This window comes from Brassica rapa, chromosome A10 (assembly GCF_000309985.2).
Source record: "Brassica rapa cultivar Chiifu-401-42 chromosome A10, CAAS_Brap_v3.01, whole genome shotgun sequence".
Taxonomy (NCBI): domain Eukaryota; kingdom Viridiplantae; phylum Streptophyta; class Magnoliopsida; order Brassicales; family Brassicaceae; genus Brassica; species Brassica rapa.
The window spans coordinates 9,593,041-9,734,873 of record NC_024804.2 but is presented as its reverse complement, the minus strand read 5'-3'; the positions used below and the strand labels follow the sequence as shown (position 1 = coordinate 9,734,873).

Genomic DNA, 141,833 nt, shown 5'->3' with positions numbered 1-141,833 from the left:
AAAGTACACATAACTTCAATGGTCGAGATTGTTTCAAACAGTAAGTCATGTATAGGTTCGGTATTATTTACAAAGATATGTAAATAACAGGTAACTTGAACGCTGGATATGAGTGAGGTGTGACGTTAGATTTAACTTGGCTCTTTAGAGAAAGAGTAAGGCAGGACGTTCCCTGTTAACATGCGACCTTTCCCTTACAGTTCGAGCCAACCAAGTAAATAAGGAACTTACATGAATAATAACAATTACTTTGTACACCTCTTGTCTAGAGACATGACAACATCTAATGTACCTGTAAACAGAAGCTTTAAGCTAAGAGCACTAACTGTGCTAATTGCAATCTCCTAAAACTGCATCAAAGAGGAAATAGACCTGACAACTTTTTTTATATAAAAATAAAAATGTGAACATGCTTTTATAACCAAACATACAAAACCCCAAAAGAAAGTGACAAAACGATGATGCAAAGAATGCAACTAAACAAGTAAAAAAAAAAATCCAAGGGATTGTGTCATCTGATAATGCCCCCTCACTTGATAAAAAACCAGAGACCTTCCCCTCAAGGGGTTGAAGAAAAAGAAACATATGACATGAAAACAAATGTAGTAGAGTATTATGATAGTTCGATGAACCTTTTGTCCCCAAAACCACCTGAAAACGACTCCTCCTACTCACCTCCGGCCAAAGTCTCACCGGCGTCTCTTTCCAGTTTCATTATCTACCCCCCAAAACTCATCATCCCCCCCCCCCCCATCCATGACTCAATGCTGACCCCAGTAATGCTGATGATGCAAATGAAACTGATGATGATGTGACTCTCGGCTGTTGCAGCTCTACCCTTTCCCAGACTCAAACCCACCCAGAGATGCATGCAGACTTTACTGTAAAAGAAAAACAAAACGAAAGGCACAGAGAAAAGAGCCCTTCAAACAGAAATGGCACGGGTGATGGCATGCTTTGCCCATTCAGCTGCTTCTTTGATTGTGTGATCATCAGATGACAAACACTCGTTTAAGAACTCTTTGCTCGACACTGACTGTTGTATCAAACCACCCACATGACTCCCTAGTGTATCCGCTAAATCCCCTAACACCCCAATCGCTGTCTTCATCACCACCTCGTCCCTGTCACACAAGCCATTTTATCCACAAAATTAAACAACTTTTTATATTTTCGCAAAACTAATCTATAATTCCGATTGGGTTTAAAAGAACAAAGAAAACTTACATGTCTTTCTCCATGTATATACTGTCCAGAAACTGGAGAATATGGGGTGCGTAAGGAATTAGGAGCTGTGTTTTCGGAGAGTTCTTGAACCCTTGGAATATGCCTGAATAAGCTTCGAGTATTCCATTTCTCAATGAGTTCGTGTACTCTGTCATTTCATCATCAGCTCCAGACGCGTGAGCTGATAGTTCTGCTGCGCTCTGAAGCATCGGCATTGAATAGTTGATGTACTTCTCGAAGTTTTCCCCAATAGCCAGTGCTATGTCACCAAAACAGGAGAAAATCGGCGGCTTTACTGATCGGTGCAACTGGTTGCTCGACAAATCCTTCAGAAGCTGCGTCATAATCCCATCGCAGTAAGGTAAAATCTTGTCCTCCAATGCCCTGCAGATGTCCCCAATAACGCCCACAGTAACAGCACACACTTGGTATTCTTCAAAGTTTTGAAGACCCATTTCCAAATACTTGTAAAACTCAGGCATGTACTTGGCGAAATCAGGACCTGCTGCATAAGCAAGAGCGCCAATGGCGAGCATGGCTTCTTCATGTGCAGTTGCACTTCTACAGCCAAAAACCCTCAGGAAAAGTCCCATCATTTGATCTGCATGCTGCATGAAAACATACTTGGTCGGTTCAGATCCTAATTTCTGTATGATGACCTGCAAGCATCCACATAACAGTCCCTGAAGCTCGTTTTGTTTCTCCCTCTCGTCTGAAGAAAGCTTCTCCCCTTCCAAAGTATTGTGGAGCTCGAGCATTATCACAGGTACTAATTGCAGAACCATGGTTGATGTTTCATCAGTCGAACACCTGACAACTTCGTTCAATGCCTCGTACGCTGCAGTTCGCAAGCGTGATTCAGTTGCATCCTCTCTGTGTGCAACAGCTAGAAGGGACTGAATAATTTCCTGGAAGAAGGGTGTTAATGGAGAGTTGGGACCAATATCCTCATAGCCTTGAGCCAGAAAATATAGAGCCCCACAAGCCTTTTCTGCAACATTAGGTGCATCTTTCATTGTCTGGATCAATACTGTGATAATTTGCTGACAGTTTGCCTGAGTAATTATGGGTGTCTCGATTGTTGAACCATGCAGGAACTCAAACATCCGACCAAGAGTCCATGCGGTTGTGTCTTTCACATGGTTGCTTGGGTCCTTTGTTAAAGCATTGAGCATAAATGTTAACGCCGCGTTAACAATTGTCATCAGCTTATCTGGTGAAGGGCCCTCCAAAATGGAACCAAAAGCATATGTTGCAGCTTCCCGCTCTCTCCAATCAGGCTTTGATATTTTCTCTTCGATGAACGGCATAACATGAGGTACAATGTCATCTCCAACTGCCCTAGCAACCAAACCGAGGCATGTCCCACCAGCCATTGCAATATTCCAAGCCCCTTCATCCAAATCCTGATCTTCTTCTTGCTTAAGCAGAGTTTCCAACAGTAGGGGCACAAGCGCAGGGAGGGCCTGCTTAGTGAAATAGAAACATGGAACATCGGAATCCCCAGTGAACTCACCACCATACTCTTCTAAGATGTCAATCTCCTCATCACATATAGAGCTCCAGAATTCAATCGCTTGTAGAGCGACAGACTCGTCATCTTCTCTAACAGCCTTAGCTGTGATGTTGAATATATCTTGCATATAATGCGCCAACTTCTCATAGTATGTGGAAGCGATGGATACCAAACACTCAAAAGCAGCCTGTCTAATTTTCACCTCAGGGGAAAGAGTTGCTTCACACACGACTCTCATGATATAATCACGCTCCATGTCGTTGTTGAAATTTGCTTGGGCGAAACCCAGAGCCATGTATAAAGCGCGGGTTGCTGCAAGTCTGACATCGTTATTTCCTTCAGCAGAATTCATACCCTGAACAACCGCTGTGAGAATCTTGTTTACATGCTCCTGTTCTACAACATCAGGAGACACTTCTTCACAGAGGTATCCAAGAGTCTCCAAAGTGGCTTGCTTGACATGAGCTGGTAACTGGTGAATGTTGGAGAGAAGAGATCCGACAAGCTCAGGCCACTGGTTCTGGGGCAACTCAATACCTGCAACCTTAGCAATGACCTGAGAGGCAGTTGAACGAACATCAGGAACAGGGGAGGAAAGTGTCTTCAACAAGAAGGCTCTGATCTGTGTCTTTGTTGCCATGTCAAGAGAGAGCCATCTCTGGACAAGCTCATACTTCCTGTGCTGTTCCTTAGCATCGAGAGCATTTTTAAGGACTAAACCGGCAAGTTTCCTGCTATCTACTGGCTTCTCATCATTGGCAAGCTCTCCAGCAAGTGAGAGCAAAAAACCAGCAAGGTTTTGACTCTGAAACAGTTTGAGATTTTCTTCAGCGTGCTTACGAACAGTTCCATCAATCGACTGAGCGTTTAAGAGCAACTGGGTGACCTCCATTGCCACAAGTTTGTCTGCAAAAGAAAAAACAAAAAAAAAGTCAGAAACCAAAGACTAAGACGCTAAAACACAAAACAAAAGAGAAAAGGTAGCAACTTTGATAAAAATCAGTAAAACTAAGACGCCAAAGAACAGATCAAGGTGAAAGCCAACAACAGTGACAGAAGTCATCCCTAGAAGTCAGCATACGATCTACAGCAAACTAGCCTAAAATTGCAAGGCATAACACCATGGATCATGAAAAGATGCGCAGTTAAAAGACTATACAAGTTGATTCAAAATAGTGAGACCCACAGATCCGAAGACGCAATCGAATTCAAAATTGAATATTCAGCAGACTAAGAAAGGAGAACGGCCAAATCAAACTAGTTTACTTGAATAGATATAAAATTGAAACGAGTTCAAATCCTAAAGATCTGGGTAAATCGAAACAGTGAGGTTGGGTGAATCATAGGGAATCGGAGGATGGATCTAACTGAAGCAGGTTCGATAGATGGAAGCGAAGAGGCTTTACCTAGAATCTCGACGGCGGCGGCGGCGATCGGAGACTGAAACCCTAGAAGAAAGGTATGGAGAGAGAGCGATAGAGAGAGAAAACAGTTTCCAGCGAAAAAGGGAAGAGAGAGAAAGAGAGGTCGTAAGCGAAGCAAGTTATCGGATAGCTTTCATATAGGGCGCTTATTCTGTACTTCGCGTGTTGCGTGGTCCTTATCTGACCCTCACATCAACGGTCCAGATTGTTTTAGATTTATCTTTCTTTTTTTTTCTCTTTGGAAGCTGGTGAACCAAAAAAAAAATACATTATAAGGACATTTATATTAATTTAATAAGTGGTAATTATTTTACAGTATGATTACAAGAGCTGAAAAACATGAAGGGGGCCACAAGCCAGATAGATAATTATATTAAACTTTTTCAAGTTTGCTGTCATACTAGAAAAAAACTTTATTGGGCTTATTTATATTTGATCTCTACTTGGTTAAGTATATTATTAACCAATCAAACCACTCACCGCTTACTGTTTGCAATGCATATAGCGCGTGAAGAAGCCAAAGACTCTTGCTCAAACAGAAGCATCGCAAGACTTTAGTTTCTGAGTTTCAGCACTTGATTCATATATAGAATGCTCAGTCTTACGAATTTATAATGCCAAGACTCATCATGTACAACATACACAGAGATTAAAAAGGTTTTTATCCCAAAAAGAATGCTCAGTGTTTATATACACACATAAGAACCGAGACAAGTGGGCTACATAGACTTATGGTCCAAAGCTAGACCTTGTAAACAACAATGCCGAACCATTCACACACCTAAGTACAAGCAACCTACTGTCTATATACGTACCACACACAAGCTTAGACAAATCAAACATCTCCTGCGGAATCTGCTTTCTAACTTCCCCAATCACGTTCCCAGGCGACTCTATACGATCAGCCATGTTCATCGTCACTTCGATCTCTCCAGAGACGAGTTTCACTACAGGAAGACTCGACGGAAACTCCTTGAAGGGCACCACCTTTTTCCATTTCTTGGTTCCTAGCTTCTCTACTAGGCCTTCTTCAGCGTTTGGTTCTCCCATCGAGAACTTACTGATGTTCTTTTTCTCTTCTTTGAGGTAAAGTCTTTTTCCGGCTACTAGTCTGAACTGAGAGAGCGTTTGTAATTTGCCTCTGGCTCCGGTTTTGTCGTGTGGCCAGTCTTTGCTGGTTATGGCCGTGAAGCCTATGTCAGAGGTGAATGATAGCAAAGTGTTGTTGGAATCTTCTGAAGCTCGGTTTATTGTTAAATAAACATTGCCTATTAGAGCACGTGTAGAAGGCTGACGCAGAGTTAGACCAATGTGCTTTCCGGTTGAGTACAACAGACGCCATCTTCCCGGTAACAGCTCCAACCAACACTGTGTTTAACCAAGAGATCCAAAACCAAAGTTCACAAATTAAAGTACTATAAATAGAAAAAGTTAAGGAAGCATGAGATTTTTTTTTTAAACTCGTACATTTGGTTTTGGACATGGGTTTAGCATCTCCATTAGTTCAATGAAGCGGGCAAGTCTTTGGCGCTGCATAAGATTTGTATTATTCCAATTTGGCCTTTAAGAGTGAGTAAAGGTTCAAACTTCTTAGAACTTGTAGAAAAACCATCTCATATACATTACCTGAGGCATGCGGTAAATGTATTCTTCTGATATCCTTACAGCGGTTGATCCAAGACCCCATCTGATGATATCCATTGATGGGGCAACACGCCATCTTGGTCCACATAGAAAGGGATGCTTAAGAGCATCCAAGCAACTGCACCAAACCCCCCAACAGATTTTACTTTTTACCCCAGCTAAGACCTCCACAAATTGGTAACAGTAATGTTAGAATGTTACCTTATCCTTTTAGAAGGTCTGGTAGCAATCAATGAAGATAGAAGGTGCCAACCTGCTCCCCAGTTTCTATCAAGTATCTGAGAACAAACAAGAGGTGTGATGATAAACAACTCATTAAACTCACAGCAGATGAGAGGTACAAAATAAAACTTGGTTGAGGACTTACTTGAACTCCAGTATTTCCAGATTCTGAGTTTGTATTGAGCGTCGTCACAAAGAACTCCCGTAGAGAAGAAGGATCATTCCTCTAGATATTACATTTACAAGAATGTTTAAACATTTTTTTATAAACATTAAACTCATCTATGGATTATTCAAATGATTACCTTTGCCAGGAAAGACTTTAGTTTGGAAAAGATTAATGGATCCATCAGTTCTTGGAGTACCATTTTAGCCATCATGAATCCAACACATCTTTGACCGTGAAAATTAAATATCAAAATTAATCTGAGTAATGTAAACAAAAACAGAAATGATGATTAGATCTCAAAATATTACCTCATGTCAAATGCTATCATCATCTGTCTTCTGTCCATGGTACTGTAAGCGTTGCTACTGCTTGGACCATCCCCATAAAAGTCGGCAGCATTTCCCAGAATCCCTACCTACACTTGCGAAATATTAATTGACTTATCTTCATCATAATCGAAATTGATTGAAAGCATAATAATACTAACTTTGATATGTCTATCCACAGGGCTAATGTGCACATTCTCCAATCTCAGTTCTGTGTGAGCAAGACCATGGCTGTGCAAGTAATTGACCTTTCAAGACCAAAAACACACATGTTAACCAAATCAATGACATGATGACCAAAAGAAAGAACTATTCTGCTTGTTATGAAGGGGACACAATAATACATACTCCGATTAAAAGATCTCTCATTAATATACGGATGAGTCTTAGCTGCCTTGAAACTGCAGGTCCTCCAGTTGTATCATCCCCTACTCTTCTAAAGGATTCTTCATCTAGCGCAAGTGTAGCTTCTAACGTTGGAAGCCAATCAGATTGCTGAAGCCAGTGCCTAATCGAGAAACTCCCATGGCACTGCAAGAAGAGAGAGAGAGAGAGAGATACATATTAATTATATGGTGGAAACCTATGAAGTATATAATATACAGAAGAACATACCCCGTGTACGAGGGTAAATGAGTAGGGATCATCGCTCCTCAAGCTATTAGAGATATAACCGTGAACTTGCATTGAGTAAGAATGGTACAGAAGCCTACGACGAACTAGCTTCTTCAATACCTGCAAAGTAGTAAGAGTGAGCAGAGATACAAGAAGCTAGTAAGTGATTTTGATTTAAAAGGAAACAACGAACTTCAATGGCTCTTCTTCCCCTTCTTTGAGCATGAGTTGTATTCAGTTTCCGAAGAACAACTCCTTGGTTAAACAAAGGGCTGTGGAATATAAAGCACCACACACAGATGAAGCCCCTGAAATTTTGTTTATCTTGCAACCTTGTAATACAATGAAGTAAGAAACTGACCTATCTGGAACCTGAACTACAGCTTCAAACACAAGCTCATCCGCCTGTAAGAAAGTAAACTCAATTAGCAACATAAGTAAAATATAATAAAGAAACACGACCAATCAAATTGGTTAAATGTGTATTTACCCGACCGCCATGACCGATGCTAACACGATCAAGAATCTTGAAATCATTCCACTTGAACTGCATCACATGTGCTGATTCATCCTCCACAGAGACAGAGGAGCTACCATTCCCAACATCCTCCTCCATCTCCACATTAGAAGATGAACAACGGAGTCTCACAGGTTTAGCACGATACGAAGAGTTTGTGGGATGACATAAACTACGGTTACGTTTCAGACCAATGCTTGAGTTTCTAGCAGATTGCAAAATTTCCAAACTTCGAAGGCTTGGAGTCGATGAAACACCACAAAGAGCCATCCGACACTAACCCGCTACATAAAATCAATGCAATGTTCAGAAAGTTTCCAAATTTAGCAAGTAATTTCCAATCATTACACAATTAATCGTATTGCAAAATCTTACCGGTAAGAGGAACCGACCAAACACAGAGAAAAAACAGAGAGAGGGAGAGATCGGTCTGAAGATGGACGACACGCAACTTCTTCACCTTCGAGAAAAGGATTAAATTTCACAAATTTAAAGAAATGAAGAAAAAAACGAAAGTGGTATAAAAGGACAGAGAAGCTCGTGAGAGTTGCGTGATGAAGTACGCCTGAGGCATCGCGCCTCGAGGTCGACTCGCGTCTACGTCTGCCCCCGTTTGATTTTCTCTACAAAAATATCTCTCACATTGGGCCTGAATCAGCGTAATGGGGCTTTAGAGGACAACCTTTACTGGGTCTCATTTGGGTTTCATAATGACGTGGCGATCGCTGATTGGATGGATGACGGAGTATGAAAATAACCCACCCAACTAATGCTGGGAATATGAATCATTATCCGCGGGCCATCCGCAGGCCCCGTCCGTTTGATCCGCGGCAGGACGAATGCGGATCGAGTAATTTGAAAATTTTGGTTTGCGGATGCAGGTGCGGATTGAGTGATTTTTATGCGGAGCGAGTGCGGGTCAGCTAAAATTCGACTGCGGGTATCCGTCAACCCGTAAAAATAAAAAAAAAGGATTTTTTTGAAAAAATATTAATTTTAAACAAAAAATTTAAAAATTATTTAATTTTAATTATAAATAGAAAATTATTATTATTTTTAATAAAAAAATATTTTAAATATTAAATTTTATTATTATTTTTAATAAAACATATTTAAAATATTAAATATTATTATTATTTTTATAAAAATATTTAAATTTACTATTATTATTATCCGCGGTTCTAGCAGATCACCTGTAGGTTTAAAGCAGAGCGAGTACGGGTTTCATATTTTCTTCTCACGGGTCAAGCGAATCAAATTTTTTGAGTAAAAAAATCAGCCAATCCGCGGATTTGCGGGTAGAGCAGGTTTGACCCGCAATTCAGCTCTACATCCAACCACTAAAACTTTACCGAACCGGCTTCCGATCTCAAGTACACATTAAGACATAATTACATCTTCTCAAAAATCCATTTGCTTTCTTCTGTTCCTTTTTTTGTGCCCTCTTTCTTTTATCATTTCGTAAATTAAGAAAATAATAAAACATTAGATAAAAAAAAAAGGTTCTTTCAAAGTCTATTTTTTGTTGCTTTTTGATATTTGAGTCACTGAAAAAGAAAAAAAAAAGAACCTAAAAAAGGAAAAGGTCTTGCAGAGTTAGCTATACAGAAATGGGATATAAGAAATGACTAAGCTACAAACCTCTCTAGTCTTTCTTTCTACCTACAAAAACAAAAAAACTTGGAGCTTCTATAGATAACTGAAGAAGTGCCTTATTAGAGTATCGGAAAAAAAGCGGTGTCGCTGTAAAGGTTCTATTTCATCAGCTTTTTAAGCTCCCTGAGTTTGTCCTATTCAAGCGTGGAGTGCAGCATGTTCTTGTGTCAGTAGTAGTCAGCTTCTTGGCTTCTTCTTCTTCTCAAGTGTAAAAGAGCAGCTCCAACAAAGTTTTCTCTAATTCATGAATTTCCTGCAGTTGGCAGATTTGCATAGGCATGGCACTTTGAATTCATCCGGCTCATCTGGATCAAACAAATAATCATATCTGCCAAACACATACACACCAACCAACCATGTCAGTCATATTTAGTAAATGAATCAAAATGCGTTTAACTGTGTAAAGAGAGTAGTGATGTGTATATTATACGTTAACTCCTCCCCAGTAGGTACGGTGGCCTTGGCAATCAGTACAATCCGACTTTCATCATCTCCTACGCTCATTATCCTTGCATAGCAATTTGGCATACACTGTGGTGCATCACACCAAAACACAACACACCAATTAGTGTTTTTAGACTCTAAGACTCTCTGTTCATTGAATGTACTTGATTGATTTGCTTACCGAATGATTTATTAGTCTAGCGATATTCCCTTTTTCTGTAGCATCCACCACTACTTCCTCACTTATCTTAAACAGCTGCAACATATTCAAAACAAACATAAAGGTTTCAGAAATCTATACTCAAAAACTCATGTTAAGACTGTAGCAAGAGAATGCAACTTACATAGCAATCCTTCCCTTCCCTACGATATCTTGCTTCCCTTAAGTCTGCAATGATTCCTCTCACTTGCTCCCCGCGGTATTCGAGAACCTAAACAGAAAAATACATTTCAACACTTCACACAACAGATGCAAGGAAAGGAAGAGGTACTGTTATGTTCAGATGGCTCTCAGCCTACCATTTCTCCTTCTTGAATATTTCTTCTAGCGAAAAGACCCCATCCATGTATTCCCGATCGACCAAAGCACACCCGATCCATTTCAGTCCTCTGTCACAAGACATGAAACTCGTGACTCGATGCTAATACAACAAGATACATGTACATAATCTCTTTCAAACTTATGTTAAAGCTTTACCTGCAAGTGGTGAAGCCGTTCCCTGAACGAGGAAAATGATTTGGGTTCTTCTGCCACATGCTACACAAATTATATTTAACCAAAAAAAAGCTTCAGTCTCAAGGCATGCATTTTGCTTATTAGCAGCACTACAGAAAGCATAATTCTTACCCTGAATGCATTCAGAGTTTGGATGGCTGCTGAAGGATGATGACGTGGTCCTCCTGTATGGTGAGGAATACCTTCTTCTTCACTCCTCTGTACAATCACAATCACAAGCACGCACACACACATAATGGATCAGCTCACTGAACAAACCTATGCATAAAGAGTTTTCCAAAGATTTACCTTCTTGCTATTAACCTTTCTTTTAAAAACTCGACAACGAGCACAAGAAAATGGATCAACTGGTACAGCCTCCTCTGGAGGGGGCTCTTCAACTTCTTCTCTGTTTGCTAAAATAAGCCTCGAACCTGTACTCTTCTTGTTCTGAGCAAGATTTTTGGCAGAGAAGACCCCTGAAGGCGTTTGTATTATTAGCACAGTATCTGGATTCGGCTCCCTACAACCAAAAAAAAAAATTAAACAACACAGAAACACCAAACTTATAAATCCAAAATCAGATTGCAACGACATTGCAGCATAATATATATAAGACCATTTATTTACCTGTGAAAAGCACAGTACGACACCATCTTTGTGATCTGTCGACCATTTTTCACCAAGCAGTGCAACTACATTCAAAAATGTGCATATATTATTACCAAACAAACTTATAGTATCTTAGAGAATTAAACGCAGGAGTCAGATACAGTAAAGAAGTTGTTACCTCCATTCTATAGCCAGCTCGGGAAGCACACATGGCATGATAATAAGTAGAGCACTTGCAACATTGAGTGCATGACCCATGTATTTGCTTGCATATCACACAAATCTGGATTTCATTAAAAAAAAGGAGAATAGTTTCTTGCTTTTTAGTTTTGCACATAGGATAGGAACAAGTTACCATCAAATGATAGCAAAAAGGTATATAGTACCTTCACAAAATTACTTGATGGAATACTCAAAATCCCCAACGCTGGTTCCATTTTTTCATCACTCGCAAAACATACTTCAGGCTGAAACCAAGCACATGTCACGTGAACCCACAGTGTCTCCACATCAGTTGCCTTCAGTGCACCTCCTATTGATCAGCACACAAAAATTGGCGAAAAAGTTAGTTGACAGGCAACAATGCTACAAATTCTCTTTTTAAGTAATATGCATAGGTGCCACTAGTTGTAACAGTAAACTAAGAAGACCGTGTTAAGTATGCGTGAACAAATAAGAAACGACATGCCTTTTACAGGACAGAGGCAGCACTCTCGTTTGATCTCAGGTGTCTCGCAGGCTTTGCAGACCCATGATGTGAAGTCACGAACGTTCCTCGTTCCATAGCATTCCTGATGCACAGCAATCTGACATCTGAGAAAAGAGACAGAAGACATCATTTTCAATGGTATTAGATCATGTTTCACAATTCCTATAATTTCCATCTAATATAACAAGAAAACAACTATAATATATGATTTTAATGAAAAGCTTAGAGCAACTATGCATTTGCATTTTAGAACAGTACCTGTTGCAGATAATGATCTTGTTGTAATCCCAATCTTCAACCCATCTGCATACTGCACATCGCTCCGTTGTCCACTTCACGTTGACCGGCTCATACTTCTCTGCCAATGATGAAAGAACAAGCCAACATTAACAACGCATAACGAAAGCATAAACCTTTTGCTAAGTTCTGAGATCCGAATTGCTTAATACCTCTAAGAAAGGAAAGCAACCTCTGCTTTCTCTGCTTTATAGAAGGTCGTTTAGGAGGTTTTGCTGCAGTAGCATTTGCGTGGAACTCTGCTAATTTCATCATCTGCAGAGTGAAGGAATATATGGCAGTCAAACTTTTATGTAATTGAAAGGACAAGTGCAAAAGAAAAAGAGGAAAATTTGCACAAACCCATTCTTCTAGAGGCAGTTTGGAGCTTTTAACTTTAACACTAGTCTTCCAATTTTTTGCTTTTGAACCAGTATGCCTTTCCCATTCACTAAGTGCTTTCCTTTCAGGTCCACAAGACCCACACTTACATACCACTCTGTAAATATACCAAAAATGGAGTAAGAATACTCTCTCTAAATCATTCAACATAGATAGGCTAAAGTTCTGGAGAAATTAAGGTCAGACGGTGTAAACTTACAAATGAAGGCTTGGAAAATAAATGCCTTCAACTCCGGTGCATACAACAATAACCTTGTCAGGAAGCACCATGGGGGAAGAACTGTTTTTGCCAGTTCTACCACCAGAAAACTCTCAACTTTAGAATTTGGTAATTCAATTGTTGTAAGAATTTAAAAAGTTGCAAGTAAATAGACCTACTTGGATTTTGAGTCTTGTTTCTCTGAATCTGATAGATCAAAGTTAAATTTTGCTCTGCATGTTGGACAATAGTAATCTGTTTCCCCCAAGTCCTTCAGGTTATTCCAAATGAGATCTGATGTCAGCACAAGCAAGCAGCAGGGAACAAGATAACCTTGATAAAGAGCAACAACATGGACATGTACCTTAAAATGCTTATGTGATATCTGATCACACACTGCATGAATCCAGATTTTACAACCATCACAACGCACCTGATTCACCGTTATGTAATCAATCAGTAAGATTGCAAGAAGAAAACATTAGGTGATTCTTGACTACAATAGTATTAACATGATTTGTATTGTATTTTTACCCAGCGCTGACTATCAGAATGATTCCATGTCTTTGTGCATATACCACAAACCTGTTTTGGTTTTGTCAACTGCAACAATAATTAGTTTTGAGCTCACTGAACTGAAACTGAATCAAGAAGGAGAATATAAGAAACTTTACGTACCCTTGAACAAGGTTTACACAATAACTGATCTCCGGGAAGCAGAGCTTTCATTTTCTTTGCCATCTTAAAAGAGAGGACCATTCCGCATCCTACACATGCTCTTGGATTTCTATATTTCTTCAACATGTCCTGCAAACAAATAAAGGAATAAGCTATACATGCTCGAAAAGGGAACCCCAAGAAAAGAGAAACTTGCCTGGCTTGGAGCAACGTGATCAAGATATTGGCTCGAGCCTGCAGCTTCTTGAATCCATCCGTAGACAGAATCATCAAACGGCTGGTTACCAGCGGCCATGTGGATATCCTGCATCAACTTCTCTGTGAATCCTTGGTCTGCCAAAAGAGCTTCTTCAAGTGCCATCTGAAAATCACCAGGGTTGCATCCACGCAGCTCGGACTGTTCTTGAAACCTAAGTAAGAAAGTAACTATTAAGCAAAATATCCACATGCAAACAAACAACATCTTTTTTGTAAGATCATAAGCGACGACACACCTGTCTACATAATCCACAAATGGGAAGATCATGCCCCTTCTAACCCATGCATAGTCCTGTTACATAAACTCAAGTTAATAACAATCATAGAAGAAGAAGAAGAGAATATACACATTACCCTTTCATTCTCTGTCCCGGAGTGACCGAAGAACATGACACATGCAGCATCAGGTATACAAGACCGCAAAACAAGCTCCGGGGCTTGCGTCATTGGATCGATGATAATAGCTGGCCAAAAGGGTTCGTTCTTCCCAGATTTACCCCAAACCAAATCACCAGCGTAAAAATCCTCAGGCCCATAAACACCTTCTTTCTTAGGACGTGCCTCCTCAAGCGTACTAGTGCGAGAGCTGCTCATATGCTTCCTCATGTCATTACTATACCTCACCATCTCTCCATCCTCATCATCATCATCATGACAGGGTGCACTACTATTATACTTATGGTTCCTAGGAATGAACTTAGGTTTGACTCTCTCCTTCCTGCATTCTTCAACCTCTTCCTCTCGCTCTTCATCGCCACTATCTTTCCTCCAATTCTCGAGAACCGAGTCGTTAAACCGAGAAGGAAGCACCTGAACTCTCCCCCTCGACGTCCTCACAAGCGGTGGCCGAGAAACACCAGCCGTCCGATCCCTTCCACGGCCGGGATCAATAACTATCCTCTTAGACTTAGAGTCAGGCTCAACGGGAGAAGAGACTTCCTTGCACCACAAAGCAGAGAACCCATTATTCCCGTTGAGTTTCCCCGGAACTATCCCGGCGCCTATCTCTCCGAGAAGACTGAGAGGGTAATAGTTGTAACTCACCTTTCTCTTCTTCTTCCCACGAGGAGCCTCCTCCTCCTCATTACTACGTCGTTTCAAACTCGGCATTCGTTTCAGTTTCCGTTTGATAATCATTCTTCTTTGATTCCCCCTTTCACGAAACCCTAATCTCGCCTCCAAAGTTCGTTGATTGAACTAACACTTATCAAACAGAGATTCACCCACTGCCGCAGATCGCATTCAATTGCAGATGAATTGATTTTTCTTGGCTCAAGAGATCTGTTCTCGATTAAAAAAAAAATCCTAACTTTATCTTTCTCTCTCTAGAAACTATAAGGAACCCAGAAGAAAACAAGAATGCGTTGGTTCCTTTTTATTTGATTTGGATAAGGATATTAAACGGAATGCTGAATCGAAATACGAAAGATGAAAGACGAAAGCTTTTTCTTTTTTTTTTTTGGCTCGGTGAGGAACTTTTAGAGAGAGAGAGAGCGTGACAGAGTTGTTAAGAGAGAGAAGACGACGACGACGAAGGGCAGAGAAGAAAATACTAAAAGATAAAAAAAATATATATACTATAAGAGAGATTGGTTTCGGACTTGAGACGTGTGCACATTACCGGCGAATCATGTAATTAGGCTAACTTGCGCGATTATGCCTTCCTTCCCTTCCTTGGCTCGTTTTCTTGTCTTCTGGTTTATTAGAGTTTTTAGACCGATTCTCTCTTCGTGTTTTTCTTTTCTTTTTATGTTTGGTGTTTCATCCGTTTTCTTTCAACTAAAACCTGTGTGTTCTTTTTATTTGATGTTTTTTTATTAGAACCTGTAACAATCTCCAACAACTATGGAACTGGAACTGGAACTGAAACTGGAAGTTACATGGTACGGTATTTAACTATACTGTACTCGCGAGCTCTTGTTTTGTCATAAAACTCAGTAACCTTTTTTATTTCTTTTTAAGTAAACTCCTCGTTTTCTTTTACAAGATTTTTTTTATATATAAAAAGTCAAACTTTTTTTTTGCTGGTATGCTTTTCCTCGAACTCGTTACTCAACTTTGTTTTTTTAGTAGGTGTTTTTGTTGTTGTTTATTGGGTTTCAAACGAGTTGGTGGAGAGAATCCAAGTCTTTTGGATCCAATTCGATGGATGATCTAAATCGGCCGGATGTGTAATTGTTCCGTTGCCCGATTGTTCTGGGTATTTTAGTATTGTTGATTACTACTCCCTTTGTTCCTGAAAATATGATTTTTGCAGAATTTTGATGTTCCAATATATAAGATGTTTTCATTTTTCTAAGTAACTTTTACTTTATTAAAAACTGTGTATCCAATCATATTTTAATAGTATACTAGATTTTGACCCGCGCAACCGCGCAGGTGTTTGTTTTTACTTTTTTTATACATAAATTATTATTTTTAAACATTAGTGGTATATTTTTTTAACATTAATCATATACTTAAATGTTTATATAACTATTTTAAATATAATAATATTATATTTTACATGTTATAATAAATCATTTGATTAAAACCGTATGTATTTTTACTTCTTATTATATATTTATCTTATTGTATTTGCATTTAGTTATTAAACAAATTAATATATTCATGAAAAAACATATTTGAAAATATTTTGTATTTAATTTATGCTAAATTCTGACCCGTGTTTCAAAGCTGTATTTCTTTTTACTAATATTTTTTAAGTTTATTCAATTTAGATAATATATTATTGTATATACAAAAGTCTAAAATATCTTACTTTTTAGACATGTATTATAAGGTTTGTTAATTTTAAGCCGTTCTATCATCATATTATATTTTTAAAATAAATAATTTATATTTATGAAAATAAAATTTATAAATTTATCAATTGAATATACTTTTATCATATTTATTTAAGTATAATAATTGTATTTTAACATGATCATGACATAAAGTGGATAAAATAGGATATAATTTATTTATTTTTTATTTTATAAACGATAACTTAAAATACATTAAATTATTGTTAAAATACTTTTACACAGATTTATTAGAATTTAAAATGAAAATATATTATGATTAAAGTAGTTACAAAGATTTTATATTATAAAGAAATACATGTTAATTTTTATACATGTATTATATATTTTGCTTAATCCATCTTACCAACATATTAGATTTTATTTTTGAACATAATTTTTTTATACTTATGAAAATAAAATTTATAAATTTAATACAGTTTTATTATACTTAGCTCAATATAATAATTTTCTTTTAATATGATTGATTATTGTTATATAATATATAAAATATTACAGAATTTTTTATTTTTTATTTTATAAACGATTACTGAATTTATTAATGTATAATAATATTTCAAACTAATTTCGAAATTAGTGAAAAATATTTAAATATAATTTCGAAAATGAAGATCCTGTAAAGATCTTTTAAAACAGATTTGTTAGATTTTTAAAATAAATATATTTATATTTAAAATAAAAAGGATATCAAAAGATATTATGATAAAAGTATTTTAAAAATTCTATGTATTATTAGTCTTAATAAAATACATTTAATAAAATTTCTAAGTGATGGTCCAAATTAAAAAAAATCACACATGAAAAAAGTCATGACTTCTCTTTTAATATATAAGATTTTGTAATTGGTTGAATACCATTAATTTATAGTTTTAATGATATTTTTTAGACAAAAAGTAGTTTTCTTAATATATACTAGATTTTGACCCGTGCAACCGTACGGGTGTTTGTTTTCACTTTTCTATACATAAATTATTGTTTTAGAATATAAGTGGTATATATTTTTAATGTTAATCATATACTTAAATATTTATATAACTATTTCAGATAAAATAATGTTATAATTTACATGTTAAACTTTATGTATTTGCCACTTCTTATTATATATTTATCTTATTGTATTTGCATTTAGTTATTAAGCAAATTAATATATTCATGAGAAAATATATTTAAAAAATATTTTGTATTTAATTTATGCTAAATTCTGACTCGTATTTCAAAACTGGATTTCTTTTTACCAATATTTTTATGCTTATTCATTTTAGATAATTTATTATTGTATATATAAAAGTGTAAGATATGTTAATTTTTAGACATGTATTATATAATTTGTTAATTTTAAGTCGTTCTATCATCATATTATATTTTAAATAAATAGTTTATATTTATGAAAATAAAATTTATAAATTTATCAATTGAATATAATTTTATCGTATTTATTTTAGTATAATAATTATATTTAACATGATCATGAGTATAAAAGTAGATAAAATAGGATATAATTTATTTATTTTCATTTCTAAACGATAACTTAAAATACATTAAGTTATTGTTTAAATATTACACAGATTTATTAGAATTTTTAAAATATAAAATATAATATATAAATATATATTATATTTAAAATGAAAATATATTATGATTAAAGTAGTTACAAAGATTTTATATTATTAACTTTAAAGAAATACATGTTAATTTTTATACATGTATTATATAGTTTGATAATGTTAACCCATCTTACCAACATATTAGATTTTATTTTTGAACATAAAATATTTTATAATTGCGAAAATAAAATATATAAATTTATAAATTTAATACAATTTTATTATATTTAGATTAATATAATAATTTTAATTTAATATGATTGATTATGATTATATAATAACTAAAATATTATAGATTTTTTATTTTTCATTTTATATAACTGAATATATTAATGTATAATAATATTTTAAACTAATTTCGAAATTAGTGAAAATATTTAAATATAATTTCAAAAATGAAGATCTTGTAAAAATCTTTTTAAACAGATTTGTTAGAATTTTAAAATAAATATATTTATATTTAAAATGAAAAGATATCAAAAGATACTATGATTAAAATATTTTAAAAGTTATATTTATTATTAGTCTGAATTAAAATATAGTATGAATTTCTATGAATAGGTCCATTAGGTCCATTTTTTTAAAAATCACACATGAATCAAGGTTGTGACTTCTGTTTTAATATATAAGATGTTTGTACCTAAAAATCTTATATTTAGGAACAGAGGGAGTATATTTTAATTAAAAAAACATTCGTTGGATGATTTGTGTGAAAAAAAACACTGGGGTTATGAATCTAACTACAGAGTAAAAACTAGTATGAGTAGTTTGAAAACGCCAAAAGAATGTTTTATTTTTGATAGTGATCACATGTCATGTGTTCACAGCATTTGTTATCTACTGCATATTTAGTATAAGCTCCATCCAAAACGCAGTAACACCAAAGGGAGTTAGTTATTGAGCAAGAAACATGTGCCATTGGTAAAGAAAAGAAGAGACACCAGTAAATGAGTGGTTGAGAAAAAAAAACTATGAGTGGTTGAAATCACTTTGGGGATCCGTTCCAATTGTCTTGTTGATTTTTCTCTTATAAGAGCATCTCCAAAAGAAACTCTATAACTCTAAATATAGAGTTTTTTGCTCTCCAAAGAGAAACTTCAAAACTTCAAATTTGAAGTTTTGAAGAGTGAAACTCCAAATATAGAGTTTCATTTTTCAAAACTTCAAATTTGAAGTTTCATCTTTTTATTTGCATTTTGGTCCTTACAATTATACATAATATTTATAATTCTTAAATATATTTTTGTTTATTGTTTTAATCTTTAAAACTTTTATATCTCATATATATTTCAAATTTGGTTTATAAATTTAAGTTTTACACATGAAATTAAATAAAAATTTTAAAACAAGATTTATAATATTTTAAAACTAGGATTAAACAACAAAAATATTACAAAAAACCATAATAAAAACTTATTAAAAAGTTTATTAGTGTAAGATTTTTTAATTAATATTTCTGTAATATTTATATATATATATAAATATATATATATACTAGTTATTTATAGAAGTTTTAAGAATTTACATTAACTATGACAAATATAAGGACCATAGTGTAAAATATAAATAGTTTTGAAGTTAGGTTTAAAGTTTTACTTTTGAAGAAGAACACATTGAAACTTCAAATATAGAGTTTTGGAAACTTCAAAATAGAGTTCCTTTTTGGAGATGCTCTAAGTTCAAATCGAATTCTAATTTGCAAGAGGATTATTAAACGAACTAGAACAAAATTTCTCTAAAACTAAATTCAATAACTATCTGATTGGTGAGATGGCAAAAAAAAACTATATGATTGGTGTTCCTTTATGATAAAAACGAATAGAATGAAAATGCATATTCTCTGAAACCTGTAAATAAGAAAGGAGTTAAATCTAACTTGTTGCGGTGCTTACAAGCAAAGAAACATCAAATTACTTTTTACTTCACATTATCTAATAAATAATCCCTTATATATTAAAAGAGAAACATTGTAATAAATACATTCACACTATAACGGACACGTGTCAGATTCACAGTGATTTGATAATAAATATGCTAACGCGTTCACACTATATTCATAAATGTGTTCACACTATGTATTTTGCGTTTTTAAATATAAAACTCACATACATTGTTCCAATAAAACTCTGGATTTTTCGGTTCAAATAAAAATAGATAACGAATCAAAAGCCAAACTATATATATATATATATATATATATATATATATATATTACTTTTATTGTTTACAGATAAAGTTGAGCAAAATATTCATAAATTTTGATTCGAATCGTTATCCGTTTTGATTTGAACCAAATAATTTAGATATCTGTAACTCTACGAAACAAATCAAATACTAAAATTCAATGACCAAACAAAAAGCAAATCACAAATACCAATAATTTTAGGAACATATATCTAATTTGATCTGCTATATGAATATATATACACATATGTAAAGAATTATATATATATACATATATATATATATATATATATGTTATGAATTAAATTAAATATATTAGGTACTAAAATTTAAAAAGTTAAATAATGTTTTATTTTCGTAATAAAATGTTATTATTAAAATTTTCAATTATTTTAAAATTTTATTTTATTTACGGATCAAATCGATATTCTTTAAAATTCTAAAACATTTCAGATATCCGAATCACCGAATATCTAGGTGGCTAAAGATTGAATCGGCACGAATGCTTCCAAATACCTATATATTCGATTTGGCCTCACCCCTATTTACGGATACAATTTTATTTCTTTATATGAAAAATGACTAATGTCAAAGCCTTTTTTATTTTAATTTAAATTTAATTTTATTATTTTGAACAAAAATGTCATTTCATATTAATTAACAATATCTTTATATATTTGTCAACTATTTTTATATACTTTTTACATACACATACAACAACTGAAATATCTAATTCTTTTGAAAATTGATATATTTTTTCTTATTGCTTCTTTCACTACCGACAAATTGTAGTAAAATGATTTGTCTTAATAATTTTCTTTTCTTTTTCATTAAATATTATCTGTTTAGAAACTATAATATGAAACTATTGGTTCGACATGACAACTATCTAAAATGCATAACATGAAAATAAACAAATAATATTAATTTTTGGTTTTTACCGGAAAAAAACAAAAAAAAATCAAACATTTTAACCGAATAAACTAAAATGAATATTAATTTAAAATAATAGTTATATTTTAGAAGATTAAAAACCAAAAAAAAAAAACTTAAAACCGAACCAATATCCAGATTAAACAGATTTAATGTCTTTTTATTAAAAATATCGAAACTAATAATCACATCCCGCGCAAGGCGCGGGTTATTACCTAGTTATATAGAATTATAGATACATATATATCTACACATCTAACCACCATTACATGACTTATGTAGCTACAATTTTCTTTCCTTAAAAAACTTATTTAGAGAACTCCTTAAAAAAAAGAAACAAAAACTAATTTGAATGCTTATATAACATTTTATGATTATACATATATTTATATAACAAAACAAAACTAGTTTCTAAGGAGATGGATCTTGTCTCCTTATTCTTCCTTTTGCTCACTCCCATCACCATTTTATTTGAAACCATTCTACTTCCTCTCCTCTGTTTTCGCAAACCTTCCTCGGATCCTTGGTTGGCTATCCGCAAGAGCTTTCCTACAAGCATACTGACACCAAACAAAACAAGTTACTTTGAGTTAAAAAAAAAGATTAGTTCTCAATTAGTTAGAGGTCCTTACAACGTTTATTTTTTATAGGATGTTCAAGTGTTTTGTTTTGTATACCTTGATTTTGCGCCCGAAATTTCGCCTGCTCTTCTTGTTCCTGTATCGGGATAGCTTCTCACGTCGATCCTCCGAAGTACAACTCACAATAATCCTATCTAATGGAGATGGAACAAGACCAGTCCCGAGTTTCTGCTCATCAAGAAGATACACACAAATCAGACTATTCATATTCATCTAGACTCTAAAAAAGATTTAACAAAATAAAGGTTCACAAAATCGTTCGAACCTGTATGTCACCTTCACTAAAGGCTCTTCGCATCCCATAATCAGAACTAAAATCTAGCTGAGCAAAATCAGGAAAGTTCTGAATCACAACAGCCTCCTGCTGTGCCTGTGACCAATCCATAGAGCTCAAATTCCCCGAGCTTACGCTCTTCTGCATATCCTGCTTCTCATCTATGGCCGTCACCACAGAGACGTTCTTGATGTCTAACACATCAGAGACGTTCTTGACATCTAACACATCAGAGATGTTCTTGATGTCTAGCACATCAGAGAACGTAGACTCCATAGCTGACTTCATCATGAGATCTTGCTCACATTCATAGAAAGCTTTATCAAGAAGCTGCTGACCACTTTGTAACGACCCGAGATCGAGATCAGGAAGCTCACAAAGCCCTTGGGAAGAGTCTTCACCGCAAGAGATCATGGTTAAGGCAGCTGAGAGTGGATCAACGGCTAAGATTGGTTCTTCAAGAATTGGATCAGGAGCTTTGAACAGATCTCCTTCTTCTCCGATATCATACTCATGCATGTTTGATGACTCAGCAAAAGCGTTGTTCTGGAGAAAGTCACAATCACAAAGTAACATCAGAATCAAAGACCACAACACAAAACAGAACAGAACATAGTTCGAGACATTGAGACAGTAAAGTACGGATCTTTTTGTAAGTGGAAAGGGTATAGCGAATCTTTTAGTGGAGCCAATGAAACAAACCCATTTCTTTGTTAAGGGTTAAAGAACAAGTCTTGAGGAACACGGAATCTCTCATGTTCCAGATATTGTGGAATCTCATGTGAAAAAGAAACAACTCTCATAAAAAAAAGGTTTCTTTGGTTTTCCCGAGAAAACTACTCTTTTTTTTATCTCTCACGGGCAAAAGAAAGAACTGGCTTTTTGCTGCACAAGAAGATTCTGTTTTATCAAAAAGATTCTCTTTTTTCTTCTGTCCAAAGAACAAAAAAAAAGACCTAATTTTTTTCCTACTCAACTTTCTCAGCAGTAGCCAAAACACACTTGTGGTCAGGTCAGCAGAACAAAAATATCTCATCAAGTGGCCACACAGCCACTTAACAGTTCACACCACAAGTTTTTTTTCTTTTTTTTTTTGTCTCTGGAAAATTCAACTTCACTAGTAGACAAATTTGCTTTTCTCATCTTCTTAACACTTCAAAAGAGAGGAAGAAAGAAAGTTGATTACATCAGAAAGACCAACCCCTATCAGAATCTTCTGAGGAAAACACAAAATCTATAAATCAACTAAATAAAAAGAATAGTCATCACAAGTGAAAATGAAAATGAAAAATGGAGAATCAAAATTCTAACCATTTCAGCATCTGAGAGCTTGTATGGTTTGAAGAGGTCTTCAAATTGTTGAATATCTGGAGAACAGTTTTGCATGTAACGGAGCATTAACCCTGAATCTGCATACATTTTGTGTTCTTGCACTTTTGTTAGAGAAAGTTTTGGAAATAGGAAATGGGGATTTCAGAGAAGAGTAGGAAAAGGTGAACATAAGAAAGCAGAGCCCAAAGGTGAAATTATTGAGAGGAAACCCGGAGAGAAAAAGTTTGGTACTTTGCTCTCCTCTTGCCCTTTTATTGACAGAGAGAGGCTTATTGCATTTATATTTGTATATTGGTGGCATTGTGGATACACTAGAGTTAAAAAAAGCCCACTACAATTATTTTATTGAAAATAATTTTATTTTTATTTTTCAGCATAATACAAAACAAACAAAAATGTGTCCACAGAACATATAAATGTCTTTTGTTTAATGTTGTAATCTGCATTACTTTTAAGTTATAACTGTTAACCATAGAGAAAAAGTTCTGACTTGTTCAGCAATAAACAACTGTTTATGGAACGCTTTCATTGTTTTCATCAATACATTTTACATTGTCTCAGTTCATTTTTGTCTCGTGTCTAATGAGGAATGAAAATCCATTGGACTACCGCAAATATTTTTTTTTATATAAATTAAATATTAAATATTCAACCCAAATCAGGAATAGGTTCCAATTACAAACTGATTCGAATAAAACCGCAAGAAACTTAATTTTTCTAAACTAGTTTCATTCGACTCATCACTCTGACACGTTCCACTAGTCTGGATCCAAATCGAGCATCGGTTACCGTTCTCAGCAATTGAAAAAAGCCACGTGAACTGGAGATTCACCTCGTTGTCTTAAATTCTAGAAATTCCCATTTCCAGAGTACCGGATCCCGACGAATTTGTCAAACCTGTAATCTTCACCGACTCGTAAGAACAAGACGACAAAAGAGATATCAGTAGAGGACACTAACCATAAGTGGCCAGAAACCTGACGAAGCATACACCTTTGCTGCCGAAGCACGGGCTGACCTTATTGCCACACACTGACCGAAGACAACTCTACCAACCTGCACTTAAACATCAGCCAAACAACACTACCGATAGTAAGTCAAGTGACCCACCATCAACAGTAGGAAGTGAGAAAGGCCAAAATGTGACACCGCCATGACCATGACAAGAACCACGATGCCATTTGCCCATTCTGAGAATCAGAGAAAAAATAATTGTGACTTGTATAAGCTGGCTACAAATATTTGTTATTTATGTATAATGTCTACAATTTGGTACTCTTTTGACATAATGCATACAAATTTGAAAGTTGCACATTATTGATTATAATTATCAAAATTCACAAATTAATTATTTGTTATAAATTAATTAAGAAAATGTTTCATATTTCATATTTTTTCATTCAAAATGTAAAATTACTTTAAAACAAATCAGAAAATGAAAATCACTTAAAAACTGTTTCCAGCCTTTTTAAAATAAGTAAAAAATATTTTAGTATATGTTTCTAAATATAAATAAAAGAAATATTTAGTTTAGAATAAAAATAGAGGTGTTAGAATATAAATCTTTCTATAACATTGTAGCATTTAGAGTTAATAATAATAATAAATTGGAAATATTGGAAGAGAACCAATTAGATTAATTAAGAAATCTTCACAATAGTTTAAGAACCCAAAACGAATACTACTACAAATTAACCAAAGCTTTTGATATCTATATCTATATATATATACATATAAAAAGATGTTTTCTTCACTCACATGATGCCACATGGGATCTATGTCAGAAAGTCGATTATTGAGGAGTCGACACGTGCCAATCTGAGCCAAAACACATCGTATCATTTAACTACGCCGTCTTGGACTTCGATCGCGTTTTGTAGGATTGGGCTTTGAAACTGGAAGATTTATCCGGCCCGCTGAGATGAATGTCGCCTCTAACCCTAATACGGCTGAAGCGAAGAAAAGACGTTCGTCTCTCCTCTCCGTGCGGTGGCTAGGCGGTGACGTTTGCGCTTCATCTCACGACCTGTAATGGTCCGCGTCATGGCTTTGTCTTTAATCACATTGACTCACTCCCCCCCCCCCCCACGATGTCGTCTTCAATGCTTTGTTTCGATTTGAAAAGCTTCTTCTCGATCAGACCAAACGCTCTCTCTACTTTGCAGTTTTATGGAAGCGATCTCTCTCTCTCTATTCCCCATCTGTTGAGATTTCTCTGAAAATAGTATGTCAACACCCACTTCTGGTACTGTTTCTGCAACCACTGTGGAGATTCTGAAGCCTGCTTCTGATTATGTAAAGGAGGTGCCGACTAAATCTCCAACGAAATGCGCCTCCGTGTCTGATAAAGGTAGAGACGAGACTGATTTGCCAATCACCACGACGAAAATCATTGTTTCAAGATCTAAGTGAGTTAATTGAAATTGGGATCTGAAACAATTCAAAAAAAAAGGCAAAACCGAGTGGGATTCGGTAATAGTTGCTGGTTAGATCCTCTAAAGCTCGAATCTTTGTTTCAGTTATGCATTCATGTTATGTAAGCTTCTTGCTTTGGTTTTGTAATAAGTTATAAGGAGATGAGTGATTGATTGTTTAATGTTTGCTATATCTTTACTTATACAGGCAAAGAGGAGAAAATGGCTTGAAAGAAAGAGGAAACAAAGTACAGTTGGCTTCGTCACATGTATGGATGAAGAAACTTTTCCTCTCTCTTTTTCTAGGAAAATAATAGAATTGATGCATTTTTCATGTTGGGACAATGAAGAGAAAAAGAGTAGGTGGATGGAGCATGTGCTGGGATCGTTCGGCACCAGCACCAGTTTCACTCTTTGTTTCGGCCAAATCATATTCTCCTCCGCTTCTTGTGGGAACCGAAATTCGCACTGTCGATTTCCGTTTAAATAAGGAAACTAAGAAAACCCTAGTTTCCCAGAGGACCCAGATATCTGTTAATTACCACACGTCAAGCAATCAGAACACGAGAATAACAACGATAAGAATAAGAAATCGAAAAGAGAGCAAAATAGATCTTATTCCGAATCTGCGTATGAGCGTTACAACAAGGTATAAGCCTGGGCTCGAGAGCTGTCGGCGAGATTCCTAGTTCTAGCAACCCTAAGACGGCTAAACCTAATTGAGTCGCAGCTCGAAATAACAAAAACGGAAAGTTGCCTAAATCGCTCTAAGTGCTAAGTTTGCTCTGAAAAAAGTTCTCCTTCTGCTCCTCGCCTAGGACTCCTTATATACTAGCTCCAAGGTCGGTTTACGCTTTTACTCTTCTGCCCTTAAGCCGTCATAGCATAAAAATGGAAATATTCCATTTTTCCCGATCTTCACAATTATCTTCAAAACTTCCGTATTTATCCGCGGAAACTTGACATTTATCCTTCCTCGCGGGCCAAGCGCGAACCATGATGTGGTTCACGGGCTTTTGGTTAGGAAAAATCGTAGGATGGGCCTCGAGTCGTGTTTTAGGTCCCTTTGGGCCGTCTTCCGACTCGACACGTTTACTACGAGTTTTCCGCGGTTTCTAATCCGCGAAGTTTGATCGATGAATTAGAATAGCGGGAAACATAGACTGAGCTTGCTACGGTCTTCGGGAGATAGCATTCGAAGGTTTGACGAGAATGCAAAGACTGGTGTCGTATCGATGTTCGGAAAGATTCAATCGCTACACAGCGACCGAACTTTGGCTCGAGCCCGGTCGCTATGTAGCGACCGAGCGAAACGAGTGCTCGGTCGCTACGTAGCGACCGAGCTTCGGCTTGAGCTCGGTCGCTACGTAGCGACCGAGCGGGACGATCGCTCGGTCGCTACGTAGCGACCGAGCTTGGCTGAGCTCGGTCGCTACGTAGCGACCGAGCGGGACGATCGCTCGGTCGCTACGTAGCGACCGAGCTTTGGCTCGAGCTCGGTCGCTACGTAGCGACCGAGCGGGACTATCGCTCGGTCGCTACGTAGCGACCGAGCTTGGCTGAGCTCGGTCGCTACGTAGCGACCGAGCGGGACGATCGCTCGGTCGCTACGTAGCGACCGAGCTTTGGCTCGAGCTCGGTCGCTACGTAGCGACCGAGCGGGACGATCGCTCGGTCGCTACGTAGCGACCGAGCGGGACGATCGCTCGGTCGCTACGTAGCGACCAAGCTTTGGCTTGAGCTCGGTCGCTACGTAGCGACCGAGCGGGACGATCGCTCGGTCGCTACGTAGCGACCGAGCTTGGCTGAGCTCGGTCGCTACGTAGCGACCGAGCGGGACGATTGCTCGGTCGCTACGTAGCGACCGAGCTTTGGCCCGAGCTTGGTTGCTACGTAGTGACCGAGCGGGACGATCGTTTGGTTTGAATCCCAAAGAATACTTCTTCGTAGAAATAACCTCGCATAGTTTATTTTTACGAAAATTACATCCCTTCTTTAACTCTTTCGGAAATACGATCTCTGAGGATTTTCGGATGGTAATTCCGTCGTAACCGTTTTTGACCCCAACAGTTAGCCCCCCAGCCCGTTAGGATCATGCATGGGGGGATCCTAGCGTGCGGTTAGGCATGTTTGGCAAGTTAGGCGTGATGGATGGAATTAATATGCGAAAGTCCGAGCTTGAATAGTAAATCCTCATGTCTTATAAGAAGAGAGGTAACTTGTTCCATAATTTTTTCACTTTCTTGTTTTTCTCTAAGATCTTTCAAAAACTTTCTATCTTTCTCTCCACCCTTTTCCTCTATTCTCTTAAGAGAAGTGTAAAGATGTCGAGCAAGAAAAAGATTGCGAAAAAAGGGTCTTCGTCCGCGAGTCCTTACGAAGAGCTCGTCGTTCCGAAGACGGAGTTCGTGCCTCACTCGGTGCATCCTGCCGAGAACGAGGCATGGTGGGTTGCTCATTACGGCTCGTTGATCCCTCCCAAGGAGAAGCCATTCCCGGTCCTGGTCCATCGTGGAGTCGAGGGAAAGGACGCAAGTAGGACCACTGACGAGTTTCTCGCGACGATGCGGTCGTTCTACCGCATCCCGGATGTTGTGGAGTTCCGGGTTCCCTGCCGCGGGGAGTGTGCTAACAACCCCCCGGAGGGTTACTTTACTTGTTATGAGGTGTTCATAGTGCGTTGTCGCCTCTGGTTCCCCATACCCGAAATTCTCGTCCGAGTGTTGGACCGTTTTGAAGTCGCGATAAGTCAGTTGACACCCCTTGCCATTCAGCACCTTATTGGGATCTTGATCTTAAGCTATGAGCATGGCCTTTCCCTTTCCGTCGATCATTATGAAGCGCTTTTGAGGCTTCAACTTGTCAAGGATACGGATAAGCATAGGTTTGTCCCTCGGAAATTTATGTCGGTGGTTAAGAAGTTCATTTCGAACTTCAACTCGTGGAAGAAGTTCTTTTTCTTTGTTCGTTTGGACGCTGCGTCCGTCGAAGAGAGTTGCATTCCACTGTTCCGGAGGTTGCCGAACAATTGTCCCTTCATCAACCCTCTTGCTCCGTTCCCTGAGGATATTATCGCGGTGAGGGATCTTCTCAGGAATGGTCCCTTCTTCTGGACTTCTTTCACGCCGAGAAGGGTTCGGAAGGCGCTGAAATTTGTGCAACCTGGTCCAGCTTTGGACGCGGATACGGGAAGCGACTCCGAACCCGACGGCCAGAGTCCCGTTGAAGTTCCGACAGCCGCGCCGGAGTCGAGCTCTTGGAAGGGAAAAGACGTCGATCTCGGCGACATAGAGTTTTCGATGGATGACTCTATGCTTCCAGGATGGGATCCGAACCTTGCTTACGGCGACGGAAGCGGTTCGAGCGAAGCCCCCATTCTGGACTTCGATGATTTCTTTGCTGGGCTGCCATCGGGCTTCGATGCTCCTCCTCCTACGAAAGAATCGGCGAGGCCGAGAGTCGTTGCGGAAGGATCTCGCATCATCAATGGGGTTAGTTTTTTCTTGGGAATTTTTAAGTGATTGTCCTATGTATGGATTTGTAACACGCCTATTGATTTTGCAGGGCCTGAGCTTGCTGGGCTCGGCCATCGAGGCGGGTCATAGAGAAGCCATGGTCTACCGTTTCAAGGCGGAGAAAGCGGAGCGGGATCTCGCCCGTGTGCAAGGCGAGATGCTGGAGCGGGAGGCACAGCTTACTCGTGATCATGCGCGGGCTGTTCGCAGATCGGAGAGGAAAGGCAAAAGAGAGATCGTCGAGGTGATGAAGACTCGCGCATCTCAGTTCCAGGTTGAGTACGGGAATCTTAAGAATGCCTTTACCTCGGTGGGCGACTTTCGCGAGTGCCGTGGTTCGGTCGGAAGTCTTTGGAGGACGCAAGCCGACGACTATGTGTTTGAAGAAGAAATGAGCTTGATGAAGAGTGGGATGAGTGACCGTGCCCACGCTGAGGCGCTTATCCCTCCGATCGACGAGAGGATTCAAGGGTTCTGGGATTCCATCCCGGTTTCTCCTGATACCGAGGAGGTCCCGATCGATTTTCACGGCGGTGGCGAGGAAGTGGATCGTCCTGCGGATGCGTTTGGTGCTTCGTTGTCCGGGGACTTCGACTTTGGATTATGAGGGATGGATCAGTTATCCTTGTTTTCGTTCGAATGTGGCCCTTTGAATTTGGATTTCGTTTAGGCCACGATGGCCGTATTTGTATTTCCGGGACTGGCCGTTGGTGGCTTTGAATCCCTTGCCGCTTTACGCGGTTTATTTATATGATAAATGTTTCGTTTCGAGTTTTTCCTGAGTAGGGTTGAAGTAAATACGAGTTGTCGTCTCGTATGTAGTTCTAATTAGACGTTCGATCTGTTGGTTCGTTCGTGATTTTCGTAAAAATTTATCTGTCTTTACGATTTTCGAGAACATTGAGATACGAACGGAGAGGCATGGTTTATGATCTCGTATCTTTTAGATATCATGCCTTGAGATGTTTGAGACCAGAGCGTTGGGTTTAGGGCAAGACCTAGGTTTACTTTCGGTTAAGGTTTGTGCGGTGACTAGCCGGCTATCGTTTTTCCTGTTGCGATTTCTTCCTGACTCGCACCGGTTTAAAGTCCGCGATATGTTCTCGGCTTATATGACTTGTATGGTACGAATCGAGCATCTTCTCAGAATCTGGAAGTGCTAAACCAAAATTTCGGATTTTTGTTGTAGCGCGCTTTTGTCCTTGTGCTGGACGTTTTTAAAGATCAAAAGAGTGATCGGATTGCGTTTGTTTAAGACGGCTGGCGTGTTCGTCGGGGCCAATCGACGAACGGGGTGTAAGGTTTTTAGTGGTCGCGTTCGGACAATTTGTTTAGCATTGTCCTCGAATTTTAACTTTTTGCGACGTCTCGCAGTTATTTTCGAGGATTATGCGTGTTTGAAAGGTGATAATCTTTACGATTTTTGGGCCGGATGAGGCCGCAGACGAGCGTAAACTGAAGCGTAAGCGTTTTCGATAAAAAGACAGTGTATATTGTAAAAATTTTTATGTTTCTAAAAACTCGATTACAATAATGGCGATTGTGGGAGTATACGAGTATACGCACCCACTCCCCCCCCTTTTTAGAGAGGGGGATAGCTGAACTCGTCTTTTGACAAGCTGCCTACGTACCCCTTTCGAGGATCAAGCCATCTCGTAGTTCTGTTTCATGCCGCGAGTGTTCTTACTCGGCGGTTGGTGTCGCGATGTCCGCCTTGACCGTGTCGATCGTGGCTGGGTCGACGCTATTTTCCGGATGTTCCGGTTGAGTTGTCGCGTGGGCTTCGGATTTATGTCGAGCTTCGACGTCCGATGCGTTTGCGTTGACAGACGATTTTACTTCGTCCTTGTGCGGGGTGCTTTTGGCCGAAGATCGATCTATCTTCGCGCGTTTGCCGTTTGCAGAAGCCGTGATTTGCCTTAACTTATGCTCCGCGAGGAAGCATAGTCGCGACTGTTTTTGGCATCCCCAGATGGCCGCGACTCCGCTCGGCGTTGGGAACTTGAGACCCAGGTGGTAAGTTGACGGAACTGCCTGCATGGCGTTGAGCCATGGGGTTCCCATGATCACGTTGTAGATAGCGGGATGGTCGACTACCGCGAATTCGACGATTTTCGTGATCTCCTTGGCCATGACTGGCAATTGGATTGACCCGAGAGTCATCGACACTTCGCCTGAAAAACCCGTGAGTGGTTTTGGCGTCGGAATTACCTCTCCGAGTTCGATACTCATCCGATTGAGAGTGTCGCGGAAGATTACGTTGACCGTGCTTCCCGTATCGACGAGTACCCTTCCGACTTCTAAATCTCGTATGACGAGATCTATGACGAGAGGGTCGCAGTGAGGTTGGTCGATACCGCCGGCTTCTTCCTCGTGAAGGTGATCGAGCAATTTTGGCCGTCTCGAGGAGGAGACCATGTAGGCCATTTTGCGCTTGATTCTGCCTTCCGTTGGTAAGCCTTGATGGCTGACACGGTATCGCCGCAGTATTGAGATCCTCCGATGATCATATTGACTCTGCGACGATTGTTATCGTTCCCTTTGTCATCCGGCCTCCTACCGCGTTTATCCCCAGGTTGGTTTCGTTGAGGAGATTTTTCGGCGGGCGGATTTCTGTCCGTCTTTGGAGGCCGATCAGAATCGAGGATGAGATCCTTGACGCTAGTTACTTCCGAAAGCTCTCCAGCGAGCAGCTTCGCGGCCAGTCTTGCTCCTAAGACTTTGCAATTAGTCGTGGAGTGTCCTCGGGATTGGTGGAACTCGCAGAAGGTGTTCTCGTCATACCCTTGATTGCGAGTCCATGTGTTGCCCGTGGTCCGGCCTTGATCCGAACTGATCGCATAGTTATGCGCCCCTTGGAGATCTTCCCCCTCGTGATGGACGTACTTGTCGTTACGAGAGTTCTTCTTTTTCCCCTTCGGATCTGCGTCTTTCGAGGATGGTCTTGCCGGCTTATGTTTTTGCGATAAGACTTTAGTTTCTTCCTCCACTATGATATAGTCTGTTGCTTTGTGGAGGGCGTCCTGGATCGTTCGCGGTTTGTCGAGAGTTATCCATTTTCTGAATTTCGACTTGTACCAGAGCGTCTTTCTCAGCGCGTCGATGGCCACTTTGTCGCTTATCCCGCTGACCCTGGACATTATCAATTTGAATCGGCTGATAAACTCGCGGAGGGGTTCGTCTTCCCTCTGGGAGAGACTCCAGAGATCAACATCGGAGGTTTCCCTGTCTATGAATACAGAGTACTGTTTGAGGAATTCCGATGCGAGCTGTCGAAAACTCCCGATGGTGTTGCGACGAAGGCGTGCGAACCATTCGAGCGCTGCTCCTTCAAGATTTTCGACGAACAGGCGGCAATAGCCGGCATCCTTTTCGCCGTCCTTCAGTCTTGCTCTTCCCATCGCGATGTGGAAAGCCTGAAGGTGCGCTTTCGGATCGGCCGTACCATCGTACTTCGGTACTTTGATCTTTCCCGGATCGGACACCCTCATGTCCGAAATGCGATTGGTAAAGGGGGTCTTTCGAGCTCCTTCCAGCAGTCGATCGATCTCGGGGGCGGCACTAGTAGCATGATGGATTTGAGACTTTACGGCTCTCACTTCTGCCGCAGTCTTGGTGATGTAGTCGCGAAGATCGCGGATATCCGATGTCTCGTCAGAGGATTTCCGAGCCTGTCGGCGCTTACTGCGAGTGAGCTCGGTTTGCCTTTCGGCCAGCTCCTCTTGTTCGTTCCAATAGGCGACTTCTTCTTCTTCCGTCATTGGTTTTTCGAACGGGGAGCCTTCCCGAGCGGATCGGCTTCTGGTCCTTCTTGGATGTCTGTCGCCATCCTCGTCGCTGTCGTTGGAGACATCGCTAGGGTCCAGGTCAATGTGTTCGGCTTCGTTATCCTCCGAGTCCTTTGCAGGGAGCGGAAGACTTTCAGAGTTCCCCTTCTCGATGGGAGACTTCTCGCTGGGGTTTTGACCGGAAGGTCGTTCCCGCGCGACTCCTGCTCTATCGAGTGGGGTGGCGAAATCGAGCCTCTTCCCGCGGATTTTGGTGGTTCCGCGGGGACGGATAGCTTGGGTCCTTGCCGTTAAGGTTTCAACCTGTTTGGTCAAGGTATTCACGAGCTTATCCTGTTCTTCCGACCTTTTTTCATAGGTGGCGAACATCTTTTTAAACTCCTCGAGAGTCGCGGCGTTGGCTTGCGCGTTGGCCGCAGATACGTCCGCTACCGGAGTGTGGAGATCGGTGCCGCTGCCTCCGTTAAGGGGAGTTTGCACGTTATCCGCGTCGTTGGTTGACATGTCTGACTGTGTGTGGCTTTTGCGGGTTAGATTGATCCGTAAGTCCCCCTCCTTCTAGCGCCAAACTGTGGGAACCGAAATTCGCACTGTCGATTTCCGTTTAAATAAGGAAACTAAGAAACCCTAATTTCCCAGAGGACCTGGATATCTGTTAATTACCACACGTCAAGCAATCAGAACACGAGAATAACAACGATAAAAATAAGAAATCGAAAAGGGAGCAAAGTAGATCTTTATTCCGAATCTGCGTATGAGCGTTACAACAAGGTATAAGCCTGGGCTCGAGAGCTGTCGGCGAGATTCCTAGTTCTAGCAACCCTAAGACGGCTAAACCTAATTGAGTCGCAGCTCGAAATAACAAAAACAGAAAATTGCCTAAATTGCTCTAAGTTCTAAGTTTGCTCTGAAAAAAGTTCTCCTTCTGCTCCTCGCCTAGGACTCCTTATATACTAGCTCCAAGGTCGGTTTACGCTTTTACTGTTCTGCCCTTAAGCCGTCATAGCATAAAAATGGAGATATTCTATTTTTCCCGATCTTCACAATTATCTTTAAAACTTCCGTATTTATCCGCGGAAACTTGACATTTATCCTTCCTCGTGGGCCAAGCGTGAACCACAGCATGGTTCACGGGCTTTTGGTTAGGAAAAATCGTAGGATGGGCCTCGAGTCGTGTTTTAGGTCCCTTTGGGCCGTCTTCCGACTCGACACGTTTACTACGAGTTTTCCGCGGTTTCTAATCCGCGAAGTCTGATCGATGAATTAGAATAGCGGGAAACATGGACTGAGCTTGCTACGGTCTTCGGGAGATAGCATTCGAAGGTTTGACGAGAATGCAAGGACTGGTGTCGTATCGATGTTCGGAAAGGTTCAATCGCTACACAGCGACCGAACTTTGGCTCGAGCCCGGTCGCTATGTAGCGACCGAGCGAAACGAGTGCTCGGTCGCTACGTAGCGACCGAGCTTCGGCTTGAGCTCGGTCGCTACGTAGCGACCGAGCGGGACGATCGCTCGGTCGCTACGTAGCGACCGAGCTTGGTTGAGCTCGGTCGCTACGTAGCGACCGAGCGGGACGATCGCTCGGTCGCTACGTAGCGACCGAGCGGGACTATCGCTCGGTCGCTACGTAGCGACCGAGCTTGGCTGAGCTCGGTCGCTACGTAGCGACCGAGCGGGACGATCGCTCGGTCGCTACGTAGCGACCGAGCTTTGGCTCGAGCTCGGTCGCTACGTAGCGACCGAGCGGGACGATCGCTCGGTCGCTACGTAGCGACCGAGCTTTGGCTCGAGCTCGGTCGCTACGTAGCGACCGAGCGGGACGATCGCTCGGTCGCTACGTAGCGACCGAGCTTTGGCTCGAGCTCGGTCGCTACATAGCGACCGAGCGGGACGATCGCTCGGTCGCTACGTAGCGACCGAGCGGGACGATCGCTCGGTCGCTACGTAGCGACCGAGCTTTGGCTTGAGCTCGGTCGCTACGTAGCGACCGAGCGGGACGATCGCTCGGTCGCTACGTAGCGACCGAGCTTGGCTGAGCTCGGTCGCTACGTAGCGACCGAGCGGGACGATTGCTCGGTCGCTACGTAGCGACCGAGCTTTGGCCCGAGCTTGGTTGCTACGTAGTGACCGAGCGGGACGATCGTTTGGTTTGAATCCCAAAGAATACTTCTTCGTAGAAATAACCTCGCATAGTTTATTTTTACGAAAATTACATCCCTTCTTTAACTCTTTCGGAAATACGATCTCTGAGGATTTTCGGATGGTAATTCCGTCGTAACCGTTTTTGACCCCAACACTTCTCTCATCTTCATGTGCTTGGATTACAACTTCTATGACTTTACTACCTTCTGGTAATACCCCCTTTATGTGTTACCCTAATTTTTTTTTATTATTATAGTATATGATTAGCGACTTTCTGGGTTCTGTCTGAAAGTTTGAACCAATGGAAAAAGGATTATGATAAACCAAATATGTAAAACTTCGAATACTTTTTTTTCTTAAAGTTTCGAATAGGGTTCCTCTCTGTTTGTATAATTTACCCATAATTGTTGAGAATTCTGGCTTTTGATCAAACATTTGGTCCTGCTCGTGGTAGTTGGGGTCAAAAACGGTTATCTCGAAATATCGTCTAAAATCACCTTTCCTTACTGAGAATTTCTCGACATACTCTCAACAAAAGTTCTCGAGTGTAAGTTTCAAAGAGAGACGAACCCCGAAACTAAAAAAAACAGTCCAGCTCAACCGTTCAACGAACTGATCCCATCCGGCTCGACAGATGACCGATTTGGATCGAACACGCGACCAGCTCGACCATCCGCCGAGCTGAATCGAACGCCCGACCAGCTCGGCCATCCGCCGATCTGGAACAAACGTGCTGTTATCATCCCATCCGCAAAGCTCCTCTCCCAAGATTATATCAAACTCGCTCATGTTTCGTCTCGATCGGAGGAACCAATGGAACTTTACCACAAGAACTCATTTTCTCGGATAACATTCGGATTGATCGTATAAAATGGCAAAAGTTAGCTGAACACCTAGAATTGCCTAAGCTATACGAGGAATTTGAATGTTCTTGGGGAACGACCTCATTTCGAAAGCACTCTTTTTATAAAATCTTAAAAACGCCTAAGTCGGAAAATGGCCCGAAAGGGCCCATGACGCGGCAAAGAGCCTACTTACGATTTTATGCGGAATCAAGCCCAGTCGATACGACGGTTTATCATTTGTTACCCAGAAGAAGATAAATGGCAAGTTCGGAGGATAAATAAGAAGTTTCCGAAGATAAACACAGAGATAGAAGAAAAATGGAATGTTTCCACGAAGTGATAAACTAAACCAAAGACAAAACAAGGAAAGGGGAACCGACCTAGAGGGATATATATAAGGAGCCGAAGCCAGGGGCGAGGGGGAGAGATTTTTAGACCTAGAAAACTCTGCTAGCTTAGGAAAACTTAGAATTTAGGCGGCTCGATTTTACTTAAGACTCTTTTTGTTCTTGTTCTAAGATTAACATGGCTAGCGAAACTCTGTCCGTCTTGTCTCATGCAAATCATGTAATCTTTTTCTTTTATTAATCAATAATACGCCGCTGTGCAATTTACTTTCGATATTCTGTTATCTTTGTCTCTTTCGTTTTTCGTGGTTTATGCAGATAATCCGGGACCTCTGGGAAATTTAGGGTTTCTATCTTTCCTTATTTTACAGAAAATCGACAGTGCGTATTTCGGTTCCCACAGTAGTTTTGATCAAAACATTTGAGGATATGGTTTCGTCTCTGTTCGTGTTTTGTTCAGACAGTTGAAGACATGTTTTTGTCTCTGTTGTTTTCATGGAAAAATTGAGGATAGGGTTTGGTCTATGTTTGTGGTTTTGAGGATAGGGTTCGGTTCCATGATCTCTGATGTTTTGTTTATTGGTTGAACTTGCTTTAGTGAACGTTCTTAGGGAAAACTGAATCAAACAAACTATTGTTACCTACACCATTTTGATTCCAAGTTCTGTGCAGATCCAGTAAAGTCCACTACTATTTCTACTTTTTTTTCTTCATGTTTTGAACAAAACCAGTTAATAACGAGTTGCCGTTTTAAATTTTAAGAGTATCAGGGACATTGAAGTATGCTTTTCATTAGGAGAGAATTATCACATTTAATTAAAACATACACAAACCGAGCTACTCACACTAGTAAAACATTGTTTTGGCTTAGATAATATAAGCTTTTCCTTAATGTATTTCTCTGGCATGATCATTGCATAGTTATATGCACATGAAGGACATCATTAATCCTATTATATGAGATTGTTTTTTTAATAGAATAATGTAGGTTACTGTCATTTTAATTCAGTCCAAAAATATTTATTAAAAATAATAACATGATCTCTGAATTCTATTTATTTTTTTGTTTGTTTATAATATCATTTTCAATCTACAATTTTTTAAAAAAAATGCTTCATAAAATTAAGATAAATTCATATAAAATAGTTTTTTATAACTTCCCTTCAGTAGGGCGGGCCAATCCTAGTATATATATATATATATATCTAAAGGTTCTTCATATTAACACACTCTTAGTAAAACCACTGGACAAATGGAGCTTACACAATGATTTACAATCTCTTAGATGCATATCTATACTAGCTTCAAAATCCGATATTAATTTTCACTCTTCCTAATCCAAAAAATCATACCGTACTGCAGGGACATCGTCCTCGACACCCTCCAAATATCGACCTTGATTACGAGTCAATTCTTCTTCACGTCTACGCATGTAGCCTTTATTGGTGTACAAAGAGTTAAGCCACTTCCAAAATAAATAAACATCACATTGACAAAAAATATCTACAAGATTTTTTTATCCAATCTATCTTTTGGGGAAAACTTCTTATGCTTTTAGCATCGTCAAAATGGTGCAAATCCAAGTAATGCATGAACTTATCCGTTGTAACGGGATTGGTCAATATGTCAGCTGCATTTTCGACGTATGCACATTTCTAATAAGACTTCTCCAGAAGATACTACCTCCCTTACTTTGTGAATCCTTATAGCTATGTGATTTGTCCTTGCATCATAAACTTGATTCTTGCCCAAACAGACCACACTATTCTATCATAGTCTAACTGAACATTTCCTTAATCAACTATCAACTCTCAACTCAGATACAAGTCCTCGTACCCAAACTACTTCCTTAGCTGCTTCTTTAAGTGCCATATTCAGCTTCCTCAGTCAATATCACTACCATTGATTGTTGCCCCGATCTCTAACATATTGGTCATCCTGCAAGGGTAAAATGTATATTGTTGTTGACCGTTAATTGCCAAGACCTCCACCATAATATGAATCCACGAATCCACAAATAAACCACACTCTTAACCTCCGAACATAAGCCCATAGTCACTGTTCCTTATAAGCATCATAGAATCCACTCAATGATTTTTACTAGGATCTGACATATATTTACTAACTTGACTAGTTTGTGCTAGATCTGGTCTAGTACACTTTATTGCAAATATTAGGCATCCAACTGCGCAAGCATATGAACATGTACCATATCTTTGATCTCCGTAGCAGACTTAGTATACTAATTTGCTGAAAGTATGAAGTGTTTCGCAAATGTGTAGAAACCAATTTTGCCTTTAACTTGTCAAAATGTTTTAAGACCTTTTCAATGTAATTCTTTCAAAAAAACTATAATCTCTTAAATTTTCTTTTCATATGAATTTTTTTTTTATCACCAAGATCTTTCATCTCAAGTTCATCTCCAGCAACCCTTTGAAACGATCAATAGCTTTTAATGTTTCTCAGAAATAAGCATATTATCAAATATATAACAGTAGGAATATGAGAGAATGACTGTAAAAAAAAACTTAATGTAAAAGCAGCAATTATACTTGTAACTTTGATAACATATTTTTAACATATAGGAGTCAAAATGTTTGTACAACTCTTTAAGAACATGCTTCAGTCTGTAGAGAGATTTTTTCAATCTACACACAAGATGATCTTCTGCAAGTTTAACAAAACCTTCATATTGCTCTCTCTCTATATATCGCGTCCACCAAATCTTCACGAAGAAAGTTTGTTTTACATCCATTTGGTCCAGGTGTAAATCTCAGTTAGCCACCAAACCTTGGACAACTTGTATGGAAGTGTTCCTTACTACAATGAGAATATCTCATTGTATTCGATTATTATCCTTTGCAAGTACCCTTTTGATACCAATCTTGCCTTAAACGTTACTTCTTCTTTTTCAGACATCCTTGTTTTCTTCTTGAAAACCCACTTACAACTTATTTCCTTCTTCCCTTCCGTTAACTCCATAAGATCCCAAGTCCAATTCTTCTCTACACTTACTGACTCTTTCGTCACTGAATCAATCCCTTCCTACTTATTGTCTTAATAGCTTCCCGATAATCAGATGGATCACCGTTTTGGCCATAAAAGCATAATTTTTCATGTCTTCAAAATCGAAACTGGCAAAGGTAGTATTGCATGTTCTGGTATTTTAGCAGCCATACTCTCTTTCGTTTCATGTTGATCTTCTTTGTGCCATTTTCCGCAAACCACTCATCACTAACTGCTTTTGGTTTATCTCCACAGAATTCTGATGGGTTATTATAAAATATGTGTAAGTCTCAATGATCACATACAGTCTGTCTGATCTCGCATACACTATATATTGCTCATCAAAAACCATGAATCGAATAACATGCTCTTCTTGCCTCATGATCCCACAATTTAAAACCTTTTATACATTTTTCGAATCCTAGAAAGATGCACTTCTTGGATTTTGAATCCAAATATGACCTTTTCGTCACCCAAAACTAACATGCAAGATTGATACCAAATATCCACAAGTTTGATGGATCAAATATCTATTTCAGTCCATAATTATTTTGTGAATTTCTATTCTATGTAACTCCTTACACATCTATTGATAACGTAGACCATCATGTGTACTGCTTCTATCCAAAACTTCTTTGGTAATCAAATATACAACCTCAAACACATTAATGCTTTCTCTACTGTTCTGAGGTGTTTTACGCACTGTAAAATGCCTTTGAATATATTCTATTTACAAAACCTCTGGAACCCTCCATCAATATACTTTGTACCATTATCCAATCTCAAGTACTTCACTTTTCTCTTTGTTTAATTACCTACTTCAGCTTTTCAAATCTTGAAGTCCACAAATACTTCAAAGTTTTTCCTTATAACATATACTAGTCAAACCTTCCTTATTAGTCCCAATGATTGTTCTCGAGTTGGTCCCCACACATAAGAATGAACATAGTTTATGAGAAATTTTGTCGTGTGTTTCCCATATTGAAAGATACCTTGGATTGTTTTCCCATCACAAAATATATGTAAAACTCCATCTTGAAACTCTTCAAGCCGTTGAAAAGACCCTTTATCATGAGTTCTTTCAACCCATGCTCTCTGAATTGGCCCATACGATATGCCATATAGATGTGCCTCCGACTTAAAACTGCAGCTGTGAGTCTACGTACAGTCACTTTCCCTATCAACCGATACATGCTTTCGGATGTCATATGCCCTTTCATCACCAACATAGATCCATTGAATACCTTCCATATTTCTCCGTCATCAAATTTGAATTAGAAGCCATGTATGAAGCATTCTCCGAGGTATAAGATTTTTCATCATGACTGGAATATGTCTGACATCATTCGGAGTCTCGATCGTGCAATCATATATCTGAAACTTGACTTGTCCAATTCATATGACACTACAAAATTTGTCGTCCACTAATGAAACATAACACATGTGTCCAGCCGTATATGTCTAAGACCACTCTTTACTAGGATTCATGTGGAGTGAAGCACTCGTATCCATTATCCAAGAATCTGAGTGATCTCCTGATGTCGCAACAAGCATGCCAGAATCGGCTGATCCGTCTGAGTCGTCGTTCTTCTGAACCACGTTTGCAGAACCCAAACTTTCTTTCGAATTATGCTATTTTCAGGATAATGTCTTCTTTTATGACTAGCTTTACCACACTTATATCATACTAACACCTTCTTCTAGAAATTTTTCTTTTATATATTCTTACTAGAACTATCTGGATGCTTTTCCGGCTGCTTTCATTATTTATCATGATTGACCTATAATCAGTCACTTGAGAGTTGTCGTTCATCCCAGTATTTTGTTGTTTTTCATGATGCGAGAGCAACACTACAGTAACTGTCTCCAGCTTTTTAGTCATCTTGTTGACATTTAGAACTTTCAAAGCGTCTCATATTGAAAATGTACATAACACATCAAGATCATGGCTTGATCTTCGTCAGCAATATTCACATCCACACACATCATATCTGGTTTGATTTAAATTGTTGACATGCATTACAAAACCTCCTCTCTCAGACATCTTCAAAGCTAACAACCTCTATTTGAGGTATAGCTTGCTAAAGAAAGATTTTGACTTGTACATTTTCTCCAATTTATCCTACATCTGTTTTCAACTTGTGAAATCCATCACCTCAAGTTGTTATGTCGTCTGGCAACATAATCAAATAGCTGAGACATCATCTAGTCTTAATCATTTGTACGATGGGTTCCGGTTTTGAATCTAATATAGTCTTCTTCATCCCTTCATGTGTTAGAAAATCATTAATTGGTTGTTGCCAGATACCAAAGTTTCATTTTCCGTTGAACCGCGGAAAGTCAAACTTAAGAGAACTTTTTCTGGTCATTCTTTAAGGTTGTTACTACCTTGAATTGATACCATCTATTCCGAAGAAATGCGAATTAAGATCAAGAAAACAAAAAAAAGGAAGCACAAAACATAATTGAGGAAAATACCCATTTAAAGGTTTTATACTGATTTATGTGAATAATTATTTACAATCCAATTAAATCTGTATTTATATTGACCTCAAAACCCAACCTATTACTAAAGATAATTTTCCTAATCTTGAAAAGCATAATATACTGTGGAGGCCGAACACTCCTAGATGTCGACCTTATCACGAGTCAATTTTCTTATGCTTACAATGACTGAATTCTGCCGGACTTAATTAGTGTGGTGTTTACTGGTATAGAGAGATTCAATCATTTCTAGAATCAACATATCTTTTTTGCTTTGGTATTTGATTTATAATTTAAAACTATAAAACATAAAATTAATAACTTGTTGTGGATTAGTACAAAAAATGTATGGAAGGGTTGTAAATGAAAACGATACAAAAGACTATATTCTTTAATTTTCATTCAATTTGATATTTCATATATAACAACATAACTTTTTCTGTCAGTTTAATTGTTGTTGATAATAATAATCGTAAACTTTATATTCATAGTTATAATAAAGAACTAGATTTTGACCCGTGCTTTCGAAGCGCGGGTTATTTTGGATTATATTTTTTTGAAATAAAATAGTATATTCTAATTATTATATATTATTATGTTAAAAGTTGTATTATATTGAAGAATATTTTTTTAAATTATATAATTTATGAATTAGTTTATTTGAAATTTTGTATGTACACACTTTTATGTAATTCTCTCTTATGCTTGAGCATTTTACTCATACCCAAAAACTGAACCGAAACCAACTAAAAAAATACAGATTTGGATTTAGTCCGAGTCCAGAGCAAAGTAACTATTGGATATTTTTTGGACCCGCATGTGTTTGTCGAGTCCATGTCTTACCCAAGACCCGATCATGTATCCAAAAATACCCAAAATATTTTGTGTATATTAGTTATTTTTGAGAATTTCAATTGAATAATTTTAGTTATCAGGTTTGTGTTTTCGGTTATAGTTTCGGGTTTCAGGTACAATTTAAAATTTTAAAATATAATATTAGGTATTTTTTAGTTCCTTGGATCAGATTTCAGGTAAACTTTTGGATCTTTTTAGATATTTGAATATTTTGAGTATTTGTTTGAGTATTCGGGTATGTCTTTGTGTTGTGTGTTTTCCGGCTTTTCAAATATTTTTGGGATTTTGGGTATTTCAAGTCTTTTTCGGGTATTAGACATCCGAACCGATCTGGACCTGTTATGTATCCAAAACGTACATGTGTTTCGCGTATATTTGAGTTATGGATTTGTAGCGGAAAAGAACCAACCCAAACCTAAAATTTTTAAATTAGGTCTAAATACATAAATTATTATATGAATATGTCTGAATATAATTTTGGTTTTGGTTATGTATTGGCCATCGTTTAAGATTATAATAGAGACATTATGATTCACGTGAATTAATAGTGTATTATATGTTAACCATATGACTTAAGAAAATAAAGGTAATACTAAATAAGAATGATATTATAAGGATATAATCGTAGATTTTTATAGATAATATTCTAAGGATATTAATGATACTCTAGATCAGAATCTTATATATAGGAGCTAATACTTTTAGGAGATATTTAAAAAGATTATTTAGTTGGTCTAGGTAAATTAATGAAATGGTGCAACACTTTGTTTAAGTAGATTTTTAAAACTCATTCTCTTTTAATAGTATAGATAATAGGAGCCATTTGAAATATTCAAAATTTTGTATGGTTAGAATAATTAGTGGTAGGATAAAAATAATAGAATAGTTATACATTGGTTCAACAATCTTTTTATAGTAGATTTTAAGAATGATTCATTTTTATTAGAATAGATATATGTACATAAAATTTTATATGATTATGTCTCGATATAATTTTGGTTTTGGTGATGTATTTAGCTGTCGATTAAAATTAGAATGAAGACACTATAATTCACATGAAATACTAATGTATTATAGATGGTAACATCTTTTTGTTGACATATGTCAACTATTACGTAGAAAAATAAAAGTACTACTATCAATGAATATTTATGTAGCTGTCGTAGATGTATATTATGATATTCTAAGGATGTTTATGATGGTTGCATAAAAAAAGATAATAATGATATTCAAATTCAGAGTCGTACATATGATAATTATTAGGAGATATTTAGGGAGATTATTTAGTTGGTCTACAAAATACTAATGAAAGGGTTCAACAACCTTTCGTAGGTAATTTTTAAAAAATTCTTCCCTTTTAATAGTATAGATTATACGTAAATTAGATGTGTGCCTGTGTGTGTGCATCTGGAGGTATCCACGCGCATACACGCTTACCCAAGAGGCCAAAACCATAAGTGGTACCAATAGTGGAATCGGTCAAAACACTATTTACATCTACTTTACAAAGTATTATGGTTTATAATATTCAAAATCATGAGCAAATCAAGGAGTATAAAATTAGTTACAGAATTTCCAAAAAGCAACCTTCAAACAGAAACAAGAAAACTGACTTCGATCAGCTTGAACCTAACCATTGGGTATATATATAAACTAGAGCTTGATCCATGCGGATGTGTTGGTTTTTACGTTTTTTTTTTATAAATTGTTCAGTGATATTTCTAAACACATAGTTTTTTTGTTTACTTAAAATTTTTATACATCAGAATCGAACTCATCTAGACTCGGAAGGAACGGACTCAATCCCCACCCAAAATTTTATAATACTCGGGCAGAGCCATATTAAAAAAAAACTCAATAACAAAAAGAACATATTATTATCCGAATGGATACCTAAATACACATAGTTAACTGATTATGTAAACAAATAAAAAGTTCTTTGTTAACTGGTTTGAATTCTTGTTACGAATGAAAACAATCATTCAAATATTTAGAATATTATGGTTAACACGTAAAGTAAATGATATCAAATTACTATGGCGAATACAACTAATGAAGTATTTAAGAAGTGTGAAAAAGAATGTAAAAGATATACTAAAGCATTTAAAATAAGTTGTTTTATACTTTTATAATAAATGCTGTCAAATTATTTGAAAAATAGAAATTAATCTAAACTATTAAAACTTAAGTACATTTTGTACTTAACCCTGACGTATCCCTAATATTTAAAATTTTCTGCCATTGGCCTATTAAACTGTCGTTTTAATTATACCATTTTCTTAAACATATCTCTTATATCAGTTTTCTCCCGTCATTGTCTTCCGAATGTTAAACAAAAAAGTCATGAACAACAAAAAGATAACCAACCATATGGAGATCGATAATTCATGTAATTTTTTCGATCTCACTAGCTGCCAGCTCTAAAGTCTCGATGCATTCGGGTTGTCGCCGACGCTAATGGAGGTGGATCTATCGGAATCAGAATAGGCTCGACGTCAGAATCCTCTATTAGGTTCTAGGCTTCTAGCAAAGAGAAAGCTTCTTGAGTGTTGCGAGGCGTACATCGTCAATGCCTCTTTGGAGGTCTAAGGATCAGAATGTATGAGCCGATGGATTTCAAAACTACTTCTTTCTTGCTCTGGAAACGTGCTAATTCAGTTTTTTTTTTTGCTGTAGTTACTACTCAAAATCTTAACCAATATGTTTTCATCAGGTTACAAACTTGTATGTTGGGAAACACCATGTTAGTGAGTTCTGTTGAACACAAACCAAACTCATTTCGCATCTCTCCCTCGAGCTTTCTCTGTCGAGACTTCGCCTTCATCTCCAAAAATCCTTATGTTTATCTTTTGGTAACTTGCTTTAATTATTTATTTATGTTTCTGACTAAATAATTTATTTATTTTAAAAAAATTCAGTATCAAATTTGAACTTTTTATTCAGCTTTAAATCAAAATAGTTAAAACATAATTAAATAAAACCCACAACTATACTTACAACTCAAATATTTTATATTTTATATTTTAATATTTAATTTACCAAATAAAATGAATAAAACACAATAAAAAAAACACGATCTCATAATTTATAAATAGAAGCTAAACACATTGAACATGATATACTAATCTCTAAACTGAATAATACATGAATCTATAACAATAACATAAACAATTAAGTTTATGGCGTTGACAAAAGTTAAAAATATATAATTATGAAAAACAAAAACCCGTGCGGACGCGCAGATCAAAAGCTAGTAACGTAATTAAATTAAGTGAAAATAAAGAAAGAAAAAATGTAATAAATTATTGAAAATAATATTTGTTCTATTTTGTATTTCAGTTTTAATAAAATAGATTAGACATAAATGGCAAGTTGGAAATTTTCAATATGATTCTACAGTTAATCAGATATATTTGTTGGTGTGAGGTAAATATGCATGAATTTTCTTGTGGGAATCTAAAAGACTAGACAACAAATTTCACGAGCTTCTAAAAGATAGGAATCCATGAGAGGGGTTGTTACATTAGTTCAGAAAACTTTGTGGAAGCCTTTCTGTTTTGTATCTGTCTCTAACCAATGCATCTAGGAGGTAATGGACAAAAAGCCCAATAGCTTTCAATCAATTTATGGATAGGGGAATCTCAACGCTAAAGTTGATTGCTTAAACTATTTTAACATTAAAAATTTGCAGTTGTAAAGATAAAATTCTCAACCTCTCTTAAAAAAAAAAAAAAAATTCTCAACCTCTTTTCTATCAACATGTTTTTGCCAAACACAAGAATTGTTCTTAAAACCAAAACTATAAATATTCTTTAACTAGTTTTATTGTTTCCCGCGGAAGAGAAAAGAACAATCATAAGAAAGCTAGAAATTTGTCCCAAAAAAAAAACGCTGGAAAAAATCATACGAAAGCTGCTTTTTTTGGGTGAATAAAGGGAAAGTGCAACACTATAACCTTAACATTCCCGATTCTGGAAATAGAACTATAAAACAGAAAATAAAAAGGGAAAATTGCCAAAACAGAATAAAAAAATAGAATGGTTGTCCCTATGGTATAAATTCAAACTAAAATTGTTCCTATAGTATAATTTTCTTCATAATACCAAAATTAACCTTAAATTAATTCCATTATTAATGATTAATTGTATTTAAAAAAAATAGGGAAATCAGTTTGTTTAAATGGGGAAAGAGTTTAAAAAAAAATAAAACAAAACACGGTAGCCTCTAATTCCCCGTAACCCTAAAAAAAAAACAATCACGGTAGCCTCTCTCTTTCACGGCGACGAAGAAGGCGATTGCGTCTTCTCCGGTGAAATCAACGGCGAGTGCTTACGCCACCGGTGGAAGCCCTTTCTCTCTTCCTACCGGTGGAACCCCTTTGTCTGGATCTCTTTCTATCTCGACAAACAAAGGCGATTTATTAGGTTCTCTTGGTCGTTGGTGAAATCGAGTTTGTCTTCAACCTCCCCGCCTCTCTCTTTCTCCGACATTGCTAGCACATAAGGTATGTTCTTGATACTTCATTTGTTCCTTGGTCGTTGGTGAAATCTAGTTTTTCTTCATTTATTAGGTTTCAGTCTTAAAGTTTGTTCCTTTCTCCTTCTTGTTCTAATACTTTTCTCTGGATCTCTTTCTATCTCGACAAACAAAGGTGATTTATTAGGTTCTCTTGGTCGTTGGTGAAATCGAGTTTGTCTTCAACCTCCCCGCCTCTCTCTTGCTCCGACATTGCTAGCACATAAGGTATGTTCTTGATACTTCATTTGTCAAGCGGTTTGTTTTCTTCATTCGGGTTTGAAGTTAGCATTTCTCTCTTTCTTTATCCGGTTCTTTATTGCATTTCTCTGTGTTTGAGTTTTTCATTTGGGTTACTCTTTTTATGTTCGTTTCTTAGGATTATAAGTGTTGTTAACTGATTATATGAACAGATTTCGATTATGAATTGGCTTACTTTGATTAACTGCTTTATATTGTGAATTGATTTCGTTTATCATGGGCTGGTTTATTGATTTACTTTCTGTACAGAATGATAGTTTTTATCTTTCTGATTTTAGAATTTGTTTGACTTTTCTCTTGTGTTTATCTCTGCTTCACTGTAAAGTTAGAATCAATTTCAGTCTATAACTAGAATCAATTTTTTTGTCTTTTCTAGATATGGAGTTAGAGCTACCTAAGCGAGTGTATGCAGAGGGTTTAGAACCTCAGGTGAAGAAGATCAATAACTGCTGCCGCATGGAACTTATCAGAGATCTGAAGAAAGCTATGCCTGCGGAGTACGATGATGTCAAGATAGATCCTCTTTTCAAACATATCATGGCGATTGCGGAAAATAACCTCAAGTTTTCGGAGAAATTGGTGGATAGCTTCTTGTGTAAGCAGCTGATTACCTCGAAGATGCATGAGAAGTGGTTTGTATTTGCGAGGAAGCCTCTCCGATTTTCGCTTCAGGAGTACCACGCTGTGACAGGTCTCAAGATCTCGCGGGAAAGTAGCTGTGACGTAGTTAAATGGAAAAGTGATGGCGGATTTTGGAGTGAACTACTAAGGACAGGTGGTAAGATCACCTTGCAGTCGATCAAAAAGGTGCATCTACAAGAAGTTCACAGCTGGTCTCGGCGTGATAGGATGAGGTTGATCTACTTGTGTGTGATAATGGGTGTTGTGATGGGGAGAGATGAGAAGGTGAACATCCCTCATATGTACATCAAGCTGGTGATGGATCTTGAGAAGCTTCGGAACTTCCATTGGGGTCTTCACTCCTATGACTTCTTACTGAGTTCCATTGAGAAGGTTAGGAAGAAGTTGGGTAAGAAGAACAGCTACATTTTCGAGGGGTTCTCCTATGCGTTCCAGATTTGGATTATGGAAGCAATTCCGGATTTTGGAGAAATATGTGGCAGCAAAGTCTCGGACAGTTTCAGTGGTCCAAGGTGTGGAAATTGGAAAGGAGTTGCAAAAGTTTCTTATGAAGACATCATTCAACTTGAGGAATCGTTTACTGAGAAGGTATGCATATTTATTGTATTCTTTTATATGGCTGTTGCATATTTTTTAAAGCTTATAATGTTATAATTGTTTTGTAGGGAGACTTGTTCTCGGTAATTTCAGTGAGTGGCAATGGTGATGTGTTGAGGCATGCTGATTATACAAGGAAGGATGAGATGGAAGATGAACGTGTGGACCTTCTTCTCGATAGGATTAAAAAGAACTTTGATTGGAGCAACACAGAATGGCCAGTTATAGAGGCTGAAGAGACTGAGATGGAGAAAGCCGATACAGAGTCAGAAGCTGATAAGAGTGTGGATGCTACTGATATTGCAGCAGATGTGGAGACATCTTCGGTCCATGTTGCTGGAAGAGGCAAGAGAAAGATTTAGGATGAAGGAGCCGAGACAAGAAAGAAGAAGTTGCTGTGTAAGCGAACAGCAGAAAAAAAACAGAGTATTGATCAAGAAACTAAGAGTTTCATTGAGGGTTTGGTCCACTCATCTGTCAATTCCTTGGGAGAAATACTCAGAGAGCAGATGGCGAGTATGGAGAGCATGTTCAAAGAGAGGATCGGCAACATGGAGATCGAGGTTTCACAACTCAGGGAAGCAATCAGTTTGAGTGCCGAAGGAAGCGTTCCTAAGAGCAAAACCGATGAAGCTGCGCCTAAGACCAAAACCGTCCAAACTCCAGCAAAGAAAAGGTCAATCAAGCTCAAGTTCCAGCAAAGAAAAAGGTACTTCCGAAAAGAAAGTGTAGAAGTTGATGTACTTGTATCATTGTTTAGCTGTGTTAGGGTGCTGGAGCTAGTCTTTTGGAGTTAGGTTGTTCTTGGAACTTAACATTTTCATCACGGTGTAATATTATGTAAAACTTTCGGATATTGTAATAGGTTTATATTGTATAATATGCTAGAATGTTTGTGTAATGATAAAGACATGAATCTAATGCTTTGTTTGTGTTTTGATTGAAAGAGTTCTTAAATATTTATTTTTTTTAATGAATAGGATGGTTTAAAGAATGGTATAGAAACTAACGAGTTTGACTTTGGATTGAGCACACAAGAATTAAGGGAATTGTCCCAAGATACATTTGTTGATGGGTTTGATCTTTCTCAAGTGAAAGTCGAAAACTCTAGACCCTTCAACATGTCCCCACCAAAGCTACTTGATGAGGAAATAGATCATGTCCCAAGATACATTTCCGTCTAAAGCAGTTGCAACCAGTAAAACTCCTTTGTATTTATTCTTCAAAAAGGTCCCATCGATCACAATAACCCGTCTCATGACTCTGTTAAATCCTCTTATTGATTGCCCAAATGCAATAAATAGGTAACGAAAATTCTCATTTCCGTCAATCTCATAGGATGCGTGTGTACCTGGATTAGCCTCTCTCAGCATGTGCAAGTATTTTGGAATTTTCCCATAACTTCTCTCTGGAATACCTCTAACTGCACTGATCGCATATTCACGCGCATCCCATGCTAAAGATTTTGAGATCTCACATCCATGATCACTACGCATAATCTGTATGATATCATTACATTTCGGCCCTTCCTTGACGCCTACATACTTATGCATAATCAGACTGCCTATAGTTTTTGCTGAAGCAGTCTTACCCGCTTTGGTTTTGCTTGAAGGTGCGCATGTATGTTTACCGACATACTTCTTGATCATGAAATATGTAGAATCCTTCAGACACTCTGCTCGAACACCCCAATCGCATGCATTATCCGCACATCTAACATACCAAAGTTGTCTATCCGTTTTGATAATCTGGTAGTCAAAGTTATGCTTCATTGCACACATCTCGAAAGTCGCCTTCAACAAAGTTTTGTTCTCAAAAAATTGTCCGACCTTAACAACATGGAGCAGAGAAAACTTTGACATTTTATGTATGTTCTCTTTGTCAGAGATCATGGTATCAGCATCATAGTCCCCATCCTCGTCAACTGCGACTCCTTTCCGCTTTTCATTCTTCTTCTTCCCCTGCCTCTCAGCATACACAGGAGCTGGTTCGCCCCCACTGTCAAACAAGTTTTCTTTCTCTTCATGAGTACATGGATCAGCTGGCGGTTTGTTAAGATCAAAGGCTTCTTTATTCGGATTCTCAGCCTTGGCTTTACATGTGACACACAATCGAGTAGAAGCACTCTTTTGAACAAATCGAACAAAATTATGAAGCTGTCGATCGTTTGCAATGATCACAGGTGGACATCCTGAAGTATTGATCCACTCAGCAGGTAGATAACTTAACTTCAAATCGACTATGATTTCTTCTTCCATACCAAAATCCTCCAAAACCATCCTTTTTAATTCATCTAAAGTAGAATTTGATTCCACTAACAGTAGCCTATCCCCTTTGCCGTCAGCCGAAAAAAACCATCCCGTAGTTGCACCTAATTCCCAAAGACCACATATTGTATAGATATGCATCTAATCTAGAACAAAAGTTTCTGAAAATCAAGAGAGAAACTATGAAAAAATCACAGATTCATGAAGAAGAAAGGCAAAATCGTTTTTTTAAAAAAATTTGACAAAGAAAATCGATCAGAACCATTTTAGGAAGTTAGAATATTTTTAGAATATTTTGTTAACTGACTTTCCTTAATTTTCGCCAAAAACAGATCATTTTATCCGTAGAAGACACCTTCTACAATGCGTAGAACCATGAAAATAATATGGAATGTAATTTCTACCTTTTGTAGACGTTCGTGTAGTTTTCAGATTTTACGTTCGAGAAATGTTAGAATACTTGTTAAAAGTAGAAACTGCATTTTTCAGAAAAGTAGATATCTTTACAATTAGTAGAATTCGCATTCCCCATATTTAGATATTGAATCAAAAGTAGATTTTACGTTCCAAAACAAGTAGATGTACGTGTTTATTCTGGATTTTGCGTTCTACTAACCCAATTTCCGTAGAAGACGAATTCTACTTTTAGTAGAACGTAAATTGGAAATTCTATTTATTAAGTTTTTGAAAAAAATAAAAAAATGTGCTTGTGTATATTGGTGTTCTATTAATAGTTTATATTTTTAATAATTTTTTTGATTCATAAAACTATTTATTTTATTAAGTTTCAGAAATAAAAGGGTAAAAGGGAGATAAAATGGACAAAATTGAATTTATACCATAGGGACAACCATTCTGTTTTTTTATTCTGTTTTGGCAATTTTCCCAAATAAAAATGGTGCGGAGAAAGTTGAAAAGTTATGCCAGATTCGACTTCCATGTCTAGCCACTCACTTTTCCAGTTTCCAACCCATTTTGTGTTCATATTGTTAAGTATGGAACATATCATATATATATATATATACTAGTTTAAGAGCCGCACAAATACACGGAATGAATGTTATATATAAAATTATTTTTTTATCTATTATTCTCTCCGTTTCATTAAGTTAGAAGTTTCAGAAAAAAAAATTGTTTCACAAAGATAGACCTTTTGCATTTTCAATGAAAAAGTTGCAATCTTCAAGAAAATTAATTGATTTTATTGAATTACTATTGGTTAAAACTTATTAAAAATTGAAATTTACAGAAAATGATACATTTATTATAGTGATTTATTGTGTTTTCTTAATATGTGTGAAAATACTAAAAAATATATCTTTGTGAAACGGAGAGAGTATTATTTATTTGTATTTATTTACGTATTATGTGTATAATTAAATTCGAATAAATGCAAAAATCAAAACAATACATCTTGTTTATTTACGATATTTTTTTGGTAAATAAATTAAAACAATCATTTTATTTATTTTATATGATATATAACTAAATTAAAATTAAAATAAATATAGTTTAAAATTAAAACAATCATTTTATTTTATATGATATATAACTAAATTAATGTTACATATTCTAGATTTTTCACATATTTTAATAAAACACATTAAATTTGCATATTTGTTTGTGTTTATCTTTGTTTTATAATTTTAAGCCAATAACAATTCAGTAAGTGCAATTAATTTTTTTGAAATTTACAATTAGTTAATAAAACTTGTCTTAAAAATGTAAAAAATAGATTTTTTTAAAACAAATTTTTTCCTAGAATATGTAATATTAAGGAACAGAGGGAGTATATAATATATTTTAATATAAATATTTATTATTGAGAATTCATACTCATAAGATAAACTCAAAATTTCTAATGTGCGACTTTTTGAATGCAAATTTCAAAATTAAAATATTAAGGTTTAAATACTTTTTCAATAAAAATTTAGAAATTATCATATTTAAGTATTTTTATATGTTATATAGTTTGATTTTAAACTATATTAATATATAATATGAATGTTTAGTAAATAATACTTCATATTCATACGATTTATGATCATTTATATCTTGTTATTACCAAAAAAGTTAAATCATTGATCACAAAATCTTAATGTGAAACATTTAACATTTTTAGTAATTTATAGTCTTTTAAAAAAATTCAAAATATAATATATATAATAAAAAGAGCTAGACACAAAAAAATATTATCAAATATTTATTATTCATAATCATTAATTGTCATATATATGTTAATCATATTAAGTCATTCCGTAGTTTTTATTTAAGAAAAATGCGAAAATATTATTTTGTACACTATTTATCAATTTTAACAGTTAGTTTAATATAAAAAGATGGACCAACCTATTTCTCTAAAAATTCTGAATTTCATTTTCATGGTGACACGTGGCTACAAAACAATATTGTAATGTTTCTCAATTAATATGTAAGGGATATTTTTTGAATGAATGTTAGTTTTATTTAATCCAAAAAAACTTTTTTACAAATGATGCATCTTGTATCTTAATGTGGGGGAAAATATAAATTTATATGAAGATACTGCTTAGATCACGATGACGAAGAGACGACGTCGTACGTGTTTATAAGATGAAATGAATAGAGACCATTTTGTGGTATGGTACTCACTAACGACTATTATCGTTGTTATTTTATTTTCGAAACTATATACATTGGAATGATATAATTAGTTATTCTTTTTGAAGAAAAGAGAATATAATTAGTTATGATCCCTGGGGTTATGATACAATAACTCTCCACTAGTTCCAAAACGCACTCCAAGAGAAGAAGAGAAGAGACAAACACAAGACAAAACATCAATGGTGCTCCCCGATCACTAATCTTACCTCCATGTACGCACCTTTTGCAAAAAGAGGGGTTCAATGTACCTTCTTTTACAAATATATTTAGTAATATATACTCCTCCGTTCCACAAATATATGTTTTTTAGTATTTTCACACATATTAAGAAAACACATTAAACTATCATAATAAATGTATCGTTTTATGTAATTTTCAATTTTCAATAACTTCTAACCAATAGCAATTTAATAAAATCAATTAATTTTCTTGAAATTTACAAATTTTTCATAGAAACACACAAAATACATCTTTGTGAAATAAAATTTTTTTCTAAAAAGTCTATCATTAAAGAACGGAGGGGGTACTTTTTATTTTGACCAAAAAACATATTTATAATATATACTCATGAAAAACATCATTGATTTTTTAATTTATTAGGCTTCTATATGATATAAATAAAGTGTATATGAAAAAGAAAAAAAGTAGATTGAAATACTATGATTAAAATTGATAATGAGTACATAAATTTAAAGAACAAAGTTTTCAACAGATTATTTTTAATTAGTGAAGATAGTTTCCGAGCCAGAAAAATGGCATTCGTTGCAATATATCTGGAAACGATTCAACTATTTAAGGAATGTTTTTCCAAGGCTAAGATATATCATTCATATCCCGAAGATTCAAAATACAAGGGTATGCAATCTTGTACGCGGTGTTCGCAATCAATCCTGCTATTTCGTATTTATGAATGTAGAGTCCTATGTTTGGTTACCAGAGTCTTAATAGAGCATGTTTATGTTGATGACAAAAAAAGTTCTTTAAACATAATTTATTGTTAAAAAAAATTACCCTTTGCAAAAATGGAGTTTATTTATATAAGTATATATATTAGACCATCTCCATTTCTTTTTGATCATCTCCATTATTGTTTTTGACCATCAAAACCACAACAGGAATTGCAAATGAGGGAGGGATGGGGACATATCTTGGTATTTCTGAGGATATTAGTGGGTTGAAAAGAAAATTGTTTGCCTTCTTGAAGGAACGGTTGCAAAATCGCGTAAATGGGTGGACGTGACGTTGGCTAACAAAGGGAAGAAAGGAAGTACTCATAAAGTCTATCTTACTGGTCTTCCTACTTATGTGATGTCAACCCTGCTACTATCATTAGAGACCTGTGAAAACTTAGCTAGTGCCATTGCACAGTTCTGGTAGAGCTCGAACCTTCTTAAAAGGGGTATACATTGTGTAAAATGGGAAGATCTATGCAAACCAAGAGAGGAGGGAGGAATTGGATCCAGAATGATCCATGAATTCAACATAGCCCTACTAGTCAAACAATTATGGCGCTTGGTACAAAACCCAGATTCTTTGGTAGCTAGAGTTCTGAGAGAAAAATACTTCAGAAGTAGCACACCTTTGCGGCTTAACACATTAGATAGACCCTCATGTGGATGGACAAGTATAATGGCAGCAAAACCATTGATGATGTTGGGGATCAGACAGAAGGTTTACTCCGGAAATGAAATTAGAAATTGGGAAGACCATTGGATACCAACAATACCTGCAAAACCAGCTAGACCAATAGCACCGGTAGTACATCCAATGATGTCAGCTCACGAATTTATGATAGAGGAGCCAAAAACATGGAACTCGGAGATGCTTGAAAATTACGTACACCCGGACGACATCCTTCTTGTTCAATCTTTGGCCATAAGCCAATGACATCAGCGGGATAAATATTGATGGAGCTTTACTAAGAATGAGATGTACACTATTAAATTGGGATATTGGGTAGCCAGGAACATCCTCAACAGAGAGGCAGTGGAAACCCATGAAGAACCGAGCATCACAAAACTCCAAGCCTTTACTTGGAAGATACAAGCTCCACTAAAACCAAAACATTTCATCTGGCAAACGATCTCTGGATAATTAGCAATAAGAAAAAATCTAACACATCGTCACATGCGATGCGACAATCATTGTCCCAGATGTGGAGCAGATGATGAAACCATAAATCATGCCATCTTCGAGTGTCCCCCAGCATTACAAACATGGGCACATGCAGCAACCACAGCCCCACCACCAATGTTCCGTACCACGAGTCATTATGCGAACATTGACTATCTTTTTTGGAGGAAAAATGACATAGAAGACCCTGATTTGGATAAAGAACCATATCCCTGGATTATGTGGTATATTTGGAAAGCAAGGAATGATAAACTTTTCAGAGGAATAGACAAAGACCCCTTGGAAACTATCCGACATGCTGAATCAGAATGCCATGCTTGGTTTGAAGCAAACAACAAACAAGAGGAACAAACAATTAGAATAACCCCAGAGCAGATAACAAATTCAGAGAGAAGTCTAATAGATGGTTCATGGACACAATACACATTCTTTAGTGGTTATGGATGGACATGGAAAATCTCAGGAGGAACGACTCAGCTATTGGGAACAAGGAACCAACGCCGAAGAATCTCACCACTTCATTCGGAGCTTGAGGCCCTTTTATGGGCGATGGAGTGCATGCTTCAACTATCGACGTGTCAGGCTCTTGGCACCGATTGTAAGGATCTCATCTCAATGATTCAAGACCCAGGAGCATGACTCAACTTCTCCACTGAACTAGATGAGCTGCAGAAGCTGAAGAGAAAATTCTCAGAGTTCTCGATTGTTTTTATTCCTCTAACTGAAAATGTATCGTCTGATTTATTAGCTAAGATAACGAAATCCTTTCATATGAACCTGTATTATATTGGTTGTTCTTTTCCGGTCTGGTTCTCTAGACCACCTCAAGCTTGAGCTAAGATCAGCCGTTCGATGTCCAAAAAAAAAGAAAACCATCTCCATTATTGTTTCTGTTTTTAATTCTAAAAATAGAGTACTCTAAAATAGACAAGGGGGTTTGTTCCAATAATTCTCTTTATTTTTAATCCCAAAAAAATATTCTAAATATTTTCATTTTCTATTCGTTTATTAATTTATTGTATAATCCATAACTTTTAAAATGTTAAAATTTTATCTTTTTGTTTTATCTTGTTTAGCCCTTACTATCATTAATGTATCTCTCCACAGATGATCAATTAACGCATTTTAAAGTGAGCAATGAACTTCTTTGTCTTTGATTTTCTGTACAGAGTAAACAATTCTTGGAATACTTTTTTTATACAACCTCCGTTTCAAATTGTATACTGTTTTAAAAAGTTTATGATGTTTCAAAATATATGATGTTTTGAGATTTTAAGATTAACTTTAACTTTATTGGAAACTGTTCAACCAATAATATTTTGAGGTTTTTATTATAATTGGTTGAATGATTTTAAAATTATATCTTTAAAAGGTTTTTAGAAAAAATGTAATTTTCTTAATCTTTGTGGACTAAGCCAAAACATCATATATTATGAACGGATGGAGTATAATTTTATTAATTTAATAATATTTAAATGTACAAAGTTATATTAATATATAAATTTATTTAGATAAAATGAAATATATAAAAAGTGAAGGATCATTGAAAATTTAATTCTAAAATATAGTAAATGAATAATTTTACTCTATATTTGAAGTAATATTTTTATCCCTCTATATGTGTGGCGTACAATTGTAAATGATTTAATCTATAAAAAAACATTTAGTGAGAAAAATACATTATGCTTTTACGATGAATAAAATAACAAAATCAAAAATTTAAAATATTTCCTTACATGACATGTACTTGAAAAAATAAAAGACAACATCAAGTGTCATAAAAAGATTTCTAGCTAGTTGAAGATTTGTATCAACAATGATTGGCTAATTATCTAAGATAGGCTATTTTTTGTATATGTATTTTTTTCTAATAGGTTGATTCTTAGTTTTAATTAAAGTAAAAGTAAAAGCAATGAAAAGAGTATTCTTTTTTTTTTTGGTAAGCATGAAAAGAGTATTCTAAAACGATCAAAAAGAGAGGAATAAATTAGGAATATGAATACGAAAAAGATGGGTATCTATATATAAAAGAATACAGCTGGAGAGATGTTTGTGCTTTTACACATAAAGAAACTGCCTCGTAACTAGACAACATTTACTTTAATTTAGCACAACTTTATTTTTGCGTTTGGACATAGCTAAATTTGTTGATGACAGTTTACAAATTGGGAAATTAGGTCAAATAACCAAAAAAAAACCACACAATTTCACTAACTACCCAAAATCACTATCTCTTTCTTATTTTCTTTGCTTATCTCTTTTTACCTTCTTTCTACAAATTTAATTTCCCTGTTTCTTTTATTATTTGTCAAATAAATCCTAGAATATTTGTTTTATAAGAAACTCTATCAAAATAACATTTGAAATCTGATATTTATATAGTTCTTTTTGTCAAAAATTTGTATACCACATATATAAGTCATATGACGAGTACATTTGCTTGAAACTTTTTTTGTTGGCACATGTGAGAAACGTTTATGGAGAAACGAAAAAAAAATGTTTGAAACCCAAAATTATTATCATATATAATGTCTTTTATGCCACTGATTGGGTTTTTGATGGCGCACCATTAAGTAGTTCTTTATACATTTAATAGTTCTTTCTCTGCATGTGTATTACTATTTTAGAACTTTGTGATTTCTGCATTCACATAATAAATAGTGATTTCTAAGAGTGGGTATAATGTGGTAATCTTTTTCTGTTCAATGATTAGGTTTTCTCTATATTAACATTTTCTAATTTCGTATTCACTTCATAACTAATTTGAAATTTGGTGTTTTATTATTTGTTGAAACTCATATACTAAATACCGGAGATGCTTTAAAGTATCAATACTATTAAATCTAGATCATGCCCTGTTGATATTAGTTGTGTCCAACTAATTATTTACATGTTTTACTCTTCCAAAAAGGAAAAAAAAATAACTTCTTAATTTATGTAGCATCTAATATTATAGTTTTAAAAGTTAAAAACATAACTAATTATCTGATGTAAAAAAATCTATTTCTTTGGGTAGTGGGCTATTTGACAACCGCATATAACTTTTGAAATTAACATCAATACTATTAAATCTGGATCATGCCCTGTTGATATTAGTTGTGTCCAACTAATTATTTACATGTTTTACTCTTCCAAAAAGGAAAAAATAACTTCTTAATTTATGTAGCATCTAATATTATGGTTTTAAAAGTTTAAAACATAACTACTTATCTGATGTAAAAAAATGTAACTCCCTATTTCTTTGGGTAGTGGGCTATTTGACAACGGCATATAACTTTTGAAATTACCATCAATACTATTAAATCTGGATCATGCCCTGTTGATATTAGTCGTGTCCAACTATTTTAATACAATTACTAGATTTTGATCTGCCCTTTAAAAGGCAGGTATATTTTTGTTTTAATTTTTTTTTAAATTTAATTTTTATATTTGTATTTGTTTTTGTAATCATATTTGTGTTTTTCTTTCTAATCATATTTGTGTATAAATCGTAATCAAAACCTATTTTATAAAATAATAACAATTTAAAAGTTGATCCGGCGTTTGCTCGGTTCTTTATAATCATATGTCCGTATACCCGTTTCGTTGTAATCATATTTGTATGTTCTACATCTTGACCCGCGGGTATAATGTTGGTTTGTAATTTTTTGTTTTTTATGTTTTTGTAAATATGTAACATTTTTCTGTAATTTTTTTTTATATGTTAAAGAAATATAATTTATATACAGTTATATAACGTAGGGTTATCTTAACGTAGTGGTTAGATAACCATATTTCGAAATTGAGATGAAAATAATCTATTTGATTCCTGAAATGTTTTTTTTTGTTAAATAAATACTCCGAATTTAAATTAGATATGGTCATATATTTAGGTACAAATAGGAGTAAAGAAAAAATACAAAAATATAATTACCCTTTTGAATAAAGAAAAGCATATACGTGATATTATTTTTTGGGATAAATATTGAAGTTCCTACAATTATGGAGTAATATATATATCAAGTTTTATATTTAGAAGCAGTGTGACGATTCCATGTGGTATTTAGAAGGTGGTTATTATTATTATTATTATTATTATTTGACGTCGAATGGTGGTTATTATTAAAAGTGGGTTTGTATTTGGGTTGTATATGTATTTTTATTAATGATTGTATGTAGAATAGTTGATCATCATCAAAGGAATATTTCACGAAGGCTATATATCCACGTGAATAATATTATACCTCTCAATTTTTAATAGTATAAGTACATTACGGTTAGTTCTAATAAAAGGGAATATTACGGTTGCATTAAATTCGTTATTAGTGGAAGTGGTTAATTTAGATGCAGTTATAATATATACTAGGTTAAGATCCGCGTAAGACATTATATATATAAATAATTATATATATTATATATTTTTACATGAAATAATAAATATATATTTAATAATTAAAAGTCATTAACTATTACATATATAATTAAATTAGTGCGAAAATAAAATTAAATCAATTTTACTAATCCAAACAATTTTTTATTTGATATGATATATAATTAAATTTTAAATGATATTAACATATATATTAAATTTTTTATATTAATATCTATTAAATGATTCTTTCTGAACTTGGCGCACCCCCTCCATAAAAAAAACATTACACATCCTATTCAATTCCCAAATACAGTCATTAAGAATAATAAAGATTGAATAAGATATGGTAGAATATATAACTGCTTGTATTAACTGAAATCTTCCAACGAAAGACAAGTGCCTCACTTGTCCAGGAGTTAAACCTAGCTCCAATCTTGTCCAGTAGTGGCTGAAAGTCAGACTTCTTCGTCTTCTTGGAGGATATATAAACTCCAAGATATCTAATCGGGAGAGATCCCTGAGGTCTCTCCCTGAGAAATACCAATTGCCTCTGCCGAATCTCTACACCTCTCGTTACTGCCTCCGTCCAGCAAAAGCTCTGTTTTTCTTCTGTTAATACTCAGACCTGAAACTGATTTAAATTCCTCCAAAATTTGAAGTATTCCTCTAAAAAATTCTTCTTCGAAGAACATTAACACATCGTCAACAAATTTTGTGACTAAGGGAGCTCCACACTCAAGATGTAATCTGAAGACCCAATTCATTGCTCTTTTATCCAAAATCTTTGACAAAACATCCATTGCCATAACAAAAAGCAAAGACAAAATCGAATCATGTTGCATTAATCACGTACGGCCGTGTAAATAACCATTGAGTTCTCCATTAACCACAATGTTGTAGGATGTAGTCATGTAACACTCGCAGCTACTTAACAAACTTGGGCGGTAGATCAAGGGCAATAAGAGTATTAGTTACAAATTCCAGGCTCAGTTTGTCGTAAGCCTTAGAGAAATCGATCTTCAAGCAGCCTCTTCTAGTAGGGCTATGAGTATGAAAGTCATTCACTAGCTCTGATGACAAAATCACGTTTTCACATAGAAGTCTATCCTGTACAAAACCAACTTGGTCTCTCTGCATTACCTCTGCAATGAACAGCTTCATCTTCTTTTTCAAAATCCTTGCAATGACCTTGTATATCGTTGAGCATAATGAGATTAGCCTAAACAGAGTAAGCCTGTCAGCTCCTATAATCTTTGGGATTAGAAAATCGCATTAGCATTAAATTTTTTAACATTTTCCTGAAACAAAAAAAAACTCCCTTACTGCTGCAATTGTATCTACTCCTACAACTTCCAAAGCTTCCCAATAGAACTCTACTGCAAACCCATCTGGGCATGGAGCCTTGTTCTTTGGCATACCACGGAATACATCACTGATATCCTCCTATGATGAAATTTTAATAAGCTCCACATCCACCTCCGCCGTACATCTAAACCCATAGATCCTGAATTTCTTTAATTGTCATCGTATTCACCTGCTCATCCACAGTACCCAACGGATTCTGAAAGTACAATTTCTTTGATTTGTAGGGGATTGTTAACTCTCTGATTTGTAGCATCCATCAAGTAATTAATGGCATTTCTAATCTGATATGCTATCAGAGCTTTGTGAAAGAACCATGTGTTTGCATCTCCACACGTGAGCCATCTAATGCGAGCTTTCTTATTGAAGAATATAGCTTGTGCAGGCTCAAAGAAAAGCCATTTCTTACGAATACAAAATCCTCTAAGCAGAGACTCAGTCGATGTAGTAAGTATCTGCTCCTAAACATCCTTTAACGCATGCATAGCTTTACTTGCCTTCGGCTGGATATTCCCAAAACCTTCTTTATTCAATTTACGACAAAACTTTTTCACCTTTTTAAGACGCTAGCCTAGGGTAAATTATTTCGAGCCAACCTGCAGTTCCTCTTCCCAAGTTGATTTCATTTCTGACATGAAGTGAGGGTGTGTTTCTATAAAAGAAAAATATTTGAAGGTAGACTTCCTTCATACTTCTTCCGTGGAGAAATCTACAACACATGGAGAATGATCAGAGTCCCCCGGAGCTTCAAAAGAACCAACTGCTTCTCGATAAACCTCTCACCATATATCATCATTTGATAGCGTTCTGTCAAGCTTTCTAATAATCGGGACCTGGTCTTTTATTAGTCCACGAGTAAAAAACACCTCTAATTATTTTTGATAACTTAGGAGTAGATCACAGACACAAACAGACCCAGACTAATTTTTTGGCGGTGTGTGACCTCCGGGTAGACTCGCATATCGGATTTGTAAATAGGCCAAAGCAAGAATCCATATCTGTGTAAGGTGTCCAGAGACAACCGTGCAGTAGTTCTCTACGGCAGAGTTCCAACTCTCACCCTGCGTGTAGGAAGAAGTTCATTATTACCATTGGACGACAATGTTCTGGACCGGAATCCTATATTTTAATTTAAAATCTTTTATATAACCAGAAATCCTGAGCTACCGTATTATCATGGTCATATAAAATGTCACAGAGGCTAATTATAAGCTGAACTAATAAGGTTAAGCCAGCTAGTTAGATGAGTGGCTCACTTACGTCATATTCTGAGTCATATTTCAAATATATATGGTATTGTTAGGTGTTTCAAAAAAAAAAGTGTTTCAAAAACAAAATGGTCTTGTTTGGAAAAATAATTCAAGTGAAGTTTACGACGAGAAAAAATAGTTTACACACCCCGGTTACAGTTGCACTCAATTATTTGTGTTCAAACGGGGAACCTAACCACCATTCATAGCCTAAAATCTTGCAGAAAATTGGACACATGCCATGACAACACTGAGGAAAGGATCTTTTGCTTTCAAAGTGAATGCGTTTTATGCAAATGAAGGACGTTGGTATTGCATTTACGCAAGTACATTGGTGGGTTTCATTATTCCTTTTGTGAAGTTAAAGAAAGAAGGTTGTAGAGGAACGACAACAACAACGTGGACCACATTCCAAACTTAACCGGGGCTGGACCACCAACGTGTCACGTGGTCCCGGTTCATATTTTTACCGAAAACGGCAGCTTCATTACGTATTGAAGTAGTCCCATGTGTCGCACCACACCGTCACGTATCAAAGAAGCAGTAGAGAGGACGCAATCGAACATAAAAGTACAACGATTCCAAGTTTTGTCCGGTTTAAGAGCTGACTCATGTAATACCAAGGATCAACATGATTTTAAGAAAAGCTTCAATAAACAAAAACCGAACCATAGGGCTTAGAGGAATAACCCAACATGTATTTGCAGATGAAACTATGCTTTCAAGTAGACAAAACAAAAGCAGTTCAAAGGAACAAAGGTAAGGTTTTCAAAGATGAAACGAGAGACAAGATGGTGAAGGAAGTAAAACAAGGCTACACGAGGATCAGTTTATCTTTGCGTTTGTGAAGTCCATCTCTGGATGCTGCATGTAAAGAATCGAAAAGAAGAACACCGTTCAGTATAAAGAAAAGACAAGTGTGATGAGAACCGAAGATACACATGTTTCAGGGGGATGTGTTTGTTTACCTGAGACATGAATTTCTTGAGAATGTCTTGCTTCTGTAGCTCGTCGCTTGTTGGAAGACCCATCTGCTTTTGCCTTTGATCAAACTAGAGATACCAAGAACAAGAAAAAGAAGCTTCAGTGTCACAAAAGGAAATGAACAAAACACTTGAAGAAGGGATTAGATAAAGACAAAAGTTACCATCATTTTCTCAACAGTGGAGCGAGTTTCAGGGTCAAGGTCAGCTAGTTTACTGTTCTCTGGTTCAACTTTCTGGGTATCGATTTCAGGTTCACCTTTCACACAGCATTTCCACCACTCCATCTGATCTTGCTTAGTCAACAAAATGGATATCATCTTCTGATCCTCTGCAAACAAAGTAGCATTGAGAGAATTATATTGCCTACCAAAAAAATAAAGTCATCAGTCTTATACCACTGAGAGAATTATACCGATATTCCAGTAACAGTCATCAGGCTTCACAGGTCGGTAGAGCTCTCCCTATAATACCATTTGACAGATTGCAAATTTTAGCAGAAGGGATGGAATTAAAAAAGTTTATATGATAAGACAATAGCAGATGAACTTACATCGATGATTGGATCCTGCCCTTTGAGACCAAGCTTAAGACGGTTCTTCTTAATCTCACAAACAACAGAGCGTGCTTTAGTGCCAGTAGGCACTGGAATATTAACTGTGACCTCCTGGAGAGTCTGGACCCATGAGTAGTTCTCAAGATCAGTTCCATTACCTTTGTTAGGAACTGCATAGATTAGAAACAAAACACAAATTTAACTCCACCGAACAAGAGAAAAGCGATGCTCATCAAATACACTTAGTAGACAAGAGAGACATCAATGTTCCAGAACTCAAAAATTTCCTCCTCAAGTGGTTGATATTAACACTGGTGATAGGTGAACACTGATGATGGATCGACTAAACAGTTCACTGGTTCAAGCTAAAGACTCCTCTCCAAGGATCATAGTCGTTTTATACAAGTTGACACAAGAATGATATAACACATGATAAAGAACTAAAAAATACTGATGATGCCTTGATACCTAAGAAGAGCAAGTTCATTGATTCAAACGCTAAAACTCCTCTCCAATATCATATGATCAAGACCAATGAACACACAAATGTGAAAAGATCTCTTCTTTAAAAGAAAAAGATTTGATATTTACCAATGGGACCATCTTTCTTATCTTCCAAAGGCTTTGAGCTTGACGCAGCCATGGTGGGCTTCACACTGTCCTTCACCTCAACAGGATCAGCAGGCTTCTTCTCAACACTCTCCTTCTCCGCTTTATTCAATTTCTCCTTGGCTGCCCTTACCACGGCGGCGATCTCCTCCTCCGCGGAGGGTTTCTTGAGGTAATCGCTCTGTTCGCCGAGAAAGTCGAACACTTTCTGCAAGAAACCTAATGGGTCGGAAGAATCGAAGGTCGCCCTGAACGGCAGCATCGAGGGTCGGCTGCTGCTTTCCTCTTCAACCTCTGAGATGATCGCCATGCTGGGGTTTTGCTCTGCTTGCCCCAAATCGAGACGGTTCCAGAATTATTATTGTCCAGCTTTTTTCTTTTACTTCACACTGCTAATTACTAATAGGCAAAACGAAAGAAAAAAAAGAAGCTAAAGTAAATAATTTTTAGCTAGGATGCATTTAAAATGATAGTTTTGTATATGTTTGTTTCACTGAGACATTATTTATTCAAACGACTAATTCTATTAATCAAACTTGCGGAATCTTTAGAATCACACTGGAACAAAACAACTAACATAGTACATGTTCCTATGAAAAGATTTTGTTATTTTGGCTAATGAATGAGACATTATTTTTTCAGTACGAGAAATAAAAACAATCGAGAACTCTGCAAATTTATTTTTCAGCTTGATCAGTTCTTTCAACTCAGTTGAAAAGCAGACCATGATCCATCTATCATATATCGCTAAGAGATTGTTATTTGTTTAGGATATTGTATTTCCGCTGGTTCTTCTTGTTTACGAGTAGCTTCAAACCAGACATGAAATTCGACTTCAGCACATTTTTCAATGGGTCCCTATCTAGTTCTTTGAATAACTTATTGTTTATCACTTTGCAAATGTACCATATAATCCAAAAGTATGGATCTTTATCCAGCTTATAATTTTCACTAAAACATTTAACTATGTACTTTTTGTTATTTTAACAAAATTAAAGTTTCAGAAAATGTTCTGTGTTACTAAATTAATACTCTCTTGTACACACAAAAAAAACGGATGCTTTAGGTGTTGTTTTTTTGTATGTAAAAAATGACATTTTAAATTTGAATTAATATATTTTCTTTTAAAACTAAAACATAAATTAAAATGTAAAAATGTAAGTGGTACAGGAAGCAAACAAAACTTAAAAACTAAACTGAAAATCAATAAATAAAATTGTGTATTTATTTTTTATTAATACATCAATCTTTTATATACACATGAAATAGTTTTTTTTCTTCTAAATTATGATTTTATTAATTTGTATATGAAATTAATTTAATTAATTGATTTTAATAGTCCTATAAATTAATAAAAATATTAGATCTTGATCTGTGCACCCGCACGAGTGTTTGTTTAAAAGAATAAATATATAAAGTCTTAACAATATAAAAATATAATGGTTGCATTAAGATCCATTCATATGGGTGTTTGTTCAATTTGTAATATACAATATTTGTGTAGATTTACGATTTCTAATTATGTATAATTTGTTGATTTCTCACATTGCAGTTGGATACAAAACTTATCAAAATAATATGTTATATAACATATTTGTCAATTAATTTTTTTAACTAAAACAATTTTTGATGTAATTATTAATAAACTAAAACACCAATTATTATGTTTATGTGTCTTAATAAATCTATATTTCCAAAATTAAATGTGTTTTCGCTTTAATAAGATAGATAGATATGTCAATGGAAGAATTTAAGACAGTTTCAGGTTACGTTTGCAACATATTGTTCTCAATTGGTGAAAATAGTTTCGGAACCAGAAGAATGACCAGCATTTGAAAGCTACCTGGAAGGCATAAAGCTTCCCAGAAAAAGTTTCCTCAACTCAGAAATCATTCATGTTCCTAGGACGGCGAACCTTAAGGCGGATAGTTTAGCACACAGTGCTCGGAATCAACCGTCTTTCGTCGTACATATGGATGCAGAGTTACCACTTTGGTTCACAGAGTCAACATGAGTGTGTGAATATTTGTTGTCAAAAAAAAAAGATAGATAGATATGTCTCTAAACTTCTTATATGCCAAATAAATTCCACTTCTTTTTTATTTTTGAGAAATTAATATATTGAAATTTATTTGTTGTATTCTTTTAATTCAAAAATATTTGTGTGAATTCTATTGATCATCACATTATTTTTAGAATACCTAAACTTAACATTTAAATTGGTTTGTTTTAAATATTTGGATCGATAATCAATAATTATTTTTAATATTTTTGGTATTTTGAGTATACTTTAAATTTTTTTTAGATATTTATATTTGACTATTTGTAGATATTTTCAAGTGTTTAAACCAACTTAAAAGTATCATATGCATTATGTATGTTTTTATATACATTAAATCTAAAAATAATTAATATGTATAAGTATATAAACCTTTTTTGGATATATTTGAGTATCCGAAATACTTTGGTTCGGATCAGATTCGGTTTCGAATCTATAAATATCAAAATTAATTTCTCCTTTAAAACATATTTCTCTTTGTATTGAACTTCTATAACTTCTTCCATGTCATGATCGATATGGTATCACAGGAATTTTAATCTAATAATTATCGTTTGAACTGCAGCCAAGGTAAAAGGAGTTTTAAAGGCAAGCAAAAGGACAACTTGAAGAAATAAATTATTGAAGTTTTGATGAAAGTCTTAGATGAAGTGAATCCATATGTTAAGAACTTCAGATCAGCAGGAGAACGATTTAGTACTAATCCTCAAGAAGCTTTTCATATGAGGATCATTAGTGATCGTCTAAAGGATGGCAGAACATACAACACATCAACATCATCAGAGGTTGCAGCTTTGATTCCTGGAGATTTTAATCTTGATATAGATAAAAGAGATATAGTACTTCAAAAACATTCTGGAAAATTAATAAGGATTAATGAGATACATCCCTCATATCTAGCACTACAGTATCCTCTATTATTTACATATGGAAAAGATGAATTTAAGCTTGGTATTCAGAAAGGAGTAACGGAAGCTACTAAGAAGCTGAAGAAACAGACAATTAGTATGAGGCAATATTATGCTTTTCGTCTTCATGAGCGTAGGAATGAGTCAGCACACTCTTTTACATTGTTACTCTCAATATGTACTAAGTTACTATGATAGAGCATCTAACAGTAAGATATCAAGTTTATATAAGCAGATTATCCACTATGGTCAAAGTATGAATTAAATTATTTTAGTTTAGTTGGGAGTGGATATCGATTTACTATATGATACGTAAGTTCATAACTAATACTCTGTTTAGAAAATATACTCTCATCTCATCCAATATGAAATAAGATTTGAAAATAACTTCGAAGAATTGACATTGAAGGCTTTTTAAGAACATCATCTTTTTCCACAAAACAAAGACTACTTACTTACACATATTATTCACCCGTACGGATACTTCTTCGTTAATCAGTAGCCCTTTTCCTAAAAGAGCAATTTTCATAGATTTCAAAGACTCCTCCATTGCATCACATAGCTTGTGCGAATCTGGTATGATTGTAGGGTCAACCGCTATCGAGATTACCATTTTGTCCGCGTAACTTTGGAAATGGATCAGCAGTGACTGTCAAACACAAACATAAATTTATTAAGAATAAAAACAAAGAAAATTATTAAGAAGAAAAAGGTTGGACTAAGTAGTTCTTTGGCTCTTTACATACTTGTGCGTGTCCATAGACGCTAGGAGCGATATAAGCGATTGGATGGCCATGGAAACTGATTTCTTCGGTTGGGCCATTGACGTTTGAAATGAATGCCGTTGTGCTTAATAATAATCGATTGAACAATGCTGCTCCTATCTAAAATGATAAGAGTCTTATATTATAAGTTCCCCACTTTCTCACAGCGGAAAGAAATCGAGTATGACGATCATTTTTATATACCTTTGCACCAAACACACTAACAATGAAGCTCATAATCAAATAAAGTATAGGAGCATGAAGAGAGTTCTTCTTTTGATCCATCGTGGATTTAGCTTTCGATAGATAGACCAATGGATCGGTTTCTGGACCAATCGACAGTGGTAAAACAACTATGTTGATAAGGTTTCCCCATCTGCATTTCGAATCTTTTGCCATCATATCTGCCAATGGCTTCAATCATAATTGCCTCGTGTCACAATACATGTATTTTTTTCTATATCTTTGAACAATGGTGTATACAGTGTATTCAAAGGTGCATGTTTCTAACCTGGACTCCAATTTCCGACCTTAGGTTTACCAAAACTCCTGCACGAACTCGTATATTACATGGAATATTATTTAGAAGCGGTCTTGATGTTCCACCATTCTCATTCGTCTTGTCTTTTATTAGGTCAAGAAGCAACACGTAAATCCAAAATAAACATTAAGACATATAAATCACATGTAATATGTTTTTATTGCAAGTCGATATTTACCATGTGCTCCGTTTAGATAGCGCGAGAGAGCAGCTTGTGTAACTCCAAGTAAAACATCGTTGATAGTCTAGAAATGGTCACAAGATCAGGAAACAAGAAAAACACTTAATTTTGTTTGAGAAAGTGTTGTCTTTACACTACAAGAAAACACAAGTTTTACGAGGGCAGTTTTCCTCGTGACTTCGTCGTAAAAGCAGTGTTACGAGGAATTAGCGAAGAAACCCGTTTCGTCGTTATACGTTTGTCGTAACGCATATATCCTCGCTAATTCGTCGTAACATAGCGAGGAAATAATTTCGTCGTAAAAGCAAAGAGGAATATTTCGTCGTAAAGACCACGTAAAGCTTCCACGTAAGGACGTCGCTAAATTTCCTCGTAAATACCACGAAAGACGTTCCTCGTAAAACCCACGTAAATAACTCGAAAGTAAATACTCGTAAAGTAAACGTAAATATCTTGATAGCTTTCCTCGTAAAGACCACGTGAACTTTCCACGTCATTTCCTTGTAAACAATTCCTCGTAAAAACCTCGTTAAGCTTCCACGTAAAGAAGTCGCAAAATTAACTACGAATTTACTTCGTTTCGTTATTTTACAGAAATATAAAAAATTATAATTAAAAAAATAATTTAAATAATTTAAATTATTAATAAAATTAAAATTCTAAAAAAATCAAAACCAAAATATTTTATATATAAATAAGTTTTGAATTCATAATACAAGAACCGAAATTAAAAAGAACTAAGGGTCGTGAATCGCCCGATAGAATTCATCACTCCTCGCCGTTACATCCGCCTCGGTATGTGTGTCGGATGTTGACTCGCCTGGAATAGGATTTCGTTGTCGCATGGTCATCGGGGGAGGAGGAACCGATGGTCCTCTAGAAGAAGGAGACCCAAAGACTCTCTGAGTGTACTGAGTCTCGGGGACAGTCTCTTGTCCCGAAGAACCGGGAGCTGATGAAGACGACGGGTCTAAACGATTACCCGGCTCACCGAACATCTCTCTGTAATGGGCAGTAAGTCTACCTTTTCGAACCTGAGAAAAAAATTTAATTTTTTAAATTTTCGTCAACATATATTTTCCAACATTATCCACCTAATCAACACTAAATAACATAAGATCCGTAAACTTATCTAAATTCCCTATACTAACCACCTAATCTACCTAAACTAACCAAATTAGAGAGGAATTAGAGAGGCTTACCATTGCAACGAAACAGGGAGGAAGTGGAGAGGAAGTAGAGAGGAAAGAAAGAGTGAGCGCTCGGGGTGTATATATAAGATTACATTCCGTCGCAAATTCCTCGTAATTTTACGACGAATTACAGAGGCCCGTGTTTTTTTTTACGACGAAACAGCGAGAGATTACAAAGGCCCGCGTTTTATTATACGAGGAAGTTACGAGGAATTACAAAGGCCCGTGTTTTTTAGGTACGAGGACGTTACGACTATTTTGCTTACGTGGAATTACCGAGGAAAGCTTCCCTATAAATATACCCGTAACTCTCCTTCTCAACCCACACCCAAACTCCCAAATCACACCCTATCTCACATCATACTCTCAAATCCAATCCTATTCAAATTATAAAAATTTGAGAAAAAAGGAAGAGAAGATGATATTGGAATTTATGTTGGTGAGACTTAAGTAATATAATTGCTGGAAGTCTTGCCACATGTAAATCCAGTATATTTCTTCTTTTTCTTTTTTTTTTCTAGTTTTTACAGTACGAGGTGTTTACGACGATTTTGGTTACGTGGTATTTACGACGAATTTGTCCTACGTGGTATTTACGACGAATCTCTCCTACGTGGAATAAACGAGGAATTTGTCCTACGTGGTATTTACGACGAATTTGTCCTACGTGGTATTTACGACGAATCTCTCCTACGTGGAATAAACGAGGAATTCGTCGTAAGTTCGACGTCAACATACGAGGAATTAACGAGTATTCCGTTTAAATCCCTAAAATCCGAAACCCCAAACCCCATATTCCTTATCTTCTACTTCATATATTCCAAACCCTATCTTTATTTTCATTCCAAACCACAATTCCCTATCTTCTAATTCATATATTCCAAACCACAATTCTCACTTTTACTTATTCATAAAACAAACTCCCACATTTTCTTATTCACAAAACAAACTCCCACATTACCTTATTCATAAAACAAACTCTCACATTACCTTATTCATAAAACAAACTACACAAAATCGAGTATATTTCTTCTTTTTCTTTTTTTTTCTAGTTTTTACAGTACGAGGTGTTTACGACGATTTTGGTTACGTGGTTTTTACGACGATTCCGTCCTACGTGGAATTAAAGTGGGCCGCGTTCATCATTTATTTTACGTGGTATTTACGACGAATCTTTCCTACGTGGTATTTACGACGAATTTGTCCTACGTGGTATTTACGACGAATCTCTCCTACGTGGAATAAACGAGGAATTCGTCGTAAGTTCGACGTCAACATACGAGGAATTAACGAGTATTCCGTTTAAATCCCTAAAATCCGAAACCCCAAACCCCATATTCCTTATCTTCTACTTCATATATTTCAAACCATATCTTTATTTTCATTCCAAACCACAATTCCTTATCTTCTAATTCATATATTCCAAACCACAATTCCCACTTTTACTTATTCATAAAACAAACTCCCACATTTTCTTATTCACAAAACAAACTCCCACATTACCTTATTCATAAAACAAACTCTCACATTACCTTATTCATAAAACAAACTACACAAAATCGAAAATACATCAATCGGATTCATCGACATTCTCGTCATCACTAGAAATGTCTTCATTTTCATTAAACTCGTCTTCAACAGCTTCGTCTGTGGCATCATCGGTAAGATCTTCGTACTCGTGATTATGCGGATCAATGAGAAGGATGTCATCAATTTCTTGTTCAGGTTCCTCGACTTCATTTATCTGTTCTTCTTGCAATGGTGGTTCTTCTCCACTGATGATTCGTCCTCGAGGTGTTACTTTGATCACTACTAACCAATTTATACCCGAATCTCTCATCCGAGAGTATGGAAGGAAGCTAACTTGGTCTGCTTGTGAAGCTAAGATGAAAGGCTCGAATTTGTTGTACCGTCGTCCACCGTTGACATCAACTACACCGAATTTGTTAGACCGAACACCTCTGTTGACGACGGGGTCGAACCATTCACATTTGAAGAGGACGCATTTCAGCTTCAGTATCCCTGGAAATTCGACTTCAATAATCTCCGTGTGTCACTTACAAAGTTGGTGGATTCAAAATTAATTAGGTGCAAAAAAAAAAACGTGTGTCACTTACAAAGTTGGTGGATTTAAAATTTCCTCGCTAAATCCAAGTAAATAGTTTCCTCGTAAATAAGACGCGAAGTTTACGTCCACTTTACGAGGAACGTACGTGAAACATGATATCATCGTTATTTCCTCGTAAATGACACGTCACATTACATCGACTTTACGACGAACGGTTTTTGTCGTTAGTTTACGAGGAAATAACGATGATACCGTTATTCACGTAAAATCCTCGTAAAGTTGACGGAAACTTACGATGATTTTTTTTCCTCGTTAATATTCCTCGTTAAGCTTGAGTTTTCTTGTAGTGTTAAGAAATTATAGTAAGTATTCAAACCGAAACTATTTAAACTTAATTACCATGTCCATGATGTCTTTTATAAGTCTTACGTCATTTAAAGAAACAATTCGATGAGAAAATCTCTTCGCATTGCTCTCGGCTTCTGCACCACCTTTTAGAGACGTCTCTGTATCCTTCAGAAACAACACCGTAGCCAAGAGTAACAGAAGATCTACAATGGTATTCCAAATCAATCTCACTGTGGCATAAATGGCAAACATCGAGCTTAAGAACCAGCCTGTGTTTCTAAGGCCGTGTGACACGTTTTCACGTCGTTTAAGGATAGGAATAGTAGGAAGCGCTTCAGGGTCTGATGATTTATGAGTACACGCCAAGATGAGAGACATACGTGACATTCCATCTCCCAACGAATGGTGAGATCTTATGACACCGATTGCTTCTGCATCAGATGTTTTGACGTTGAGGATGTGGATATCCCACAAGGGTCTTGATCTATCAAGAGGAAGCATTGTAAGTCGTGAAATGTAGTCCTCTACGAATTTGTCTCCTTGGTCACCAATTTCATCAGGGTCTATGTCTGGTACGAATACATGATCTTTTACATTGACTTGGGTTTTGATCCATCTTGCACCATCCTCAGCCTGTGACGTTAGCTCACCAGAAGCCAAGTGAAATTGTAGGAATTATCAGGCGACAAAATGTTTAAAACGCAGGGGCACTAGTTAACGTGTATTGTTTATATTTGAAAAGGAAAATGCCAACGAAATTGACCGCAACATTCGAGAGGGAATATATGATTTTATGTTTTTCAAAAATACTATAATATCATACCCATAAAATAAGACTTATTCTTGGATTCACCCCCTAGGTTCACCAACCAATAAGATTGTGTCATTTTAGATTCAGTATCTTTTAAAAAAGGAAACAAAATATTATCGAATTATATTATATTTTTAAAATAAAAATTATATTAATTACGAAAAAAGATTTTTTAATCACAAAAAATGAATTTGTTTTTCAAAAGTATTTTTAACGTTGCCAACAAATATTAAACCCTAAACCCTAAACATTTAGGTAAATCCTAAACTCTTGAATAAATCATAAATCTTAAAGTTTAAGATTTGATCCAAAAATTTCGGATTTATCCAAGGGTTTAGGGTTTACCCAAGGGTTTAGGGTTTAGGATTAGGATTTACGGTTTAGTGTTTTGTTGATTGTGTTAAAAACATTTTTTTTTAATTCAAGAATTTAAAATTTATCAAAGGGTTTAGGGTTTACCGAAGGGTTTAGGGTTTAGATTTAGAGTATAGTGTTTTGTTTATGGTATTAATTTTTTTTTTGAAAACGTTCTTTTTTGCAACTACTATTATTTTATTTATTTATATTTTTTTTTAATTTTAAAAACGTAATATAATTTGACAATATTTTGTTTCCTTTTTTAAAAGATACCAGATTTAAAATAACTAAATCTTATTGGTTGGTGAACCTATAGGTTCACCCTAGGGGGTGAACCCAAGAATAACTCATAAAATAAAGAGTTATTTTTGGGTTCACCCCCTAAGGTGAACCTCTAGGTTCACCAACCAATAGGATTATGTTATTTCAAATTTGATATTTTTTAAAAAAAGAAACAAAATATTGTCAAGTTATTTTATGTTTTTAAAATAAAAAGGTAAAAAAATAGTAGTTACAAAAAAAAGATTTTTTTTAAAAAAATATTGTTAACGTCGTCAGCAAAACACTAAACCCTAAATTCTAATTCCTAAACCCTAAATCCGAAACCCTAAACCCTTAGGTAAACCCTAAACCCTTGGGTAAACCCTAAACCCTTGGATAAATTGTAAATTTTAAATCAAAAACACTAAACACTAAAATCCTAAACCCTTGAGTGTTTTAGTGTTTAATGTTTTTGATTTAGAGTTTATGATTTATCCAAAGATTTATGGTTTACCCAAGGGTTTAGGGTTTCGGATTTATGGATTAGGATTTAGGGTTTAGTTTTTTTCTGACGACTTAAAAATATTTTTTTTGTAATTACTACTATTTTTATATTTTTATCTTTTTATTTTAAAAACATAATATAACTTGATAATATTTTGTTTTCTTTTATAAAAGATATCAAATTTGAAATAACATAATCCTATTGGTTGGTGAACCTAGAGGTTCACCATAGGGGGTGAACCCAAGAATAAGTCTAAAATAAAAGTTTCAGTACAACTCGAGAGAAGATTTTTGTTTAATTTCAAACATTGGATACTGCTCTTGTTTATATTTTAAAAACACACTAGATTTTGATCTGCGCTTGAAAAGGAAAGGTTTGTTTTTGACATTACAAAAAATATTTTAAATGTATTTCTACATAATATATTGTATAGATTTAATCACATTTATTCGGAACTACGAACTAAATTGTACCAAACTGAAAATTCTGAAACTAAAAATAAATTGGATTTCATAAGTAACGGAGAACCAAAAGGGTAAATGAATTTTTAAAATACAAAGTATATACTTACTAATATTAATTACATTTAATTTCTAAATAACCAAATATTTTAAAAGTATTATATATAAACCGAATTACCCAAAAAAAATTTTAAATTATGTAAAGTATTCGAATTATCTGAGATTTTTATCCGAACAACCAAAATTACATGTTATTTGAACTGATAATCCCAAAGTATCCAATATTTTTACCTATAAATTTGAAATTATCTGGAAAACCAGAATCAAACCATAATTTAATTAGACCCAATTTATTTTTTGCAATTTAAGCGATTCTCAACTTTGCCAATGAACCAAATAAAATAAAATAAAACAAACCAACTAAAATCAAACCAAACCAAACTTTGTAAATAATTGTCCTAAATTTAGAGAACCAAAACACCAAAACTCAAAATACTCAAATCAAAACAGAATGCTAAAGACTAACAGTCCATCTACATTTAAATAGTACGAAAAGTATTCTATTTTTACAAATTGTTTAAATCCTTTTACTAGGAATACATATGTGGCTTACAAACGAATTAAGATATAAGCAGTGTTTTTATCCGATCATGATATGTGGTCGAACTGATAAACCCGATAGCCATATATAATCTGGAGTGGCATATGTTCTTCATGTAGCATTCTATCAGAGGTTTTACCAACTAATATGTTCTTACAAAATTCGGATTTAAAAAAAATGATTTATTAAAAATATGAAAAAACCTAAAAAATTATAATTGCATAAAATTTAGTATAAGTACACATAAGAAAGCCAATAATTTTATAATTGTATAAACTGTAAATTCTAATATTTTACAGTTTAATAACATGATCGAAAAGTGATTAAAAATAAAATATGAATATATGATCAAACGGCCAATAAATTATGTTACATATATAAGGAACATAAATTGAATAATATGCTTTGAATATTTCACATTTGCGTGTTATAATGAGATACATATATTTCACTGATATTACTACACCAGAAAATACATTTAATAATTTTAGATGAATAAATAAATCATAATGTCGTAAAATATAATAACGAAAACAAACCAACGATATTTCCAAAAAGTATATTATGTGTTTATTGTTTTGAATTGATTGTTATAGAAAATAACGGTAAGACTAAAATATAATGACTAGGTGCAGCAACCTTTCATACGTATATTTTTTAATAATCCTTCATTTTTAATAGTATATATTTATATAAGATATCTATTGTGGGAACCCAAATTTGCACTGTTGATTTTCGTCAGATTAGAAAAGATAGGAACCCTAAATTTTCCCAAGGTCCCGGGTATATGCTAAACCATATGCCAAGCAATCAGAACACGAAAAATGGACAATGTATTAAATTGATAGAAACAAAAATAGAGCAAAGATGATCGTATTCCGAATTTGCGTATAAGCGTTTAGAACAGGTAAAGCCTTGGCCGTAAGAGCTGTCGGCGAAATCCTAGTTTTAACAACCTAATACTTGAAAACCTATTTGAGTTGCAGCTCAATAACAAAAACGAAAAATTGCCCAAATCACTCTAAGTCTTAAGTTTTCTGTGTGTCCAAATTCTCTTTTTGCGCCTCTTGCCTTCACATCCTTTATATACTCATCCTAGGTCGGTTTGGGCTTTCCTTTTTCGCTTATGGGTCAAGTTCATCCTTTGGCGGAAAATTTCCATATTTACGATTTTCATGATTATTCTTTGAAACTTCAACATTTACCTCCGAAATTGACATTTATCTCCAAACTTGACATTTATCTTCAAACTTGACATTTATCTTTTTCCCGAATATTCGATAAACCATCATAGCAACTTCAGGCCAATTTCTCGTTAAAAATCGTAAGTGGGTTTTTACCGCGTTTTAGATCCTTTGGGCTGTTTTTCGACGAAAACGTTTTTACAATTTTTTCGGAAGAGTAACCTCCAGTACGATGCCGGTTTTACGAGATACTATTTTGCTTTGTATTTGAGCGTTTTTAAGCGAATCGCCGACTGCCATCGTGGCCAAAAGCGAATTGCAAGATACGATAAAGTGAGTTGCGAGATTTTATAGGAAATCATATTGAGTTTTTCTTATTATCGTAAAAAAATTAAAAATATCGAGTACATGGATGGATATTTTAAAATGTGGGAGTATACGAGTATACATATACGTACCCACTCCCTCCCCGTTTTTTAGAGAGGGGGATAGCTAAACTCGTCTTGTGACGAATTGCCTACGTACTCCTTTCGAGGATCAAGTCATCTCGTAGTTTAGTTTGTGTCGTGAGTGTTTCTTACTCGTTTGGCGAGATTGCGTCAGACATATTAGTCGCGGTGACTGTTACTAGATTGGCGATTTCTTCCGGATTTGATTTTTCTGGGATGTCTGAAGCAATGGGCTCGGGAACTTTCTTGTTTTCCGTGGCCGTTGCCTGAGTGAATCATTTTGGATCATCCTTCTTCGAAGCTTTTTCAGATGTTTTCTGAGCTGTCTTCGTTCATTTCGGTTTGAACATAGAGGTCGTCGTGGCTTGTCGAAGTTTGTGTTCGTCTAGGAAGCAAAGTCGCGACTGTTCTTTCGCATCCCCAGATTGCAGCGATTCCGTTGGGAGTCAGGAATTTGATGCCTAGGTGATATGTTGATGGAACTGTCTTCGTGGAGTTTGTCCAAGGCGTTCCCATGATCACGTTGTAGATGGCAGGGTGGTCTACCACCGCGAAGTCGGTGATTTTCGTGACTTCTTTCGCCATCACCGGGAGCTTAATCGAGCCGAGCGTCATTGACGTTATACCCGAGAACCCGGTCAGCGGTTTCGGCGTTGGTACGACTTCACCCTGTTCAATATTCATCCTATTGAGAGTGTCGCAGAAGATAACATTGACCATGCTTCCTGTGTCGACTAGGATCCTTGCGACCGCGAGATCTCTGATTACGACATCAATAACGAGCGGGTTGCAATGGGGCTGGTCAATTCCACCAGTCTCTTTCTCCTCAAAGGTGATCACGCCGTTTGGTACGTCGCAAGGCGGAGACGCGGTCGTCTAGTTCATGCTTGTTTCAGCTTTCCGCTGGTAGACCTTGATGGACGAGACAGTGTCATGGCAGTATTGTGATCCGCCGATGATCATGTTCACTCTGCGACGATTATTGTCGTTTCCTTTGTCGTCATGCCTTCTTCTGTGTTTTTCGCCTGATTGATTCCTTTAAGAAGGATTCTCTAGGGTTCTATCAGTTTTCGGTGGGCAATCGGAATCACAGATGAGATCCTTAATACCAGTGACTTCAGATATTTCTCCTGCGAGTAATTTCACGGCTAACCTCGCGCCGAGTATTTTGCAGTTTACGGTTGAGTGTCCTCGTGTCTGGTGAAACTCGTGAAAGACGAAGTCATTGTATCCCGAATTTTTAGTCCACGTATTTCCCGACGTCCTTCCTTGTTCGGAGTTAATAGCATAGTTATGTGCCCCCTAGAGTTCTTCACCCTCGTGACGGACGCACTTGTCGTAACGAGAATTCCTCTTCTTTGATTTCTGATCTGATGCCGCATCTTTCGAGGATGTTTTTGTCGACTTATGTTTTTGCAACAGAACTTTCATCTCTTCTTCGATGGTGATGTAATATGTTGCCTTATGGAGGGCGTCTTGGATTGTCCACGGCTTGCCGAGAGTTATCCACTTTCGGAACTTCGACTTGTACCAGAGCGTCTTCATGAGTGTGTTTATTGCCACCTTATCGCTTATTCCACTAACTATTGCCATGACGAGCTTGAACATGTTCAAGAAGTTGCGGAGATATTCCTCCTCCTTCTGGGTAAGGCTCCAGAGATCATCGTCAGAAGTTTCTCTATCTATGAATATAGAGTATTGTTTGAGAAATTCCGAAGTGAGTTGATGGAAACTTTCGATGGAATTTCGCCCAAGGCGGGACAACCACTCGAGCGCTGCTCCCTGGATATTGTCGACGAAGAGGCGGCAATGGCCGGCGTCTCTTTCGTTTCCCTTTAGCATGGCCTTCCCCATGGCGATCTGAAAGGTTTCCAGGGTCTGAAACCTTTGTCTCGGTAATGCTAGCGGTGAAGCGAGTCTTTCGAGATTCCTCGAGGAGCCTGTCAATCTCAGGTGATGTAATCCCGGAGATCGCAGATTTCATCGAGATCACCGTCAGCGGCTTTCCGAGTTTGTTGGCGTTTGTTGTGAGTGATTTGAGCCTGTTCCTCAGCGAGTTTTTCTTGTTTGGCCCAGAAGGTGTTTTCCTCTTCTTCTGTCATGGGTTTCTCGAACGAAGAATCTAGCCGATTTTTGTGGCTCCTGGTCCTCCTTGGATGCACGTCCGCATCCTCGTTTGAATGATCGAACTGATCGCTGGGCTCCAAGTTAACTCGTTCGACGTTGTACTCCTCCAATTCCCGCACGGGGGGTGGAAGGTTTTCCGAGTCACAGCAGAGGTTATATCGCCAGGGCGTTCTCCTTTAGGGTTATCATGCGTGCTCCCCAGTCTGTTAAGCGGAGTCTTAAAATCAAGTCTTCTTCCGCGAAGCTTCGTAAGACTTGAAAACTTAATTGAGTCGCAGCTCGATAACTAAAACAGAAAATTTGCCTAAATTGCTCTAAGTGCTAAGTTTTCTGAGTCCAAATTCTCTTTTTGCGCTACTCGCCTTCGAAATCCCTTATATACTCCTCCTAGGCTGGTTTGAGCCTTCCTTTTTCGCTTTTGGGTCGAGTTCATCCTTTGGCGAAAATATTCCATTTTTTCGATCTTCATGATTATTCTTTGAAACTTTAACATTTACTTCCGAAATTGACATTTATCTCCAAACTTGATATTTATCTTCAAATTTGATATTTATCTCTTCTCACGATTATTCAATAAATCGTCATAGTAACTTCGGGCCGTTTCTCATTAAAAATTGTAAGTGGACTTTTGTCGCGTTTTAAACCCTTTGGGCCGTTTTTCAATGAAAAAGTTTTTACTATTTCTTTTCAAAAGAGTAACTTCCAGTACGATGCTGGTTTTGCGAGATAATCCAAATAAATCATATATTCAAGATAACCATGGTGTTAAGTTAACCGTTATTGTCTTTATACGATTGATCGAAACATTTACGCGAAAATAAGCTTTTGTCGATTTTCTGTAAATTTTCAACGGTAACTCCGATTGAGACGAAACAAGAGACAGTTTGACCAAGGCCTGAAGGGGGGAGTTCTGGAGACGAGAATACATGGTTCTGGACTGATCCAACTTGGCAAAGGCAAGTCTGGACAAGACTGATCCAGCTCGCCGTTGGGCGAGTTGGCCTTGGCTAATCCAACTTCTCTGATGGGTTGGACGATGCTGGTTTGGTTGTTCCGATGATCGGGAATTGTTCGTTCGATGGTTTGAATGGTCCCTTGTCGGGTAATAGTCTTAAGAATACGAAGTTTTATTTTCCTTATTATTATTTTGTTTTAGGAAGGTTTCTCGATAACATTTCGGCATTGATTTCGTCATTACCGATTTTGATCCCAACATCTATACTATTAAAAGAGATGGATTCTTAAAAAATCTACTTATGCAAGATTGTTGCAACTATTCATTTTTAGTCATACCTATTAAATACAATCAAATTTTATAACTAACCTCTATTATAGCAACCAAATGATATCATATAACATTTTAATAAATTCATTATTGTGTTATTGACCGTTTAAATCAATTCCACTAGAATGGCCTTTCGACGTCAAAAAAAAAAATTCAATTCCATTATTACAATGTTAACATGTTGGGCCTTAATTAAACAATAAAAAAAATCACCGTTTATATCCTGCGTTATAATATAATATAATCTCATTACATTTCGTATAGATCATATTATACAAACTTAAAAATTATTTGATCACTTCGACATGAAATATACACTTACAACTATATATAACCATTATGGACCATATAAAAAAATCGTAGCTATCGTGATTGTTATAATATAAAACTATTATAAAATACTTTATTCAATCTTATGTAGTATTAAAAAGTAAATGAGAGGTTTAATCAATTTTTTTAAGAAAAATCTAATGGTTTTTATCCGGTCGAGTCATATCACAGGTCGACCAATGTCATATCATTGGTTAATGGCAGATTTTATAAATTTATAAGATTTTTAATCAACAGGTTTTCACTAAATCCAAACGGTTTATATGCGGATCACTGCGTTTACCCGTTTGACTGCATAATTGGCTTGAATATAAAAAAATAGGTTTAAATTCGCCTATAAAATACATATTGTATCCCACTAAAAGTAGTTAAATAATTTGTACAAATAACATGCTTTCTTGGCACCATTTAAAAATATATACTAAGAATATAATTTATAAACTGAATTACTCGAAAAACCGAAGTACCTAAATATTGTTTTCCGAAGTTTTAAAAAGTATCCATGAATGCTGAGATCTAATAGTAGTTAAGCTTTTGTTTTTTTAGTTCCAGAGATAAATGATCCATTACGTTATTTATGAACTTCGGTATTTTTTTTTTTTGACATCCTTCCGTTTGGTTTTAGTTTTGGTTTTTCGTTTCTTCAGTTCCGGATAAATATGCCTATAACTATACAATATTTTATATAGAAATTCATATAAAATAATTCTTTTAATACCAAACATAAATCCACGCTTTCGAAGTGCCGATCAAAAATCTTGTACTTTATTAATTCAGCATAGAAACCACAATTTTTATCATACATTACTTGATAATTATAAATAAGTATATAGACAGAAATATCTCTAAAATATTATTTAAGAAATTATTTTTTTCAAAATTGTTTGTGTCATCATCACATCTATTTTTGATAAAATCAATGAAATGACTTAATAAAAAATTAATTTTACATGACCTGTTTTTATTAAGACATGCACAATTTAATTTATGAAATTTGATTTTTTTTTGTGAAATTCGTTAAATATAAAATAACATATATGTATCACCATATGATAATTTTAAACTAGTAAAATAATTATAAATACTGAAAAATTCTTATCAACATAGGAATGGAAACAATTATGTAGATATTTTTATATTCTACCACAATTAATTGTAAGTGCATTTTTACAAGAAAACAAAACAATACCTATTAATTGCCAAAATGTCATAGATAATTAAATGTTTGAATTGTACTTGAATTTATTAATGGGTGGCAAATATAGATAATTAAGTGTTTAAATTTAGGGCCCCTTAAAGTTATGGGTTTTTTCTACTGATAAAGCTAAAATCTACAAAAACAGTGTAGTATTAAAATATATATTAGGTTTTCACTTTTAAAATTTCATATATTAATTATCATTGCACTTGCAGCAACATTAACCTCCTAATTATAAGTAAATGCAACGTCAACATTAGTCAGTAAATATTGTAATTAGAGCATCTCCATGATGACTCTATATTTTAGAGTTTGAAAAATTTTATATTTGAAGTTTCATTTTTCCTAAAAGCAAAACTTCAAATTTAATTTTATTTTTTTTGTATTTTACACTATAGTTTTTCATTTATCATAACTAATATAAATTCATTAAAAAAATTATAAATAACTAGCACATATATTAAAATATTACAGTAATATTAATTAATAAAATATTACACTAAAATAATATTTTAAATAAAAATACATAATTAAATATTTAGCTACAACCAAAATATCACATTATTCCATATATTCGGTTACACAAAAATTTTGTGGACATTATTTAAGAGATTTTGGAGGTTCTAAAGTAAATTTGCCAAACTATTAGTGTTGTTGTAATATTTAAATTTTGTAATAATTATGTATTTATGTTTCTTTTAAAGAAGTTTTTTATTAAGTTTCTTTTGTAATATTAGTGTTGTCTATTTCTTGTTTAAGATATTCGAAATCTTATTTTGAAAATTTTATTTAATTTTATGTGTAAAATTTGGATATATAAGAACAAATTTGAAATATTTATGATATATAAAAAAATTGAAGGATTAAAACGATAAATAAGAAAATACGTAAGAACCATAAATGTGAAATCTAATTAATTATAAAGAGCAAAATACAAATAAAAAGATGAAACTTTCAATTTGAAGTTTTGAGTGGGGAAACTTCAAATATGAAGTTTCACTTATCAAAACTCTAAATTTGAAATTTTAAAGTTTCTTTTTGAATTACAAAAAACTTTATATTTGAATTTATAGAATTTTTTAGGAGATGCTCTTATACAATAGAGAGAATATGCGCTAAAGGAAAGGCTATATAGAGAGATTCGTTGGGGGCAGAGCCGTGCTTACATGAGGAAAAAATAAAGATTGGCCTAGGGCATCTAATTTTTTTCTTTTTGTAACTTGCATCTATTTTTAAAAAGTTTTAAAGCATTTCTTATGATTTATTCTCTTAATTAGATCTTATAAAAAACAACTTTATAAACATAGCATCGTTAGTAGTTTTATGGATAGTCAAAAAAGCTAAAAACATATATATTTTTTTTGCTAAACTGCTAAAAACATATATTAGAATGAAAACATGCATGGTTTCTTTAAGAAACCAAACAAAATATGGAAACAATTGTTTGTCCCCTTAAAAATGGGTAAATGATTGTTCTTGGTTCTGTTACACTAAACTACAATAGCTTTATTATTGTAGATTCATAAAAAAAAATAGTATCGCTTAGGAAGCTGTTAGTGCTCGCACGGCTCTGATTGGGAGGGGGGATTGCATATCGTGATTGAAGCAACCATCTTGATATTGTTTCCATATCTTATAAAACACGGGCCTTAGTTCTTCTATGTGAATTTATATGTGATATCGGAAAAAAAAAGCAGAGGAAAGGCATCAACCATGGCAAAACAGAACATATCAAGGGTTACCAGTTTGCTGGAGATACGAGGATGTTTGGAAACGTTTTGCTTTAAATCGTCAAGAATTACATCAGGATTAATCTTAGTTTTGAACCCAACAATGATCACGGTGCAGTAGTCTGCTCCGGATGATTGAAAAATACGTGCCATCGGGCTGAGCGGCTCCTCCTCCTCCTTTGCCATTTTCCTTTTCTGCTTCTTATATGTATCTTCAGTGTTTTAATGTCTGTTTTGTCTCTCATATTTCAAAGTTATGCATATTGTAAATTTATAAGTGACAATTGCATTTAATAATATAAATTGGTTTAAGAAAAACAACTTGGCTTATCTGCTTCTAACGCCAAGCACGTTGATATAGATAATAGTACATAGATTAATATGTAGTTTATCTCTTGTTTTTTTCACGATATTATGTATCCATCATCCATGGATTCCAGACATCTTCAGAGACCATATGCGTTATATTAACTAAAACGAAAGAGAAAACGTACAAGGATGCAACAATAAAGTTCCTTAATTAATATACAAGACAACTTGAATGAAAAAAAAAAGACAACTTGAATGATTTTTTTTTTTTATAATCTTTTGGAGTAAATTATGGAGTGAGAATGACAACTTGAATGATTGTATTAAAAAGGTTCCGAAACCATGCATACTTTTGCTTTATTATTTTTTTTTTATAACACCAAATACTTATATAAGAGCTTAGATGATTACAAACGGAGGTACACTTGACAGTTAAGCGGTATACGAAGATAATTAAAACATAACAAAAAATAAATGTAGTAACAGAGAGAGAAAAAAAACTGTAGAGAAGCTTCACTTTAAATCCTAAAACCGTGTTGTTCGAAAGAACATAATGAAGTCTACCGACGTTGAAGTACCCACTCGGGGTTTGAGAGGGGTTAAAAGCATAGTTTTGCTTTTAACATGCAGAAAACGAATTGTAATCCGGTATATTGAAGGGTGAACATGCAAAAACAGATCCGGTATATTGAACTTCACTTTTTTTGTTAATTTTTTATTATATTTTTATCTTCTGTATTTAATAAGCTTTTCTAATATATTTTTTATTGGTTAATCTATAGATATATATAATAAACCTTCTCAAACCATGAAATCCGTGGGTTATCTGCATTTAACGCCATGCACGTTGATATAGTAGATAGAGTAATATATAGTTGATCTCTTGTCTTATTTTATATACATGGATTCCATTCAAGACCCAAGAGGTGTGTTATATAAGTGATATTAGGGAGGCTATGCGTACATTAACTAATACGAAAGAGACAACGTACAAGGTTGCAACAATAAATATCTATTCTATTAAAAGGGAAACATTCTTGATAAATCTACTTATATAGGTTGTTTGGACCTTTCATTTTTTTATTTTTTGGGCTTCCTTATATATTATATGTTATCCAGGGGCGAAGCTAGGTGGAAGAGTCTGAGTGCACGTGCACTCCCTATTATCTTTATTTAATATGTTTTTACATTGTACGTAATGGTTGAAATAGCTTATTTGGTTAAGGTGCACCCACATTTTTCAATGATCCAGAGTTCGATGCCCCACTATATTATAAATTATTTTAACTTATATTAATTGTATGCACCCAGGAGAAAACAGGTCTGGCTTCTCCCCTGATGTTATCCTATTTAATCTCACTTTGTTATCAGCAAAATAAATATTATTAATTGGGTTTTGGGCATTTAACTTAAAAAGATAATTTCACTGATACAACCCATTCAAAAAAGAAAATTATAAATCCAATTAACTTTTGTTACAGAAAATTTTTTTTAACCAAATTAACTTTAGACCTTTTTTTACAAAATCCCAAATTATGAATACCATTTTATACATAAATACATATAAATGTAACATTATTTAAATTGTATGGATTTCTAATAATAAAATATCTGTCACAAACTGATTTTTTTTTAAAACAAAATTGATAATAGTTTGATAGAAAATTAAAAAAGGAAAAAATAATAATACTTGCTTCACTATTTTGGTAGATTGATAACTAATATATTTATAAATAAACTTAACAATATTTGTTAAAAGAAATTTCTTATACAAGTCAAATATATATTAATAGATCAAAAATTTATAAAACAAAAAACAAATTATATTTTTTTCAGTGGGTTAATAACGGTCTTTTTGATTTTCAGATACTTTTACTATACTCATTTTATTATATTTTATTCTACTATATATGAGTTACTAGATCTTACGGTTCGACCACAAGTCTGATTCGGATATGAAAACTCAATGAAAACATTGTACCCGACTGAAATAATAATAATAAAACAGCTTTAAATATTTTAGGTATCTAATAATAAACATAAATTCATTTAATATTTGAGTTTACGGTCACCAAAAAAATATCTGCACTTCTTAAGCGCGGGTCAAAATCTAGTTCATTAATTAATACCGGAGACAGCTTGAATGATTTATTATAAAGGAGCTGAAACCATGCATGCTTTTGCTTTTTTGTTTTTGATAATTGAGGCATTCGCCAGGCCGAGGCCCAATTACTGACTAGTGTCTTGGACTGTAAAGATCACATGAAGCTCAAAAGTGATTAATGGACTCTAAAAAATCATAAATATAAGAGAATCGTCAACATACTAGCTAAAAATTTACGTTCAGTGATGTACGTGTCGATTCATCTAGAATATGAAACAAGGATGAAGCACTCAATTTACCGGTAAAATCTTACATCTCTTTCTCAAAATCAAATTTATAACCGCATGAATCAAACCCATCTGATGGAATAGAACATCAATAAAATAGGCACATACGACTTTTGGCTCTCTGAACTGTGGAGAAAAACATGACTATTTGTACATTTAAATAACGTCAATGCTATTCGAGTCACTAGATCATCCACAATAAGAATATTTCATAAAGTTTCTTTTGAGTGCCAATCATTTGCACCTTTTGTTTGAAGATCAGTAAAGTGTGGCCAAAGTTAAATAGGTTGTATATGTAATTAATAGTTTTAGTCCCTAGCATATATGTATACCTTATATATTTTTCTTTTTGGATATGTTGATACCATTTATAAAATTAAGGTTTTAACTCTTTTGTATACTAACCTTGGACATCATTTCTAGAACCACAAGACTTCTGTCGAAAGTATCGCCTCTCTCCATTAACACAAGAAACATGCTACGTGAGAAAAACTTAGAAGAAACGGACGAAAACATAACTTCCAAGCAACAAAACATGCCCACATGAAGTGTTTAGAGCATCTTTATCCTAAAACCCCATTAGGGGACTCTTAATTGTTTTTTAATAATATTTAAGGAGTAAAGGTGTTTAAGAGATTAAGATAAGAACTTTGAGATTTTTATGTCTCCATTGCAAGTCTCTTATTTTGGGGTTTTTAAAAATAAATTAATATTATTCATTTTTTTATTTTTTATTTTTTATTAAATAAAACATAATAAAAGATTACACTTTAAACATAGATTTATAAATAAAAACATGAAAACAAAGATTATTAAAATAAACGAGAATTATTTGAAAGAAGCATCCGAGATCAGTTGTTGTCTGTCATCATGTTCAAATCTACACCATATATGTTCAACCAAATCATATTTTAGTTGTTGATGCATTTGTCTATTTTGAATTCTTGTACGAGCGTCCACCATATTTGTGATGTGTGAAGGGATATCTGTAGAATACGTGAAATCAACATGTGAATTTTTGTGGTCTTGTCCTTGTTGGAACTCTGAAACATCAACAAGACTGTACCCATCTTGTTCGTCTTCTACTATCTTATTATGGAGTATGATACCTGCGCTCATAATCTTTCCAATTTTGACCTTATCCCAATACATCGCTGGATTTTTAACAATGGCAAAGCGAGCTTGAAAGACTTCAAAAGCACGCTCGACATTTTTCGGACAGCTTCTTGACGTTAAGCAAATAAAACTGCTTGAGGCCCTTGTGGCATAGAAATAGATTGGATAAAAGTTGTCCATTTCGGATAAATACCATCGGTGAGATAGTAAGCCATATCCTACTCGCATTCATTAACAAAGTAAGTGACATTCGGAGCTTGACCATTTATTATGTCATCAAAAACGGGTGAACGATCAAGAACATTGATATCATTTAATGTACCTGGAGGTCCAAAAAACGCATGCCATATCCAGAGATCGTATGAAGTGACTGCCTCTAAAGCGATTGTTGGTTTACCCGAACCACGAGAATATTGCCCTTTCCAAGCGGTGGGACAATTCTTTCACTCCCAATGCATACAATCGAGGATTCCTATCATCCCGGGAAACCCACGACGCTCTCCAACATCAAGTAGACGTTGAAGATCAGACCGTGTTGGTCTTCTTAAGTACTCATCGCCGAACAAATATATTATACCTTCCACAAAATGTTCCACACATAACCGAGCTGTTGTTTCACCGAGCCGAAGGTATTCGTCGACCATATCAGCTGTAGAACCATACACCAAGACACGAATGGCTGCGGTACAATTTTGAAGCGGAGAGAGACTATTCCTTCCGAGACCATCTTTCTTTTCCCGAAAGTATTGAACTTCGTTGGAGAGTCGATCAACAATGTGCATGAACAGTCGCTTGTTCATTCTAAAACGTCGTCGGAAGAAATTTTCAGGATACGTTGGAGTTTCACTGAAATAATCATTTCATAAACGAAAATGCCCTTCTTCACGATGTCTTTCGATATAAGCTCGTTTTTTTCTTTTTTTCTTCGTTCTTCTTGATCACTTTGACTGGTAAAATTGTCAAAGGCTTTCTCAAAATCTTGATCTAAGAGCTCATCAAATGCATCATCAAAAGCTTCATCTAAATTGTTTTGAGAAGAAGCCATATATGGTGATTAAAGAGTTTTATAAACTAGTGATCAAATAGAGAAAATAGAGAGAAGAAGAATTTATTATAAATAAAGATGAGTTTGAGAATATAGACAGAAGAAGATTTTATTATAAATAGAGAGAGAAGAGATTTCAATGAGTTGGTATAAAGAGAATGATATCGAGAGAAAGATGAGTTCTTGCTTTGGTATGGTTTAAACAAAAAGCTATAGAGAATGATATAGAGAGAAATATGAGTTGTTGCTTTGGTTTGGTTTAGACAGATTCGTTATAGAGAGTGATACAGAGAGAAAGATGAGTTGTTGCTTTTGTTTGGTTTAGACAGAAAGTGAATGATATAGAGAGAAAGATGAGTTGTTGATTCGTTTGGTTTACAGAGAACAAGTCACATGATGCATGATTACAAAACACAAGAGTACACATGATGCAATACACATGATGCAAGAGAAGTCACATGATGCAAGAGTACAAAACACAAGAGTACAAGACACATAGAATTCGTGACACTACAAGACACAACAACACACTGACCTTGTCCGTGACTACAAGACAAGACGAGGCACTCACCTTCTTCTCTTCCTCTTGTTACCATCACCCTTAGAGGATTGTCCTTACTCTAGCTTGATTCCCGACTTCAACACCTTGAACTTCTCCTCTCTCAGCTTCTTCTCTTCCTGGTGCATCCTTTGAAGCATCTTTCTGAACTCAGGTTCAATGTCATCTTCTGATTCCTCCACCATAATCAACTAGCCCATATTGCTCCTGTATTTTTTGCTTGATAACTCCACCATATCTTCTTCTTCTTCATCTGATATCTCCACCACTTCGACTGTATCTTCTTGTGGGATATCCGCAACATCATCATCTCTATCTTCTTGTGGGAGAGGCGGTATGATTCGTCTTGCCGAGAGGCCACAAACAATATGTTTTCTTCGTTCCATTTATGGCTGTGTGTCACTTGTTCCCCTGAAAAGCAGAAAATAAAAACAGAAACGTATTAGAACATATCAAACAAGATTAGAACGTATTAGAACACATCAAACTACTAATATTCATTTCAAAGCAAGATTTACTTATATTACACATCAGTCTTAAGCGCCACAAACAAGATAACCAAATGATAACATTGAGAGTTTAAAAGATTACATATATAACATATTCTTAATCAGTTTGTTCTTAAGCGCCAATTCTAATTCACTAAGCGGCTCTGTTTTCGCAAGGAGTTTGTCAAGCAGTATGGTCTGGCTAAGCTTCTCCTTTGCTGCTATGTCCTTCGCCTTTAACTCCCACATTTGCTGAAAATCTTGCAGATTCTTGTCTTGCTTCATCCTCTCCATTGACACTGGGCATAGATGCTGATGACTGAAAAGATTGTTCTTCTCCCACCTTCTTTCTCTTTGAACCAGAGCTCTGTTGACTACTTCCATAAGTCCCACACCATTTCTGATCATTCCTAAGCTCCTTCCACGCATGCTCCAATGAGAATTTCACCTTGTAATCGTTGAGGAATATTTCGTGTGCAGCCTTCAAAACATCATCTTCACTCTGGCCACTGGTCCTTTGTTTTGTTGCAGCGTCATATGACCCCACAAACTTGCAGACACCTTCATTTATCTTTCTCCACCTTTGCTTGCAATGGCTTTGCTCTCTCTTTGCCTGCAGTGGCTTTGCTCTCTCTTTGCCAAACCAACCACCTTGGGACTTGCATTATAATACGACACAATCATCTTCCAAAAGGTTCATGCCCTTTGCTCATTCTCAACTATGGGATTCTTGGAGGTGTTCAACCATGCACTGATGAGGACCAGGTCTTCAGCTGTTGACCACTTGCACCTTTGTTTATGGTCCTCACCACTTTGTGCACGTCGGATCCTCCAACGTCTGGACTAGGTGAAAAACTCAGAAACTGAGTTGAGTATTCATTGTTAGGCACTTGAGTGTTTAGTAAATTAAAAAGCTAGAGGACTGGCTTTGTTGAGAATCCATACAGAGAAGAAATTGAGAAGAAAGATGAAGGAGATGATAAGAAAGAGAAAGAAGAAAGTGTGTTTATAGATGACAGGGAAAGAAGAGAAGATGCATTCATGACAACCAACAAACAAAAACGTATTGACATTTATCTACAAGTTTCATCACATTAAGCTTTAATCAATTCTAGCTAGCCATCACTTCTATTTATCACACAACCATATTCTAACTATAATGAAATCATTAATTACAGTCGATTCAATTCAAACCACAACTTAAACCAATTCTAGTTTGCAGAACCAGTTAAGAATAACACTAACCTTATTTTGCAGTGAACTCCTGAATTGTTTGAACCTTTGCTCGATGAACTTTGATCCTTCTATCTGACAAAAGAAAGACATAAACAAAAAATGATTCAGACCATAATCCAACAGAAAGACATAATCAAACGAAAACAAATCAAAGAACAGAAACAGAGCAAGGATTGAAACATAGCAAATCAACTTTGATCCATCCATATTAATTGAAACAAAATTAAAACCTAAGAACAAACTGAACATATCCAGAGATCAAACGCATCAAAATTTTGATTTGAGGTGAAACAAACAGAACCAACAAATTACAATAATCAATCACATGCATAATAAAACAACAGAACACCGGTTTACCTTTCGATTTGAGCCACCGAGAGAAAGTTTGGAGGAGAAAACCCACCGAGAGAGAGAACCAACAAACTACATAGAAAAACAACAGATCAGACCTAATCGAAGACATGCATAGTCAAGAACACAACAACCGCTTACCTTTCGATTTCAAGAGAGCCACCGAGAGAGAACTCTGTCGCCTCGAGGAGAACCACCGAGAAAGAGGTCGCCGACAAGAGCCACCGGAGGAAACGTTGCCGATGAGAGACACCGAAGGAGACGTCGCCGACAAGAGTCACCGAAGGAGACGTCGAATCGCCTTTCGTCGAAGAGAGCTTGAGAGAGAGAGAGAGAGAGAAACGCGTAACCGATTTCTTCATCCTCTCGTATGGTGACACATGTCATTAAGAGGCGGGGCCTTCCATGCCTTACGCAAGAGGCGAGTTTTGGACTTCTATCTTTTCTTAATTTTTTTTAATTGGATTTAGAGGAAGAGTTGAGTTAAGAGTCAGCGATAATGCTGTTCTTAATGGCTTCTAGCCCAAAGCCCAAACCTCAAACCTTATGGTGATCGAAGCCATTAAATATAAGCGCAAATTATCAAAAATGGATAATTCATGAAAGTTGTCGGTATCGATTAATTAGAGATGAAGATAGATAAAGCAGCACTATGATGTCAAAATAAAAATCAAACTACTAATAATTCCATATATAACGTTATTTCGTACGAGTTAGTTTATATCTAATCAGTACATCTTTTGACTTTCATATCTGCTCTCCAGTCGTTGAATCTAAGTTATTGATCAATGAGATTTTCTTAGCGCATTACCAACAACCAATCTTATTAACACTGCGCCAAATTGATCAAACTGTGTAAAGCATTATAAGTGTAGATGGATGTCATATCAGAGAAGTAATCTTTTAGTTGACAATTAAGATAGTGGTTCATATATCAATTTATTCGTTATCAATCTATAGAAATGGAAATTACGAACATTGGGTAATGCGAGATCTCTTTTGTCATCAATGCTATAATAACTGAGAAAAGTATAAACTCTAAAAATGATAACATGCTTGGTCATTTCTTTAGTTATCAGTTTTATCTATAGTTCTATACTGCCGATGGGTACCAATATAGGCATGTCCATGTATTGAGTGACACATGGGCAGTTCACATGTGTCATATGTGTATGTACAAAGATTATTATACAAAAGAAATGTGTAGTTTGCTTGAGACCAGCATTTACTCCAAAATGTAAACCGATGGTTAAAACTTAAAATGCATGTAAAAGTTAGTGACATCACTTTGGTCGCTCAACAAAACAAACGCAGTTCGTAAAGAAATAATATCGGTTAAAAGAAAAGATGTTATCTATTTTTTAGCAATGCTTTTTGTCTCTAAATTTATAACGTTAAAAAGATTTCATCAACAGCATGTCGAATATGTCATCAAACTGGTATTTGAGGATTTGGAGTTTTTTTCTTTAAGAAAGAGTGGCAAATTATAAAAGTTCAAATATGTCATCAAACTGGTATGAGGATTTGGAGTTTTTCTTTAAGAAAAAGTGGCCGATTATAAAAATAAACAATCTTATAAATTCTCCAAAAGTAAAAAAACGGGATCAGCCGTCTCTCCTTTCTGTACATAATTAATTCATCAGCCATCTCTATCTAATTTTGGTATTACATACTGTATAGTTTTCTTTCTCCATGTAAATAACTGGAGGATCATAAGTGTAAGTTTATTTTACCATTAGATCCTGTAACAGAACCGATATACTTGTCATTTTGTTGAGATTGTGACATTCAACAACGGCTAGAGTAGTGTACCGGGCTGGTTCATTAACTCTTGGTACAAGACTAAAGAAGATGATAACCGGTTGGTTATTGGAGTCGGCTTAATCCGCTGTACCGGTCTCCTCTATATAGCTGAGAGAGAAAGAAGTTCATCATCATCACGAGAAGAAGAGTGAGAACGACTAGCTAGAATCAGAGAAAGATTGTAACAGAAAGATCAAGAGCTTGTAGCGGTTGTGCATAAGTCTCTTGATTCGATCTGACCTATACGATCTTTTGGAGTGATTGAGTAAAGTCGTTTGCTTGTGCCGTCAAGCACCCAGACGTAGAGTTCTCACATTGAGACTCGAACTGGGCAAACAATCTGTGTGTGCATTTGCTTTCTTTTCTTTTATCGTTCTTGGTTGCAAACGAGTGCGAGAGAGAAGTGAGATCAAACGTTGAGAGAGTTATCGAAGCTAGGTTCGTTAGACTAACAGATTGTGAAGCGGGAGCTGATTCGTAAGAAGTGGTATCAGAGCCAGGTTCCTCATGATGAAGGAATCGATGGCGAAGGTGAAGATCGCTTGTTTCGACGGTCAAGGGGATTTCTCGATGTGGAAGAAACGCATGATGGCGCATCTCTCGATTTTTGGCCTCAAGGATGCTTTGATCGAAGCACCTGCAACTTCTGGATCTGAGTTGGAGTTGAAGAAAGGCGAGGAAGAAGAAGACTTCAAGGAGCGGATCAAGAAGCTCGAGACAGAGAAGTCAGAGAGGGCAGAGAAGGCAATGAACATGATCATCCTCAATCTTGGTGATCATGTACTGCGGAAACTTGAGGATTATACCACGGCAGCGACGATCTGGTCAGCACTTGAAAGGTTGTATAATTCCAAAACTCTTCCCAATAGAATTCATCTACAGCATAAGTTCTATACGTTTAAGATGATTGAATCTAAATCTATAGATGAGAATATAGATGATTTCTTGAAGTTAGTTTCCGGGTTAAGCAGTGTAAATGTTTCCGTTTCAGAGGAGTTTCAAGCGATACTACTGCTGAGCTCACTTCCTTCTCAGTATAACCAGCTGAAGGAAACATTGAAGTATGGAAGAGAGACACTGACAATTGAAGATGTCACAAACGCTGCAAAATCAAAAGAGATAGAGCTGAAGGATGTGAAAGAAGCCTCAACGTCACAACGATCTGGTGATGCATACTTTACGCGAGGAAGACCTGATAAGCGTGATGACTACAGAAACAGAAACTCAAACAAGTCTAGATCGAAGTCAAGGTCGAAACTGACGTGTTGGTATTGCAAGAAAGAAGGACACGTCAAAAAGGACTGTTTTGCTAGAAAGAAAAGGATGGAGGCTGAAGACAATGGAGAAGCTGCTGTGATGGTTGATAAGCTACAGGAAGTAGATGCACTGACCATCTCTGATCAAGACCCAAGGTAAAGATGGATCATTGACTCCGGGTGTTCATACCACATGACGTCTAGGCGCGAATGGTTCACAGAGTTCTCAAGGGCAGCTGGAGGGAAAGTTCTGCTAGCCGATGATAGAGCTGTTACTGTACAAGGAATTGGAACGATCAGAATCAATGCCACAGGGGGCACTGTCAAATCCCTCACAAACGTCAGGTACGTTCCTAATCTCAAAAGGAACTTGATTTCTGTGAGCTCACTTGATCTGCAGGGTTTTAAACAAGAAGGTGGAGCTGGAAAGACTTCGTTCTATAAGAATGGGAAGTTGGCTCTGCAAGGTACCCTGTGTGGTAGCCTTTATCTCCTGGATGGTGACACAGTAAAGGCTGCAGCACTTGCAGCAACATCAAAAGATGACACGGCACTGTGGCACTGTAGACTGGCACACACGAGCATCAAAAACCTGAAGATGTTAGCAGAAAAGGGAATTCTCGACAAGAAGAAAATCAGTGATCTAGAATTCTGCGAAAATTGTGTCATGGGTAAGAACAAACGCCTCAGCTTTAGTGTAGGTAAACACGAAAGTGAGGAGGTGTTGAGGTATGTTCATTCTGATCTTTGGGGATCTCCTAATGTGCATATGTCTCTAGCTAGGAAGCAATATTTCATGTCTATTATAGATTATTACTCTAGGAAGGTTTGGGTATACTTTCTAGCTACTAAGGATGAGGCATTCATGAAATTTTGCGAATGGAAAAAACTAGTAGAGAATCAAGTGAATAAGAGGGTTAGATGTCTTAGGACTGATAATGGCTTAGAATTCTGTAACATTGCTTTTGATGAGTTTTGTAAGCAGCAAGGTATAGAGAGACACAGGACGTGCTCTTACACTCCCCAGCAGAACGGAGTTGCAGAGCGCATGAATCGCACAGTGATGGAGAAAGTAAGATGCTTGCTGAATGAGTCTGGCCTAGAAGAAAAGTTTTGGGCTGAAGCAGTCGCTACTGCAGTATACATCATCAATCGCACTCCATCATCTGCTAACGACTACAACATCCCAGAGGAGGTGTGGCTGGGGAAGGCTCCGGGTTATCAACATCTGAGAAGATTTGGGTGCGTTGTGTACGTACATATCGACCAAGGGAAGCTCAAGCCAAGAGCGTTGAAAGGTGTGTTCATTGGGTATCCCACTGGAGTGAAGGGATATCGTGTGTGGTTACTTGAAGAGCGGAAGTGTGTGATAAGTCGCAACGCAGTGTTCAGAGAGGACCATGTATACAAAGATATACAGAAAGGCAAGGAAGTGGAGAGACAGAATGAAGTTACAGGAGGTTTGGATCAGACCAGCAGAAACAGTATTGAGATAGGAGAAAGTTCAGAGTCTGCAGATGAGATTCAAGCTGTAGGTGGAGCTTCATAAACCATACATGACGGCGAACATCAAGCTGCTGAAGAGGTAGAAGATCTAAGCAACTATCAACTTGCGAGAGATAGAACACGCAGGGAGATAGTGAAGCCAGTGAGGTTTACTGAAGACTCTGAGTTAGCATTTGCTTTGTCCGCAGCTGAGATCATTGAGTCAGAAGAGCCTAACAATTATGAAGAGGCTAGAAGCGGTAAAGACTGGAAGAAATGGAATGCAGGGATGGATGATGAGATGTCATCACTAAATAAGAACAAGACGTGGTACCTCACAGATCTACCAAAAGGCAAGAAAGCAATTGGGTGCAGATGGCTTTATAAGCGGAAACCAGGAATACCAGGAGTTGAGGAGCCAAGATATAAATCAAGATTAGTAGCCAAAGGCTATTCCCAGAAAGAAGGGATTGACTACCAAGAGATATTCTCACCGGTGGTGAAGCACGTGTCAATTCGTGTGATGCTATCAATAGTTGTGGATCAAGATTTAGAACTGGAGCAGCTCGACGTGAAGACGGCATTCCTACATGGCACCATATAAGAAGAAATATATATGGACCAGCCTGAGGGATACATTGTAAAAGGACAAGAAGGCAAGGTGTGTAAGCTGGTAAAGTCGCTCTACGGCTTAAAACAAGCTCCGCGTCAGTGGAACAAGTGTTTTGACCAGTTCATGGTCAAGAATGGCTTCGTGAAGAGCGAGTTTGATTTATGCGTGTACATGAAGAAACTGAGAGAGGGTGGCTACGTCTACTTACTACTATACGTTGACGATATGCTACTGGTGGCAAGGGAAATGACAGAGATAACAAAGGTTAAGGAAATGTTATCTAAGGGATTCGACATGAAGGATCTAGGGTCTGCAAAAAGGATTCTAGGAATGGATATAGAAAGGAACAGAGCAGGTGGAGTTCTGAGATTGTCTCAGTCAAGTTATTTGAAGAAGGTTCTTCAAGTATTTAGGATGGGTGAAGCTAAATGTGTCTCAACACCTATTGGAGCTCAGTTCAAGCTAAAAGCTCTCAAGGAAGGAGAACAGGGATTTGCAGGTTCAGATGATGAAGTACCATACGCAAATGCCGTTGGAAGCATAATGTATGCAATGATTAGTACAAGACCAGACCTTGCGTTTGGAGTAGGGCTTGTGAGCCGGTTTATGAGCAACCCGAGTCAAGAACATTGGTCAGCAGTGCAGTGGATTCTTAGATATCTAGTGAAGACTCAAGAGTTTGGTCTAGTATTCACAAAGAGTGCGGAGAAGTTCTCTGTCAAGGGTTATTCAGATTCAGACTTCGGAGGTGATCTTGATTGCAGGAGGTCAACAACTGGGTTTGTTTTCAAAGTTGGAGACAACACAGTGAGCTGGAAGTCAGGACTACAACAGGTTGTAGCGTTATTAACAACAGAAGCCGAATACATATCGTTGGTAGAAGCCATCAAGGAGGGTCTGTGGTTGAGAGGTTTGACAGAGGAACTGGGGTACAAGCAGTCAGAAGTTGTGGTTGGGTGTGACTCACAAAGCGCCATATGTTTGGCAAAGAATAACGTATTTCACGACAGGACGAAGCATGTAGCAGTTTCGAAGCACGTAGCGTTAAAGATGAGCTTTGTGAGAGACATGACAGAAGCTGGAGAAGTGGTGATACAGAAGGTTCACACATCGGAGAACCCAGCAGACATGTTGACAAAGGTGATTCCGAGCAACAAGTTTGATCAAGCACTTGTTGACCTCGGAGTAGCTAAGTGCTAAGTGCACAGCTACGCTTGGCGGCATAATGGATGAACGTTGGTTGTTGATGTCAAGGTGGAGATTGTTGAGATTGTGACATTCAACAACGGCTAGAGTAGTGTACCGGGCTGGTTCATTAACTCTTGGTACAAGACTAAAGAAGATGATAACCGGTTGGTTATTGGAGTCGGCTTAATCCGCTGTACCGGTCTCCTCTATATAGCTGAGAGAGAAAGAAGTTCATCATCATCACGAGAAGAAGAGTGAGAACGACTAGCTAGAATCAGAGAAAGATTGTAACAGAAAGATCAAGAGCTTGTAGCGGTTGTGCATAAGTCTCTTGATTCGATCTGACCTATACGATCTTTTGGAGTGATTGAGTAAAGTCGTTTGCTTGTGCCGTCAAGCACCCAGACGTAGAGTTCTCACATTGAGACTCGAACTGGGCAAACAATCTGTGTGTGCATTTGCTTTCTTTTCTTTTATCGTTCTTGGTTGCAAACGAGTGCGAGAGAGAAGTGAGATCAAACGTTGAGAGAGTTATCGAAACTAGGTTCGTTAGACTAACAGATTGTGAAGCGGGAGCTGATTCGTAAGACATTTAAAATATAGTTTGACCATAATTGAAATCGTTTAAAAAAAAAAAAAACTCAAGAGTGGCCTTGACCCATAGATTGGATCATCAACAATCACTTACAAAAACATGGAAATATTTTACATACAAAGGTTAAAAGTTCATGTAATATCTAGATACCGTAATGTAAGATAAGTAAATGCATACACTCCATGAACCACATAAGACCTTGTCGTTCAAAGTACTTGAGATTTGAGACAACAATAATTTTTCATTAATTAAAACGTGAGTGGTTTCTTGTAATAGAACTTTGTGAAACAGACAAACCACAAAAGGCTAAGATAAGAAATGAAAGAAAAGGAAGTTACGGGACAGAAGACTTATTAGTAGAGGACAGCTCACTTCCTTATTGATACTGACTTTGTACCCAACTTTTAATTTTGTTATCATTAGGCTATTAACTGTAATAGCTACACATCGCATACAGAATTCTATCATATCAACATCAAATTCACCGCAACGACTTAAGACTTTTCCTTTTCTTGCATGAGGGAAACATCAAGTAAATAAACCATCAATATAAAAACCAAGATTTTTTTTTGGTAAAATAAAAACCAAGATTTAGTAAGATCTTCTATATATATCCATAACACAAAGGAAAAAGTTGGGTTATTCCCAAATTTCATTTTTCATAGACCCTTGATTCATTTTTATAGATGGCGATGCATCAGGCAGCAACGTCCGTAAATTATGTGTGGATGACGTCCAATATTTGGTTATGTTGGTTCGTTTACTTTAAACACATACTATATGACATGCATGCACAATTAAGTAAAACGCATAAGGTGTATTACAGAAATGGGATGCATGAGATATATAATATGCTAGGAACCACTTCGGAGCATTGTGTTCCAATACACGTAATAAACGATAGTCCGATAGTATACGAATTGCATCCCTTAACTGGAGCATTAAACCGATTGTTAGAAAAGATTGAATCAGGGCCACAACCGGATAAGATTCAAAACTATTAATTTCTTCACTTTTGCATATGTTATACGTAAATGTTAATGGACATGACTAGGTATGTAGGTCTTTTTAACATTTTTTTTTTAGTGTGGGTATTATTGGTACGTAGGAGTCTATTTCATTGACTATTCCGTTTAAATTCTATGGGGACTCTTGTTGGTGGACGTTGTAGATTTGTCCCATCAAAGGTTCACTTTTCTACCAATACTCATTGTATTTTGTACAGTATATATACACGTGTGTGTTTTTATTTTTTTTTACAGCAAATATTTACGTATTCAAGTAGACTCTGTAAACCAAAGTGATAATTATGCGTCCATGTGCACGACGAAAGACGGTTGTTTCCGAGCACTACGTGTCAAGTTATCTGCCCATTTGTTTTCCGTCCTAGGCACACGTGTGTATTATCAATGCTTTGCTTTTGTACAGTACAGTATATATATTGCTGTGAACAGGATATATATATTGTAAATTTGGAAACCAGATTAAATTTGATGAAATTGGTAACCTGTATATATATACTATGTGTTATGCATATATGTGTATAAAGATACACGATATCCAATCGAATTGAAATCGATCCAACCCACGAAGACGTTTTGACCGATCTGATCCAAAATTGTGTATCCGATCTGAATCTTATGTCTAAGATATTATCGAAATTAATGATTATACATATCATTATCTCAAGGAACGTGTAAGAATATAAATTCCTACATCAAAAGTTTTGATGATACCATCCCCTATATCTTAATAGAGAAACATTTAAAAAGTTATAACATGTAGTTTGTACTAATTAAAAGGTGTACTAATTAACATAATTAGAGTGTTAATTTTGCTTACTTGGCGGCTTGAGAATCAATTGAGAATTTTGTTGGTCCAAAATTAAATTGCTAGGAAATGTTATATTATATAGTATGTCTATTATGGACCATGCATTTATCAAATTGAAATTATTATATATTATTTCCTTAAATAAAACCTACGGAATGAAAATTAATAATTTTAAATAATAAATATTTGCTAACAATCTGTACAATTTCTATCATTTTTGTTTAATTATTTATTATTAAAATAAATTACACAATTGCATTAATCATATAATAAAAATTTAAATTTTTTTGTATATGTTATATTTTGAATTTTTCAAAACGAGTATAAATTACTAAAAGTGTTAACTTTCTCACATATACTTTTGTGATCAAGGTTTAAATTTTTTCTATAATAAGATACAATGATTATTAAATCATATGAATGAATAATTTTATTTTAATAGGTGTTTATGTTTATATATATATAAATATATATATATTCCATATCGTTTAAATTAAACTATACATCATATGAAAATACATACTTATATTTTGATATCTGCGTTGAACATATGTTGAAAATTTAATATTTTAATTTTGAAATCTTCATTGTTTTTTTTAATGATTATAAATTATTGAAACCACTAAACATTCCACATTAAAAAAACCGTTGGTGTAAAAATTTGTTACACAAATATGCAAATAATCATAAAATCATATGAGTAGAAACCTTATTTAATAAATATTCATATTAAAAATATACTATATATATATGTTAATATCATTTCAATTTAATTATATATCATATACGATAGATAAGATTGATTGTTTTGATTTATTTACTCTAAAATGATTGCGAGTAAACAAGAGCGGTCGTTTGATTTATATGCGCACATCAATTTATTACATAATAGTAACTGATTTCTTAGTTATTTAATATATAATTATTGTTTTATTATTTCATAATATGTAGAAAAACATAAAATAAGTAATAAATATAAAATATTTATTCTGTACAAGGGCGCAGATCTTAACCTAAGTATGTATCTCTTTAATAATTTTAAATTTTAAATATTTTCTAAATCTCAGGCCAAAACAAAATAACGAAACGAGAATAAACTCAAAAATCAATATTTATATCAAGCAATAACCAAAATGAAAAAAGTGACAAAAAATGTGAAAATTGTAAATATAAATAAGATTGGCACGTGAACGTAAATTTCTCATAACCATAATTAACTTTTAAATTGCTAAATCATGATATAAAAACGAATTGACATAGTTTCATTATAACCAAATAGTAGGCCTGAGATTCTTCGGCATAAACATTAGGTTTTTATGCAATAAGTAATTTTTTGACTTAAAATATTTTTAAAAATGAGATCAGCTCATCAGTAAACAAATTATGTAAAGTTTTTTAAAAATTGTTTGAGGATCAAAAATATTAGGTCGATCAAAAATATAAATTTTATTTTTTCATATGATATTTCTTAAATAATTTTCATATAAATTCACCCGAAGTCACATGTCTTATCCTAATAAGTAATATATAGAAAACATATCAATTTATATATCGCCAAATAGTTTGAAGCTAGAAACTCATAAAGCTTTATATGTTATTAGTCTATCAGAGTATGAAAACGCACTGCTCAACAGAACCAAAATCGATTTGACCCGAACAAGATGTACAAATACATATTCTCATGTTGAATAACGTAATGTCTTTTTGTAGGGACAATATACATGAAAACAAAAAGTATTATTCAGAATTATAATATAGTATATATCATGAATCATATCAACTGTTTATGTTCAATGGATTTTGACAGATATAAATCTGTATATGCGAAATTCTATTAATGATATTTTTTGTTTCGTTGATGTGAAATACAATAGTCAATAGCTAAAATCGCTAAACCTAATAAACTATAAGCTGCTGAATTATTTCTAAATAATAAATGGTCTGTTTCCGTAATCGTATAGTCAATTTATGTAGTCTCGATTGGTTTATACAGTTAAACAAAACGTGATAAGGAAAACGCCGGAGGAGCACCGACACCGTAGGTGGGCAGGAAGCTCGTTGAGAGTAACAAAAAAGTTATCCACTATTGAGAAAAGCACTACAGTGAATTGGTAAGGTATAAGATTCTAACTTTTACCGCTGTAGTGACATAAAAACAACATTTCAGAAACACCAACTGTCATCGTAATCTGACTTTTACTATCCTCTTATAAGGTAATCGCTATAATGGGTCGTTGAGATGAAATGATTTATAGAGCATTACCCTCAAGTAACACTCGTACAAATAAATGTACACATCTATACTAATACCGCAATTCTCTCAAATACATTTTTAAAAAGTTTTTGTCACAAAAATAGATTTCAAAAACTAAAATGATCAAAATAGTATTTTTTATTTTAAAAATTTTAATTTATTTTTATTTTTTTTAATTTGAAATCTTATCCTCAAAACTCCACTCATCGACTCTAAACCTTAAACCTAAACGTTAAACCCTAAACTCCACCCGTTAATTCTAAACCTTAATATCTATATTAATTAATCCTAGAAATATAAGTGTATATTTGCTTCTTTTGATAAAACATTTAAATATATTTTGATCATTTTAATTTTTAAGCTCAATATTTGTGACAAAAACTTTTTTAATTCTATCCTTAGGAATTACTCTTGCTAATACACATGACTATCTATATACGATCTTTTTCACTATGTATATACTTACTGTTAGAGACATCGACAAAAATTACAGCTATCAGGCATACATTTCAATAAAGACACCCAAATATATGTGTGTGTATATAGAATTTTATAAGTTTATAATAATAACGCATATCATTTTAATGCTTCAATAGTTACATCTATAATAATATTTATAGAGCCACTTCCACATCATCTTTGTTCCCTTAACAGAACTCTTAACTTTCAATCTAAACACAAAAATTGCAGTATGGGTTACGATAGGCTCGGACCATCAGGTTCGGTATCAAACCCGAACCAGAAAGACCCTGCCACGTCACTCCCGGAGCTACAGAAGAGAACTAAGAAGACGAAACTGATTCTCTTCACGCTAGCAGTACTAGTTGTCGCAGTGGTCTGCTTAGGGATCTTTGCGGGCATCCGAGCCGTAGGTTCAGATCAACATGCGCCGAAACTAAACCGTAAACCGACCCGAGAAATCTCCCAAACCTGTAGCAAAGCCCAATACCCGAACCTCTGCATCGACACGCTTCTCGACTTTCCGGGAGCTTTAACCGCCGACGAGAAACAGCTCATCCACATCTCCTTCAACGCGACACTTCAGAGTTTCAGCAAAGCGCTTTACTCATCGTCGACGATCTCCTACGCTCAGATGCCGCCACGTGTACGATCAGCTTACGACTCGTGTCTCGAGCTGCTCGACGACTCAGTCGACGCGCTATCACGCGCTCTCTCCTCCATCGTCGCCGCCTCATCTTCCGATGACTCTCACTCCGATGTCATGACGTGGCTTAGCTCTGCGATGACTAACCACGACACGTGTACGGAGGGATTCGACGAAGCCGGAGACGCCGGAGGAGGAGTGAAGGATCAAGTGATCGGAGCGGTGAAGGACTTGTCGGAGATGGTGATTAACTGCCTAGCTATATTCTCCGGCAACGTCAATGATTTAAGTGGAGTTCCGGTGGTGAACCATAGGAAGTTGCTTGGGGAAGAAGAAACAGAAGAGTTTCCATATTGGTTGAAGAGAGGAGACAGAGAGCTTCTCGGTACCCCGGCGACGGAGATTCAGGCGGATATCACGGTGTCTAAAGATGGTAGCGGAACGTTTAAGACAATAGCGGAGGCGATCAAGAAAGCGCCGGAGCATAGTAGCCGTCGATTCGTCATCTACGTGAAAGCAGGAAAGTACGAAGAAGAAATTCTCAAGGTTGGGAGGAAAAAAACGAACTTAATGTTCATCGGAGACGGCAAGGGTAAAACGGTCATAACCGGTGGAAAAAGCATCGTCGATGACCTCACTACTTTTCACACCGCCACTTTCGGTAATACACAAAATTACCTTTTATGTCTTTTTTTTCGGTTATGATTTATAATATTTATATTCTTTTTTTAATTTATTGATGTTAGCCGCGACGGGAGCTGGATTTATAGTGAGAGACATAACGTTCGAGAACTACGCCGGACCGGCGAAGCACCAAGCCGTGGCGCTCCGTGTCGGCGGAGACCACGCGGTGGTTTACCGTTGCAGCATTATCGGATACCAAGACGCGCTCTACGTACATTCTAACAGACAGTTTTTCCGCGAATGCGAGATTTACGGAACGGTCGATTTCATATTCGGAAACGCAGCTGTGATCTTACAGAGCTGTAACATCTACGCACGTAAACCAATGCCTCAGCAGAAAATCACCATCACGGCTCAGAACCGGAAAGACCCGAACCAGAACACGGGGATCTCGATCCACGCTTGTAAGCTTCTAGCAACTGCTGATCTCGAAGCCTCCAAAGGTAGTTATCCGACGTATCTCGGCCGTCCGTGGAAGTTATATTCTAGAGTTGTGTACATGATGTCGGATATGGGCGACCATATTAACCCGAGAGGATGGTTGGAGTGGAACGGTCCGTTTGCGTTGGATTCTTTGTACTACGGTGAGTATATGAACCGAGGGCCGGGGTCGAGTACGGGTCAACGAGTCAAGTGGCCCGGTTATCACATTATTACTTCACCGGTCGAGGCAAGTAAGTTTACTGTGGGTCAGTTCATTGGAGGTTCATCGTGGTTGCCATCCACGGGCGTGGCCTTCTTCTCCGGGTTGTCACAGTAAGGCTGTCTCCTCAGCCTTGTATGTAAACTAATATACGAAAGATTTTATATACAACAAGGTTTATGTTTCTGTTTTTTTTAAGTGTACTTTGTTATATGACAGCGCGTATTCTTGAATGAAATAAATAAGATTATGATTTGAATATTCTTTCAACTCTTTGCTCAGAATTAGGTCTGGGCAAATAAACCGAACCCGATCTGATAAAAATGAATCCGAACCAATCCGAACCCGATATAAATACCGAATGAATCCTGTTTTTTGGTATTTTGGGTTATGGATATTATTCGAACCGAATCTGAACCTAAATGGATTTCCGATAAAATTTGAAACATTTAAAATGACAAAAAGAACTTCTACCAAATATGATCTTAATTCTTAATATATATGCAAAATACTTTAAGATTTTATTGAACTTCTAAAATAATCATCTATTACATGAAGGTTGATGGTGGAATGTGGCGGTTGAAGCCTAAAGTTTTTAGATTTTGGTTTTGTTTTCATTGAATAATGTTTCTCATTTCATGAGAACTTACTTTTTGTTTTATGATTTCATTTATCTGGTTTTCTTTTTATCACTAAATATGTTTATCTTTCGTTTGATTTTGAATGATCACGTTTGATGTTTTTTCTTATTTTTGAATCGATTTTACTTATGTTTTGGCTATTGAAATATGTACAAATCATGTATTTTAAATCCGAAAAACCGATTTCATTTATGTTTTAGTTACAAAATAGGTACAAATCATGTATTTTTAAACCGAAGAACCAATTGGGACCCGAACCCGAAAGTACAGTGGGTTATACCGGTTCTTTGAAGATTTACTAACCCCGACCCGAACCCGAACCGGTCCCGAACCGAACTTTTATATAACCCGAATAGAGTTGATTTTGATAAACCCGACAACCAAAACCCGAATAGATAAAACCGAAACTCGATTGGGACCCGAATGTCCATGCCTACTCAGAGTGAAGCATTTACTTTTTAGAGTACAAGCATGAATGATAAATCAGGATTTTTAATCAAAAGGAGATTTCTCAGTTTTGAATGCGAGATAAAGAGTAACGGGAAGATAGGTTATTGCAAAAGCGTTACATCATATCATTGATCAATGTGCAAACTGTGCAATCCTTGTGTTCTTTTAAACTTACTGATACAACTTTGTTTATTTCTTTCATTTATGTACATTATTAGAACGATAAGATTAAACATACAGAGATACATTTACCAGATGATACATTACATACTGGCGACAACGGAGGGAATCTCTGCCTCCACCTCAATTTCTCCTTCTGATCCCTCCTTGGTCGTCTGCAACAATTTAGCACAAAAGACTCGGGCTGTCAAACCAACCGTGTGTATTGTTATTTCTTTAAAGTAAAACCGGGATTGGTATGCAAAGTACCCGAGGAGAATCCTTGGATTTGGTGGTTTCAGAGAGATACAGAGACAAAGCTCCTTTACCACGGAGAATTTTAGCTCCAGAGCCTCTACGCCCTTCTCCTTCAACTGCTTCTTCATCCACCACAACCGCCTCTATCATATCCTTCCCTGTACCCTCATCCGGTATCTGAGAAAATGACATGGTTAAGAGTCTGAACGTGAATCTAATGACATGGGTTGTAAGCAAATATAGGAGGTAACACTTACCTCGTACATAGAATCCATGAGGATGCTTTCTAAAAGAGCTCTTAAGCCACGAGCTCCTGTGTTTTTCGTTATTGCTTTTCTAGCTATTAGCCGCAGCGCTGTTTCCGTGAAATGCAGCTTTACCTGAAGAAAGAGTAGATATAGAGATTTGTCTCAAGGGAGTCAAGATTTTGAGTAGAGAGAGGAGAGAGGAGTAGTTACACTATTCATCTGGTACATCTTTTTGTATTGCTTTCCAAGAGCGTTCTTGGGCTCGGTAAGCACCTGCAAATCAAATGATTTTTAGTAATGCCGAGACTCACATCAAGTGTTAAACCGTATTTTATGTTTGATCATATTACCTCCATAAGTTGGTTCTCAGTCAAAGCAGATAAGCTAACAAGAACAGGAAACCTTCCAACAAATTCGGGTATTAAACCATAAGCAATCAGGTCACTGCTTTCCACCTGCCAACACCAGACATCTCATTATAAACTTCGTTAAAAACATGAGCCAAAGACTAAACTATCATTTGGTGGGCGAAGAGATGATTAAAAAAAACCTACAGTTTCCATCAGGTTTGATGCAACAGCGGCATTTGTAACACCACCTGCCCTCATGTTAGCACGTACAGGAGCACCAAACCCTATTGAAGAATCATGGCGCCTGTAAGAAAAGAAACATTCAGTTAACTTCTAAAGGTTATTTGCTTAGACGACAAAAAAATGTCATACCTCTCAGAGATCGTCTTTTCGATGTCTACAAAAGCACCACCACATATGAAGAGAATATCTTTTGTGTCTATCTGCAGACACAGTTGACAAGAGGTGAGTAAGAAATCAATGTAACAGACGAGCCACCCTAATCAACTCTAGAGAGAAAAACTAGAAGCCATCTCCATTAATAACATTAAACTGGAATGTGGAAGCTATTAGATTTCCATAATCATTTAAATATCATATTGACCTTATTCTCCATCCATATGAATAACTTATGTTATTAGCAATGTGGACGCCAAAACATAAAGAGTAGAGTGGAGCACAACAAAACCTGGATATTGTCGCCTCTAGGGTGCTTCCTAGCGCCCTTCTCAGGTACATTAACGATCTATATATCCAAAAAGAGAGATAGTTAGAAACTGGGTATAAGCCACAAAAATCATTATTGAGATCTTAGTTAGCAAAGCTCTCAAGGCAAATAGTAAACTTACTGTTCCTTCCAGCATTTTTAGCAATGCTTGTTGAACACCCTCTCCTGATACATCTCTGCTGATGTTAAGGCTCTCTGCCTGGCAATCAAAAAATGTCCAAAGAACAAAATTTATCTAAGGAAGCACAGAAATAATATTTTAAGTTGCCAAACTATAGCACATAGTTCTAACCTTCTTTGTTATCTTGTCAACTTCATCGATGTAAACAATCCCCTGCTGTGCAGCTGCAACATTATAATCTGCAACCTGGAGAGAGATATCCAATACCACACATTAGAACTAATTGTAGCAGTATGATAAATAGAAATGTTTGGATTTTAGAAGCTTACTGTGAGAAGTTTGTATAATATAGATTCGACGTCCTCTCCCACATAACCAGCCTGACAAATTATGTCATCACAAAAGACGCATTTCACAGATTGGTCATCAGAAAAGGACATGCAGCAAAAAAAGGACTAAAAGAAAGGCGAGAGTTGCCTGAGTCAGTGTGGTTGCATCCGCAATGACAAAAGGAACATTCACAAACCGTGCCAAAGTTTTCGCAAGTAGTGTCTTCCCTGTGTTTGAAGAAAAACACCAAAACAGGTGAGGTGAACATCAGTGTATCAGGCTTGTGTTTTCTTTTTGCTAGATTAGGGTCAGAATATTTACCTGACCCAGTTGGTCCCATAAGGAGAATGTTACTCTTCTCCAGTTCTACCAAATCATCATCAGCTGGTTTCGCTGCAGTGCCTTCGGTTTCTCCCGTGGACCTAGCTTCCCAACAAGTTTAACCATCATAACTAACGATTCTCTTGCAAAATACGTGGAATCACAATGAAATAAACAAATGCAAATTAACGTGCATGCAAAACTATGATATCCACAGGTAAAGGAAATACATACTGACATGATTTTACAAATCACAAGATATGTTTATTTACTTCCAGATGCTCAGGTAATAAGGTGAACTATAAAGATAGATATAGTTTATTTTCTAGAGAACAAGTAAAACAATGCATTCAGGTAAGCATAAGAAAGTGAACTAACCGTTTCTGTGACGATTCGTAATATATCCTCTTGTAGTGATTGTAAACTGCCACTGAAAGTACCTGCATCAACGGGATGACACAAGGAGCGCGTTGAAAACTAGAAATCTTTCCAAAACCAAATAGAACCATACATAATTCAAGTATGCAACTTGGTCCAAGAATGCAAAAAAAAAAAATGAGTAAGGAATTAATTAAACATTGGAGACAGTGAAGACCTACAATCCAGCAGCAGATAACAACCAATATTCAGTGTTGTACCTTTTTCTGAAAATAATGTAACTTTCTAATTACAATCCAACTAGAAACTAATCAAATCCTAAAGCATCACACCACAAATGATCATTCATAAGGAAGCAGATGTTATTGAGCTAGTCCTTAACATGAAGATACTAACAAGATCATCATAATTTCACCTTTTTGGCTCTCTCCTGACCAATAACGAACTTGTCCAAACCTTTACAAATCTCCTTTGGTGTGGGAAAGCTAGAGCCAAGATTGGATCCACCCCAAGAATCTTCCTTGGAATTGGACCCTGTTCCGTTCCCAGCACCGGGACTGCTTCCACCGCCACCACCACGACCGAGATGAACGCCGCTGGACCCATCAGCCCTAAGGGAAAGTCCATCCCTCGGAGGCTGCCACAGATCCGGTGGGTCTCCTTGGGAGCTCAAAGTAGCAGACTTTACACCAGCATAACCCATGCTCGAGCTCCGTCTCGCTCCCATAGGTTTGACAGACGCGATCTTGTTGCGGTGGTTGCAGTGAGGAGTCGCGGCGTGGAGACGGTTGAAGAAGAAGTATCGAAAGTGGGAGAGTGTGAGAGAAGCGGTTTCTCTCGAGGTGTTTGACCTCAAAGCTGCGGCCATGGCGGTTTCAGAGGAGGAGAATTAACGATCAGGAAATGGTCTCAGCAATTGATTAACATAATCCGATCGAAAATCAAATGAATGATATTCTGAGAAAGGCTGAAACTTTGGGAGAGATGAAGTTGTGAAGCACACGGAAAGGATGAAGAAACGCACGCAAATTCGAAAGGGAAGGAAAACGTATTGGAGAGTATTATCTATATTTCATCTTCTTCTGGTTAGAGTTTGACGAGAGAGAGAGGGCATTGACTGACCATGGTTTTCCATACGTCGTCGTCTTGCTTTTGCCAGATTTTTACAACCGCCAGCCAGACTTAACGAAGCAAATAACACATGATGGTAATTATTGTTCGGTAAGTTAAATCATTACTTTTTATTACGACCGGACAAAATATACGTAAATTTTTATTCGATTAGTTATCTATTTGTAATTCTACGAAGCAAAGTAAATAATAATATGTGAAATCTGTAAAAATAAATCAAATGATAAATACTAATATTTTTAGGAATGGATATATGATCCGTTATTTATATATACTAGGTCCTTATCCGCGCTACGCGCAGATAGTATTTTGATTTTTTTTCATATTTTTGTATTATTATGTCAATTGTTTAGTTTTATAAAATGTTATGTTTTTACTGTAAATTTGGAATTAAAAATCTAATTTTTCCTTACTGTAAAGTAAGTTATTTTTTTTTGAATCTTACCACAACACATTATACACGAAGAGAATATAGTTGGTCTTTATATTCTTATTTGGTGTAATATTGAAAATTTTGATGATTTGTTTAAATGGTTTTTTAAAATTATATATTTTAGGATTGATTTTCGTGACTATATTCTATAATTGTCTAAAAAAATTGTTTGTCCCTTATAGACATCCACATAAATATGGATTTCTGATAAATTTGTTCATTGGGATATTTAGTTTCGCTTTCAACCTTATTCTTTTTTGGCACCTTCATGCTAGCTTGTGGGGCTAGCCAACTTGGTGCAAAAGGGTTTACAAAAGCTGATCGAGATGCGCGTGATCGGACACCTTTTGCTAGGCTATTCGTACGGAATTTTAAAGATCTAGGAATATAAGCAATAGAAAGTTCAGAAAATTCTTTGGATACAGCCTGTATTTCGTCGAGCTCCGAGTCTAACGCAGGCTAATCTTCCTCTTTTTGAATGAGTATAACCAGTTATTCACAGTCGATTGAAAAACCATCTCTCTGTGTCCAAACTTCAGTATCACTTGCATTGCCCATAGTAAACCTTCAGCTTCTGCTTACAGTAGTGATTTGGTGCGTGTATATCGGCCCTTGCTCCAAACAGCATTTGAAAGTCACCATCCATTAACACAAAGCCAAGTCTAGATATGTCTCTTTCATTTATCCAGGATGTCTAGAAGGAGCGTTTTTTTACGGAGGAACAGTTGTGTCCGTTACCTCAACTTCCATATCAATCTCCATAATCTCGTCTATACGTTGAGCTATCCTCCAACACTCTGCTTCAATTTTATTCGTTAATGGGAAAGACATAATTCCTACGATACTATCAATGATTATTTTTTTTGTAACACCGATACGGCAAACTTATGTTTTATTTAACAAAATTCTTATTTTAATTTTGTATTAAAGAATCAATCATATTTTATATTATCCATAATTTTAGTAAATTTACTTATTTGTCATGTTTTTATTAGGTTTTAGCTAAATCATTGATTTATTATTTATTTTTAGCTAAGTCACTAATTTATTAATTTAAAAAATACCCTTAATTAATATTATATATATATATTAAAAATGAATTTTATTTTAGTAATATTAAATTTCTATTTTATATTAAAATTTAGTTAGTTTTTCTCATTTGTCATATTTTATTAGGTTTTAGACTTTGGATAGGTTATTGATTTATTATTAATTTCTAACTGATTCGCTAATGTGTTAATTAAAACAATACCCTTAATGAATTTTATATATAATTAAAAACAAATTTTATTTTAATTATATAAAATTTATATTTTATACTAATATTAAATATTTGATTCTAAAATAATATAATAAAAAAAAAATTAAAAATAAGATAATTCTTATATATATTTTGTTGCTATCTGAAAACAATATTTTTATTATAAATATTAAAAAGATACAAAAAATTATAATTAAATATTATTCAAGAAAAAAACATTTATATAAATATATTTTCTAAACTATTTTTAAGATATGAGTGTTTTAAAAAATTTAACACGGGATGTTTAGAACACGGGATTATGCTTATGAGAGACTGGCTCGGGAGTGGGCTAGGAGATGGATCTAATGGGCTGCGAATTGTTGAATGTTTTTTTTAATTGCAAGCCCACTTCGTGATGACTTGACATATTGGTTGGTCCTGAATATTTGTGTACATGTGGATAGGCTTAGGAATCAATAATTTAGCTCCTTTTATATAGTAGGATACATATATGTTATATATTATATTTTGTAGAAGTTTTACAGTATTTATATACTAAAGTTATTATATTAGTAATTAGAATTTTAAAAAGCAAATACTTTTTCGTAATAAAATATATTTTATTTTATTTTTGAATTATTTTACGAATCGAATCGGATATCCAAAATCTAAAAATTTTCTGATATCCGAATGACCGAATATTCGGGTGGGTACGGATCAAATCGAATCGGATGATTGATTATTCAGGCAAAGCATATTAGATCATAAATACCTCTAAAAAATCAGATATCTAATTTGTGCCCCGAATAGTTAACTATTAACATGGATATAACAAAACAGAATTGTTGTAAAGAAAACAAAGGTGAAAAGACAAATCAATATTAGTTTATAGCAGATTTTTCAACCGCTAGATAAGTAACACATGGTCTTCTACTCGATAACCGGATTGTGCTGTCCTGGTCAGTCAACTTAACCGGATTTACAACAATTTTGAAATATGAATATCTGCAATCATATCACTTTTTTTCGTTTGGTAAAAAGAATGATATAACTTAGTAGCTGCAGAAGATGAATAGAGCAACTTTTACGCATATTTGTGGAGAAGCAAATGCGAGTAAAAGTTGCGCGCAAGGTGAGTTTTATACTAACATAAACATTAGTATAAACGTTATGTTTCTCACTATAAATCCATCTATGTTGTGTATTACTAAATAGAAGTGAGAAACAAAAGATATAAATATAATATATCTTCTTTGATGTGAGATGACGTGAGAAGAAAAGAGAAACTGATATTTTTGATTATTGTTTCAATCGTAAAACTCCACTCACAACAAAGGGGTAATACACCTATTTATAGTAAGGTGAAAATATTAAAATAACAAAAGGCGGTCATTTCAGTCGGTCAAAGAAAGATCTGGAGAATCATTATTTTATTACATGTTTATCTTCAACACTCCCCCTTGATTCTCCATCTTTATTACGTAGTGCCTCGTTAAAAACCTAGTCATGGAAAAATCCATTGGGACAAAAACCATGACAAGGAAAAAAGAGTACACTACCGTAATCTCCCCCTGAAAGTAGTGGACCTAGCTTCCTTGTTACAAGTCACGCAAATGCCGCATTCCGATACCGTAGACATGTTTTCTGAATGTTGTAGTCGGAAGAGCTTTGGTGAACAAGTCAGCTGGATTGTCGCATGATCGTACATATTCGATGGCCACTTCTTTATTTTTCTCGAGCTCCCTTATGTACGAGAAAAATCTTGGAGGGATGTGTTTTGTTCTGTCGCTCTTGATATAGCCTTCTTTAAGTTGAGCAACACAAGCCGAATTGTCTTCAAATATTTTCGTCGGCTCTTTCTCGTTGACTATTCCGCTTGATTCTTGTATGTGGTAACTCATTGACCGAAGCCACACACATTCTCGACATGCTTCGTGAAGTGCAATAGTTTCTGCATAATTTGAAGATGTCGCAACCAGAGTTTGTTTCTGGGACCGCCAAGAGATCGCGGTTCCACCAATTGTAAAAACATAACCGGTTTGCGATCGAGCCTTATGAGGATCTGATAAGTATCCTGCATCTGCAAAACCAACTATACCAAACTCGGGTTTTTTAAAATACATTAACCCTAAATCAACTGTACCTTGAAGGTAACGGAATAAGTGTTTTATTCCGTCCCAATGCCTGCGAGTAGGAGCAGAGCTATATCTCGCTAGTAGATTAGTAGCAAAAGCTATATCTGGTCTGGTACAGTTTGCAAGATATAACAGCCCACCGATAGCACTCATATAAGGTACTTCTGGACCTAATATCTTCTCGCTATCTTCACAGGGCCTAAAAGGATCACTCTCAACATTGAGAGATCTACCAATCATTGGAGTACTCAAAGGAGTCGCTTTGTTCATACGAAAGCGTTTCAATAACCTTTTCGTATAGTTTGATTGATGCACAAATATTCCTTCTCGGAGATGCTCTATCTGGAGCCCAAGACAAAACTTTGTCTTGCCGAGATCTTTCATTTCGAACTCCTCTTTCATATGAGTTCGAGCATCATCAACCTCCTTTTGAGTTCCAACTATGTTCAGGTCATCTACATATACATCAATGATCACAAAGCCAGATGACGATTTCTTTATAAAAACACATGGACATATCGCATTATTAACATATCCTTTACTCAAAAGATATTCACTTAAGCGATTGTACCACATGCGTCCGGATTGCTTTAATCCGTAAAGTGATCGCTGTAACTTGACCGAACAGATCTCCCTGGATTCTTCTTTCAATGCCCCTGGCATTTTCAATCCCTCAGGGAGTTTCATATATATATCGTTATCCAACGATCCATACAAATATGCAGTCACAACGTCCATGAGATGCATTTCAAGATTTTTAGACGCCGTTAGGCTCATCAAAAATCTAAACGTAATTGCATCCATTACCGGGGAATACGTTTCCTCAAAATCAATTCCCGGTCTCTGAGAAAAACCTTGGGCAACTAATCGGGCTTTATATCGTGTTACTTCATTTTTCTCATTTACTTTTCTCACGAATACCCACTTATACCCAACAGGATTTATATTCTCAGGCGTTATGACTATAGGTCCAAAGACATTTCTTTTATTCAGGGAGAATAATTCAATTTGAATGGCCTTCTTCCACTCCTCCCAATCATGTCTTTTTTGACATTCTAAAATGGACCTTGGATCGGGATCATCATTTTCATGATCGATCTCTTTGGACACAGAAAAGGAGAACATTCCATCAACATCTTTTATCTTATTTCTGATCCATATCTTTTCATCTCGGCGTAGTTGATGGAAATCTCATACTTTTCTGTTCCCTTCTCGTCATCTGGACCATCTTTATCTATGTCTTCTTTCAGACATTTTTCAGTATCAGGTTCTTCTAGAACCTTACTTTGTTCATCCAATTTCTTTTTCTTTCGGGGATTTTTATCTTTAGAACCCGCTGGCCTCCCCCTCTTTAACTGAACCCTAGGTTCATTCATTCTGTTACCATCAGTTTGTTCTTTAGGAACATCAACTCTTGATGGAACATTTTCAGCGGGTATACATGACTTCGTCACCCTTCTTGTATCTGTGAATGCATCTGGTAACTGGTTTGCCAAATTATGCAAATGCACAATTTTCTGAACTTCCAGTTCTCTTTGATTCGTAGGGGGATCAAGGTGTAACAACGACGGTGTACACCAAGTAATCTCTTTAGGAATTTCTCTAATTCCTCCCCCTAATGCTGGAAATTCATCCTCATTAAAGTGGCAATCGGCAAACCTTGCCGTAAACATATCACCAGTTACTGGTTCCAGATATCTTATTATACTTGGTGACGTATAACCCACATATATTCCCAATCTCCTTTGTGGGCCCATTTTTGTTCTTTGTGGCGGAGCTATCGGAACATAGACCGCACACCCAAAGATACGGAGATGTGATACATCTGGCTCTTGTCCAGATGCCAATTGTAAAGGGGAGTACTTATGATATGCACTCGGTCTTAGCCGAACCAGTGCAGCCGCATGCAATATAGCATGACCCCATACAGAAATTGGGAGCTTTGTTCTCAAGACTAACGGTCTTGCAATCAACTGCAACCGTTTTATCAATGACTCAGCCATGCCATTTTGTGTATGCACATGGGGGACTGGATGCTCCACATCAATCCCCATTGACATACAATAATCATCAAAGGCTTGCGATGTAAATTCACCAGCATTATCAAGCCTTACTTTCTTAATGGCATATTCTGAGAACTGCGTTCTCAGCTTTATTATCTGGGCAATGAACTTTGCGAAAGCCGTATTTCGTGTCGTCAAAAGAGACACACTTGACCATCTAGTAGATGCGTCAATCAATACCATGAAATACTTAAATGGCCCGCACGGTGGGTGGATCGGCCCACATATATCACCATGTATTCTTTCTAAAAACATTGGTGATTCATTGCCTACTTTTGCAGGTGATGGCCGAGTTATAAGCTTTCCTTGAGAACATGCATTACATGTAAACTCGCCCGTTTGCAAAATTTTTCCGTTTTTCAACGGATGGCCATTCGAATTTTGCACTATTTTTCTCATCATGACTGAACCAGGATGTCCTAGCCTTTCATGCCATATTTTAAATGTATCAGTAAACTTCATGTTTACCACGGCATAGGACTCAGTCATGGTTATTTTTGTACAATATAGTCCAGAGGATAACATTCTTAACTCTTCCAATATATGTTTCCTCTCGGACTTAATGCAAAGAAATTCAATGCCATCTTTATTCATAGTCTCAATATGATATCCATTTCTTCGGATATCCTTAAAACTTAACAAGTTTCTATGAGACTTGGGGGAATACAATGCATCACTTATTTCAAATATTGTTCCCCCTGGCATTCAAAATTTCGCTCTTCCAGAGCCCATAATAATCTTTGCATTACCAGATATTGTACTTACGCTTCCAGCGTAATCTCTTATTTTGAGACTGGAGAAATATTTCTTATCTTTAATTATCGTGTGCGTTGACGCACTATCTGCCAAACACAAATCTCCATCCATAGTCTCAAAGTTTGGCATTTTCTGAATATAAAATATTCATAAAACCTATATTATTAAACATTAAACACGGAACATAACATATATCTTACAACAAAAGATATAGATACTATAATACAGTCTACTTATATCACATCGATTTATATCACTCATCGATACTTTCTGGTTCAACCAGAAAGTCTGATACGTCAAGATGAGTATCATCGTTTAAACCATGAAAGGATGGCCCAGGTTCATCAGAGATGAAGTTAGTTTCACCTCTTCCTTTCTCTTTTCCCTTTTGGGATTCTCTATACAGATCGGCTAAATGTTTTGGTGTACGACAGTTACGTACCCAATGACCTTTCATGCCGCATCTGTAGCAAACCTTTTCCGTTTGCCTTTTATCATCCTGGCCCTTTTCATTCCTTTCATTTTCGTGGAAGTCTTTATTATTTCTTTCATCATAGGGACGGAATCTTCTTCCTCGTCCTCTTCCACGACCATGATAACGGTTTCCACCACGTCCACGACCTCGTCATCTCCTATTATCATAACTGGATGATGCAACATTCGCTTCAGGGAATGGAGCAGATCCAGTGGGACGAGCTTGATGGTTTAAAGTCACGAGTTGATTATTCTGCTCCGCTACAAGGAGGACTTGCATCAACTCCGAGTAACGGGTATATCCACTCACTCGGTATTGTTGTTGCAGGATTACATTTTCAGGATGGAACGTGGAGAGAGTTTTCTCGATCATATCATAATCACTTATTTTCTCTCCACATAACATCATCCTCGAAGTAATTCCGAACATCGCGGAATTAAACTCACTAACACTTTTGTAATCCTGGAACCGGAGATGGATCCACTCGTGTTTAGCTTTCGGTAAGATCACATATTTCTGGTGATCGAACCTCTCTTTTAAAGATTTCCAGAGGTCACAAGGATCCTCTTTCGTAATATATTCATCCTTTAAACCATCATGGATGTGGTGTCGTAAAAATATCATGGCTTTAGCCTTTTTCTCATCCGACACCGTTTTTGAACTATCGATGGTTTCCAAAAGCCCGTTTCCTCTCAGGTGCATTTTTGCACCCACTGCCCAGGTCATATAATTATTTCCCGTAATATCCAGGGCATTAATTTCGAGCTTTGTCAAATTCGACATGATAACTGTATTCATAGAATAATATATATAAATATAGTAATTACAAGAATTTAAAAGCGTAATTTAAATGCAGAAATTAAAGGCATAAAATAAAAGCATAAACTTAAATTGCAGAAATTTAAATTGCAGAAATTTAAATTGCAAGAATTTAAATAGCATAAATAAAATCGGGAGGCTCAGCCTACCACATGATCCGAGGAGTCATAGACTACCATATTGATCATTTTTCAAAGTCCGAGGAGACATGGTCTACCATTTTGACTTTTATTTTTATTCACGGAGGCAAAGCCTACCACGTGTTTTTCTGATCGTGAAGGCATAGCCTACCATAACGATCAGTCGGGAAAGGCAGCGCCTATCATCCCGAACGGAGAAGGTCCAGCCTCTCACTCCGAAATAATAATAAAATTTAAATAAATTAAGTGTATTGAAATACATAAATTTAAACATTACCTCGGCTGGTTTAAGAATTTTTAGATTGATAAACTTCAGTTGGTCAGAGTCTCGTGCTGATAACGTGTTGTGTATTACTAAATAGAAGTGAGAAACAAAAGATATAAATATAATATATCTTCTTTGATGTGAGATGACGTGAGAAAAAAAGAGAAACTGATCTTTTTGATTATTGTTTCAATCGTAAAACTCCACGCACAACAAAGGGGTAATACACCTATTTATAGTAAGGTGAAAATATTAAAATAACAAAAGGCGGTCATTTCAGTCGGTCAAAGAAAGATCTGGAGAATCATTATTTTATTACATGTTTATCTTCAACAATCTAATCTTAAACTGCAAAGGAGCCAACAAATAATGTATTCTTCTACTCAGTGCCGTGCGAAGGGTTTTAGGGGCCTAAGGCAAGTTTAAAAATAAATTTATATATAAATATAAAAAAACAATTTTCTAATACGATATATCACCTTCGCGAAATACATAAGTTTAACACTTACAAGAATAAGTTTATACGGTAAATATGCTATGTTATGTCCTATAAGAAAAAAATATATGAATTTAGAAATTGAGTTATTCGATTCTCGTGGAAAGTTTTTTTAGAAATAAATTTAAGCAACTAAACTAGAAGTTATTTTAAATTTTGGAGCCCTAAAAAACGTAATATTATTCGGAGGCCTAAGGCGAATGTCTTTTTCAATACACTGTAAGCACGCCTCTGCTTCTACTGGATGATAACCTGCGCGCAAGGTGAGTGTTTTATACTAATGTTTATACATTAAATGGTTTTAACATTTTGTAACACTATAATTTTTATCATTGTAACATGAAGAATACAAAGGTAGGTTCTTAATTGTACAACCACTACGTATTACTATCCAGTTAACAAATAATCTTGTTTCTCAGGAGACAAAACACATGGTCTTGTGGAATAACTAGCATGAATATAACAAAACTGAAAAAAAAATTAAGATAAAAACTGAACTGAAATGTTGTAAGAAAAAAGAGGCAAAGACCATCGATTTTAAGATCATAACTAGATCTCGATCCGTGCAACTGCGCAGATTTTTGTTTTCATTTGTTTTGGTATAAACATTTTGTTTTCCATCTCCAAAGCTTCGGCATTTTTTATGGAAATCTCTGTCTGGTGCCTTGGCAGTCAAGCAACAACTTCGATCCAGAGGTATTCAGGTAGAGGCAACATGCTCTGTATGTAGGTCTGGCTCCGAAAATATAAGCCATATGTTGTTTCACTGCCCCAGAGCGAAGGAAGTCTGGGAGCTCTCTGAGCTTCCACTTCCCCCTGCAGGATTCTCGCATAACTCTGTTTTCTTAAACATGCACTACTTACTCTCGTGTAGTAAGAACAGTGGTCTGAATCACAACCTGCGATATGCTTTCCCTTGGATTCTTTGGCAAGTTTGGAAGGCACAGAACTTATTGTGCTTTGAGCAATTAAGGCTTTCAGCAACATAAATCCTATCCAAAGCCATGGAGGAAGCGGAAATTTGGTTTAAGCTTCAAACCGTAGAGCTGGAAGCAAGCATACCAACGCCACAGATTGCAGGGCAACCTCTTACATGGACTAAACCGGCAGCTGGGTTTGTGAAATGTAATGTGGCATGTTCCTGGTCAGAGGCTTCTAACACCTGTGGAGGGGCATGGCTTGCTCGGGACTCCAATGGTAAAGCTCTTTGTCACAGTCGTAGGAGGTTCAGTGGAATTTCATCTCTTCGTCAGGCGGAACAGATTACTCTCTCATGGGCAGTGGCAGCTATGAAAGATATAAGATGGCAACGGGTAATAATGGAAGTCTCCTCCCCTCGGTTACAAGACTTACTCTTTGACCCAAGAGGTCTACGTGACCAATCACCATGGGCGCTGGAGATACATAATGCGCTTCTTACTTTTGAAATGGGGTGTTTTAATCTGGTCTCGATGGAAGCAAATACCCTTGCAAAAGATATAGCTACCAGTGTTACCAGGGACCATAGATACCAATCTTATGTAGCGTTCAAAGGGCCGGCGTGGCTTGAAGAACGTATCCTTCAGGAAGCAATATCTGCTAGATAGTATCTCTGGCTCAGCATCACTAAAGACTGGCGAAATTGAGATCATCTCATACTGCTGATCGTCAAGCCTCTTCTCTTTACTCCCCGGGGAGTTCTTTGTTATTTGTTTTGGTTAAGCCTATTGGCTCTGTTTTCTTTTGTTTAATTTGTTTGGATCCCAAGTGAGTTGACTTCACACTTTTGAAATGAGAATTTCTTTGACAAAAAAAAAACATTTTGTTTTCAATTCTAAATTGGTATATATTATAATATACATGTGTCTATCAATTTTTAAAACATAATAAGTATACAATATATTTTTTTCTTTGAATAAATTGTTTCAAACTTTCACATGTATTTGTATCTTCTTCTATATATATATTTTTGGATTATTATTTCATTATTAAAATCATAAATATATATATATATATATATATATATTAGTAAAATATTGTTTTATTGTCATATTCAAAAATATTGTGACATTTCACAAATTTAGAAAGTTTTTAAGAAATTAAAGTTTTCACTTCATAGATTTATATTATCGAATAAATAATTAAACATTTAGTTTTTGTTTAATTTTTAAAATAAACTATATAGGTAATTTGTTTTCATTGGTTTAAGGTAGTAAAGATTAATCATTGTTAGATAATATGATTTTTGTTATTTAAAAAAATATATATAATTTTAAAAGTTAACATCGACAAATATTTAAATAATTAACATATGGAGGTATAGTATTACAATATTAAATTATATGTATATAATTTATAATATCTACAAATGCAATGAATCATCTATTTTTTAAATCTAATTACTGATAGCTCAATAAAAATTTCTGGTAGGCTCCATTAGGTCTATTTTTTAAAAAATCACACATGAATCAATGTTGTGACTTCTGTTTTAATATATAAGATTTATATGAGGGTGATTGGTTGGGCTGTAGGAAGTGACTTTAGCTTTAATTTTCATCTACAACCTTAAATACTACCAATCATGCTTTATCTTAGCTTTTAAAGCTACAACCAAAAAACTAAAACTACACAAAAAATGGTTGTAAAAATCTTATTTTCTAAAGCTCCATCTTTTTACCCGTAGGAAATTTTAAAGTTACATCCTTAAAGCTAAATCAAAAAATTCTACAACGTAAATTCTAAAGTTAATTTTTTACAGTTAGGCTATGTTCGTTTGTACATCTAGAAGATGCATCCAGATGGTCCATCTAGATGTCTTATCCAGATGCTCCATCTGGGTGTTGTTCGTTTCTTCATTTCGTTCATGCATCCAGATGAATCATCTGAATGCAACTATGTTCGTTTGCTTTTCATTTTTTAAATTTCATCTGCATCCAGGTGGACTTTGTTAATAAAATGACTAAAATATAATTTTTTACGTTTCAGCGGAAAAATAGCATTTTTACGGTTTTGGCCGAAAATATTTTTGCGATTTTTGAGGAAATATGTGTTTTTCGCGAAAAAGTGTATTTTTATGGTTTTGGCGGAAAAATACGTTTTATGGGTTTGGCAGAAAAATACGTTTTTGCGGTTTGGACGGAAAAAGTGTGTTTTGAAGTTTTGGTGGGAAAAGTGTTTGACGGAAAAAGTTTTTTTTCACGATTTTGGCGGGAAAAGTTCTTTTTTTGCGATTTTTGGGGGAAAGTTTTTTCGCGATTTTGGCGGGAAAAGCATTTTTGCGGTTTTGGCGGGAAAATGTGTTTTTCCGGTTTTAGCAGAAAAATGTGTTTTCCGGTTTTTCCGGAAAAATGCATTTTCCAGTTTTAGCGGGAAATGCGTTTTTCCGGTTTTGGCGGGAAAATATGTTATTCTGGTTTTAGCGGGGAAATGCATTTTTCCGGTTTTAGCGGGAAAATGTGTTTTCCGGTTTTGACGGTAAAATTATGTTTTTCAGTTTTGGCGGAAAAATGCGTTTTTCGGTTTTGTCGGGAAAATTCTGTTTTCCGGTTTTGGCGGGAGAATTGTGTTTTCCGGTTTTGGCGAGCGTTTTTTTCAGTTTTGGCGGGAAAATTGCGTTTTTCCGGTTTTGGCGAGAAAATGTTTTTTGCGGTTTTGGCCAGAAAATGCTTTTGGAGTTTTGGCGGGAATATGCGTTTTTTGGGTTTTGATGGGAAAATGCGTTTTTTTTGTTTTGACGGAAAAATGCGTTTTTCGGTTTTGATCGAAAAGTGTGGTTTTACTGGTTTAGCCGAAAAATGTGTTTTTATGAAAATGTGTGTTTTATGTTTTTTTTTGTGAAAAACGCATCTTGCGGTTTTGGCGGGAAAGTGTGTTTTTCAGTTTTTGTAAGAAAATGCCTTTTTGGTTATATCGGAAAAATGTGTATGCAAAAAATAGAATTTACGGTTTGAAAATAATATTTTGATTTTAAAAAGTCATTTTTGTCATTTATCATTTTGGACTGAACTAGATGCATCTGCATCGAGATGCACCATCAAAACTCACCTTCATTTGGGTGAGAATTTGAGATGAATTTTTAAAAATTCAGTTGGGTGATCCATCTGGATGTAGCATTATAATGCACAAAATGAACATCAATTTGCATCTTTCACCCAGATAGATTACCTGGGTGAGCAAACGAAGAGGGCCTTACAGCTCAACCAATCACCCCCGGTATTTTGTTACGTTTTAATTTAAGAAACAACTATGGAACAGATGTGCAAAAAGGTCGCTTTCTTATCTCTATTGTGATTAGGTCTAATTTTATAAAACGTACGCTTTTTGTCGATAAGAAAGGGGATCGATCAGTCGTGTTTATCTTGTGATTAATTTGAGGATATTGGTTCCGGTCTTCTTTAACCAATCGGTATGTTGCGGGTATGTGGTTAGTGCTGGATGAGAAAGTATTTTGTTTGGTTCTATCTGGTTCTCACACACAAGGATACCGGATAATTAAATGCTGAGTCATGCATTTGCAGCAGGAAAATAAAATCATTTAATTAGTATAGATCCCCCTCCTATAATCAGAGAACAATACTAAAAAAAAATGAGTAAAATCAGTGGCGAAGAACTGATCTGATCAAAGAGTGTTATCGTAAATCTCTTTGTTTTGATCCAAAGTGAGAGGCGGAGAGGAGTGATCTCGCCGTTTCTCTTCTCACCGGGAGACCAGATCAATCCCACACATTGCTAATCGAGTTAGTGAACTTGGATTGAAGGAGAAGGCATTTTGATCAGGATTTGGATCTGGTTTCCGTCGCAATTAGTGTGGAAAATGGCGAGGAAAGGGTCGAGGATGAGATTAACAAGCTCGAGAGTATCATCTCTTTTGATCTCCATGTTCGCTACATTCGCTTCCTTCTATGTCGCAGGCCGGTTTGTTCTTCTTCCCCGTTTCATCCTTTCCTATGTTTCGAATTATAAACCGTGCGCACTCTCGTCTCTCTCTCTCTGTTTGTTTTTGAGATAGGTTATGGCAAGAATCACAAACTAGGGTTCATCTTATCAAGGAGCTCGACAGAGTTACCGGACAGGTTTGTAGTCAATGTCACCCCGTCTTCTAGAATGTACTTAACTTGATTTTACATTTTCTTGAATTTCAAACTTCATTTCCGTTTGTGATTCAAAGAGATTATTTCGTTTCGTCTTCCTATGTTCTTTTATGCGTATGCGCTCTTTCAGGGTAAATCTGCTATATCGGTGGATGATACTTTAAAGATCATAGCTTGCAGGTAATGCATAGTGCTTTCTAAAAGATATGTGCTCCTTCATGGACTTTATAGAAGGTAGAGTTTTCTTTCTAGGGAACAGAAGAAGACATTAGCTGCTCTTGAGATCCAATTAAGTGCTGCCAGGCAAGAAGGCTTTGTTTCAAAAACTCCTAAACATACTGATGGAACCGAGACTAAGAAGAGGCCACTAGTGGTTATCGGTATCATGACAAGTTTGGGTAACAAGAAGAAAAGAGACGCTGTCCGGCAAGCTTGGATGGGGACAGGTACTGGTTTCTCTTTTTGTAATGGTCTAGTGAGATTCCGTGGAATGTTTGCCTTCAGTTCGTATCTTCTTCTTCCTCTTTTGTTTCAGGTGCATCATTAAAAAAGATTGAAACTGAAAAGGGTGTGATTGCACGATTTGTTATTGGAAGAAGGTTTGGATTCGGTTTAACACTCTCTGTCTCTGTAGTGATTATGACACGGTTCTGGACTCTTGTTCTGAAACATTATTACTATTGTGCTATGTAGCGCAAATAAAGGGGACAGTATGGACAAGAGCATTGACGCTGAAAACAGTCAAACCGATGACTTCATTATTCTTGTATGTGGCTTCGAACTCTTTCAAGATTATTACCTCGACCATTCATTTGTTAGCTCACCTTTGTTAGTCTGAGAACCTTGCCTATTTAATCTCTTTCAGGATGATGTAGTTGAGGCACCCGAGGAAGCTTCTAAGAAAGTAAAGCTGTTCTTTGCCTATGCGGCAGATAGGTGGGATGCACAGTTTTATGCAAAGTCCATTGACAATATCTACGTCAATATTGGTAAGTTAGTAACATATTAACAGCTGAAACGTTTGATTGTAAAATATAATTGGATAATGAGTATGTATATATCTAACAGTGTCGAAATAGACGCGAAATCTCTTGGTATGGTGTGATTAAATAGGGATAACTTGAGAAGCTCACACTTGCACTTATATTTAGGCTGTCGAATACAGTGTTTGATGTTCTTACACATTTTTTTCTTGCTTCTTTAAAAGTATTTTAATCCCTTCTTCTGTAAACATTTGCTGACTTTACAATGGCTGTGCATGTAATTGATCCAATGCAGATGCTCTCGGAAGTACACTTGCAGCACATCTGGAGAACCCACGAGCTTACATCGGTTGCATGAAATCAGGCGAAGTTTTCTCAGAACCGTGAGTTTGAGCACACCGCTTGGACCAAAAAAGGATCTCTGGAATTTATCAGTCTTTACTTAAAATTTGTTTTTTTTTTCTGGCAGGAACCAAAAATGGTATGAGCCAGAATGGTGGAAGTTCGGTGACAAGAAAGCGTAAGTTCAACAGTCAGATTCATTTCTTCTATGTGGCAAAGAATGACATGTTTTTATGTAATTGACAGATACTTCCGTCATGCTTATGGGGAGATGTACGTTATAACACATGCATTGGCTAGATTTGTATCTATCAATAGGTCAGTTTCCGACTCTGAACTGAACCCAGCGGCGCATAACCTTTTATAAATTCACAAAAACTGAAACGAGTATGTGTTGTGGGTTTTGTATGATGATGATGGGATGGGGACAGAAACATACTTCATTCGTATGCTCATGATGACGTCAGCACGGGATCATGGTTCGTGGGACTTGATGTGAAACATGTAGATGAAGGAAAGTTTTGCTGTTCCGCTTGGTCCTCAGGTATGTGATTTACCATCTTCTACTGAACATTTACTTTTATCTGTTATTAGCTTCCAATGTGAAATTATTGAACACCTATTGTTTGTGACACATCTCTCATTTCTTCCATACGTTTCAGAAGCTATATGCGCAGGAGTGTAGCATGGCCAAAGTTTACAGAGACGAGTGTGAGGCTTTGCCGCTTATAGAGAAGCGCACACAACGTAAATTTGATCTGAAAAGAGGCTAATTACAACATTTCTTCTATATGTACCTTAAACCTCACCATTTAATAACAATCTTATACCCTTTGTGGGGTTTGTGTCATGTCACTATTGCATTATGCAAAGTCTAGGTTTTTGATGGGGTAACTTCACTTATATCAAAACACATATCTAATCATCACTTGCCCAAAACAAATCATCCATTTACACAGTAAAAAAAAAAGTGTACTTTTTCAATCTTTATGTTAGTAAAATCCTGATGATTACTTTTATGTAAAAAATAGAAGAAAATACTGGAAAGCAAGTTCAAGAAGAACCATGGAGCAAATGTGACAAAGCTTTGTCAGTGTCGTTGTCAAACATGAAGAGAGCTTCTGCAACAGCGTTTGTTGGAAACCCCATCTCCCGCATCGCTGCGAACCCATTTGCAAATTCCTGAACCTGAAATGCATATTTTTTTAATTCTCCCCTTTGGTGAAAAGGAAGTAAAGTGTGTGCAACTGAAACTGGTGGTGATTCAAAAACATTTGATACCATCCATTACTTTAGAAATATGAATAGAATGTGTATAGATAGAAGAAGAAACGCACCTTTGTGGGATTATCACCATAGTTTGCAACCGCAATGTTGACAGCTTCTCGGTTAAGCCCAGACGCAGTATACTTCATCACTAGAGGATCCACACCCTGCATTGGAATCCCTTATTAGTGATGATAAACAAAAACGAAGAATCACTCCGTAATGCACAATCTAATCTTGACCCAATTCCCATTTAACTAGAAAAAGAAAAAGAAAAAAAAGAAAAATCTGTAGGCTTCAAATGTTCCCGCACCGCAGTTAACGGTAACAAAAATCTTTACATATACCATATATCTATACGTTTTTATAACTGTTAAAACCGCACCGCAGTTGAATCGCTTGTACCTCACCGCTCAAACCGCAGTCACAATTCGGAGCCGGAGCCGTAATGGTGGTAATTACGTTAAAAAATGATGGATGATTCACACACTTACCATTGAAGGTGGTTGTGGAAAGTTAGACGGTGGAGGAATGTCGGAGCCAAACTTGCTCCAGTCAGGGTTGTCTTTCTCAGCCTCGGTAAGGACTGCCCTCTCCAGACCGAAATCGAACTGAAAACCGCTACGAGGAATATCTCCAGCTCGAGGCAACAACTGAGGCTGAAAACATTACAAACTGAGCTGAGATGAGAATGTCTCACTAACACTACTTCAATCCCTCAGAATCTAAATTCTCACCGGAGGAGTAATACGAAACTCAGGCTTCAGAGTCACTTTGATCCCTAATCCAGCTACTCAACAAGAAACCACCAGATATCAAATCGCCCCAAAACCAAACTCGAAATCAAAAGTAACTAAATTCGAGATCTTACATGAAGAAGAAGAAGAAGAAGAAAAAGGGAACGGAGAAGAGTTGTGTTGTTGAAACGATTGATTTCTCTCCGGCGGAGGGAAAAATTGGTGGCCGTGACCGCTTTGTTGGCCGATATTGGGGTATCCGTACATAGGCCGAGCGTAGGAGGGCCCAGACTTATTCCTGTAGTCGTAATCCATTGTCGAGTTATTTGCTGACAAGAGACGGCTTTGATTGAAAATCAGCGATGAAGAAGAAGAAACAGAATTAAAGATCTGTTTGGATATAAGGATACGTCTATCCTACCCCCAAGCTATGACTCGGTTATTCCCTTTAATATTATTTTGGGAAAAGGCCAAAAAAAAATGATAAATATATTCTATTATGCTAATTGTTTTTAAAATGGAAATAACGCCCTCAAATTCAATTATAAATTTGAAATTATAATTAAAAAAATTGTAAATATTAAAATATAATAAATAATTAAAGTAATTAAAATAAAAAAACATTAAAAATCCTCAAATTAAAAAAAAAAACCTAAACATACATTTATGTCCCACGGTTTTCTTTTTCTGAAAAATATATTTTTTTCATATAGGGAAACTGAATATTTTTAAATATTTTTTTTCCATATTTTCGGAACTAATTATTCTTATCTGTAGGATACAATAAATATGTAGAACTCGGTTTCTACAGGTTTTTTGAGATTTATAGTAATGTGCAGATTTCGATTTCTATATGTTTTAGATTTACAGTAAATATGTAGAACTCGTTTTCTATAAATTTTTAGATTTATAGTAATGTATAGATTTCGATTACTATACGTTTTATATTTATAGTAATCACTAGATTCTGATTTCTACAGATTTTAGAGCAATAGTTTAAGCGCGAAAGTGTATTCTAAATATTTTTAGAGTACTATTATTTACGTAGATCATGTATTCTAAACATAGTAGATTCAATGAAAAAAAAATGGATTTCATTTTATACTTCGTAGAATGCCAATTCTACTTTATGTAGAACATAATTTGAAATTATGATTTAAACATTTTTAAAACTAAAAAAATACCACTAAATTCATATGGGTATTTATTAGTAGTTACTATTTTTATAATTTTTTTAGTTTGTAAAACTATTTATTTGATTTATTTTCGAAAATACTAAAGAGTATTAGACGCAAAAGTAGTACAAAATAAGAATTAGTCTAATGGAACATAGTTACCATTTTTTTTGGCCTAAACAAAAAATTCCCTATTATGTTTTTCTTTTTAATGACTATATGAACTATTATTGATTTGTACATGGGTTATTTGCATCTAAACTTCCTTAGTACTTTTTCTGAACTTTCCATTGCGCAAATATGTATTTCTGACGTAAGGTGGGCTTCCTTAGCGATGGCATTGGTTGGATCTCTACTTTGTTTTAAAATCATTTTTTAATCTGGTTGTAATTTTTTTTTGGGTTAAAAACTAAAATTTTAAAAGACAGATCTAGATCTAGACGCAAGGCCGTGTCTGAGTACAAGCTCATTAAGCATATACTTCAGGACCGATATATTTAAATATATTTTAGGGGGCAGTTTGAAAAAAGATAAACTGGTTCATTTGGCTTTGCACTGATCGTTTGTTTAATTTGTTAATAGGTTTGATTTTTCTTCTATACCAATTTTACCAAAAATTATAGGGAAATTTGAACCAATAACCAACAAAAAAAATTATATTTCTTCTATACCAATGTTCATAACCGGCGGCGAAAGTTCTGCACTGTTGGAAGCTTTGGATTTGCAGTGCTTGCTAGCGTTCGTTGTTAAAGTCCGTTTTTTTTTCAGTACGGACACGTCTGTCCGTTTTGTGGCTGAGGATCAAGTCATCAAAATCCGGAGATGTGAGCTGAGTTTCGAAGATGCGCCTCTGACGAAGTTTGTTTGTTGGTACATGAGCTCCACTCCTATCTTCTGAAACCAATAATCTGGTTATAATTGTGCTTGAATTAAGCTTGTATCTTTCGTGTGAGTAGATGTCTTCGTATCATTAGGTCGAATTAGGTGGTTTAGTGGGACGATTTCATTCCGTGTCGTAGGATGATTTATGTTCCTTTGGGGTTTAAAATGCAATGGGATTAAGTCGGGTAGCGTTGGATCCTCTAGAGTGATTCAGGGTGATACTAGATTCCCATTTGCATATGCGGTGAAAATCTATTGTGGATTGAACTGGTTGTACCCAATCTTTGGATGAAATATAAGTTGATGTTGAGCCAAAAAAAATTATATTTCACTAACTAACCATTTTCTTCCCTCTCTCCTTCTTTTTCTTCGTATCTCTCTCTACTCTCTTACTACAAAACTAATATTTTCTTCCAATATAGTTATTCAACAAATTAACCCAAAAATATATTAAAGGGACAAAAAATTCTTTATGCTTCTAGGCCCAACAAACTCTGGCACGGCCTTGTCTAGATGGTTGGTTGGAGTACTTATTTTTATAAAACTTGATATGTGCTAGTAGATGGATAAAATATTGTTCTATATAAAACTTAAACTTATTATATTCTACATAAAACAAGAGAAGTTGTAAAATAGTCAAGTTTCATCAACAAAACTAGCACATAAAATTTAAATTGACCAATTTAACCTTCGTTAAAAAGATAAATGATAATTTTATTTCTTTTCTATATACTCCATATAAAAAATTAAAAACTATTTTTGGAAACAAATATTCATTTTAAACAAATTATGAGCACTTTCATGAATATATATGATATCTTCTTAAATTTGAGTTATATGCATATTTATGAAAACATAATTGAATATGTATAATATCTTTCTAAAACATTGCTAAATGTTAATAAATATATATAATATCTTCATACAATTTAAGAAAACTTTCATTAATATGTTTTTAAAAATGTATTTTTAAATGATATTAAAAAAACATTCATGAATATATATATATCCCTAAAGTTTATGAATATCTTTTTGAATGTGTATGATATCTTTTTGAAATTGATTTATATACATATTTAGGTTAACATTACTAAACTATCAGAAATAAATGTTCAAACTTATTAAATAAAAATTAGAATATTTAGTTCTATCATTGTGATTATATATTGTTCAAAATTATATGTTGTTTGTTAAATTTTAGTTTAGGTTTTGTATTATTTGGTATCTAATGAATAAATTTTAATCGAAAAATCTAAATGGATCCAATCTAAAGCGAACATCCAAGAGTTCTAAAATATATGGGAACCAAGTCTCAACTCTAATAACCCGATCAATCCACTACTAGTCAAAGAAAGTAAATTACCTCACGCTATTGATGGTGGACGCGAACACAGAGAATCATTCCCATTCCTCTTACGTCCACCACCCTTTCACCAAGTCTCGGGTTCTTCTTCTTCTTCTCCGCCTCCTAATTACGCGAAGAAGAAGGCGAAAACCTCGCCAAGTCTGAGATACGCGAACCCAAAAGGTAATATATGTTAATCCTTTAGATCTATCGATTTTATACAATCCTTACGGATTCTTTGGAATCTTTGTTTTGGTGTTAAGATCGTATCGTGGGTTTTGGATATGGCGTCGAAGCGGATCTTGAAGGAACTGAAGGATCTGCAGAAGGATCCACCCACCTCTTGTAGCGCAGGTCTTTATCGTCTTCTTTTGTTTGAATTCACAGATTATGTTGATCGATCTCGTTTTTCATGTGGATTACTGCTTGAGTGTCATGTTTGGCCTCGATCTTGAGCTAATTGCTTTATGATTTACATTAGTTTTTGTGATTTCTCTGGATCTCAGTTTGAGTTTGTGCTTGTGAACAAAGAAAGTTCATCTCTTTTGTTTCAGTGACCTTGTCTTTATATGTTCTTGGTTGTTTGTTCTGACAGGACCTGTTGCTGAAGACATGTTTCATTGGCAGGCAACGATAATGGGTCCTTCAGACAGTCCTTACGCTGGTGGTGTTTTCCTTGTTACCATTCATTTCCCTCCTGATTACCCTTTCAAACCTCCTAAGGTTTGGTGCTTCCCAAGACTTTTGATGATAGCCATTCTTGTCTTCTTTTCTGGTTTGCTTCCTTGTCTCATTGTTTCTTCATATGGTGTTATAGGTTGCCTTTAGGACGAAGGTGTTCCATCCCAACATCAACAGCAACGGAAGTATTTGCCTTGACATCTTGAAGGAGCAATGGAGTCCTGCTCTCACCATCTCCAAGGTTCTGTCTTTTCTAGCTAAACATATTCTCTACGCATTTCGAACTTGCTTTGAAGTGATAATAATGACCTGTATTATCAAATCATTCACTCATTTTGGATGCAAGTAGGTTCCTTTCATTTATCTGCTCGTCTCTTCTCATTTGGATCGATATTTAATAACATTTGAGCCGTCTCTTTATTATTAAAGCTTTGATTTATTTTGTATAAAAATTGTTGGTTTTTATTATCTGCTCATATCATACAAGTGATAACCTTGATGATTACTAGCTTTAGTCTCGCTGAGAATGACAAAATTATTTTGTTTAACTTTCTAAACAGGTGTTGTTATCGATCTGTTCATTGTTGACCGATCCAAACCCTGATGATCCTTTGGTGCCTGAGATAGCTCATATGTATAAGACTGACAAGAACAAGTATGAGTCAACTGCACGGAGCTGGACTCAGAAGTATGCCATGGGTTGAAATGGAAACCCCAATCTACAAAACTATCTCTTTATGAAGAAAAAAAAGTATTTCCTTAATTTCTATGTATGATTTAGTAGACAATCTCTCGTGTCCTTTTTAAATTTTCTGAAAACTAGACCAAATGAAGTGGGTCTTGTTTAAAAAAACATTATCTTTGTGAAACTAGAAACTGGTGTTTGGTCTTGTGGATGAATTGTGATTTGATGTTTTTGCTTTCTGAATAGATATGCCCATCAAATATTCAGTTTATCTTGACAATCTCTCGCGTCCTTCATAAAGAGTGTGATTGGTTAAAGTGAGAGTAATGTGGACTAAATGAAATGGTGAAAAAAGGAGAAAATTAAAAATGATGGAAAGTGGAGAGAGAGAAAAAATCCAGCGTAAATCATATTTCTTCTATAAATTGTAGAGTAAAAGTTAGAGTGTGTTTTCTTCTTGATGTAAATGGCTGAAAAATTAAAAGTTGATATTTAACCTGACTGGTAAATTTTTGGCTGAATATAGAGTAAATGTAAAACTAGAGTAAATATTTACTCTGGAAGTGCAATACAGTCAAAGCCAAAATTTCTGAAAACTAACCAATGAAGTGGGTCTTGTTTAAAAAACATTGGTTTGATTGGTGACATGTGATAGGGTTGATTAAGTTTGAGTTAAGTTTGTAACTCAAAAATGTTACCAATCATGCATTAAATTTATTTTTTTGATTTTAAGTTTGATTTAAGATGTGTTGTAGTTGAGTTACAACTTTGACTTAAACCCTTTATAAAATTGCTAACTCAAAACATAAACCTACATCAACCAAAATTCCATGTTTTAAGAGTTGAGTTACAAATTTAATTAATTTTTCTGTTTTTAAAAAAAAAAATCGTGAACAAACCTTTTTACAAGAGAAAATCGTGAACAACCATTTGAGTGTCCCATAAATACTCTACCTAAATTTATGCTAGTCAAAGATTTTATAATCTTTCTTGTTCCTAATTTTTTGAATTATTCAAATGTTTAGTCAATTATACAAAACCTTAAGCATAAATTCTATTTGATAATTCAAAAAAAATACCAGTCACAAAATTCTATATATATTGACCTAACTTAGTGTGGTATCACGTCATTTTCAAAACCCGAAAGCTTAAGGTCTGTAATTTTTTTTAATTTTCACAAACATTTGTAATTTTTTTCTATTATTTGGTTTTTTAATTTAAAGTTCATGCTAATAATATTATTTCATTTAATTTAACTTATTATTGATATTAAAATACATATTATTAGTAGTTATTATAATACTTAGAAAATTATATATACTGAACATTATTTTTTAAACTTTTATACTTATTTAAAAAATATATTTTTATTTATTTAAAAAATAGCTTAATACGAAAATATTTATTTCTCTGTTTTTATATTCAATTCTTTTATTCAGAACTCATACTGCAACTTATACATCAAAAATGTTACCAGTCACAAGTTTTAACAAAATGATAACTTTTATTTTTACTGCAAAACTTACCACATAAACTTACCGTTTTTACCACATACTTTTTACTGCAAGTTACATCGAACTATAAATCATATTGTAATTCAACTCTAATACTACATGTCACCAGTCGGAACCAATTATCTTTGTGAAACTAGAAACTGGTGTTTGGTCTTGTGGGTGAATTGTGATTCTATGTTTTTGCTTTCTGATTAGTTTAGCCCATCAATTATTCAATTTATGGGGTTTGTTAACCTTATTTTAATTTTTGTTTCAAAATTTGGATCCCTTTTATTTGTATTTTAAAAAATATTTGGGCCATGGAGCCATGGATAATTGCATATTTGCCAACTTTCTTTGTGCCGGATCTGTTTGTCTTTCAATTGATCTTTAAATGAAATCGAAAGAAAGAAAGCATTTGTGATTTTCTCGATTTAAACACAAGTTGACAAAAAAAATACAAGTTTGGTTCCATATCAGTTTCAAGTTAATTCATGATGTTGTTTTTTTTAAAGAAAATTTTAAAGGGGAATTCATTATGAATAATTCATTATGTTTTGATTTGCGATGTTAGCCTATGTTAACAATAAGATACAAAATGTAGAATGGTTTTAGTGGGTTTTAGAAAATAATGTAGATACTTGAATGAGATTTTTTTTTTATTAGACGTTATGGGTGTGATTGGTAAAATATAGAGTAAATGAGAATAAATTAAAGTAGAGTAAATAAGAAAAAATTGACTCTGCCTTCTCTCTAGACCTAACCACCGTGAAAGTGCTTCTGGCCGGCGGGATGGGCTTCCACAGCCACCGTCGGTCCGGATTTTGGTTTTTTTTTCTTTTTACGGGTTGCATGTTTTTCTCGTGATCTCTCTCCGGCATGAACGGCTCCGCGGTGTTGCATGTCCGGCTCTGTCTCGGTGTCGCATCTTCCTTTTGATGGGCGTCCAGTTTTGACTCCGGAGACCACATCTTTCCATTAGGTGATGATTTGTCGGCTTCTCGTCTGTCGACCCTTGTCCTGTGTTGTCGGTTTTTTGGCTTCTTCGGATGAGATTTTCGAATAGATCGATTAATCTCTCTGATATTGATGAAGCGAAGGCGGTGAAGAAAAAAGTTGGAAGCTTCGTTCGTTTTGAAGCTCTTCGGTGTCTGGTGGTTCCGATTTGTTGAAAGCTTCTTCTCTCGGTGTTTATGCAATGGAAGTAGGATGAGATCTCGATTTCTCGATTGATGCTCTCCGATATTTGGAATTAAAGAGATGAAGACGCAAGCTTTGTTGGTGGGGTAGTCGTTGTATTCATGGTTCCCGGCCTTTTCCGGTGGCGCCGATGAGATTGGTCTCCGGTGTAAAGTTCTGACAGGTGGAGGCATGCAGGTGGTTCTCGACGCGTGTTTCGTAGCTTCATCATTTGTCGAAACACGTGTGATAACGTGTCTTTCCGATGGGGTGGTGCTTGTGGGCTTATGTTGGGCCTCGTACTTGTTTAGTCAAAGTTGTTGTTTGTGGGCCGTTGGCTGTTTTTTGGGCCTTTGTTATTGCTTTGTTTGTATAAGTACTTGTGTCTCTTGTTGGTTTAATATAATATTAAGATGGTAAAAAAAAAAAATAAGAAGAAATTGATAGAAGTTGTCAAAAAAAAAAAGAAGAAGAAGAAATTGATAGAATAAATAATAAAAAAAGAAGGTGAAATCCAGCGAGAATATTTTCTTCTTCCTAAGGCCATTTTCAAGGGGACTTTATTTTTTACTCTATTATAGAGTAACACTATTGGAGCAAAAGTTACACTATAATAGAATTACTCTATTTTTGTGTAAATATAGAGAAAAAAATAGAGTTACATTGGAGATGCCCTAAGCTAGGAGGAACAGCGACACTGTCTCTGATCTCTCTTGAATAGTAAATAGAGTGCGTAAAAAGTGTTCCACCTGATTGGGGATAAAATAGCTGAAATCAGAGTAAATTTATTTGTCACTTATATTATATCGCTAGTTGTGATTTACGGTCAAAACCTATACAAGTGATATTGGAAAATATATTTTTGTTGGCAAAAAAAAAGATAAGTTTATTTTATTTGTCAGTTAGAATTAGTCTTATTTTACATGCGGCCTATGAATTATTTGGATAGCTACTGTTTGTAGGCTTTGTATTCGTATACCCAACTGCATAACAATTATCCTTTTAAAAAAAGGAACTATTCATTTTTTTCGTGCTCCATCCTTTTTTGGTTTATTGATAAAGATTCATAGGCGTTCAGATCTTCTGATCAGTTTTTTAAAACTCAGGTTCTTCAGGTTTTATACATTTGGATCCAACAAAATACTTAGAAATTTTCGATTTAGGTTTGGATTATTTCTTCTCGAGTTAATGTTAATTATAATATATAATTAAATACTTGTAAAATATTTGTAATTTTTGGGTCTATAGCGACTCCAAATCGGATTCAGATATCTAGGATCCAAAAAGAGCAGAAGTACCTAATTCGATTAAAAGTTAGTCAAAATCCATCATATTTATCTCAAATATTGCAAAAATATTAATAATTACAATTAAACATTATTAAACTATAAATTTGGCATTTAAATTTTTTTATTACTTGAAATTTTAATAAATAATAATGAAGATTGCTAACAAAAAGATATTTCAACTAAATCAAAAACTAAAATTTATAAAATATAGCACATGGAGTCCTATTCTTGGATATTCATGTTCTTTGGTCGGGTAAAAATTGGTTTTTATCAAAACGAATCTATTTGAATCAGTTTTTTTCGGACCAGAGTATATTTGGGTTGGTTCTTTTCATGTTCCAGCTCTTTTGGGTAGATAAATTTTGGACTTAATTAGACACTTGCAGATTTTTGGTTCAGTTTCGAATTAGGTATTTTTGAATCGGTCTGAGTTTTGGATTTTCGGTCTGGATAAATTGTTCATGCTTAAAGAGTTATACAATAGAAACTCTATAAAATAATATTCTATAGATTAATAAACACTATAAATTAATAAATTTTTCATGTCGTGAGTTGGGCTGGTTCAAAATATAACACAAATTGATAAAAGAATAAAATAATAATAATTTAAAAGTCTTATGTAAATATATAGTCCAATTGAAATAAAAATTAATATTTTTTCTATATATATAAATTTTATTTAAGTAAAAATAAACAATTGTATTATTTGCTTTATTTTACAATATAATTATCTCTATATTTTTTAACAGTTTAATATATTTTGTTTATGTTATAGTAAAATTATATCCAAACCATATTTAATTGGTCAATATACAATAAAATAAATTATTATGTTTATTTTATAAAAATATATTTTAAAATAAAAATCCAGAAAGTAAACTTTTTATAAATTAATAATTCTATAAATTAATAAATATCATGGTTCCAATATTATTAATTAAAAGAGTTTTTACGGTATAAGTGTTCTAACCTCACTTCATATTCTACTCTAAAATAGAATGAAAAATGAATATACAGTAATGTTTTTATTTTTTGTACGTTATTTTATTTTCACTTTTTTTGAATAAAATATATAATGAGATCAGAGATGCCTTAATCCAAAATTGTACTGCAGTATTAAATAAATTGTGCACGGTTAAAGAGAAGTTACAAAATTGTGCACGGTTTCTCCGTTCCTAAAACAAGCAAGCAGTAATTAATTTATTACTTGATCATATCGTATAAAAGTAATGACCAATAATTTATTTTGACTATCTATAACATACTCTATATACGATCACTACAAATGTTTTACGGTCAAATGACTCAATTCTGCAATGACAATTTTCTATACAGTATACGATCCCATAACAAACATTGTTTCTAGGTCTGGACATTTTCATTTTCGGGTCGAATTTGAATTCTCCAAATTCTAGTCATTTGAATCTAGCTAGGTATTTGATAATTTTCAATTCAGATTCGAATCAGTTTCTTTCAGATCTAAATCGGTTCGAATCTAGAATTAAAATACATATAAAATACATGTAACTTTTGTGTCCATATTAGATCTGGTTCGGGTTCAAATATTTGAAACTGGAAAAAGATACAAAGTATTCAAAATTAGCCAAATCTATCATATTTATTTAAAATTTTGTAAAATAACCAAAATAAACTAGTAATAATTAAAATTTAACATTTTAAAATCTAAATTTGACATTTAAAATTTTATATTATTTGGAAATTTTATAAAAATAATAAACATTGCAAACAGAAAATTATTTCAATTAAATCATAAAATGTTTTTTAAAAAATACAGCACACAAAATCATAGTCTTAAATATTCATATTTTCGGTATAAATTGGTTCTATTCTTAGACTCAAAACAAGCTCGATGTTTTGGAAGACCTTCAAAAACAAATGGGCCCTTACATAACAAAATGCACGTATATTAGGTTCCTAGTTAACATGTTTTACAATGGATTTGTACAAGACAAAAAAAATAGACGAGCAATATGCAAATGCATTCTCAGCATATGTACAAGACAGTCTTTTTGTAACACGCTCAAACATTTGATAAACTCTGTATTTACAATTGGGAAGGAAATTCAATTTTTGATAGTCCAACCCCAATATAGAAATCTTTGAATAGTAGATCAAAAATAATATTTAAGAATCTATTTTATTAAAAGGAAAGCAGTCTTGATAAATCTACTTATAAATATTGTTTGGACCTTTCCTTTTTTTTTTTGGTCTTCCTTATATATTATATGTTATCCCTATTTAATCTCATTTTGTTAGCAGCAAAATAAATATTATTAATTGGGGTTTGAGCATTTAACTTAAAAAGATAATTTAACTGATACAACTCATTTAGAAAAGAAAATTATTAATTTAATTAACTTTTGTTACAGAAAATAAAAATTAACCAAATTAACTTTAAACCTTTTTTTTTATAAAATCCCAAATTATAAAGACCATTTTATACATAAATACATATAAATGTAACATTATTTAAATTGTATGGATTTCTAATAATAAAATATCTGTCACAGACTGATTTTTTTTTTTAAATTGATATTAGTTTGATAGAAAATTAAAAAAGGAAAAAAATAATACTTGCTTCACTATTTTGGTAGATTGATAATTAATATATTTATAAATAAACTTAACAATATTTGTTAAAAGAAATTTCTTATACAAGTCAAATATATATTAATATATCAAAAATTTATAAAACAAAAAACATATTATATTTTTTCTCAGTGGGTTAATAACGGTCTTTTTGATTTTCAGATACTTTTATTATACTCATTTTATTATATTCTATTCCACTATATATAAGTTACTAGATCTTACGGTTCGACCACAAGTCTGATTCGGATATGAAAACTCAATGAAAACATTGTACCCGACTGAAATAATAATAATAAACCAGCTTTAAATATTTTAGATATCTAATAATAAACATAAATTCATTTAATATTTGAGTTTACGGTCACCAAAAAAATATCTGCGCTTTTTAAGCGCGGATCAAAATCTAGTATATGTTTATAAGAGCATCTCCAAGGGCACTCTATATTTTCCTCTATAATTTACACTAAAATAGAGTAACTCTATTATAGAGTTAAATTTGCTCCAATGGTTCACTCTATAATAGAGTGAAATATAGAGTAATCCTATTTTTTTACTCTAAATATAGAGTAAAAAAATAGGATTACTCTATATTTCACTCTATTATAGAGTGAACCATTGGAGAAAATCCAACTCTATAATAGAGTTACTCTATTTTAGAGTGAAATATAGAGAAAATTATAGAGTACCATTGGTGATGCTCTACTATCACTATCACCGGTAAGCGTTACAAATAAAACCAATATCGTTTAGAAAAAAACAAGCTTTTTGCACAAGATTTATGTAAGCTTTATAATTTAATCTATTCTATTAAATCAGGAACCTATTGATATAGGTGTAGTCCAACTATTTTAATACAATTATTAAAAAAATTTGTTAATCATTTAAAAAAATATTATACAAAGAAAAATATAAATATGACTAAAAATACAATTATAAAAATTAAATTTTTAAAAAAATATAGAATAAAAAATATATCCATTTTTTTAAGAACGAATCAGAATCTAGTTGCTTGTTAAAACTAAAACTTTTAATTTTGTTTCTTCGTTACATCAGTAAGATCACATATACTATATTGATTTGGGCTTACCGAGGCTTCTTCGAGGTCTATTCCGAATGGTTTTATTGTTCCACTACTCGAGCACTATCTCAAAACATAAACATTTAAAAAAGATTGTTGAAACTACTTGTAATTTCTTAAAACTGAATTTTTATTTTCTTGCATCTATAATCGACGTATGATGGACCACTAGTCACATGGAAATAGCAGAGCAGCATAGAAGGTCTTTCTTTCCCTTGGGGTTTCATTAGAGTTTTCATTGAATAACTTTGTCTTACATAGATTACCTTTGTGTTACAAGTAGTTTCAACAATCTCATTGAAATTCAGTTTGAATAACACAAAGTTAATCATTGAATAACTTTGTAATACAAAAAAAAAACTTTGTCTTACATAGATTACCAAAAAAAAAACACTTTGTCTTACATAGGTGAAAAAAAACTTTGTCTTACATAATAAAGTCTTTTTTTTTTGCTAACTGTCTTACATAATAAATTGCAATACTTAAGTTCCGTCTTTTGAAGTTCGCGCGCAATGTCATTACACAAAAGAGGACATCTTGTTAATATCATCTTGTATGGTTCTTATTAAAAAGAAAAACTATACTATTAAATCCCTATAGTGAATAACTTTATACGGAATGACGGATTTTATATTAATTTTCAACCCACACCGTATATTTTCTTTCGTGCAGCAAAATATGGAAAATAAAAAATGTTAAAGTTAACCAACAGAAAATCAGCTTTGAAGAGAAAGGCAAAAATGAAAAAAAAAATTGATTCTCTTTTTTTTTTGTCATAGAAAAAAAAATTGAGTCTCTTACACGACCACTTTGTAGATGAACCGCTTTAAATAATAACTACGTTGTCTAAGGAATATAACCTTAGTTTATCACTTTAATAACACTTTTCTATATGACAATCGAATTTTGTTTTAATTATTAATTATTAAATTGTTCCGAACATGCAAAACTTTTTATTTGAAAGTTGAAAATCATATATAATAAATAAAAATTCCACTACACGTGTCACTGATTGGGCTAATAATAAATCTATGTCCAGTCTCCATAACTTGATGATAAACTATTTTCTTATGGTAAGATAGAGAGAGGTCGTGCCCAGAAGAGCATGGTCCTGAAAACCAGGTTTATTAAAATAACTATGTTGAACTAATGTATAATTAAGTCTGAAAGAAAGAACATACAGCCTGAGATTTAGACAGTCTTCTAACACTAATCTCCCTTTTGTTTCTAGTGGAAACACAGAATCATAAGCTTGGTGGCCTCCACTAATTAATGTCATTAATGACGGTTAACTAAGTTAATTATTGCTATGAGTTAAGTTAATGTCGAAATATAAAAGCGTAGCTTGTTTATATTGTCTGATTGTTTGAGATTTGAAGACTTTCAATGTTAATTTTAATTTTTTATCGTTAAAACTTTTGTAGTTAAATGATAGAAATGGTTCTAGAAATAATAAAAACTATGCACTGTGCACATGTGCGCAGAGTGAAATAATTGATTAGAATATTTATTTTACTTTGTAATAAAATATTTGTCATATAGATTTTCAAAGGATGGGTATTCAAATATCTGTTCAGATTCAGTTGATCTATTCGGATTTCAGATTTGTAGAGTTAAAATTTTAAATATGATTCATTGTAGGTTCGGTTTGGATTCGAGTTCAAGTATCCATTTTAATTATGTAATAATTTTTCTAACAAAAATATAAATATACTTAATCTTCAAAACCTGAAAATAAAACATAAAATTTAAATAATGAAAAAAATAAAAAAAAATTGAATAATGTAAGACTAAATACTTAAATTTACATAAAAA

General features: G+C 35.3%; 14 protein-coding genes and 1 long non-coding RNA gene across 21 annotated transcripts; 5 read left to right on the top strand and 10 right to left on the bottom strand.

Moving 5' to 3' along the window:
• Positions 1–367: 367 nt before the first annotated feature.
• Positions 368–4,712, bottom strand: LOC103844822 (importin subunit beta-1). The gene is made up of 5 exons (XM_009121643.3): positions 4,648–4,712; positions 4,482–4,497; positions 4,150–4,297; positions 1,228–3,649; positions 368–1,124 (listed from the first exon to the last, which is right to left on the bottom strand). Exons 1-5 carry the CDS (start codon positions 4,710–4,712, stop codon positions 926–928), a joined length of 2,850 nt encoding a protein of 949 aa, XP_009119891.3. The 3' UTR covers positions 368–925.
• Positions 4,713–4,756: 44 nt separating this feature from the next.
• Positions 4,757–8,300, bottom strand: LOC103844821 (probable plastid-lipid-associated protein 14, chloroplastic). The gene is made up of 14 exons (XM_009121642.3): positions 8,036–8,300; positions 7,634–7,944; positions 7,505–7,548; positions 7,337–7,415; positions 7,144–7,263; positions 6,877–7,059; positions 6,690–6,776; positions 6,511–6,617; positions 6,339–6,426; positions 6,179–6,259; positions 6,013–6,089; positions 5,794–5,929; positions 5,635–5,697; positions 4,757–5,535 (listed from the first exon to the last, which is right to left on the bottom strand). The coding sequence occupies exons 2-14, from the start codon at positions 7,928–7,930 to the stop codon at positions 4,897–4,899; spliced, it is 2,001 nt and encodes a 666-aa protein (XP_009119890.1). The 5' UTR covers positions 7,931–7,944; positions 8,036–8,300; the 3' UTR covers positions 4,757–4,896.
• Positions 8,301–9,126: 826 nt separating this feature from the next.
• Positions 9,127–15,876, bottom strand: LOC103844819 (histone-lysine N-methyltransferase ATX5). Of its 2 annotated transcripts, none has more exons than XM_009121641.3 (23): positions 13,964–15,876; positions 13,846–13,901; positions 13,548–13,761; positions 13,352–13,480; positions 13,208–13,258; positions 13,038–13,106; positions 12,853–12,944; positions 12,674–12,769; positions 12,436–12,571; positions 12,246–12,348; positions 12,055–12,154; positions 11,776–11,900; positions 11,474–11,619; positions 11,266–11,370; positions 11,106–11,170; positions 10,785–10,998; positions 10,608–10,694; positions 10,458–10,517; positions 10,280–10,369; positions 10,105–10,191; positions 9,942–10,016; positions 9,747–9,847; positions 9,127–9,644 (listed from the first exon to the last, which is right to left on the bottom strand). In XM_009121641.3, exons 1-23 carry the CDS (start codon positions 14,744–14,746, stop codon positions 9,554–9,556), a joined length of 3,075 nt encoding a protein of 1,024 aa, XP_009119889.1. In that variant the 5' UTR covers positions 14,747–15,876; the 3' UTR covers positions 9,127–9,553. The 2 variants fall into 2 exon arrangements, with proteins under 2 accessions (XP_009119889.1, XP_009119888.1); XM_009121640.3 differs by having other exon boundaries at positions 13,208–13,276; positions 13,964–15,874.
• A 5,480-nt stretch (positions 15,877–21,356) lies between these two features.
• Positions 21,357–23,656, bottom strand: LOC103844818 (putative zinc finger protein CONSTANS-LIKE 11). Of its 3 annotated transcripts, none has more exons than XM_009121637.3 (4): positions 23,361–23,656; positions 22,041–22,595; positions 21,812–21,943; positions 21,357–21,694 (listed from the first exon to the last, which is right to left on the bottom strand). In XM_009121637.3, the coding sequence occupies exons 1-4, from the start codon at positions 23,466–23,468 to the stop codon at positions 21,617–21,619; spliced, it is 873 nt and encodes a 290-aa protein (XP_009119885.1). In that variant the 5' UTR covers positions 23,469–23,656; the 3' UTR covers positions 21,357–21,616. The 3 variants fall into 3 exon arrangements, with proteins under 3 accessions (XP_009119885.1, XP_009119887.1, XP_009119886.1); XM_009121639.3 differs by lacking the exon at positions 23,361–23,656 and adding an exon at positions 22,752–23,027; XM_009121638.3 differs by lacking the exon at positions 23,361–23,656 and adding an exon at positions 22,692–23,026.
• An 11,741-nt stretch (positions 23,657–35,397) lies between these two features.
• LOC103846096 lies at positions 35,398–51,241 on the top strand. Of its 2 annotated transcripts, XM_033281904.1 has the most exons (4): positions 35,398–47,282; positions 47,430–47,521; positions 47,931–48,784; positions 48,862–51,241. In XM_033281904.1, the coding sequence occupies exons 3-4, from the start codon at positions 47,933–47,935 to the stop codon at positions 49,153–49,155; spliced, it is 1,146 nt and encodes a 381-aa protein (XP_033137795.1). In that variant the 5' UTR covers positions 35,398–47,282; positions 47,430–47,521; positions 47,931–47,932; the 3' UTR covers positions 49,156–51,241. The 2 variants fall into 2 exon arrangements, with proteins under 2 accessions (XP_033137795.1, XP_009121263.2); XM_009123015.3 differs by lacking the exon at positions 47,430–47,521.
• Positions 51,242–63,431: 12,190 nt separating this feature from the next.
• Positions 63,432–65,343, bottom strand: LOC103844816 (protein BOBBER 1). The gene is made up of 6 exons (XM_009121636.2): positions 64,930–65,343; positions 64,336–64,508; positions 64,198–64,246; positions 63,947–64,113; positions 63,768–63,851; positions 63,432–63,663 (listed from the first exon to the last, which is right to left on the bottom strand). Exons 1-6 carry the CDS (start codon positions 65,255–65,257, stop codon positions 63,625–63,627), a joined length of 840 nt encoding a protein of 279 aa, XP_009119884.2. The 5' UTR covers positions 65,258–65,343; the 3' UTR covers positions 63,432–63,624.
• A 220-nt stretch (positions 65,344–65,563) lies between these two features.
• Positions 65,564–86,194, bottom strand: LOC103844815 (O-acyltransferase WSD1). Its single transcript, XM_009121635.3, has 7 exons — positions 84,321–86,194; positions 73,061–73,642; positions 69,398–69,464; positions 69,190–69,302; positions 68,883–69,092; positions 68,661–68,798; positions 65,564–68,563 (listed from the first exon to the last, which is right to left on the bottom strand). Exons 1-7 carry the CDS (start codon positions 84,492–84,494, stop codon positions 68,366–68,368), a joined length of 1,482 nt encoding a protein of 493 aa, XP_009119883.1. The 5' UTR covers positions 84,495–86,194; the 3' UTR covers positions 65,564–68,365.
• Positions 86,195–103,427: 17,233 nt separating this feature from the next.
• On the top strand, positions 103,428–105,525 carry LOC103844813 (probable pectinesterase/pectinesterase inhibitor 61). Its single transcript, XM_009121632.3, has 2 exons — positions 103,428–104,596; positions 104,682–105,525. Exons 1-2 carry the CDS (start codon positions 103,522–103,524, stop codon positions 105,377–105,379), a joined length of 1,773 nt encoding a protein of 590 aa, XP_009119880.2. The 5' UTR covers positions 103,428–103,521; the 3' UTR covers positions 105,380–105,525.
• Positions 105,526–106,450: 925 nt separating this feature from the next.
• Positions 106,451–110,404, bottom strand: LOC103844812 (CLP protease regulatory subunit CLPX1, mitochondrial). The gene is made up of 15 exons (XM_009121631.3): positions 109,661–110,404; positions 109,246–109,307; positions 108,868–108,968; positions 108,694–108,773; positions 108,546–108,596; positions 108,388–108,462; positions 108,217–108,294; positions 108,057–108,113; positions 107,741–107,811; positions 107,573–107,672; positions 107,369–107,473; positions 107,229–107,291; positions 107,028–107,150; positions 106,783–106,947; positions 106,451–106,688 (listed from the first exon to the last, which is right to left on the bottom strand). Exons 1-15 carry the CDS (start codon positions 110,111–110,113, stop codon positions 106,617–106,619), a joined length of 1,656 nt encoding a protein of 551 aa, XP_009119879.1. The 5' UTR covers positions 110,114–110,404; the 3' UTR covers positions 106,451–106,616.
• Positions 110,405–117,631: 7,227 nt separating this feature from the next.
• LOC103846095 lies at positions 117,632–118,183 on the bottom strand. Its single transcript, XM_033282893.1, has one exon. The coding sequence runs from the start codon at positions 118,181–118,183 to the stop codon at positions 117,632–117,634; it is 552 nt and encodes a 183-aa protein (XP_033138784.1).
• A 2,022-nt stretch (positions 118,184–120,205) lies between these two features.
• LOC103846093 lies at positions 120,206–120,787 on the top strand. Its single transcript, XM_009123012.1, has one exon. The coding sequence runs from the start codon at positions 120,206–120,208 to the stop codon at positions 120,785–120,787; it is 582 nt and encodes a 193-aa protein (XP_009121260.1).
• Positions 120,788–123,700: 2,913 nt separating this feature from the next.
• LOC103844810 (hydroxyproline O-galactosyltransferase HPGT1) lies at positions 123,701–126,505 on the top strand. 3 transcript variants are annotated; one of them, XM_009121630.3, is made up of 12 exons: positions 123,701–124,094; positions 124,189–124,252; positions 124,401–124,450; positions 124,523–124,716; positions 124,806–124,869; positions 124,964–125,036; positions 125,136–125,259; positions 125,549–125,636; positions 125,723–125,773; positions 125,842–125,913; positions 126,027–126,139; positions 126,261–126,505. In XM_009121630.3, exons 1-12 carry the CDS (start codon positions 123,994–123,996, stop codon positions 126,278–126,280), a joined length of 1,014 nt encoding a protein of 337 aa, XP_009119878.1. In that variant the 5' UTR covers positions 123,701–123,993; the 3' UTR covers positions 126,281–126,505. The 3 variants fall into 3 exon arrangements, with proteins under 3 accessions (XP_009119878.1, XP_033137894.1, XP_009119877.1); XM_033282003.1 differs by having other exon boundaries at positions 123,702–124,094; positions 124,444–124,450; positions 124,530–124,716; positions 126,258–126,494; XM_009121629.3 differs by having other exon boundaries at positions 123,703–124,094; positions 126,258–126,494.
• LOC117128949 lies at positions 124,159–138,816 on the bottom strand. The gene is made up of 3 exons (XR_004452410.1): positions 134,601–138,816; positions 128,221–128,230; positions 124,159–124,169 (listed from the first exon to the last, which is right to left on the bottom strand). It is a non-coding gene; the product is annotated as an uncharacterized LOC117128949 (long non-coding RNA).
• On the bottom strand, positions 126,499–128,003 carry LOC103844809. The gene is made up of 5 exons (XM_009121628.3): positions 127,733–128,003; positions 127,599–127,651; positions 127,356–127,520; positions 126,933–127,028; positions 126,499–126,783 (listed from the first exon to the last, which is right to left on the bottom strand). Exons 1-5 carry the CDS (start codon positions 127,911–127,913, stop codon positions 126,649–126,651), a joined length of 630 nt encoding a protein of 209 aa, XP_009119876.1. The 5' UTR covers positions 127,914–128,003; the 3' UTR covers positions 126,499–126,648.
• LOC103844808 (ubiquitin-conjugating enzyme E2 10) lies at positions 131,007–132,632 on the top strand. The gene is made up of 5 exons (XM_009121626.3): positions 131,007–131,183; positions 131,264–131,354; positions 131,596–131,723; positions 131,818–131,922; positions 132,242–132,632. Exons 2-5 carry the CDS (start codon positions 131,285–131,287, stop codon positions 132,383–132,385), a joined length of 447 nt encoding a protein of 148 aa, XP_009119874.1. The 5' UTR covers positions 131,007–131,183; positions 131,264–131,284; the 3' UTR covers positions 132,386–132,632.
• Positions 138,817–141,833: the final 3,017 nt, after the last annotated feature.

What these genes read in the sequence shown, in the direction of transcription:
- LOC103846096 (XM_009123015.3), top strand. Translation starts at nt 47,933, where the DNA reads ATGGAGTTAGAGCTACCTAAGCGAGTGTATGCAGAGGGTTTAGAACCT. An exon ending in AGGAATCGTTTACTGAGAAG is followed by an intron (nt 48,785 to 48,861) that starts GTATGCATATTT and finishes ATTGTTTTGTAG; the next exon opens with GGAGACTTGTTCTCGGTAAT.
- LOC103844819 (XM_009121640.3), bottom strand. Translation starts at nt 14,746, where the DNA reads ATGATTATCAAACGGAAACTGAAACGAATGCCGAGTTTGAAACGACGT. An exon ending in GAGCTGGCTATAGAATGGAG is followed by an intron (nt 11,171 to 11,265) that starts GTAACAACTTCT and finishes TTTTGAATGTAG; the next exon opens with TTGCACTGCTTGGTGAAAAA. An exon ending in TCGTACTGTGCTTTTCACAG is followed by an intron (nt 10,999 to 11,105) that starts GTAAATAAATGG and finishes TTTTGGTTGTAG; the next exon opens with GGAGCCGAATCCAGATACTG.
- LOC103844812 (XM_009121631.3), bottom strand. Translation starts at nt 110,113, where the DNA reads ATGGCCGCAGCTTTGAGGTCAAACACCTCGAGAGAAACCGCTTCTCTC. An exon ending in CTAGAGGCGACAATATCCAG is followed by an intron (nt 107,812 to 108,056) that starts GTTTTGTTGTGC and finishes CTGTGTCTGCAG; the next exon opens with ATAGACACAAAAGATATTCT. An exon ending in CATCAAACCTGATGGAAACT is followed by an intron (nt 107,474 to 107,572) that starts GTAGGTTTTTTT and finishes TGGTGTTGGCAG; the next exon opens with GTGGAAAGCAGTGACCTGAT.
- LOC103844816 (XM_009121636.2), bottom strand. Translation starts at nt 65,257, where the DNA reads ATGGCGATCATCTCAGAGGTTGAAGAGGAAAGCAGCAGCCGACCCTCG. An exon ending in GGCAGGATCCAATCATCGAT is followed by an intron (nt 64,247 to 64,335) that starts GTAAGTTCATCT and finishes ATGGTATTATAG; the next exon opens with GGAGAGCTCTACCGACCTGT. An exon ending in CCACTGTTGAGAAAATGATG is followed by an intron (nt 63,852 to 63,946) that starts GTAACTTTTGTC and finishes TGGTATCTCTAG; the next exon opens with TTTGATCAAAGGCAAAAGCA.
- LOC103844818 (XM_009121637.3), bottom strand. Translation starts at nt 23,468, where the DNA reads ATGTATGCAGATTCAGGGTTAATGCTCCGTTACATGCAAAACTGTTCT. An exon ending in AGCTCTCAGATGCTGAAATG is followed by an intron (nt 22,596 to 23,360) that starts GTTAGAATTTTG and finishes GACTTTCTCCAG; the next exon opens with AACAACGCTTTTGCTGAGTC. An exon ending in TTAGTGAAGGTGACATACAG is followed by an intron (nt 21,944 to 22,040) that starts GTTCGAACGATT and finishes CTTGATGAGCAG; the next exon opens with AAACTCGGGACTGGTCTTGT.
- LOC103846093 (XM_009123012.1), top strand. Translation starts at nt 120,206, where the DNA reads ATGGAGGAAGCGGAAATTTGGTTTAAGCTTCAAACCGTAGAGCTGGAA.
- LOC103844813 (XM_009121632.3), top strand. Translation starts at nt 103,522, where the DNA reads ATGGGTTACGATAGGCTCGGACCATCAGGTTCGGTATCAAACCCGAAC. An exon ending in TTTTCACACCGCCACTTTCG is followed by an intron (nt 104,597 to 104,681) that starts GTAATACACAAA and finishes TATTGATGTTAG; the next exon opens with CCGCGACGGGAGCTGGATTT.
- LOC103844822 (XM_009121643.3), bottom strand. Translation starts at nt 4,712, where the DNA reads ATGCTTCTGTTTGAGCAAGAGTCTTTGGCTTCTTCACGCGCTATATGC. An exon ending in CGCCGCCGTCGAGATTCTAG is followed by an intron (nt 3,650 to 4,149) that starts GTAAAGCCTCTT and finishes TTTCTTTTGCAG; the next exon opens with ACAAACTTGTGGCAATGGAG. An exon ending in ATATACATGGAGAAAGACAT is followed by an intron (nt 1,125 to 1,227) that starts GTAAGTTTTCTT and finishes CTTGTGTGACAG; the next exon opens with GGACGAGGTGGTGATGAAGA.
- LOC103844809 (XM_009121628.3), bottom strand. Translation starts at nt 127,913, where the DNA reads ATGGATTACGACTACAGGAATAAGTCTGGGCCCTCCTACGCTCGGCCT. An exon ending in TTCTTCTTCTTCTTCTTCAT is followed by an intron (nt 127,652 to 127,732) that starts GTAAGATCTCGA and finishes CTTGTTGAGTAG; the next exon opens with CTGGATTAGGGATCAAAGTG. An exon ending in TTCCACAACCACCTTCAATG is followed by an intron (nt 127,029 to 127,355) that starts GTAAGTGTGTGA and finishes ATTCCAATGCAG; the next exon opens with GGTGTGGATCCTCTAGTGAT.
- LOC103844808 (XM_009121626.3), top strand. Translation starts at nt 131,285, where the DNA reads ATGGCGTCGAAGCGGATCTTGAAGGAACTGAAGGATCTGCAGAAGGAT. An exon ending in ACCCACCTCTTGTAGCGCAG is followed by an intron (nt 131,355 to 131,595) that starts GTCTTTATCGTC and finishes TTGTTCTGACAG; the next exon opens with GACCTGTTGCTGAAGACATG. An exon ending in ACCCTTTCAAACCTCCTAAG is followed by an intron (nt 131,724 to 131,817) that starts GTTTGGTGCTTC and finishes ATGGTGTTATAG; the next exon opens with GTTGCCTTTAGGACGAAGGT.
- LOC103844821 (XM_009121642.3), bottom strand. Translation starts at nt 7,930, where the DNA reads ATGGCTCTTTGTGGTGTTTCATCGACTCCAAGCCTTCGAAGTTTGGAA. An exon ending in ACATTTACCGCATGCCTCAG is followed by an intron (nt 5,698 to 5,793) that starts GTAATGTATATG and finishes AATCTTATGCAG; the next exon opens with CGCCAAAGACTTGCCCGCTT. An exon ending in ACCCATGTCCAAAACCAAAT is followed by an intron (nt 5,536 to 5,634) that starts GTACGAGTTTAA and finishes GGTTAAACACAG; the next exon opens with TGTTGGTTGGAGCTGTTACC.
- LOC103844810 (XM_009121629.3), top strand. Translation starts at nt 123,994, where the DNA reads ATGGCGAGGAAAGGGTCGAGGATGAGATTAACAAGCTCGAGAGTATCA. An exon ending in TCCTTCTATGTCGCAGGCCG is followed by an intron (nt 124,095 to 124,188) that starts GTTTGTTCTTCT and finishes TTTTTGAGATAG; the next exon opens with GTTATGGCAAGAATCACAAA. An exon ending in CGATTTGTTATTGGAAGAAG is followed by an intron (nt 124,870 to 124,963) that starts GTTTGGATTCGG and finishes TGTGCTATGTAG; the next exon opens with CGCAAATAAAGGGGACAGTA.
- LOC103846095 (XM_033282893.1), bottom strand. Translation starts at nt 118,183, where the DNA reads ATGCACCTGAGAGGAAACGGGCTTTTGGAAACCATCGATAGTTCAAAA.
- LOC103844815 (XM_009121635.3), bottom strand. Translation starts at nt 84,494, where the DNA reads ATGGCAAAGGAGGAGGAGGAGCCGCTCAGCCCGATGGCACGTATTTTT. An exon ending in CTCGTATCTCCAGCAAACTG is followed by an intron (nt 73,643 to 84,320) that starts GTAACCCTTGAT and finishes CTAACGTCACAG; the next exon opens with GCTGAGGATGGTGCAAGATG. An exon ending in GCGTCTATGGACACGCACAA is followed by an intron (nt 68,564 to 68,660) that starts GTATGTAAAGAG and finishes TGTGTTTGACAG; the next exon opens with TCACTGCTGATCCATTTCCA.